Below are 144,179 nucleotides of genomic sequence, written 5' to 3'. Positions count from 1 at the left end.
TTGGCCGGTAACCCGAGCATCCTTTCAGATCTTTGCCTTCTTTCGGGATGACAGTGATAGTTGCTTCTGAGGCCTCTTTGCTTAATTTGTACTCCTTCCCAAGGCCGTTGAAGTACTTACACAGCCTTGGTAATAGTATCTCTTTATATTTTTTGTAGTACATTACTGTAAAGCCATCTGGGCCTGGGCTTTTACCTGAGGCAGAGTTTGTTATTGCTGACTTAATTTCATCCTCCGTGATTGGCCTATCCATCCCCTCTGCATCGATTTGACTAATTTTTGGGAGCCTTGCTTCTTTTAAAAAGGTTGTGATCTTATTTTCTTTCTCTCCTATCTGCCAAATCTTTTGTTCTACTGAATATAATTTTTCATAATATGATCTAAATGTTTCGGCAATTTCTTTTGTTGTATGAGCAACCTCTCCTTTTTCATTTTTAATTTTGTCGATATAGTTCCTTGATTTTTTTTTTTTCACCAACCGAGCCAGATGTTTGCTTGTTTTATTTCCCCACCTATATCTTTCCCTTGCTATTAAGTTGAATTCTTTTCTTGTTTCCTGATCCATGAGATCTTTAAGTTTATTTCGTTTGTTAACAAGGTTTAGGTATACATCTCATTGCTTACTATCTTTTTTATGAATTTGTTCTAGGCTGAAGATCTCGTCAATTAATTTAACTTTTTTACTAATCGCTTCCTTTTTTCTCCTTGCTCCTTCGGAGATCAGGACCCCTCTTATTACTGCCTTGTGGGCATCCCATATGGTAGCCGCCGAGATTCCCTCAGTTTCATTGATCTTAAAATATTCTTCTAATTCTTTTTTGACCCTTGTTACACTTTTCTCCTCAATCAGTAGTTCCTCATTTAGTCTCCAGCTTTGATAAGGCCTTAGATTGCCCGAGATTTTTATAGATATACTAATGGGCGCGTGGTCGGAGATCGTCATGGGCTCTATTCTCGTCTCGACCACCCCCTCCAACATTCTATGGTCCACTAAGAAGTGGTCGATCCGAGAATAGCTACCATGCGCTTGGGAGTAAAAAGTATAGTCTCGGTGATTAGGATTAAAAATCCTCCATGTATCCACTAACTGACTTCTGTATAAGCTAGCTTTGACCTTTCTTAATTGTGTGTCTTGGGTTTCTGATGTCCGGTGTGATTTATCCACTTTCGGGTCCATACAGAAATTTAGGTCTCCTCCTAGTATTATCTTTCCCCTGCTGAAATCTTTTAATTTCCCTAAAATTCCCAATATGTATTTCATTGGGGAGATGTTGGGAGCATATACATTTACAAGAGTATAGTCTTCCTCCTCCAGTTTTCCTCTCAAAAAGAGGAACCTCCCTTCTGGGTCAGTTAGTCTATCTGTAAGCACGAATCTAGTACCCTTGGCTACCCCAATTGCGACCCCTCTAGCCCTCTTGGAGATAGTATCTCCATAATACCATGTGGGAAAGTCTGGCGAGTACATCCTTACGTTTGATCCTATTGTCAAGTGTGTCTCTTGTACAAATGCGATACCTGCCCTGTAATGTTTCAGTTCCTTCAGCACCTTATGTCTCTTATTGGGGCTATTTAGTCCCTTAACATTGTATGATAGGCATTTAATTACTAGCATCTTCATTTTTTTGTTCTTTATTCCTCGATCTAGGGCTACAATTTTCCTTTCTATGGTTTACGCTCTCATCTAGTTGTCCAGGTGAGACAGGGCATCTTCCCTCCCCCCTCAATCCCCCCTCCCTCTTCACCCCTCCCCCCTTTCCCCCCCTCCTCCCGCCCCCCCTTTTGGTCTCATCCCATCCCCCCCTCTCCTCCCTCCCTCCCCCCTCCCAACCTCCCAATTGGCCTTTTAAAGACCTCTGAACCAATTTCCCTTTCTTGGTTCAGTTTGCTCTGGGTGAGGTTTTGGATTTTTTCTTCTACCCCCCCCCCTTCCTTTCAAAAGAGGGGGTGAAGGACTAGTAGCAATCATCCTCCCCGTATCCACCCGGTGTCCCCCTCAGAAACCGAAGAGGAGGTACATCCTCAAAGAGGGCCCCAGGAAGGCATGTTGTATCTTAAGTCGGGACCAGGTGAACAGAGAGGGAGAGGATAGGGGGAATTCGAAAAGGGAGAACCCCTCTCTCTCTCTCCTTGCCCCCCCCCTACACCCATCCCGGCAAGTCAGGGATCTGAATGTCCAATTTCCTGCAAAATTCGCTTAAGTCCTCGGGGAATCTCAAGATCGCTGATCTTCCCTCTCTCGTCCCGATTAAACACGCAGGGAATCCCCAGTTGTATTTAATATTAAGATCAATCATCTGTTTTAGGAGTGGTTTTAACAACCATCTCCTCGCCAAGGTTTCTGGGGCCACATCCGTAAAGATCCGGATTTCCGCCCCTTCAAAAACTATCGGGGGTTGTCCCCTCAGCTTTTCCCATATTTCTTCTTTATCTTCATAGAATCGAAACCTTACTATAACATCTCTTGTTTGCTCGGATGGCCTTCTTTTCGGATTTCCCACACGATGTACCCTTTCAATCATGATAGGGTTGTCTGCTGTTCTCTTCAGTACAGGGTTAAATATCGTCTGCATTAATACCCTGAGGTCCTCCCCCCTCTTCTCTGGTATTGATTTTATCCTCAGATTTTGTCTCCGGTTTCTGTTTTCCTGGTCTTCTAATTTATAAAAGATAAGCCTCTGTTGTGATTGAATCTGATCGATCTGAATTTTTAGAAAATTTGATTCTTGGGCTTGTTTCTCAATATGCTCCTCTGCTGATTCTATCCTGACGAGCATGTGACCCAGATCTGTCCGCAAGTTCTGTATTTCCCCCTTTATCGCGTTTTCCAGCTTTAGCAACATCTCTGCCATTTCTCCCTTTGAGGGGGATTGTGCGTCTATCCTACTACTTTCCAGACCGCAACCCAATGACACCTCCTCTCTTGATTCCAGGGAAGTTTCTCCGGAGATTACGCTCTGGGGCTTCTTATTTTCATTCTTTTTTGTTTTGTTACCTTGTTGTTGCTTTGTTGTCCCCTGAGCTCCGAGAGCCTGCGGGCTTTCTCCGCTGGTCACGAAGGGCCTTATTGAGCTTGTAGCTGTTATATTTCTTGGGGTAGTGGGGGGACCCCCTTTTGTTGATCTACTTATCATTTTACTCATGTTGGATTCTTTCCTCCTGATTCTCTTCCCCAGCTTGACCCTTCGTTTCCAAAAAAAAAAAAAAGGGAAACCAGGGCTTGGTATTGATGTAATAACACGTAAAGCCCGCAGGGCGGGGATGGGTGGAAGGTGTCTGGGTAAAACAAACCAAAAAAAAAAAAATATATTCTCTTTTTCTTTTTCCTTCCCCTTTTAAATGTTTGAGTTTATTTTCTGGTTTTGACCCAAGTTCCAAAAAAATTGTGATCCTGGATTTGTGTGGCAAATTTTCAGATCGATTTTCAAGATTTTTATTATTCTCTTTTAAACTACCCCCTTCTTTTCCCCCATAATTTTCCTTCCCTTTTCAGGTGTTTTAACCTTGGTTTTTAAAAATGTCACCCAGTGTACTTCAGAGAGTATTTTTATCTAGGTCTGCTAGGGGAGTAATTTAAGAGGCCTGAGGTAGTATGAGATTTTCGAGGGGGGGAGGGAGGGAGATCCAGACCGTGTTCTCAGGGGTACCCCCCAAAAAAAAAAAAAAAAAGGAGGGGGTGCAGGAGAGAAGCGGAAGGGTAGGCCCTTCTAAATACAGGTTTTGGGATCAAATATTTAAGCAAAGTTGTAGTATTGCCTGTTTACTGACTTTTTCCGCTTCTGATGTATTTTGTCCTGTTTGACCAGTAACAGTTGTAGGTTCAGTCTGTCCGTTAAAGGGTCCCCGTCAGCCCCTCTAGTCAAGGTCACTCTAGACATGCACCTGTTTGTCCATAAGTTTCCGCTCCCCCAGTTTATTGGGTCCTCCTGGTCAAATATTGTAAAGAGTTCAGTGCACGGTCAAATCTTACAAGGCTTTTTTCCTCAATACAACCAATGACCGTATTTCACACCCATAAAAACATGTTCCATCGTACTGAGAAAAGACAGGCAAAATGTGGGATACCAAGCAAAAGGAAAAGCTTTATGAATCAGCCTAATATATCCCTCTTATCATTATTTCACAGCGCTTAATGTCCACAGAGATTGCAGCTTACTCTCCTTCCGGGTCTTTTACTGCACAGTTTTAAGCATTTTTTCTCATTTTTTTTTTAATAAGTATAAGAAAAAAGAAAATACCTCGCGTCCTGTGTCCTCTGGGGGAGTGGGGGGGGGGTGCAGGCTTTTCCTTTGGGGCTCAGCGTGCCGCTGGCTCCATATACTCACGTATGTGGGTGGGTATCTGAACTGAAATGATGCGGGCGGTGGGTGTTATCCTCTCAATACTCAGCCTGCTCCGCTTGCGGTGTCCCCTGGTTTACCGCCCGAGATCCGACATCCCGTTCTGGCGCCGCAGAGCTCACGCGACAGTGCAGACAGCGCTCTCAATGCGGCAAGGCGGGATTGAACTCAGCGGCTCCGTGGGAGGTCGACGAGGAGCAACGTGCGGTGAGTGCATGGAGGGCATCCACTCTCTCCCGTGCTACGATCCGTCCTGTCTCCGTCCTGCTTCCATGCTCCTTCCTCCTCACCCAAGAGCGCGACCCGCGTCCTCACGTGCCCGCGCACGTCATGCTACGCTACTGCCCGGTATGCTCCTCGTAACTTATGGTTACTGATGATTTTTAAAAAGAGGACGGAGATAGATATTGAACAGAACAGGCGACAGAGGGGATCCCTGAGGGACTCCGCATGACACCGTGCGTTTTTCAGAAGTGAAAGGACCAAGTTTCACTGTTTGTGATCGGTTTTCCAAGAAGGAGGAGAACCAAGATAAATCACATTCTGCAACTCCGGCTACTTCAACTAGCCGTGTCAGCAATAATTTGTGGTCTACCGTATCAAAAGCTGCGCTTAGGTCCAGCAGTACTAGAAGACTTTGTCTGCGGCCTCTAGGGCGTCATCCCATATTTTGAGCAGTGCTGTTTCCGTCCCGTGACCAGGACAGAAACCGGACTGGAATGGGTCAAGTAATTTATGGGTGTCCAGATGACGTTGTAACTGTTGTACAACTTATTTCTCCATTACCTTGGAGAAGACATTTAGGCCTGTTATAGGACGACGGTGGTTAGGGTCTTTGGGGTCGAGGGTGTTTTTTTTTAGAATGGGTTTGATTATACCTTGTTTCAGCAAGGGTGGTTAATGAGCTGCATGATAGCAGGTGCCAAAAAATCGGCACATTCTTTCAGCAGTTTGGTGGGGATGATATCATTGGGCGCTGTGCTATTTCGCAGCGTCCCGATGACATTTTTAGTGGCATCGATGGAAATGGGTTTTAGAGTGAAATTAGATGATTGCGGCGGAATTATGTGGGTATTAGGTTTGTGATTTAGGGGGTGTGGATGAGGATTCTTTATTGGTGAATACTTTCACGGATTCTTTCAATTTTATTGATGAAATCCGATAATTCGTTGCAAAATTCTTGTGAATCGGAACTAGGGGCTTCTAGACAGACTGCGTTCATGGTCGTGGTGACTAGATTGAAGAGTTCATGGGGGCGGTTTAGGGCATTAGTGATAATATTGGAAAAAAAATTTTTTTTTGGCAATAAAGATTTCTTTATGGTATTTTTTTGTTATCATCTTATAAATAGTGTGGTTTTCCTCTAAAGAGCTTCTTTTCCAGGCTGCTTCCGCTCTTCTGCGCTCTTGCTTTAGCAACGACAGCTGGTCATTAAACCAGCTGGAGTTGTTTTTGCGGATGCATGTTTTGCGTTTAGGCGCTACTAAGTCGGCTGACTGTAGTAAAGCCTTGTTTATAGCATCAAGAGTTTCTGTGGCTGTTTGATGTAGTTGGATTGTTTTTATTTTGTTCCCTAGGGACCGTCACTTGGTAACACCCAACGGTCCCTATCTTCATATATTGCGCATATATAAGGGGGTCTATTCCTGTGTATGGTGTATCTCCTCCTGGGAAGCCTGCAGCAGTGGGGGAACACAGTTAACCCCTTTATCGTCCCCTAGTGTTAACCTCTTACCTGTGAGTGTAATTTTTACATTGATCAGTGCATTTTTATAGCACTGATCACTGTAATAATATCACTGTTCCCCAAAAAGTGTAATTTGGGGTCAGATTTGTCTGCTGCAATGTCGCAGTCCTGCTACAAATCGCACATCGCCGCCATAACCAGTAGAAACAATAAAAAAAACGAAAAGTCCCTAAATCTATCCTGTAGTTTGTAGACGCTATAACTTTTGTGCAAACCAATCAATACACGCATATTGTGATTTTTTTTTTTACCAAAAATATGTAGAAGCAGGGCTTTTTTTCTCAGAGAATAGGTGCAGGAACTCCTCCTTGCTGAGTCACCCCATTGACTCGGCCCCCTACCCACCTCCCAGTACCACCCCTGTTAGAGAATACAGAACCAAGTATCATTTTATAGTGCTAAGTATTTTGTATGGAATTTGGTAATGTTAACAAGAAAAGCAGTAAAACGGATCTAGCAACAATGGACACCCCAGTGACAATACACTCCCAACAGCCAGCAATATTAGACCCCTCCCTCAACAGCAGATCCCACCAGCAATGATTGACAACAATACAACCCCCACTGGCAATGACAGACTTCCACAGCAACAAAAATAAGTCCCCTCCAGCAAAAATTGATTCCCAAGTAGCCAGCATTAATAGACCCTCCAGCAGCCAGCAACAAAGACACCTTCTTCAACAGTAAATCCCCCCCAGCAACATAAGACTCACCCAGTAACAACAGAAGACCAACCCAGCAACAATAGATCTCCATCCTCAGCAAATAGATTCCCTCCAGCAACAACAGATTCCCCAGCACCAGCATCAATGGATCCTCCAGCACACCTTGCCATTACATATATTCAGTTCTGGAGGTGCCGGAACTGCGTTCCCCACGTTCCCGCTGAAAAAAAGCCCTGTGTAGAAGAATGTATAAACCTAAACTGATGAATACATTTGTTTTTTTTTATATCTTTTTGGGGGATGTGTATTATATCAAAAATTTAAAAAAATATATTTCTCACAATTGTCGGCCCTTTTTTGTTTATAGTGCAAAAAAATAAAAAAGCAGAGGTGATCAAATACCATCAAAAGAACGCTCTATTTGTGTAAAAAAAAATGTCAATTATTAAAGTGACGCAGTGTCGTAAAATTTAAAAGAATTGGCATGGGGTCCCCCCAAAATCCATACCAGACCCTTATCCGAGCATGCAGCCTGGAAGGTCAGGATGGGTACTATACAGTACTTTGATTACTTACATAGATCTACGCAGCTGTATTCTATCCCGACTGTAGGTGTAATTGCTTTCATTGTACCCTACGAGGCTAAACCTTTTATGTTCTTTTTTTATGCTACCTGGAGTTTTCAAAATTCTCTGATAAAAATGTATCAAATTAAAAAATATTTCTCCAATAGTATGAGAGAAGAGCCAGCAACTTCAAAGTCCTTGATACAAAAATTCTACATATGAACATTAAAAAGCAAACAGCGTACGCATTTCAGTGTAAGACTTAGACCCACAAATAGAGCTTTCTTTTGGTGGTATTTGATCACATCTGCGGTTTTTAGTTTTTGCGCTATAAAACAAAAATGCTATATTTTTTACATTTTCCTATAAGAAATATCCCCCAAAAATATATAAAAAAACATGTTTTTTCCTCAGTTTCGGCCGATACGTATTCTTCTATATATTTTTGGTAAAACAAAAAAATAAAAAAATCGCAATAAGTGTTTGATTGGTTTGCGCAACATTTATAGCATCTGCCACGGTGTGTATACCGCTCCTTCACCGCTCCTTCCCATTTAAAACAGTGGGAAACTGCGGTAATACAGAGGCGCATTGCGGGCAGTATTAACCCCGGCCGCTAGCGGGGGTTAATATCGCACCGCTAGCGGCCGATTCCTGCGGCAATTCCGATGGTATAGCAGGGCTATACCACCACCACGCCTCCCGCCCCAGTGTGAAAGGGGCCTTAGGCATAGCCTATGGCTAAGGCATACGCCAAAACGTGTCAGCTGTTTGCACCTGTACTGCAGACTGCAAACTAGGATTGGATTGCTTCTGTTGAGAACGCTGCATCTTTCATCAGTACTCCAATTAATAGGCGTAGACCAGATATAATTTATAGGGCAATAAATCTCATTTACATTTTAACCATAGATATGCTTTAATAGAAATCAATAAATGTAAACATTTTATTCGCTTCTGTCCATGGAAACATATTTCACTCAGTAAATTAGGGGAAAAGACTTATTCGGTTTGATTTCCATAATCGAAACAGGAGTTATGTTCTGTGTTTTAAAAATGTCTCTTCTGATTAACATCAATACGGGTATTAATCATATCAGCTCTTTTCTACTCTCTGTTGTAGCAGGAATTTCAGTCCTCCTTTACTTATATGGTGTGTTCCAAATGATATACATCAGTATGATTTAAGGTTATGTTATTGCTACAAAAAGTCAACAATATGTTTGTCACATGCATCTGCCTTGCTGATACTGTCTCTTTTTAATTTCCTGAACTCCCTGCAAATATTCACTGGAGCGTCAAACAATTACAGGTGACAACAGAGCAGCTGAATGCCAAGATGGGGATAAATTCTCTCCTTTCCAATTTCCTCTTCTCATCTCTTCATTCATGACAGGATTAAAAAAAAAAAAAAAAAAACACAGCACAGCTATGCTAACAAAGGAATTTATATTAACGGTAGTTGAGGATATTTTATTAAATCTTTACTTCTAAACTGCAATTCCTAATCTGTAATCTTGTTCTAAAAATAATGTTTGGATCGACACTTTGCAGCACGACTCAGTAATAAATGCACAGAGATCTCCCAGCGTGAACACAGCTAACATCTTTGTTTTATCACTCACTGTATGCATTAACTAGCTGTCCACATAGTATTTAGTAGACCTTGAAAACATATTGCATGCTATGATGATAAAAATCTATTTAGGAATTAAAATATTAGACACCTCCAAGTACAAAATCATATATTTTAAAAGAACATTAAATGGACACTATGGGGAGATTTACTAAAAAGCATATGCGGAGGAGATTTAGTAAAACAGGAGCACACAGAATCTGGTGCAGCTGTGCAACGTAACCAACGTTTTATTGTCAAAGTCGAATTGAACAAACTGAAGCTGATTGGTTACAATGCAAAGCTGCACCAGATTCTGTGTGCTCCAGTTTTACCTCATCTGCATCTCCCCTTCATGTGCTTTTTGTCAGTTTTATTTATTACAATAATAAAGTGATAAAGTAACAGTAATAAACTGATATTTTATACTCTTAACCACTTCCCGTATGCCATATAACAGAATGACATGCGCAAAGTGGTTAAGTTATCCTAATAAGCTGCGATCTAGTGCCCGCGGGGCATCAGTCTGATGCACCGCAACTCTGATCGTGGTAAAGAGCCTATGACGTAGGCTCTTTACCACATGATCATCTGTGACAAATCACAGCTGATCACAGCGTGTAACCAAGAAGTGCCGGTAAATGGCTTTTCTCGGTTTGCCCTGACAGGAGAGCCGGTCGGTGACTCTCGGACTTACGACCAGCTCTCCTCACCCAAGTGATGCACTATACATCAGTGTATTGTACAGTACAGTACAAGAGATGCATGTAAGGCCAGCCATACACAATTTGAATCATTTGTGGGAAGGCTGAATGTACCCAAGTTGATTGATTGATCAACTTAGGTACCACCAGCATGCCGGATTCGCTGCAATAGCCGCTAGCTATAATCACTGTCTTCTCCTGGTGGGGATGCCTTCCCGCCCCCCCACAGACAATTGCCCAGCAGGAGGGATTCCCCTGTCAGCACTGTCTGTCATAAGGGATATGTGCAATCACAGGTTGAAGGAAATAAATTAGCACCATCTATGGCCTGCCTTATACTGAAATAGTCTTTATAAATTTGTCCCACAATAAATTTGTGAGATTTATAAGATATGAAAACAATGACAAACTAGGTAGTGTGGGGGCCTGTAACCATAATACTCCTTGACTTCCATTTTGTTTGATGAAATATGTTCTACTCCTCCATTTCACCTTCCTGTGTATATCACGTAGACAAAACGAAACTTGTGTGAACTGATGCCACTATTACTTAGAAGTTACTAGTTTCTATTTGTCAGGAATGATGATACTAACACGCGTATTTGCATTAACCAATGAAATGTAGCTGACACAACATTATTCTACGCCCCTCTTCTTTACTGTATAAAGAACCCCCCCAACACAAATAAACCGAGATTGCTTTCGCCAATAACCTACTTGCATGACTTATTTTCTTGTGGGTGAAATTGATCTCTCTGGGTACCCACATACACAGGACTGACTGACTGATAGCCAGGGGCTATTAAAAAGGGGCCAAGCCAGCCGCCTACAGGTAGTGTAAGATAATCCATGGTATTTTTTCCCAGCAAACACGTATTACAATCTTGTTATAACTGAGGTGATCAGGCCAAAGATAACTAACAAAAATGTATTTAGATTCCAGAATATATATATATGCAGTATAAATTGTCCATTTGCGGATAGTTAAATACAAGCAACAGAGCAACAATACTAATACAATCAGGGGAAAAATACTATTCCTTAAAAACTTTACCTACTGTATGTCACTACATAGGAAAAGCTTGAGAGTAGCAATCCCACTACAGCAATTATAGCAGTGCGTATGTAGTGCATAGTGGTTTAGACCCCTGGAATCCAAGACTGTTGGAGGGTATGGAAATTGTTTTAAGATATTAAGGAGGAGGGAGATAAAAAAAAAAACAGCAACTGCAAACTATACTATGTACAAGCTATTTACCAGATATACAGGGAAGTAACATAGCTACCAGGAACAAGAAATGTCTCATAGAGCTATAACATGACAAGAGGGAAATAAAAAAGCTTGCTGGAAACATTTAATTTTAGAAATGTGTAATTGTGGTGTCCATGACCAAAAGTTATTGCAGGTTTTGTAGCGTGTTAATTTTTTTTTTAAGCCAGAGCACCAATGCCAGGATCAGACAAAAGGCCACGTGCCAAGGTTCTGGTAACAGGCAAGGTTTTCTGCAGCTGGGGTCTTGTAACAGGCCAGGTGCTTTGTTGTCAGGGTCTAATAATAGGCCAGGTATCTAAATTTACAGGGATATGCAAAAAGAACTGCTGCAAAGACAAATCACTTGAATGTTTTTGTGTATACGTACAGTTGTGCTTATAAGTGTACAGAATTTGGCAGAATTTATGATTTCTTAGCCACTTTTCAAAGAATATAATTGATAACACAAATACATTTTGTTCACTCGTGGATGGTGTTTGGCTGAAGCCATTTAATATCAAACATCTGTGTTTACTCTTTTTAAATCATAATGGCAACAGAAACTACCCATATGACCCTGATCAAAAGTTTACATACCGTGGTGATTTTGGTCTGATAACATGCACACAAGTTGACACAAAGGGGTTTGAATGGCTATTGAAGGAAACCATTCTCACCTGTGATCTGTTTGCTTGTAATTAGTGTGTGTGTCTAAAAGGTCAATGATGCATTTCTGGACTTCTGACAGACCCTTGCATCTTTCATCCAGTGCTGCACTGACGTTTCTGGATTCTGAGTCATGGGGATGTAACAGCTATGATGAACAGGAGTGAACCACAACTGTGGTTAGCAAGGATTTCAATGCACTTCTTTATGTGAGAATTCAGTATTGGACCCCAGGCATCACTCCACACAAACAGGAGTTTGGGGGTTCTCTACATAATCTCTTTCTCACATAAAGAAATGCATTGAGGTACTAAGGTTGGACGTATTACAACATGCGACCAGACCTTAGCGTTTAAAATGATAGTATACACGTGAAGATTCCAATGCACTTCTATATGCAAGTGATTATCAGTACGGGACCCCAGGCGTCACTCCACACAAACAGGAGTTTTGGGGTTCTCTACATCATATCACTTAAACATAAATAAATGCATTAGGTCACTAAGGGAGTTGGTATGAAATAAAAAAACCCTTAGCATAGAAAAGTTAGAGTGAACATGTTCAGCAACTTAGGGCAAAGTCCATAAACAAGTAACACTAATGCCAAGCACGTAGTAAATAGGAATTGTAAAGACAACTAATAGTTGCATAAGATCTTTGTAGGTGAAGGCTTATGAGGGTATGTAGAATTAAATTGACTACATAAAGTGGGTGCATGCACTTCCTCTGAATCTTCCCAAGAATCTTCTTGTATACCATAGTCTTTCCATCTAATCAAGTATTGTAGACGTCCTCTTCTTTTCCTAGAGTCTAGAATACGTTCAACCTCATAATGTTCTTCACCCTGAACTAATGTAGGAGGTGCGGGAGGAGGATTCCTACCAGAAAATTGGTTGGGTCTGTAGGGTTTGAGAAGAGACACATGAAAAGAGGAATGAATCCTAAGTTCCGGAGGGAGGGAAAGTTGCATGGTATTTTGATTAATAATTTTAGAAATTGGGAATGGACTAAAAAATTGTTTGGTCAGTTTTCTCGCCGGTAAATGCAAACGTAAGTTTTTTGTAGAGCCATACTTGATCCCCAACTTTGTAAGATGGTGAAAGTCTATGCCTAAGATCATAATAGATTTTTTGATGATGTTGTGCACGTTTGAGGTTATGTTTCAAAAGTTGCAATACGAATGAAAGGGTAGACCAATAATCATTCGTTGAGGGTACGTTTGTAAGTAATGGAGATTCCAGTAGAATATTAGGATGAAACCCATAGTTTGCATAAAAGCGGGAGTAGGGAGTAGAAGAACTAGTTGAATTATTGTAAGAAAATTCAGCGAGAGAAAGAAGGGTAGACCAGTTATCTTGAAGATGGGTACAATAACATCTGAGGTATTGTTCAAGACATTGGTTTACTCATTCTGTCTGTCCATTTGTTTGAGGATGATATCCACTGGAGTATCTATGGTCTATTTGGAGAATATGACACAGAGCCTTCCAGAAATTCGAAACAAATTGGGAACCTCTGTCAGAAACCAGACGTGAAGGAACACCATGTAATTTAATAACATTATCAAGTAGGGCTTGCGCTGTTTCTTTGGAAGAAGGTAATTTCTTAAGAGGGACAAAATGAGCCATTTTAGTAAGCATATCAACTGTTAAAATGATGGTGTTATATCCATTGGAAGGAGGCAATTCAACAATGAAGTCCAAGGACAACGCATTACGACAGCGCAAAGAGCGCAGGGGAAAGCAAAAGAATTGCCAAAGGATCTGTGGGAAAAGGTAGTTGAACTGTATAAAACAGGAAAGGGTTGTAAAAAGATATCCAAGGAATTGAGAATGCTAATCAGCAGTGTTCACACTCTAATCAAGAATTGAAAACTTAAGGGGTTCTGTTGAAACCAAACCACAGTCAGGGAGACCAACTAGAAATTCAGCCACAACTGCCAGGAAAATTGTTTGGGATGCAAAGAAAAACCCACAAATAACTTCAGGTGAAATACAGGACTCTCTGAAAACATGTGGTGTGGCTGTTTCAAGATGTACAGTAAGGAGGCACTTGAAGAATCATGGGTTGCATGGTCGAGTTGACAGAAGAAAGCCATTACTACGCAAATGTGTCAACTTGTGTGCATGTTATTAGACCAAAATCACCAGGGTATGTAAACTTTTGATCAGGGTCACTTGGGTAGTTTCTGTTGCCATTATGATTTAAAAAAAGTAAACACAGTTGATTGATAATAAATGGCTTCAGCCAAACACTAACCATGAGTGAAAAACAGTTTTTGTGTTATCATTCTTATTCTCTGAAAAATGGCCAGGAAATCATAAATTCGGCCAGGGTATGTAAACTTATGAGCACAACTGTAATTGCATATGGGACAAGCAATTAAGCAACTTCTAAAGTAGAGATTGATGTAGAATGGCTCCAGTTGAGTTCAGAAGTGACAACATCTCCTGAGCTGAATTCACAGGGGATAGGACCATTGGAGCAAGCTACCACAGCTAGTACAGATGCAAAAAGCTTAAAGCGGAGTTCCACTCAAAAATGGAACATCCGCTGTTTGGAATCCCTCCCCACATTTGGCAACTTTCAGGGGGAAGGAGGGAGCAGATACCTGTGTAATACAGGTATTTGCTACCACTTCCAGGAATAGATCACCGCGGTAAACTACTCCACGTCCGGCGCCTACTTCGTCCCCCCGCTGTCTTGTGGAAGACAGCTGGGACCAGTGGGATCACGCAGTGCAACTCGCACATGCGCAGTAGGGATCCAGGAAGTGAAGCGGCAAGGCTTCACTTTCTAATTCCCTTACCAAAGATGGCAGCAGCAGCACCCGAGAGACTAGGGACAAATCGACTTTGGGACCCGACATCGCAGGTGCACCGGACAGGAAAGTGTCCATATATTAAAAGTCAACTGCAGTATTTGTAGCTGCTAACGTTTAATATTTTGTTTTCTGTGAAACTCCACTTTAAAGTCTTACTAAACCTAGGACCCTGCATTCACTATATCTGGTCTCCCACAGTACACAGAACATGGACATGCAATCATTTTAGTAAATCTAAACTGCTAAATACCTTTTCTCATCAGCAGTATATAGAAGCCTTATGACTTCTATCAGTGCCTGGTTAAAGCGTGTAGGAGGAGTTTTTATACTGCACTGGCTGACACATGCAGGACCCCTGATCTTCTGTCTGGACAGTGCTGATTGGCTCTGTGCTGATCATATGTACTCTCCCAAGAAAAAAAAAACTCTCTAGCAATACACACCAAACTGATCTAGTGCAGCCTGACTCCAGTAACTCTGTCTTATCCGGACATGTTTTGGAGACAGTGGAAGAAGGGGCAGATCAAAGAAGACAGGATCAAATAGCCTTTTTACACAATGCAGATGATTAACCCTTTAGGTTTCACACTGAGTATAACAAGCATGCTTTACTGCATATACAGACCGGTTTTACTGCTGTGGGTTTAGTAACACATTAATTATGGCTGATAAATTGCAGTAAACTAGATGATGAATGATAACAATTCAGGAAACTGAATAACTGACACTGATGCAGAAGGCAAGACGACAGTTAGTAGTGATGCACATGACTTGACAATGGCTGATATGGGCTTATGAGACTGGAAGGTCATTGGAACAGGCAAGATGAAGGGTGCAGAAGACTAGACAACAGCTGTATAGGCAGGCCCGGATTTACTCCCTTTGCCGCCCCAAGGCCGGGTCCTTCAATGCCGCCCCCGCCTGCGCAGTACAGGGGGGACATTACCAGCCGGGGGACTTTTTCGGCAGGACACTGAGAAGCGGGGGGGGGGGGTGGGGGGGGCTGCTGCCGAAAATGACATTGAGAACCGGGAGGGGGGTTGCTGCTGCCAAGAACTATCTCACCTCCTCTTCCCTCTGTTTTTTGTCCTCTCCTCTCAGCCGCAGTGCCGCCCCGAGGCCTGGCCTTGTTGGCCTTGTCTGGAACCCGGCCCTGTGTATAGGTGGAGGCTGATATTTTAATGTATTTTCTTCTATTTAGGCTTAGGCCTTGTACTCACGACCGGATCTGTGCGCTGGAAACTGTCTGCCCGACAGTTTCCGGCGTACAAGGCTGATTTGTGTTTTGTTCCGCTGGCGTGTACACACCAGCGGACCAAATTCCCGTCGTACCGGAACGCGTGCACGTAAACTACGTACGACGTCACTATAAAGGGGAAGATCAAACTTAATGGCGCCGCCCTCTGTTCCTCTTTTGCTAGTTACGGGTTTGCTCGTGTTAGTGAAGGTTTGGTTAGAGCTGATTCGCGCTTCTCGGTCTCCAGGCTTTGACAGCGTGTATTCACGGGTTCAGTGCGTGTGCTTGCGGTAACGTAGTTGTCATTCGGCTATAGGCTAGCAGGTTGTTTCTGCTTTAGCAGTTGCATCCTGTGCGCTCGTATCTGTTTGTCACGCGTTTGTCGCAGGTAGTGCTGGATTTGCGAGTGCTTTCTGTTTCAGTGTGTTCTTGACTGACCAGCCGGCCGGTTTGAAGCCATGATGGAGCAGCAGCGTCAATTTTCGCGAGTTGGTGCTGTTTATGGGATGGCTGCTGGATATGTTCATTTGTCCAGTACTTTGGCCAGAAACAGGGGGCGGAGGCGTTTCTGGACCAAGAATTGGTTGCGCCAGCGTGACCAGTTCTCACATATGCCTCTGCTTAGGGAACTCCAGGAGAATAATCCTAATGACTTTAGGAATTTTCTCCGCATGACGGACCCCGTATTCAACAGTCTGCTGGAACTTCTGTCCCCCTATATCACGAGGCAGGACACTGTGATGCGCCAAGCCATCACGGCCGAGCAGAGGCTTATTGCCACGTTGCGGTACCTGGCGACTGGGAGGAGCCTGCAGGACCTCAAGTTCTCGACAGGCATCTCTCCGCAGGCGCTTGGGGTCATCATACCGGACACGTGTGCTGCCATCATCAAAGTTATGCATGAGGAGTATATTAAGGTAAGTTTCCTGGCTGTAATAATGTGGCCAACTAACTTTATTTTTATTTTCCCAGATATGCTGTGTGTTTAACTAACGTTACCTTTTCTCCCTATGCATGTTGATATCAGCTTTTACATGTTTTTTTCTTGACCTACCTGCATATTTGTCCCTTACCCAATATTAACCTGTCCAGCATGCTATCCTAGGGACAAACCCACCTTGCCATTTTTTAAAACAGGACTTTTTGTTTTTTGTTCCCCCCCCCCCCCCCCTTCAAACTTTTATTGTCCCCATCAGAGGGCTGTGGAGTCTCTTAATGAAGTGGCCCTATATATTTAATTTCCCAAATTCTCCATGCACATTTTTCTAATGCAATTTTAATACTGTGAACTGTCACAAGGATGCTTGTAGGATGTTTTTGTTACAAAGTACTAAATCTCTTTTTTTGTTTGTCCCCACAGCTACCCTCCACACCACAGGAATGGCAGTCTGTGGCTTCCCAATTTGCCCAGCGGTGGGATTTTCCAAACTGCGGTGGAGCAATAGATGGGAAACACGTCCGCATTGTGCCCCCACCCCGCTCGGGGTCCTACTATTATAATTACAAGGGTTATCATAGTATTGTGTTGATGGCGGTGGTGTCGGCACAGTATGAGTTTCTATATGTGGACGTGGGGAAGAACGGCCGGATGTCTGATGGGGGAGTGTTCGCACGGACTGATTTCTATGATCGTCTCCAAGCTGGTGGTCTGGCATTGCCACCAGATGAAGATAATGTGGAAGGACTTCCGTTTGTGTTCCTAGCGGACGAGGCTTTCGGGCTTGGTCCTCACCTCATGCGGCCTTTTCCCCAGAGGACCCTCACCTCAGAGAGGAGTGTGTTTAATTTTCGGTTGGCCAGGGCTCGGAGGGTAGTCGAGAATGCCTTTGGGATACTCACCAACCGGTTCCGCCTGTTCAGGACATCGATACATCTGGCGGAATATAAATTGGACACCGTTGTATTTGCCTGCTGCATTTTGCACAACTTTTTACGCAGGCACTCCCAGACGTACCTACCCGACATCGGTTCTGAGGCAAGACTACCCTCAGATCCCCTTCCCGGGCTGGACACTGGTCGCGCTGGCTTGGCCCCCCAATCAGCTCGTGAGGTACGTGACAAATATGTTGAGTACTTCATGGGTCGGGGGGCCATTGCTATGCCAGATCATATTTCTTTCTAATTCGGCCCCCAAAGAAAGGAATATTCTAAAAAATAATAAATAATTAGACCATTGGACTTTATACAGTTGTTTGTCATTAATGCTTTTTCTCTTTTTCTGTCTTCCTGGTTCTCTAACTAACTTCTTCAATTGTAATGCATAATTGATTTCTCCACTTTTAGTAACTAACCACATTTTGCACAGTATTCACTCATCTACAAACAGGGTATTGAGTCTAGAAATAAGAAGCAACTCCATTTGTAAATTTTGAGGTCAAGTATTTTAATTTTTGCTTGTTCATGACCCCAAAAATTATTTTATATTTTTTTCATTACTCCCTGCTTTTGTACTTAGGAGTCTACAAATTTTTTTTATTTTTTTTTGTTTTTTCAGGTAATTCAACCAAAAATATTATGCAGATTATACATTTATTAACAATTTCACATTTTTTTTTATCAAATATAGTTAGATTTATTGTTTACATATATATATATATATATATATAGACTATTTTTGGTGGGGTGTTTACCGCCTTAATTATTTTTTTTGGGCATATTTTTTATGCACAAAAAACAATAATTTTTTAAGCATTTTTTTTGTTTTTGGTGTGTTTTTCAAAAAGTAAATTTTTAGGTGAGATTTTGGAGTCAAATCTCTACTTCACTAAATTCAGTGATTAGAGAGATTTATAATTCTATATATATATATTTAAAAAATTTTGGCGTTGTTTATTCTTTATGGTCTAAACTTTATAGTATCCCAAAATGTTCAACATGGTCAAAAAGTAACAAAATCCAATTCCAAAAATATAAAAACTCACAACAGCAGTCAGTCATGGTGTGCTTTCACACTGGAACACGCCAAAATTGGAAGATACACACATTCAGTGCAAACTCGCCAAATGTCATTGGTTCAACAGACAAATGGCCACATGTGCTATCTGACATCATGGGTGATCAATGTCTGTGTTCTGTGGGAGCAAACCCTTCCTCTCAACTACTTGAGGATGGAGGAGGGGGTTGGACCCACAAAGCACAGACATTAGATATTCTGTGATGGCAGATAGCACATGTTGGCACACTGTGTGTGTATCTTCAAATTTTGGCGTATTCATTAGTAAAACTGTAAAAATGTTTGTGGGGGCGGGGGATGGGCGGGGGGTGTTTCAGTCTTTGACACGGCCCATCATGTCAATAATGTTTTTAAAATTAGATTCGATGACCATCATTCTTTGCCGCATATTGTCCATTTCCGTGCAGCATTCCAAAAGGACATTTGTTAAATTCTCTTCCATGACAACCATCCTTTCACGCATATTGTGCATTTCAGTGCTGCACTCCATTACCTGCTGAATAATTATAGCAGCACTTGCACGTGAAAATATTGGCACACCATCCTCCTCCCCTAAAAAAAAAAAAAAAATGGCATTTACAACATTATTTTTCGATGAGGCCTATCTACATATGTTTTTTTGAATCAAGCTAGGGTGACACTGACCTGATGGGCTTCTCCTTTCCACCTCTTCGACATCTTCTATCACTCCTCCTTCTTCCACCACCTCCCCATCATCTTCTATCACTCCTCCTTCTTCCACCACTTCCCCATCATCTTGGACTCCTCCTTCATCCATCAATCCACCTTCTTTCAATTCGCCAAATTGTTCTTCCGCCACTTGCCCTTCATCTGCTATAACTTCTAAGTCCAAAATTACTTCTTCCTCCTCTCTTCCTTCCTCCTTTCTTCCTTCCTCCTCTCCTTCCACATCCTCTTCTCCTTCCACATCCTCTTCTCCTTCCACATCCTCTTCTCCTTCCACATCCTCTTCTCCTTCCACATCCTCTTCTCCTTCCACATCCTCCTGCTCCTCCACATGTTGAGATGGCAGATTTTGGCCTTGTCTGGCCCTCTCTGCCTCCTCCAAATGCTGGCGACTTCTTTCCCCTGAAATAAACCAAAAAAAATGTAGACTCATCAGCACACAGATATTGGAGAGCATACATCGCACACATTGCTTAGAAGATGCTTTCATTTAGTTACTTTTATCTTTCACCAAACCTACATTTTGCAATTACTTCTATATGGCAAGCTCTGATCCTGCCCCTTTTTAGCAAAGTGACACACATGGATGTCCCCCCTAAACTGTATTTCTGGGAGACCCTACCAAAACCCATTTTGGATTTGGGGAGACACAGGTGCTCTGCATTGCAGATGTGAAAACATCTGCTTTATTACCACTGTTTTTAGAATGAAACCTGTTTGCCTTTCCCATTCTCATATTTTTTTTTTCTAGAACTAGCTTTTACACAATGTTTACAAACAAAGTTTTTGGCCAGTGAGCCATGTCCAGGTGTGTTGTTCCTGGAATAACCGAGCCTTTCTGAGAAACTATGTGATGTTACGTTGTTTACTAAGAACACTATTTGTAAATATGTAGTTATTTATGTCCTAAAAAATAAATGACAACATGTCTTTAAAATTACAAGCAGGCCAAGGAGGCAGATGGTGAAATATACATGGCAACACATTATTGCAGACAATCACCCCCCCCCCCCCCAACCCCAATATATATTTACTTACTTTTACGCAGAATTTTAAGTATTTTCTTCATCTTATGTGGCTCCCTCAATTTTAAGTCTGACCATCGTTTCCTCAGCTGTTCCTTGGACCTGGTGATCCCAAACATCCTCTGCATTCTCCTCGCCACCTTGTCCATAATATGTGCCTTTCGGCGGTTAGGGGTCTTGTATGGCCCTAATTCACCATCATAGTCCTTCTTTCGCATGATGTAAACTAACTCCACCATTTCCTGGAACCGCATATTAGTGGCTTTATATCTTCTTTGCCTTGATCGGGACGTCCCTGCCTCTGTCCCTTCACTTGTGGCATGAGAGCATCGTGCCCGCTCGTGTGACATCGCCATCTTTCCTTTCCCACAGAGATTATGGGCGTGGAAAAGATGAATTCTTACGCCATGGGCGGAGAAGAGGGCGGCGTTTAATACATACGCGGAGTGTAGAGAATGCAAACAACGTGTTTACGTCGGTTACGCGGAGAATCTTCGAGCGCATCCAGAACATACACAGTTAACGCCATATTTCCTAAACTCATTGATTAGGGGCCTCGCAAAGGTGACGAGGGCGGGGTTTAATAAATACGCGGAGTGTTTAAAAGGTTTACGCCGTGATTACGCATCTTACGCGGTAATTAGGCGAGCGTGAGAAACGAGGAGCGAGAGACAGGAAGGTAAGGAAATTAAAAATGTGATCAGCAGAGGCCTTGAAAATGTAGACACATGGGATGGGGGTTTGGGCTGTTGGTTGCACCCTTTTTAAGCTCTTCTGTCTATGGGGTACCACAATGTTATTTTGGTATCCAAATGCTTTTGGACACCTCACAAAATAGAGATGTCAACAATGCTGTACCTCATTGACAAGTTTTTGAATGGTGTATTCAGATCAGGCAAAGTATTGTTCAAGTGTTGGTTGTACAGAGGTCATTAGGAAGTGTCTTTTATGTCATCCATTGTCAGGGGCATGAGATTTACACATGAAAGAGTGCCTAGATGAATACTGTCATTTGTAAGCATTGTTTATTTTTCTATATTAAAAATATTTACTGCAATGTGAACAATGGCTCTGCATCTAGCAAATCAATGTTTGGTACAAGCAATGCGGCCGAGCTGCCAATCATTGTTTAAACAAGAGAGACTGTGTTTGTAATTAGATATAGGTAATAAATTTGAAGACACATATTAGATCAAGGTCAACGCTGATCCTTTGGAATATTTATTTTTCTGTGGTTTATGTTTTTGTAATCTAGACTCCAAAAGAAATATAATTTTACAAACTATTCAATGGACCTCCTACAAACCAAGGAATCTATAGAGGCCTTACTCCAAAAATATCAGGAGACGCCCATCCTGTGGAATTCCAAGCACTCTTTATATTGCAATAAAGAGGTACGAGCGGCAGCACTAGAAGAGCTAGCAAATTATATGCAAACTTGGGTGCCAGGATGCACTGCCAACATGGTGAAGGATAAACTTGCCAACCTCAGAAGCACATACAGGAGAGCATACAAAGCTAATAAAAGCCAAAAATCGGGAGCAGCAGCAAGACAAGCAAAGGAACCCAAACTGTGGTATTATAAACAGATGGCTTTTTTGCGGGACGAAATGGAAGGCAGAAAAACGATGTCGAGTCTTTCTTCCAACCTTTCCTCCATGCTACCTTCCAGCGGACCTTCCCCAGATGACCACAGCCCTGCAGAGTCGGAGGAAGAGGGCCTGGCTGACAGAGATGCAGATCTGCCACCCTTCGATGAGGAGGTATAGTAGTTTCCTCTATATTTCTGGCGTAAATAATTCTTGGTGGATTAATGATTAGATATTGTAAAAAAAAGCCAAGCTGGGAAAAAGCAAAAAAAAAGGTGTTCAGACAAATAGGTGTCAGAGATGACAACTGCAGGGGTCAGAAGTAGAGTGTATTCAAGTAATAATGAACAGAAAATACTAAACGAAAAACATGAAAATGAGTGTGGTTTGATTTAGCTAAATTGTAAAAAATGTCCTTTTTTTTCCACACAGGAAGAAGAGATCAGCCAGGAGGTGGCAGATCCTCAGGTGTCTGTCAGCCAGGAGGAGGCCGGGGTCAGTGGCAGCCAGGAGGAGGCCGGGGTCAGTGGCAGCCAGGAGGAGGCTGGGCCCAGTGGCCTGCAGCAGGTCCCCCCGGCCAGGAGAACCACCACCAGCCAGTCTTCTCCCCCCCAGGTGAGGCCATCAGGCCGAAGGAGGCAGTTGAGGCCTGTGGAGGAGGCAAGCCTCCGCATGATACAGGAGGCAAGCGCCATCATGAGGGCCCCCCTCAACCCCACAGAGGCCTTCAGTGCCTCATTGGCACATGATTTGAATGAAGGGGAGGAGGACCAGAGAAGACTGGCAAAGGCCCTGATGAACCAGGTCCTTTGGTGGATGCAGAGGGGCCTGCTGACCCCAGAGACTGGGCTATGTGACCCGGCCCGGCTTGCGGAACACCATCCTCCTGCTGCCACATCGACCCCACCTGCAAGACCCCGTGTTAGATCCGCTGGAAGGCTGCCTGGAGGGAAGGCTGGAAAGAGGAGGAAACGTTGATTTTCTGCCTTCCATTTCCTTCCACATAAAGGACATATTGTTTGTACTACCACAGTTTGGGTTCCTTTGTTTGTGTGCTGCTGCTTCATATTTTTGTGTTTGGCTCCTGAGGCTTGGAAGTTTATCCTTCACCATGTTGGAAATGCAAGTTTGCATATAGTTTGCTATCTATTCTAGTGCTGCCGTTCTGTTTATTTTTTGAGATGACATTTGCCTGAATAAAAGGCTTTTTGCTTTCATTTGAAAACATGTCTATTGTTTGTTATACTGTAGGGATTATTAGGCAGCAAACCTTTAATAAATATACAATGGGTAATTTACAAAGGACACACTCCTTGGGGGGGGGGGGACATTTGGTGTGCCAACATGGTTTAATATTCTCTAATGAAACACAAAAAAAAAAAAAACATGTAAAAATAAAATATTTAAAATGGTGACATAACTAGAAACAACAAAAAAACAAAAAAAAATGCACATTCCTTTACAAAAATGACTACTATAAATTATGGAGGACCACCAACCAAAACACACGTCTGGCATAGAAAACATTATTAAAGGATTACATCACAAGCAAGAAATGTGACATTTCAGTATGGGACAACTCTATTGAAATTGCATCAGCAAGAGAACGGGGTTATTCTAGCAAGAGAAGAATTAATAAAACGAGGCAAGAAAATGTGGTTTAGTGCGCCTTTTTAAGACATTGTTCTCTTGCTAGAATAAAAGGTTTGTAATGACGAATGTGCCATATCCCAAACAAACGCGAGTTTTACCTGAACGAGCGCTCCCGTCTCCTCATTTGGACTGAGCATGCGCGGGGTTTTTGTACGCTGCTTTTGTGTACAGACGACCGAACATGTCTGACGGACACGATTCCAGCAGACTGTTTTAAAGCAAGACCAGGAAACAGTTGTTCGTTGGAAAACGGTCTGGCCGACGATTGTTTGCTGGAATTCTGTACGTTACTGCCTACACACGAACGAACATGTCCGCTGAAACTGGTCCGCGGACCAGTTTCAGCAGACATGTTTGGTCGTGAGTACGGGGCCTTAAAGGCAGACATCTTGCTGGCTGTAGGAGACTGAGATGCAGTCACTATGTTTTTAAGATGTTGTTTAACCACTTCCATACAGGGCACTTATACACCTTCCCGCCCAGACCAATTTTTAGCTTTCAGCGTTGTTGAACTTTGAATGACAATTGTACCCAAACTAAATTTTTATTATTTTGTACCCACAAATAGAGCTTTCTTTTGGTGGTATTTGATCACCTCTGGGAAATTTATTTTCTGCAAAAAAAAAAAAAATGACCGAAAATTTTGAAAAAAAAAAACGTTTTTTTTTGTTTCTATTATAAAACATTGTAAATAAGTAAGTTTTCTCCTTCACTGATGGGCACTGATGGTACTGCACTGACGGGCACTGATAAGGCGGCACCGATGGGCACCGATGAGGTGGCACTGATGTGGTGGCATTGATGGGCACTAATATGCGGCACTGATGGGTGGCACGGATGGGCACTGATAGGCGGCATGGATAGGTGGCATGGATGGGCTTGGATAGGCGGCATGGATGGGCAAGGATAGGTGGCACAGATGGGCACAGATAGGCGGCACGACTGGGCACGGATAGGCGGCACGGCTGGGCACAGAAAGGCGGCACGGATGGGCACGGATAGGCGGCATGGATGGGCACTGATAGGCGGCATGGATGGGCACTGATAGGCGGCACAGATGGGCACTGATAGGTGGCACGGTTTGGCATAGATGGGCACTATTGTATGTGTTTTACTAATGGATGCCAATCAGTGCCAAACAATGACTGCCAATCAGTGATGCCCATTGTGAGCACTGATTGGCATCCATTGCGGCACTGATTGGCATCCATTTTTTGTGTCCTCATCCCTGGTGGTCTAGGGTGGCATACCTTTATTTTTATAATCCCTGGTGGTCCAGTGGGCATCCCTGGTGGTCCAGTGGGCATCCTCTGGGGGGCTGTGCTGATAATCGATCAGCACAAACCCCCCCTGTCACAGGAGCAGCCAATCGGCTCTCCTCTACTCGCGTCTGACAGACGCGAGTAAGGAAAAGCCGATTACTGGCTTTTCCTGTTTACATCGTGATCAGCCGTGATTGGACACGGCTGATCACGTGGTAAAGAGTCTCCGTGAGAGACTCTTTACCTTGATCGGTGTTGCGGGGTGTCAGACTGACACCCTGCAACAACGATCGCCGCGATGCGCGCCCCCGGGGGCGCGCAGCGCCTCAGAATCCTGACGACGTCATATGACGTCCAGTCAGGATTCTACAACCACTTTGCCGACGTCAATGTGTCATTGGCGGGCCGCAAGTGGTTAAAAAGAGCAGAAGGCTTGGTTACAAAATACATAGATAGTGCTGGAGCTAGATAGTTGGGGATCCTAAATAGAGAGGTTGATTCATGAGCAACTGTAGTAGAAGACTCTGAGTAAAAGGCTATAGCAGTGGGTAATTTAAAATTACAGATGACCGAAATTGTCATGGATTGTCATGGCTTTGTGACTAGAGCAGTGGGAGGAAGTAGCTGGAGACTTGATATACTTATCAGTGCATTTTGGTAGCTGGGTAGCAGAGAATGTGGAAGCAGGTGGCAGGAACATTGCTGGGTAGTGTGAAAGTAAGAGACAAGGAGTTTCTGGACTATAGATGACAAAGTATGAACCAGGCAACACTAAAATCTAGGCATACCAATGTCTTGATATAACTTGATTAATAAATTAACCAAGGTCCATAAAGATATGGATGAGAAAGTTTGGTATGGAGGAATTTGACTGTCCTGCACAGTCTTGACCTCAATGCGATAGAACACCTTTGGGATGAATTATAGACTGTGAGCCAGGCCTTCTCAGTGCATGACCTCGCAAATGCACTTCTGCAAGAATGGTCAAACATTCCCATAGATACACTCCTAAACCTTCTGGACAACCTTCCCAAAAGAGTTGAAGCTGTTATGGCTGCAAAAGGTGGGCCAACTCAATATTGAACCCTACGGACTAAGACTGGCATGCCATGAAAGTTCATGTGCGTGGAAAAGGCAGACGTCCCGATACTTTTAGTAAAATAGCGTATATTCAAAAAGGATAAATAAACATTATATGATTGTGTGCAACAAAATTCCGGTGCGTCCTCGTTCACCATTTCAGGTCCGATTTCAGCCCGAATTTTTGGCTGAATTCAGACCTGAAACAGACCAAAAGATGCACAGGGCTCCTGTGCAAATTTGCACTGAAGCCGCAGCAGAGATATGTGAACCGGCATCATAGAGAGCCAGTCAAAATCTCCTGCTATTGTGAATTAGATGCAGGGAACCCACATCTAATTTGCAATAGTGTGAACCCAGCCTCAGACACAGTAAGTTGGTTCCAGATTTTAAAAAAGTTGTCTTCATAGAACAGCTTTTCTTCTCTTTCTATTCTATCTTCACCTAGGTAGAAGGTGAAGGGAAAACTCCCACATGGGAACACGTAACAGTTATAATTTCCAGAACTGACTTCTAAACTTTATTTCTCCATGAAATATGTACTTAATATGACTTGGGTCCCCAATGTGGGGATTTACCAATCACACATCTAATAGACAGGAATTAGGGAGATTTCCCCTCATTCATTCCTTATTTTGTCTGAAACCTGACCTTTCCCCACTCTGTCCCAAACTGTGAAAAGGAATTTTGGGCTGAAATTGAAGCCAGGAAATTAGTGCTTAATGTGTTACTAAACCCAGCAATATGAAAATAGTTCATCACCCCCCCACAGTACCCACAGCTTATAAATCTTCTTTTTACATTAAAATCCTGCCACTACCTTTTTGGAGGATCTATATACCACGGTTACATGATAAACTGTATAGTTTCTCCAGTGCTGAGAGTTCAGGTGGGAGGAGATTTCCACTACAGCCTGTATACACACCCACATGTGTGATGTCAATATCATGTGACCTGGCTAGCTCTGATCAACAAGGAAATGTTCTCTCCAGCATAAAAGACACAACTGAGCATGTGCAGGTTGGCTACTCTGCCTGTGTTAGCTGGCCTTCCCCAGAAAGACAGTGCGTGGCGACAATTAAAGGGCACAGTGACATCAATGGGCACAGTGGCGACAATAGGCACAGTGGGGACAATAGGCACAGTGGGGACAATGGGCACAGTGGGGACAATTGACACAGCGGCATGAATGGACAGTGTCGACAATTAAAGGGCACAGTGACATCAATGGGCACAGTGGCGACAATGGGCACAGTGGCGACAATTAAAGGGCACAGTGGTGACAATTGGCACAGTGGCTGTGTTTGATGGCATGGCACAGTGGCTACGTTTGATGGCATGGCACAGTGGTGACAATTGATGGCACAGTGGCTGCGTTTGATGGCATGGCACAGTGGCTGCGTTTAATGGCATGGCACAGTGGTGCGAATTGATGGCACAGTGGCTGCGTTTGATGGCATGGCATAGTAACAACAGCCAGGACTGGCAAATAGCCAGGTATCCAGTAACCAAAATGGTGGAACAGGAACTTCCGGCACCATCAGCTAAGATGGCGGCCAGAAGACTTCCTGTTTCCTGTGAATGGCCAGGACTGGCAAACAGCCAGGTATCCAGGAACCAAAATGGTGGAACAGGAACTTCCTGCACCACCAGCTAAGATGGCGGCCGGAAGACTTCCTGTTTCCTGTGACTACCTTGCAGCATTTCAGGGAATCCACAGGGGTATAAATACAGCCTAAACAGTAGTGTCCACAGCTCTCCTGACGACGCAACTAGCGAAACGCGTAGAGGCTGTTTGGACACACACATTGAGGGTGCAGCACACCAGCGCGCACGGACCCCTTGTAGCAATACATGCGGAGCACAGCGGGGCAAGCACACCTCTTAGGACGCCACTTAAATGCTGGTCAGCGGCTTTTAACGGTTGACACTGCCAAAGACACTCAGTGCCGGTCAGAGGCACTTTATATTGTAAGTGTTATATTTTTTTACCTTTTTTAAATAAATACATATTTTAATATACTACACCATGATGAGCCCCTTGTTTTTGAGGAATTGATGACACCTTGTAAAAGGGAAAAGGAGGCAACACCCACTGACCGACAAAGAAAAGACACCACTTTGGAGCCTAATAATATCTGGGGTCTGGTGAGTGTTGATTTTAACCATTGGTGATGGTGGCACATCTTTGTCGGGTGGAAGAGATAGCGGCACTTTCCTGTACACAGCATTACCAACATTGAACCTTGTGTTTGCTGGAACCTATTGTATAAGAGCAAGATTGCCTGTCATTTGGACTATTTTTAAGTGCAGCCAGCACATTGCACATTTGTATGGTTGTTTGATAATTATTTCACTTTTATTGATATTTATTTTATTTTGTTCCAATATCGGTTATTGGACAACTCACGGTGCAGTTGGCATACTGCATATTGTGTTTTTACACACACATATATATATATAATTTTTTTTTTTTTTTTTTGTAATATCTTTCGTATTGTTTTCACTATTTGGTTGGTCAGTAGCAGCAACAACAGCCATTTTCCTCATAGAAGCACTGTGGCATATGGATTGTATGCTGACACACTGATCTAGATATATGATTTAAGTTTGAAATCACTGTGTCACATTTGTATGACTCATATATTTCTTATATTTTTTATTGTTTGTATTCAGGTTATTCACACTTAAGATTGGGTACATTGTGGCCCTGATATTTCATTTATGTCCATATTCCCAGAGATTAAATACCTCTGGATAATTAGATCAGCGCAGTAACATTTTTCTTCCATGGCATAGTGACTGCATTTGATGGCATGGAACAGTGGTGACAATTCATGGCACAGTGGCTGCGTTTGATGGCATGGCATAGTGACTGCATTTGATGGCATGGCACAGTGGTGCGAATTGATGGCACAGTGGCTGCGTTTGATGGCATGGAACAGTGGTGACAATTGATGGCACAGTGGCTGCATTTGATGGGCACAGTGAGGCTGCAATTTTTTTTCTTCCGTTTGCGCCCCCCCCCCCCCCAAAAAAAAAAATTTGAGCACCAGCCACCACTGTCCTGCAATCCTTGTATCCACAAAACTCCCAATTACTGTTCCAAAAGGGACAACTTTACAGTTACACATAAATTGTGGAATAAAGGATAATATTTCAAACATATAACTTCCATTACATATGCTTACCTGAACACAGAATATAGACAGAGAGGCAACATTTTGGCTGACCCTATGCTTCCTGACAAAGAAGCCATTTAATATTTACCTGTTACACTGCCAACTGCTCTGTATTCATGAGATACCACTAGCTAAATAATATTTTGCATCTTGAATACTTCTGGGTATGCTGGATGTCTGGTTCCCCACTGTGATCTGCAGTTCGCGGCAGAAAGAACCACAATGCTTATTGGGAGGCCATACATCTGACACACCCAAAAGTGTGCTAGATGCTGAAAAATCTTTCTCCAGCAGTATCTTTTGTATACAGAGGAAACAGGGGAATATGGCAGCACAGGCAGTGGAATGGATACGTTTTAAACAACTTTGTTTACAGACAGCACTATTTTTGTTTTTGATTTTTGATTTTGATTTGCATTAAGGGAGAATATCATTAGGACAGTTGGGCACTCCTTAAACAACCAGCAGCTACAGAGACAATAAACACTTTGGTCAGGCACACATGTGTACAGTAAAGCATGTACAGTGCAGCAGTCAGGAATATGTAACATACAATATATTGAGGACAGTACATAGGGGCCCTTTGAAATTCTGGTCTGTGGAAGAAAAAATGCCCTCCTTGTCTGTGTAAGGAAGTGTTAGTCTAATAAAATGATATGGATGTCAGTAAGGAGTAAGAATACCCAGAGGCGGCTCTCTAATTACGCAAATTAGGCTGTCGCCTAAGGCCTCGCACTCACAGGGGCCTCGCGGCCGCCTAACTTACCCAGTGCATTACCCCAGTTTTGAGCCACAGGGGACCTTAACGCTGGTGTGCTCAGGCAGCGTTAGGAGCCCTGACTTAGGAGTGGGGCCCACCAGCATTCCTAACAACCAGTGAATATCAGTGACACCACCCCTTGTGATGTCAGTGACTCAGCATGCCCTCAGTCAATGACGTCATACGGGGCGGGTTCACCAGGTGACATCACTGGGTGGCCCCCACCCCTTAGTTATTAAAGAGCAGGATCTGGGGGCTTCCAGATTCCATAAAGCCCCCTGCCCACAAGCCCCCACAACCACTGGCCAGGGTTGTGGGGAAGAGGCTCTTGTCCTTGAATTATGAGTGGGGCCCCATGTCACGTTTTGCCTAAGGCCTCACAAAGCCAAGAGCCACCTCTGAGAATACCCACTGTCCTATAAAGCAGGTTGAAACAAAACTCCAAAGTACAAACACGCATGCTCAGAAGCAATGCTCACCATAACACAACATTAGCAGAATTTGCCCAAGGGGTGGCGCTAAAGAGCTGAAAAAACACATAGTTTTGTGTTTGTTGGCTGACAATTCTTTGCTGTTTGTATGCAATTCAAGTTCCTGGCCAACGCCCTTCGGACAAAAATCCTACGCTTTGTCCGCAGAAAATACGGTCGAGTGTATGAGGCTTAATAATGACCAAATCCTAGGACAGTCTCAAAGGTTTGAGAAAGTTTGGGAGGTATAGTACAGTATTGTGTTTATTGTGAGTAAGTGATAAATAGACAACTTTGTTGAAAAAACAATTGAAATGCAAACAGAATAAACAGATGCAAATATATTGCATGAAATATAAAAACCATCTCCAGTGAAAAGCTTTCCTATGGCCTGATTTGGAGTATACAGTTCAATTCTTCACACCAATGTACAAAATAATGCCTTGAACTTAAAAGCGTTCAAAGAAGGTTGACTAAATTAATAAAGAGATCTCAGTTACAAGGAACAACTAATTTGTCTGAATTTATTCACTCACAAAGAAAAGCAATAAAGGGAAAATTTAATTAACTTTTACACATATTCAAAATCTATGTAAAAATTCAGTGGAAAGTTGTTCACTTTATGGACACAGCAAAAGACGTGACCCTCGCATTTGAATGAGGTTTAATCTCCAGCTGGTAAAAGTTTTAATTATAAAAGTTTTGAAATTTTAAATTGCTACAGGAACTGGATCTCATAAAGATGGTTCTTTTCTAGGTTTTAAAAAGTACAAAGAATATTTAAAGGGGATGTAAAAGCAGAAGGTATTTTATATGAATACATTCTATGCATGGTAAAAAGCCTTCTGTGCACAACAGCCCTCCTAATACTTACCTGAGTTTGCACCTAAAGCTACTTGGTGTGTACTGCCCGTGTCCTCTGCGGTTTGCACCTAAAGCTACGTAGTGTGTGTACTGCCTTTGTCCTCTGCAGTTTGCACCTAAAGCTACTTGGTGTGTACTGCCCGTGTCCTCTGCAGTTTGTACCTAAAGTTACTTGGTGTGTACTGTCCGTGTCCTCTGCAGTTTGCACCTAAATCTACTAGGTGAGTACCCCCCGAGTCCTATGCAGTTTGCACCTAAAGCTACTTGGTGTGTACTGCCTTTGTCCTCTGCAGTTTGCACCTAAAGCTACTTGGTGTGTACTGCCCGTGTCCTCTGCAGTTTGCACCTAAAGCTACGTAGTTTGTGTACTGCCCGTGTCCTCTGCAGTTTGCACCTAAAGCTGCGTAGTGTGTGTACTGCCCGTGTCCTCTGTAGTTTGCACCTAAAGCTACGTAGTGTGTGTACTGCCCGTGTCCTCTGCAGTTTGCACCTAAAGCTACGTAGTGTGTGTACTGCCTTTGTCCTCTGCAGTTTGCACCTAAAGCTACTTGGTGTGTACTGCCCGTGTCCTCTGCAGTTTGCACCTAAAGCTACGAGGTGTGTGTACTGCCTGTGTCCTCTGCAGGCCATTAGTATGTCTGGAAGGACAACAAGGAGAGGCAGAGAGTCACGAGGGCAAGCAGGCTCTGCGTCTAGAGGCAATAGTGCTGGTCGTGGATGCGGAGCATCCTCATCAGCATGTGGCTGTTGGACACGTTCGTTGTTTTGGGCAGCTGGCCGTGTTCAGCTGCAACATGCCGAAGACTTGGGAGAGTGGATGACCAAGCCGTCCTCATCCTCCTCATCCTCTCTCACCCATGCTCAGGGTACATTGTCCGGCAAAGCAGCTGCCAAGGCGTCCTCTTCTCTCTGCTCAATGGCATCAGTCACTCCTTCCCTAGCCCCACCATGTCCTCCTGAGGAGTCCCCCGAACTGTTTGACCACAGTGTTGGGTACATGCTGCATGAGGATGCGCAGCGTTTTGAAGGCTCCGATGATGGTACACAGCTAGAGGAAGGCAGTAACGTGAGCCCAGAGAGAGGGGGTGCCCAAGAAGGACAGCAATCTGGCAGTCATGTTCCCCCAGCTGCACCATACTGCCAGGTTTTCTACAGTGATGAGGAGGGAAGGGATGATGAGGTCACTGACTCTACATGGGTGCCTGATAGGAGAGAGGAGGAGGCATAGGCAAATCTCCAACGAGGCAGGATGCCTTCCAGGGGACAGCTTAAGGGCAGCACACCGACTGCTTCACAACGCAGAGCTACGCATATGCAGGGTCCTTTGGTGTGGGCCTTTTTTGAGACGAGTGCATCAGATCGCACCGCTGCAATTTGCAACATATCTGTATGTCTCAAGTGTATCTCGCGTGGCCAAAACATCATCCGCTTGGGCACCACATGCTTGACCAGACATATGTCGACCTGCCATGCAGTTTGTTGGCAAGCGTACCTCAAAGACCCACACCAAAGAACAAAGTGGACCTCCCCTTGCCCCCCATCAGCTGGGATCTCCAACCCCACTATACCCTCAGTCCTCTCTGAAGCCTGCACTGATAGGACTGAAGGTGTAGAATTAGGTGTGTCACAGCCTAGTAAATGCGGGCAATCTACTATCGGTACACCAATGGCAGATTGTACCAGGAAAATTTCCCTGCCCCAGCTGCTGCAGCGCCGAAAGAAGTTCTCTCCCAGCCATCCACATGCCCAGCGGTTGAATGCTAGCTTAGCTAAATTGCTAGCACTTCAACTGCTGCCTTTTCAGTTGGTAAATTCTGCCCCCTTCCATGAGTTTGTGGAATGTGCGGTACCTCAGTGGCAAGTTCCCAAACGCCAATTTTTCTCACGGAAGGCGATACCGGCTCTCTAATGCAGTGTTTCTCAACCTTTTTCCAGTCGGGGCACCCTTAAAAAGTATTTTCAGTCTTGAGGCACCCCAGTCCAAGGCTTGGTTCACATTACGGTGTGTCGCAGAACACGCGCAAAATCGCGCTCATTCCTGGCACACAGACAAATGCTCTGCACTTTAGGGGTGCCATTAATTCTTAATGGTACCCCCACACATTGGAAAACGTGGGGTGCTTTTGCTGCAGTGCAATTAAAAAAAAGGTTGGGGACTTGTTTCCCTGCATTTTTGTGGGTACGGAAATGAATGGACTGCCCTACATGCAGCTACACAGATGTGAACCAAGGGTTTGTTCACATGTCATAGGGGCGGTAAAACCACATGGTTGAGCTGTTTTTACCACCCCCAACTTCTCCACCTTTAGCTGCAGAGGCAGCAGCTGAGGGTGTTCACATGCTGTGGCTGCAACTGAAGGTATAACAAGGGTGAATGGGGCTGCACTGCAACTACCTCGCAACTGTGTGCATTGCACGGTTGTGGTGTAGTGATGCTGCATTTACATGCTTAAAACAGGTGGTAAAGAGGCAACATAATGCCTCTTTACCGCCTGTCAATGCCTCTGAAAAGCAATCTGTGCATGGATTGCTTTTCAGAGGAGCAGCAGTCCTTGCTGCTATCAAACCAGCCCTACAGAAGCCATTCTGATGGTACAGGAATGGGGGGGGGGGGGTCGGGTCAGGATTAAAAGTAACATACATACATACAGACAGACAGACAGACACAGAGAGACAGACACATGCTTACACACGCATACACACATGCATGCACACACACACATACATACATACATACACATGCACACACACACATACAGACAGACACTCACATGTGCAGACACACACACAGACACATGTATAAAGCCATTTTAAAATAAATCTAGCTTCTAGCTCAGTACCTTTCCAGATTTCTCATTTAGCCGGGTACTGCACTCTAGGGGGAAGCAGAGAGCACAGCACACTCCTCTGCACTTTACTTTCACTTTTGAAGCTGACAGAGCTTCTCACAGTTCAGCAGGAGAGCAGGCTCATCTGACAGCCTTCTCTCCACTGACCCCGCGGCACACCTGAGAACCTCTGACGGCACACCAGTGTGCCGCGGCACACTGGTTGAGAAAGACTGCTCTAATGACATGTGGAAGGCAATGCCCATGCCTCTCTGGACAGGGCGGTCAGTGGTAAGGTGCATATTACCACTGACTCATGGTCCAGCAGGCATGGACAGGGACGTTTCCTATCTTTCACGGTGCATTGGGTGACTCTGCTGGCAGCTGGTAAGAATGCAGGACAAGGTACAGTAGTGTTGGAGGTTGTTCAGCCACCACGCCTCCAAAATGCTACTACTGGTTGTGACACACCTCTCTCCTCCACCCCCTCCTCTTCTTCTTCCTCTGTGGCCTCTTCCTGTGCTGATGTGTCCTCGGAAACCAGCGGTTCTCCATAGGCGTTCAAGGGGCTACGCAGGTACGCAGGCAAAGAGATGCCATGCGGTGCTTGAGCTGGTGTGCTTGGGGGACAGGAGCCACACTGGGGCAGACGTTCTGTCAGCTCTGCAGGGGCTTAAGCCAGGAATGGTGGTTAGCGACAATGGCACCAACCTCCTCTCCGCCCTGCAACAGGGACAACTGACCCATGTGCCCTGTTTTGCTCATGTCCTTGATTTGGTGGTGCAGTGGTTCTTGGGCAGGTACCCGAGCTTACAGGATGTCCTGAAGCAGGCCAGGAAAGTCTGTGTGTATTTCCGACGGTCATATAATGCCAGTGTTCGGCTGGCAGACCTCCAAAGGGAATACAACCTGCCCAAGAACCGCCTAATCTGTGACATGCCCACCAGGTGGAACTCTACGTTGGCCATGCTGCAGCAGCTGCACACGCAGCAGAGGGCCATTAATGAGTATCTGTGATAATATGGCAGCAGAACTGGGTCAGGGGAGCTTGTTTTTTTCCCCACACCAGTGGGCCATGATCAGGGATGCATGCACTGTCCTGTCACCATTTGAGGAGGCCACGAGGATGGTGAGCAGTGACAGTGCATGCATCAGTGAGACTGTCCCTCTTATTCACATGTTGGAGCACACTCTGCATGGAATAAAGGGCCCTTGAGGCAGAACAGAGGGATGAAGAGGAGGACTTCCTTACCTCTGAAGGCCCCCTTAATCCAGATAGTGTTCCTGCTTGCCCGCCTATCACACAGGAAGAGGATAAGGAGGAGGAGGAGGATTGTGTCAGCATGGAGGTGGAGCCTAGCACTCAGCATCAGAAGCAGTCTTCAAGGGATCAATTACAGTCCCAAGGAACCCATGGACTCGTACGTGGCTGGGATGAGGTGGCTGCGGATCATGTCATCCTCAGTGACCCAGAGGACTCCGCACCGAATGCCTCAGCAAGCCTACGTTGTAAGGCCTCCCTGATCCTGCAAAGCCTGCGGAAGGATATTCGTATTCGTGCTATCAAGGAGAGGGATCTTTACTGGCTGGCAACTCTCCTTGATCCATGATACAAGAATAAGGTTGCGGACCTTATCTTGCCGGCGCAGAGGGAGCAGAAGATGAAACATCTTCGGGAGGCCTTGCAGAAAGGTCTGTGCAGTGCGTTCCCAGAGACTGGGGGGGTTACAAAATCCAGGTCCTGGACAAAGTGTCGCTGAGGCTTTGGTCAGTCACAGATTGAGCGGTGGAGAAGGTGGCCGTCTGAACAATGCATTCAGACAATTTTTTAGTCCGCAGCCCCAAGGTTTGACCGGTTCCAGCAACCATCGCCAGCGTCTGTTTTACATGGTGCGGGAATACCTAGGGGGAAGATCAGACTTGGACACCTTTCCCACCGAAAATCCTCTGGCTTACTGGGTCTTGAGGATGGATCACTGGCCAGAGCTTGCACAGTATGCAATTGAGCTACTGGCTTGTCCTGCATCCAGCGTTCTTTCAGAACGCACATTTAGTGCTGCTGGAGGCTTTGTAACTGATCACAGGGTGCACCTCTCCACCGACTCGGTCGATCGACTGACCTTCATAAAAATGAATCAGGCTTGGATCACCACCAGCTACCAAGCACCTGATGCTGATGTAACTGAATAATTGTTTTTGAAATGTCAGATCCCTTCAAGACTGCCTATGCTGATGCTGAGTGACTATCCTGTTATGCTGAATGACTATCCTTTTCCTCCTCAATGATCATGCTGATAGCTTGTAAAAAATTTTTTGGTTCTGAGCACCACCACCAGTGGCTAAGGCCCAATTACAATTTTTGATGCAATACTTTGCAGCGGGCTCATTCCTGCGCTCCAACTAGAATATCTGTGAGAGGTTGCAGTGTTGTGGCACCACCACCACCACCAACAAAGGCCCAATTTTTCAGCCCCTGTTAAACAGGGGCATGTACCGTATTTATCCGCGTATACCACGCACTTTTTTGCCCTGAAAATCAGGGCAAAATCGTGGGTGCGCGATATACGCCGATACTCGCTTCCCACGCTGTGTTTGAACCACTGTGTCGACATATACTGAGCGCAGTACACTCGGGTATACTCTGGCAGGCTCGGCTCCGCTCGCGGTCACTTCCTGTGCATCCTGTACGTCCTTTACACGAGAGGAGCCGAGCCTGTCCGAGTATACCCGAGTGTACTGCGCTCGGTATATGTCGGCGGAGTGGTTCAAACACAGCGCGGGAAGCGAGGGTTTCGACTGAGACAGTACGGGAGGACACCATGGACACCACGATGGCTGCAGAAGGACGCCGGACCGGACAAGGCCGCCGATGGACGCCCTTTTCAAGACACCAAAACTGTAAGTATAAAACATTTTTTTTCCAGGAATTTCAGGGCTACATTAGGGGTGCGCGCTATACGCCGGAGCGTGTAATAGGGCGATAAATACGGTAATTACAATTCTTGATCTAATATTTCACAGCAGGGCCCATTCCTGTGCCCACCAAGAGTAGCTGTGGGGGCTTACAGAGTTGTGGCACCAGCGCCAGCACCAAAGGCCCAATTTTTCTACCACTGTTCAACAATGGCATGTAATTACAATTCTTGATATAATAGTTCACACAGCAGGGCGTTCCAGCGCCCACAAAGACTAACTGTGAGGGCTTAGAGTGTTGTGGCAACACCAACACCTAGGGCCCAAATTTCTGCAGAGTATAAACGGCAGGCCACTACTTTCAATCATCCAACTTACAAACAACTCCTACTTGCAAACGGAAGTAGACAACAGGAAGTGAGAGGAAATCTACCCCTAGGAAGGGAAATTCTCTCCTGTAAGAGGTGTCTCCTGTCCACTGATGCTTTATCGCCAATCCTTGTTTCACAAAAAAAAAACACATTTTTAAAACATCATTTGTTATTGTGACAGAAAGTGAAGTACAATCTTCTGAACATATGCACACAGACAGCAAAACAAATGTTTACAGGGGTGATAACCCTTCTCCATGTTTTCAGAAAAGCTTAAAAATAGATTTTATGGCTGGAGCTACACTTTAAAAAAGTACCAGTTCAAAATTACAAACAGGTTCTACTTAACAACAAACCTACAGTGCCTGTCTTGTTTGCACCGCCTGTATAATGCTGTTCAAAGTATATAGGGCCAAATGGGCTTGTAATGACCTGGGGGGAGTGGGGGGAAAACCATGCAATTTTTCTCAATGATTTTCATCCATATTGCAGGGACCAGACATTACATTAAAGCCGCAAGCAGTTTTAAATTACTTTTTTCTTATAGTAATCTCAGTTTGTGCAGGGACAGTTCTAAACTTGTGCCACATCACAGGCATGCTATAGACACCCAGCAGGTACGATATTTAAAGAAATTTTCCTTTTTTTTTTCACTTTAAGCATCATTAAAATCACTGCTCCAGAAAAAACGACATTTAAAAAATAAAATAAAAAATTCCATTGATACATGTTCCCTGGGGCAAGACCCAGGTTCTCAAACCCGTTTTCCGACAATAACTTGCATGTTAGGTTTTAAAATTAGCACTTTTGAATTCGAAGTTCGAGTCCCATAAAAGTCAATGGGGTTCTAAAAGTTTGCACGAACGGTCGGTCCACTTGAAGGTTCTGGTGCGAACCAAACAAGGGGGGGGGGGTGTTCGGCTCATCCCTATTGGGGGTGTTTAGAGACTCTATCTGAGAGGTTGTCAAATGTGGCAAATGAAGCTTCTCCAGAAAGGAATTGACGGTGGCCTGATGCATCAATACTAAAGAGTATAAATCAGTATAGAAGGTCAACATCATTTTATTAATCTTAGAGGGGATCGATGCTGCATCCACCTGGGTGAGTGTGATCTTTTTATTTATTTTTTTAAAAGCCTATACTTTGCTTTTAGGGTGTCATTAAACCCCAAAAATCTTTGTGTCTATTATTCCATTCTCTGTCTATTATAAAAGCTATGTGCAGAAGTTTTCCAGCATTTACCTTTTCCTTCCAATGGGTTGATCTTGCCAGTGGCAATGATATAGCAGTCAATCCTCTGGCTGTCACTCTGATTGCTCATACTCCCTCAGCTCCCCTTTAAGTCCATTCATTTTCTCTTTTCCTCTGGAAGCAGCCCCATCTTCCTCTTTTTAACTTGAGGGGTAGCTCCAGAGGGTTGAATGACAAATGCCTTACCCTTCACTTCCTGCCTATGTCCTTCACCCCTGCCTGTGTCTTCCTCTGCCCACAGCTCTGCTCCTATGATACCTGACTTACTCCTGCAGCCGCCTTTCTCCCTTCTCCTGCTTGCATGGTGGTTGCTGGGCAAATGACTGGCTCTGTTGGTAATGCCTACTCCACCACTATTGATAGAGCTGCAGCTGGGGAGTGAGACACAGGCAGCAAAGCAGTGGCAGATGTGGACAGGAGGAGGTGAAAGCAAATGAGCAGTTGGCTGAGGCACATGTCAGACTCCTAATGCTGCGTACACATGATAGGTTAGTCTGATGAAAACGGTCTGATGGACCGTTTTCATCAGACCAAACCGATCGTGTGTGGGCCCCATCGGTTAGTTATCCATAGGTTAAAAAAATAGGAACTTGTTTTAAAATTATCTGATGGATAAAAAACCTATAGAAAGAAACGATCGTCTGTAGGTACGTCCATCAGTTAAAAATTCACGCATGCTCAGAATCAAGTCGACGCATGCTTGAAAGCATTGAATTCTGACATGTACACCTCTCCCCAGCCCTTTAACCAACCAGATTTATTTTTTACCACAAATTAAATGTTCTGATTGCTCATCCTCTTTATCCCTAAGTGCAGTTCAGAGGAAAAACAGTATACTGTACCATGTGACCAGGCCCGGATTTACTCCCTTTGCCGCCCCAAGGCCAGGTCCTTCAATGCCGCCTGGGGACACTGAGAAGCGGGGGGGGGGGGTTGCTGCCAAAAATGACATTGAGCATTAGGGGGTGCTGCTGCCGAAAATGACAAAATGACATTGAGAACTGGGAGGGGGGTTGCTGCTGCCAAGAACTATCTCACCTCCTCTTTCCTCTGTTTTTTCTCCTCTCACCATCCGCATGACAGGGGGGAACTCCCGATATGAAAGTAAAAGTGTCCTCTCCTCTCAGCTGCAGTGCCGCCCCTGCACCCACTGCCGCCCCGAGGCCTGGCCTTGTTGGCCTTGTCTGGAATCCGGCCCTGCATGTGACCAAACTTCACAGAAAAAAAAGGTATTTGCCTTTTTTTCATATCAGCTGAACATTTGCTTCAACCGTAAGAAACCAACAATGCAGCCTACCGTGTCCATCAATGCTGCTTCACCTGTGCCTAACAATGCATCTTACCTGTGCCCATCAATGCAGCCTACCTGTGCCCAACAATGCAGCTTACCTGTGCCCAACAATGCAGCTTACCTGCCCCCAACAATGTACCCTACCTGTGCCCAGCAATGCAGCCTACCTGTGTCCATCAATGTGGCCTACCTGTGCCCAACAATACAGTCTACCTGTCCAGGGGAAGAGAGGAGAGGAATAGGTTCAGGTGTCAATGTTCCCGTCACTCGTCATCACATACAACCCCCGCCTCCTAGCCCAGGTACTTTGATATATGTCACATGTCCCAGCATTGGACGGGGGATCTGTCTATCAAAGTACCCAGGCCTAGGAGGCGGGGCTGTGTGTGACAGCGAGTGCAGGGAACACTCTGCAATTCTAATGAAAGCTGTTGCAGCGATGTTCCTCGGCACTCTTATGATCCGGCCGCCTTATCTCCTCTCTCTCCCATTGGGCGATCACTAGGAGAAGGGCTCCTATTCAGCCACACCTCCCAGCGCCCCCCCCCCCGCGCTCAGAGGCAGCCCACGTTCACCAGCCCTCATTTTCCACATACAAAATGTGAGTAGTTGAGTGGAAAATTTGAGGGCTGCAATAGTGTATACCAGTTAAAACTATTTGATTAATAAGAAGGATTAAAAATACTTATGTGCCAATGTACCATAGCGTTATCAGTACAAACATTCCAAATCCCAACATGGTGACCTCCAGCACTCTTGTGGAGTTCCCTGGAAAAAGCGCTGCATATTCCTAGCCTTCAAGTGCATAACCTTACATTTATCAACATTAAACCTCATTTACCGCATAGTTGCCCAATTAAACAGTGCATTGAGGTTGGTTTATAAGTTTGAGACATTCCACTGCATAGCTTGGTGTCATCTGCAAAGATTGAAATGGTACTTTTAATCCCAGATCCAATATCATTTATAGGGATGAGCCGAACACTCCCCGGTTCGGAGCAGAACATGTGAATAGGCCAAAAATTTGTTTGAACACGTGAACACCGTTAAAGTCTATGGGACAAAAAATTTAAAAGTGCTAATTTTAAAGATTATTTTTGCAAGTTATTGGGCCAGATTCACGTATCCTGGCGTATCTTTGTGCGGGCGTAGCGTATCCTATTTACGCTACACCTTCGCAACTTAGACGGGCAAGTGCAGTATTCACAAAGCACTTGCTCCGTAAGTTGCGGCGGCGTAGCGTAAATGGGCCGGCGTAAGCCCGCCTAATTCAAATGTGGAAGAGGTGGGCGTGTTTTATGGAAATTAATCGTGACCCCACGTAAATGACGCGCTTAACGAACGTTGAATTTACTCCTTAATTTACGCCGGCTCAATGCTTAGTCGACGTAACCTACGCCTATCCCCATTCACGTGCGACTTACGTAAACGACGTAAAAACATACGTCCATACTTTGCATTGGCTGCGCCACATAATAGCAGAGGTAACTTTACGCCGGACGTAAGCCGGACGTAAGCCTAACATAAATGGCGTAGCGGCCGCAAGTACGTTCGTGAATCGGCGTATCTACCTAATTTACATATTTAACACCCAAATCTATGGAAGCGGTCAGCGTAAATATGCACCCCAAGATACGACGGCGTAGGAGACTTACGCCGCTCGTATCTAGGCAACAGTGAGGCGTATCTGATTCTATGAATCAGGCGCAGAGATGCGACGCCTCACATTCGAACTTACGATGATGTATCAGGAGATACGCTGTCGTAAGTCTTTGTGAATCTGGCCCATTGTCATTAGAAGTGTTTGGGGGCCTGGGTCCTGCCCCAGGGGACATGTATCAATGCAGTTTTAAAAACTGCAGTTTTTTTGGGAGCAGTGGTTTTAATAATGCTTAAAGTGAGACAATAAAAGTGAAATATTCCATAAAATTTCGTACCCAGAGGGTGTCTATAGTATGCCTGTAAAGTAGCGCATGTTCCCCTGTGTTTATAACAGTCCATGCACAAAATTACATTTCTAAAGGAAAAAAAGTCATTTAAAACTACTCGTGGCTATAATGAATTGTTGGGTCCCGGCAATACAGATAAAGGTAATTGAAAAAAATGGTAACCAAAATAAAAGGTCTGGTATGGATTTTGAGGGGGACCCCTACACCATTTTTTTTTAATTTGGCGCAGGGTTCCTCTTAATATCCATACCAGACCTGAAGGGCCTATTTTGGAATTTGGGGGGACAGCCACATATTTTTTTGGGTTCGGGGTTTGCTGTTTTTTTCAATTACTTTTATCTGTATTGCCGGGACCCGACAATTCATTATAGCCGCAAGTAGTTTTAAATTACTTTATTTCCTTTAGAAATGTCATTTTGTACAGGGACTGTTATAAACACGGGAAACATACGCTACATTACAGGCATACCATAAACACCCCCCAGGTATGAAATTTAAAGGCATATTTAATTTTTATTGTTTCACTTTAAGTATTATTAAAATCCCTGCTCCTGAAAAAACTGCAGTTTTTAAAACTTTTTTTTGCATTGATACATGTCCCCTGGGGCAGGACCGAGGTCCCCAAACACTTTTTTATGACAATAACTTGCAAAAATAACCTTTAAAATTAGCACTTTTGATTTCTCCCATAGACTTTTAAAGGGTGTTCCGCGGCTTTCAAATTTGCCAATGTTCGAGTCAAACTCATGTTCGACCCAAACATAAAGCTCATCCCTAATTATTTATAAAGATATTAAAAAGTAAGGGTCCCAACACTGAACCTTGGGGTACACCACTGATAACCTTAGACCATTCAGAGTAGGAATCATTAACCACTACTCTCTGAATTCACTTCCTGTTTCCCTTACTACAGATGCTGGTGCCTGTACCCAAAGCCAATAAACAAATTGGCTAGGGGTGCCGACATCATGGGATACCTGGACAGGTAAGTGTCCTTATATTAAAAGTTAGCAGCTACAGTATTTGTATTTCATATTTTTTGCAGACCGGAATTCCGCTTTAAGAAGATGCAGGAAACCTAGCAACCATCATGTTTAAATCAACTGATTCAAATCTTTGCAGGGCAGATATTTTTTAAAATAAATCATGTAGATATATAGTGTAACGGAACGTCCCACACTCCGATTGAGTGCTTCCGTCATATACCGCTTCCTATCAGTCTGGATATAGATATCAGATATTCCAACGAGACGAGACGTGTTTGTGTGCTAAACATAGAGTGTTTATTAGAACCAAGAATACAGTCTTATATACAGTTCGAGGAGGTAACCAGAAGATAAATTACCATGAGCTAATTAACTAATCATTTACCCAGACTAGACGAGTAGACGTCACGTCTCCTCATTCACCTGCTATACAATACACAGTATCATAAGTGTAAACACAGGGCATCTTCACACAATAGCATGGTTAATTAGCACATGTAGTGATGAAAAAGTTCAATAGTAGCAGTCCGATCAGATAATTGATATTTAGATGTTATTTTCATGATTATAAATTTGTTGTTTCGCAGCAACACACAGGCTCTCCAGAGAATGCATTTAATTGACTTCCAATACAGAATAAAGTCCAAATTCCACAGACGATACAAATCCAACAGAGTGATTCAAAGTCTCATCTTTTCCTAGACCTGTTCCATATTTCATACAGAGAATACATAGGGAATATATTCTGGTCACTTCCAGACCAACATATATTCATACAGAGAATACATAGGGAAAATATTCTCACAAGGCTCACCACCAAGATTATATTCTCTATCCACTGAATAGCTGAGCAATTTGATTGGCCGTCTTTGATCTACATCCTGTCTTTCAGAGTGACAGGTAATGACCCCAGCCGGAGTCACTAATTAGTATGCATCCTTGCATACTAATAAGCTCCCTCTAATAAGTAATTAGATTACATGTGGCCTGAGTAATAGTTTGATTAGTTTGATGTGTAAAATAGACCCATCCTGTCTCTTTGCCTATTGACAATCGACAAGCGTCTTTTGATGTGTAACATGTAATTACAGGTTTGATGTGTAAAAAAGATCCATCCTGTCGCTTTGCCTATTGACAATCGACAAGTGTCTTTTGATGTGTAACATGTAATTTCAGGTTTGATGTGTAAAATAGACCAATCCTGGACTGAAATCTGGCCTGGTCAATTTTGGACTTATGACACAATAATACGACATTATATATATATATATATATATATATATATATATATATACATATATATATATATATATATATATATATATACCAGTAAATAGTTCTACAGATATCCTGGAATATTGTGGATAATAAATACATAATAATCCCATCTCAGGTAGTCCAAGATATCATTTCTCAGTCATCCTATGCCCCTATTGGACATAGGATGATTTTAGACATAAGATGGTTCGGGGATGTCCCGGGTGAGTCTGTCACATGTAGAAACATGGAAAAACAGGGATGCTGTTTTGCCAGTATATTCTTTACCCAGTTTTTAAAATTAAGTCGACTGTGGGGCATATAGCAATACACAGTACTTAGTACAAACTTAGACACTTCTATCCTTGTGCTCCATGTGAGAGTCACCTTTTGGATTGAAGGGCCATAGGCTTCAATTACACATTAAAATTAAATGCTGCTCCATAGCAACTGTCTGTCTGTTCGTCTAATACATTTTAAGGAGATAAACATTTTTGTGTCTGAAAGTGATACATAAGCAATACAAATTTAACTTGGAAGGTTATCATGATGCCATATATTCCAAGTTATTTAAAAGCAATTTTTCTAGCAATGTGTGGTGCCTTCAGGTATTTAAAGTGTAGTTATTTATTTGGATTTATATTCATACGGCATAGCATGAGCTAAAATAATTCTTACATTTATTAACTAAATGTAATGTGTATTTGAAACCCATTTTTACATACTTTGACATTTGTATATTGTATAATAGCATTAAAATTATAGTCCACATATTACAACATTCGAATAATTGTAAATACGTTTTTAACATGTTCTGTAACTCAGTAATATGATTTTTTCCCAAGTCCTCTGCACCCCAATAAGTCATATATGGGTGAAGCACATACCTGCACAAGTTACTACAATGTGTTCATACCATTTAGCAGGGGCCGCACAATTGGTTCTCTGATTATCTGATAGTTATGTGACACTTTTGTAAAATAAATCTAAATATCATTAGTATTTTTTTTTTAAATATATAATCCTCTTGCCCTAAGTGACACACTTGCAATCTTTTGGGGCCAAAAAGATGTAGTAATTGCACAGATGAAAATGATAAGTGGTCAAGAAAGCAGCTGGCAATCACACAACAGAACACTTTGTGCAAATATATAAAAAACAAGAAATTGCCATGCTATGTAAACGAAAATAGGATACAAAGAAATATAAATATCAGTGATCAGTCCATGAAAGTGTTTAAACCAAATGATGTAATGAAATCCTGGCAATCGTATCCCAAGGATGGTAGACGACTGTGACAGACCTAGTCAAGGCTTTTGGAGGGGACTGAACGCTGGGGGAATGGTGCTCTTTGTGAGCTGTATGCCTGGGGACCCTTGAGCTGGTGTTACTTTGGATTCAGGTCCATTTCCAAAATGGAGCACTAGCTGTCACTGCTGAGCACCATCTCGATCCAGTGCTGTGCCCAAGAGTAATGGCTCTTTCCACTCTCTCAGGGAAGATTAATAGAAACAGGAGCCATTGGCTCCTGCTGCATTCAATCAAATCCTGTAATGAGGGAGGGGGGTTGGGGCAAAGCTGCACTACCTGTGTCACTAGAAGCAGACTGTCAGGGCTTGGAGTTGAACCCATAACCTCTGCTGTGTCAGGCAATGTCTATTCTTGCTGAGCTTGAAGCTTGAATCCTGAGCTTTTGAACCCTGAGCTCCTCTCATGAACTTCCTGATTTAAGCCATATCTTTTCACTTCCTGTTTGCCAGATTATTGGGCTCTCTGCAGCCAGTATCTCGCTCCTGTCTATCCTGCTGTCATCCATATTTTGCTGTGGTAAGTAGATATACAGTATTTGCGTTTCTCCTAAAAATTGGTATATATAAACTAAAGATGCTGCTGCTCAAAATAGCTAGAATACTATAACTACAGCAGAATGTTAAGAAATATGAGCACACTATCCAATAAGAGCAATAATGTTAGGTGATCATAAATCATATAGACAATATATAAAAATATACATATATAAAAATGTGAACATTCAATCAAACGATTGGTGACTGAAAACATTAGAATTATTTTTTTCTAAGAACAGAAATGTGTCCAGTCAGTGTTCAAAAAATCAAGTGAAAAAACTAATTCAATTGATGAGTTATCTTCAAGCAAACTCAAAGTCGCTTACCAGACCTATAGGATCTCAAATGATAGAGATCAGATACACTGAGACACAGATATCCAACACAGAAAATCCTCTCCTGTTAATCCTCTGCACACCTCTTCAATGGAACCGGACTGTGGGAGTCTAAGATCTGTCTTGGGTGTGGATAGTCTGGCTCCGGATCATCAGATCTTCTCAATGGAACCAGGCTTTTGGGATAAGGGATCTCTCCTGGACATGGATTATCTGTTTCCCGGTTATCTCAGATAAAAGGAGTGATGGAAGGAAAAGACTTGGTAAAGTGCTTTACATGGGAATTTTTCAAAAATTTTTCACTTACATTCAAGAAAGCAGTAAACTTCACATAAGTAACACAGCCGTGGAACTAGCCAACAGACTGCTCATGATGATGTCTAAGGAATGCTGCTCCACCCGACGCGTTTCCCCATAAGAGGCATCAGCTGGGATGTCACACATCACGTATTAAATACCCTAATTACAGCAGATGAGACACAAGATGGGCCCTTCAAGGCTCTTCCTGTGCTGTGTCATCTGTTTCACAGAATGTTATCATTGTTTCAGATCAAAAAAGCACAGGGCTATACATTATCAATTAATTTGTATCCAATGATAATACATAATAATAATGAAATACTGTATTTGCACAGAAATTGGTTTAAAAACAACTGCACAGTTAAACTGAATTCTAATGTTGAAAAATCTAATTAAATATCTAACTAATTAAAAATTAATATGGTAATGAAAAAAAGATAAAAAAAACTAAATTTTCCAGTGTTTGGGACCGGGCAAGAACTTCAAATGCTACTAACAGCCAGGAAAAAGGCAAGCATAGTCCTCAATATAGTATCATTATCTAAAAAGGTATAACATTTATAATCAGAAATTATTTTTAAAATGTAAAAAAATGGGATCAAAGTCCCGAATAGAGCCAGTCTGTGTATTCACTATGAGCTGGTACATTATTATGTGCACAATATATAATAGTTAGGGAAGACAAAATAGAAGAAAAGGGATAGAATACAAGATGATAGATCCTGGGGTCCATTGGCCCAGAACACTGTATATCAACATTTCTCTACCACTCATCATCGACCCTTGGCTTGTTCCTAGACCACACTCCTGCCTCATCCCAACTTGCATCTACTCATTATCGACCCTTGGCTTGTTCCTCGACCACACTCCTGCCTGATCCCAACCTGCATCTACTCATTATCGACCCTTGGCTTGTTCCTAGACCACACTCATGCCTGATCCCAACCTACATCTACTCATTATCGACCCTTGGCTTGTTCCTCGACCACACTCCTGCCTCATCCCAACTTGCATCTACTCATTATCGACCCTTGGCTTGTTCTTCAACTACACTCCTGCCTGATCCCAACCTGCATCTACTCATTATCGACCCTTGGCTTGTTCTTCAACTACACTTCTGTCTGATCCCTACCTGCTTATCCGCTACTGGACCCCGGCTTGCTCACCTCCTGGTGGGGCGATCCTGAGGACCGTGAATTGATACTAACACATGGCAAAATCTATCTCCACCATCAGGAGCTCTGGTGAATGTCCATCAGTATTTAGACTCTGCACCTTAGGTGAGTCCGCATCTTTCACCACGGTGACTGCATGTGTACCTATCCTGCTGGTTGGTGGTAGTTCCGCTACTGCTATAGCAACTGGTCTTTAAGCCTGACCCCTGATCGTGACACAGGCAGTACGGCTCAGGATTGAGCCTGCAGGAGTGCCACAATAGGAAGTGTCTTTCTATGGTGGCAAACTGAGAAGAGGAGGAGCTGAGGACACCAGCAGGGGACCCCAGAAGAGGAGGATCAAGACTGCTTTGTGCAAAACCATTGCACAGAGCAGGTAAGGATAACATGTGGATAACATGTTTGTTATTAAAAAAAAATAGGATTGAAATCACTTTAATGGCTCAAAAAACTTTGCTATTTTATTATTATTATAATTATCAGTTTTATTATAAATGTATAGAAAAAATCCATTCAGGGTCTTCAATTTTATGTTTTAAAAGTCTGTTTCTTGAGTGTTAATGAGATACTTCGTGAATAAATGTATATTTACTCCAAACTACAACTAAGCACAATGAAGATAAATGCACTCTACTATTTAATACTCTGAAGATGATTTAGTAGTATAAACACAATAGGCTAGAGGTCTGACCATCAACGAGACCTCACTTTTCATGCATTATCTGGGTGATGTACCAGCATTGTAATCTCAGAATTGAATTACCACTCTGACAATAGTATCATTTAGAAGTTCATGACACAGACTTAAGTGATATATTATTTCAGTTAAAAATTGAAGATCAGGTTGAAAGTATAGATATTTTTTCATGTGTACTTTAAAGATCTCCTCCTCTTTGAAAACATCTACAGTATGTAGGGATGGTTTTATATAGTATAATCTGTTTCTGCAAACCTTCCTTTTGTAGCATTGAACTGGACAGGTAATCCTTTGTTCTCTGTGTTTTATGTGTTTGGCTTGTGTTGAGAAGGGTTAGAACCAGGGGTCAAGTCCTGGGGAAAAAAGTGTGGGAACTCCCACCCAAGATCCACTCCCCCCCACCAAAAAAAAAAAAAAAAATGATATGCTCATATGCATAATTACTAAACCACATATTTTTTTTTTTTCGATCCACTGTACCTTAGTAATCTTTTATGTTACTGGCCGCTACCTGTATATGGATTCATCGGGTAGCAGGATCTAGAAAGAACTTGCTTCTTTCTAAATCCCGCGATAATTTGTGGCAGACCTCCACAATGTCTCCTGGGAACAATGACAAAAGCTCCCAGGAGACATTGCGGCATCGAGGAAGTGACGGAATACCTGCACACTACCTGATGAATCCATATACAGGAAGCGCCAAGTAACATAAAGGATTACTAAGGTTCGCCTGCCCCTGACAGTGACTCGAGCTGGGCATCGCCGCTTAGTGAAGGATTGGCTCGGCTGCTCTAGGCTGCAGGAACAACAAAAAAGTGCAGGAACTCCGTTCCCACGCGTTCCTGCAGGACTTTTTTTTTTTTTTTTTTTCTTTTTTTTTTTTTTTCCCGCCTCAGAGAACTATCAGGATATTCAATCAATTTGCGTTCAATTCGCAGTCTCCTTAGTTCGCATCATGGTTGGAAAATTTATTTTTCTATTTTTTTCTTTTTCTTCCTTTTTTTTTTCCCTTTTTTTTTTTTTTTTTTTTTTTTTTTTTTTCCTTAAATATATGTCAGTAAATATACAAAAGGAGAGAAAGGAAAAAATACTTAAATACATAAATAGATACATTAGTTTCCCCTAGCCGAACAAACCCTCGTCCCACCCTCAAGCCGCCCCCAGCCCTTATCCCCTCCTTCCCGCCCTCCCCTATCTCCGGAATTCTGTCTCCTATTGAATCACTCTTTGCCCATTAACCTTCCTACACTATATCATATCATCCTATCTATATACCTTGGTGCAAGTTTAAAATTAGCCCAGTCCTGCCATTTTCGTTTAAATCCGCCTTCTCCTTCCTCTCCCATGTACCTGAGCTGTTCAGCATAATATATATCATTGATTCTGCAAAACCAGCTCTTCTCTGTCGGGCTCATAGGGTCCTTCCATTGTTTGGGAATCAGACTCTTTGCTGCATCTAGTACGTGAGGAAGTAAAGTTCTCATGTACTGTTTAGTTGACATTTCTGTCCCATGGAACAAGCAGACCCATCCTGCTTGTTCCATGGGACAGGACTTGAGCCCTGGTTAGAACCTGTCAAGTTTTTTTGCTGTTCATATCTATAATAGGCAGATTAACAAACTTTCTGTCTCTCTAAATCAGGATTGTTCAACCAAGATTCTGAGGAAGTCCCTGGTGATTTTGCCACCATTACAGCAGATGTAGCTTCAATTATCCCCTACATGTACAGCTGATTCACTACTGCCCCCTATCAGTCGAGAACGACGCTGATGGCTCTAGTTCCTGATGTCAACCTTTGGGACGTGCGATGAAAAGAGTGGCTCGACACCCCTAGAGACCACATTTAGCTTCCCAACAACACTTTTAGATCCCAAGGCTGCAGTCTCAGGAAGCTGCACAGATTTATTTGCAACAAAGCAAATTAAGTAAAGAGCACTGTTTTTCCATCTCAAATTTGCGGTATGCTGATGACTGTAATGACAGCCTTGACTTAGTCAAGTTAGTACAGATCATTAAAGTTTACAGACTATCTACCCTTTTACCCACTTCCAGTGGTATTCCAATTACTTGTATCTCCTCCTGCTTAACTTCACACATTCGATGGCTCGATTTTTAAAGCAATCTTAAAAGCAATCTTCAGCGATTTTAAAGCAATCTTCAACATTTCTGAACACAAATGCAAATTGAAAGTTTTTCCGCGATCATCTACAGTATGTATAATTAAAGTGGGTTTAAAGGGGTTGTAAAGGTAATTTTTTTTTTCTCTAAATAGCTTCCTTTACCTTAGTGCAGTCATCCTTCACTTACCTCATCCTTCGATTTTGCTTTTAAATGTTCTTATTTCTTCTGAGAAATCCTCACTTCCTGTTCTTCTGTCTGTAACTCCACACAGTAATGCAAGGCTTTCTCCCTGGTGTGGAGAAAGCCTATTGAGTGGGGAGGGGGCGAGCAGGAGTGTCAGGATGCCCACTAACACCCAGCTCCTTTCTCTATCTGCAAAGTAGAGAGTTTCCTTACACTCCTGCTCGCCCCCTCCCCCCCCCCTCAAGAGGCTTTCTCCACACAAGGGAGAAAGCCTTGCATTACTGTGTGGAGTTACAGGCAGAAGAACAGGAAGTGAGGATTTCTCAGAAGAAATAAGGACATTTAAAAGCAAAATCGAAGGATGAGGTAAGTGAAGGATGACTGCACTAAGGTAAAGGAAGCTATTTAGGGATTTTTTTTTTACCTTTACAAACCTTTTAAACCCAAACACAATTTTTTTTCATATTATAGCCTACCAATTCTTAGATGAGATGACTGTATTTGTTTTCTTTATTATGCTATCTTTCCATTATTTTTATCTGGTGATCTAGACAGTAACAAGCTGTCCTGCAAATGTAGCAATCAGTGTGTTGAGACAAACTGTTTAACACTGAAAAAGGTGCTTATAATGATCAGCTTTTATTTATTCATATAAAACCTTTATCCAAAAGAAAAAAAAGAAAAAACGGTTGCAGAAACTGCTTGTAATTGCAATGTGAGATGGAGTTTGGCTTCAATTTGTTATCTAAATCTGCTAGTACATCTAACACTACCCTAGACTTACAATTCTACTGTCCAAAGGTGCCCCGTGCTCATTCATCCAAAGTGGGGGCACTCTTATACAGGAGGTGTCTTGCTGGCAAGATCACCAGGTAAAAACAGAGGGAAAGAAGCTCAAATAAAACAAAACTAACGTGGCCACCACATCTAGCTGCAATGTATTACATTTTTAGTTTAATTACGCTTTAAAGTATTTTTTTTACCTGAGCACCAATGCAAAGTTAGTAGTTTACACCAGTCTTTCTCAACCAGTGTGCCGCGGCACACTGGTGTGCCGTCAGAGGTTCTCAGGTGTGCCGCGGGGTCAGTGGAGAGAAGGCTGTCAGATGAGCCTGCTCTCCTGCTGAACTGTGAGAAGCTCTGTCAGCTTCAAAAGTGAAAGTAAAGTGCAGAGGAGTGTGCTGTGCTCTCTGCTTCCCCCTAGAGTGCAGTACCCGGCTAAATGAGAAATCTGGAAAGGTACTGAGCTAGAAGCTAGATTTATTTTAAAATGGCTTTATACATGTGTCTGTGTGTGTGTCTGCACATGTGAGTGTCTGTCTGTATGTGTGTGTGTGCATGTGTATGTATGTATGTATGTGTGTGTGTGCATGCATGTGTGTATGCGTGTGTAAGCATGTGTCTGTCTCTCTGTGTCTGTCTGTCTGTCTGTATGTATGTATGTTACTTTTAATCCTGACCCGACCCCCCCCCCCCCCTTCCTGTACCATCAGAATGGCTTCTGTAGGGCTGGTTTGATAGCAGCAAGGACTGCTGCTCCTCTGAAAAGCAATCCATGCACAGATTGCTTTTCAGAGGCATTGACAGGCGGTAAAGAGGCATTATGTTGCCTCTTTACCACCTGTTTTAAGCATGTAAATGCAGCATCACTACACCACAACCGTGCAATGCACACAGTTGCGAGGTAGTTGCAGTGCAGCCCCATTCACCCTTGTTATACCTTCAGTTGCAGCCACAGCATGTGAACACCCTCAGCTGCTGCCTCTGCAGCTAAAGGTGGAGAAGTTGGGGGTGGTAAAAACAGCTCAACCATGTGGTTTTACCGCCCCTATGACATGTGAACAAACCCTTGGTTCACATCTGTGTAGCTGCATGTAGGGCAGTCCATTCATTTCCGTACCCACAAAAATGCAGGGAAACAAGTCCCCAACCTTTTTTTTAATTGCACTGCAGCAAAAGCACCCCACGTTTTCCAATGTGTGGGGGTACCATTAAGAATTAATGGCACCCCTAAAGTGCAGAGCATTTGTCTGTGTGCCAGGAATGAGCGCGATTTTGCGCGTGTTCTGCGACACACCGTAATGTGAACCAAGCCTTGGACTGGGGTGCCTCAAGACTGAAAATACTTTTTAAGGGTGCCCCGACTGGAAAAAGGTTGAGAAACACTGGTTTACACTGAAAACCAATACAAAGTTGAAATTGTTTAATGAGCACCAAGGCAGAGTGAGTTTTGCAATGAACAATAAGGAAAAGTTATGCCGCGTACACACGACCGTTTTTCATGTCATGGAAAAAAAAAACTTTTTTCTCAACGTGATTCCTCTCAAGCCTGTCTTACATACACACGATCGTGATAAAAAAAATGCTCGAGCAAAGCGCAGTGACGTACAACACATACGACGACACTATAAAGGGGAAGTTCCATTTCAATGGCGACACCCTTTGGGCTGATTATGCAAATTTCCCTTCAAATAGAGCATGTTCTAATTTTTTAATGCCCATTTTTCTCGTCGAGAAAAATGCTCTGGAGCCTACACACAACCGTTTTTAAGTGGTTAAGGGTTAGAGTTTGAGAAAGGTTGCTCCAAATGATTAAAATAGACATCAGGGACGCAGAGAGCAACACATCTAGTAGACACACAACAAAAAGGTGCTTTTATTGCTGCCTTTGTCCCAGTTGAAGATATTCTATTTACGTCCTGCCCTGCTGATCTCACAATACATTAGGGGAAATCTTTAAAGTGGATAAACATACAGCAAGAAAAAAACCCGTATGAGGTTTTAACCCTTCCCCACTTTATTCAAAACCTTTAAAAATGCATCCAAAATTATAATAGAAAGACCTTTATTACTAAAAATGTCTTTGCATTTTGCATGAAAACATAGACACACACTGGCCATTTATTATTATTATTACCTTGCTAGTACCTGAATGGACCCCCTTTTGCCTCCACTGTCTTAATTGTTCACCACATCCCAAAGGTGCTCTATTGGATTGAGATCCGGTGACTGTGGAGGACATAGGAGTACAGTGAACTCATTGTCATGTTCAAGAAACCAGTGGTGAGATGATTTGAGCTTTGTGACATGGTGCATTATCCTGCTGGAAGTAGCCATCAGAAGATGGGTACACTGTAGTCCTAACAGGATGGACATGATCAGCAACAATACTCAGGTAGGCTGTGGATTTAAACAATGCTCAATTGGTACTAAGGGGTCCAAAGTATGCCAAGAAAATATCTCCCACACCATTAAACCAACACCACCAGCCTGAACCGTTGATACAATGCAGGATGGATCCATGCTTTTTATTTACGTCAAATTCTAACCTTATCTGAATTTCGCAGCTGAAATTGAGACTCATCAGACCAGGCAAAGTTTTTCCAATCTTTTATTGTCCAATTTTGGTGAGCCTGTGCGAATTGTAGACTCAGTTTCCTGTTCTTAGCTGACACCTGGTGTGGTCTTCTGCTGATATAGCCCATCGGTTCAACGTGTTGTGCCTTCAGAGATGGTATTCCTCATACCTTGCTTGTAACAAGTGGTTATTTGTGTTACTGTTGTCTATCATCTCAAATTAGTCTGCCCATTTTCCTCTGACTTCTGATAATAACAAAGAATTTTCGTCCACACAACTGCCGTCCACTGGATATTTTCTTGTTTTTGGACCATTCTCTGTAAATCCTAGACATTATTGTGAGTGAAATTCCCATTAGATCAGCAGTTATTTAAATACTGAGCACCAACATCCATGCCATGTTCAAAGTCACTTAAATGCCCTTTCTTCCCCATTCTGATGCTCGGTTTGTAACTTCAGGAGGTCGTCCTCACCATGTTTAGATATCTAAATGTTTTGAGTTGCTGCCATTTGATTGGCTGATTAGCAGGGGCGGATCCAGAGTCTAGTCTCGGGTGGCGCACCGGCAGAAAATTTAGCGGACAATTGGTCGGGGCAATGGCTGGTGTTGGCGCTTCAATCATCACGGCTCTATGGTTTATATGTTGTCAGGATGATTAAAGAGCATTATTTATATTATTACATTGTAATATATAATTAAATAGTTCAACTCACCATAATGCAGAACCAGTGGGAGCCCTGAGTGTGTTACTTGCCACCGCTGCCTGCCACCAGATGCAGCGTGTCACTTGCCACCGTTACCTGCCACCAGATGCGGATTGTCACTTGCCATGTCACGTGCCACATCCCCTGCCACCAGATGTGGATTGTCACTTGCCTTGTCACTTGCCATGTTACTTGCCGCATCCCCTGCCACCAGATGTGGATTGTCACTTGCCACTGTCGCCTGCCACAAGATGCGGATTGTCACTTGCCAGTGGCTCTGTCCCAGAGTGAGGGCGGGCAGTGAGAGATGATGTAATCTCTCTGCACAGTGATGGTGGTATTCTGTCAGAGGCTGAGCTGCGGTGATGCAGGGTGGACGATGAGAGATGATGTCGAACAGCCGCGGACAGAGTTTGAGTGGAAGCTTTTCCTTATTTAGTTTCCCTTACTTTGAATTTCTTTGCAGCTAAGAGGTGCCATCCTTTTAACTGAGGATGCACACTGTCTCCCAGCTGCTGAGTGTGCATATCTGAATTGAGCAACAAAGGAATGTAGACAGTCCTTGTTATATGAAGCTGGGAGAGAGACAGCTGCCTGACTTTAGGTGACCCTTGACACCCAAGCTATTTTGAGATATCTTGTCAAATATTAATCTTTCATAAATAATCCTGCATGGTTATAATACCCATCAGAATATGCAACCAAAGTGATGTTGCATTGCGGCCAACTTGGTACACCCACATTTGTCCACAGTGGGCCAGATTCTCGTAGATTTGAGGCGGGCGTAGCGTAAGCCATTTACACTACGCCGCCCCAACTTACAGGAGCAAGTGCTGTATTCCCCAAACACTTGCTCCGTAGTTTGGGGCGGCGTAGTGTAATTGGCCCGGCGTATCCCCGCGTAATTCCAAGGGGGCGGCTTGTATTTAAATTAAGCGCGCCCCCGTGCCGCTCGAACTGCGCATGCGCCGGGCTTAAAACAGCCCAGTGCGCATGCTCCAGTTCTCGATGGAAAACGTCAATGACGCCGACGTGTGCGTCATTGACGTAAAGTCGTATTCAAGAACGACTTAGTAAAACGACGTACCCGACGGGAAAAGACTACGTGGACCCGACGCCATACTTAACATGGCATACGTGGGACTGGCGTAAGGTTACCCCTCATATAGCAGGGGTAACCTTACGCTTACGCAAACGACGTAAAGCGACGGTTACGCGACTTTGTTCGGGAATCGGCGTATCAGGCTCATTTGCATAAACAAATGAGACCTGAACGTAAACGCCACCTAGCGGCCGGCGGCGAATTACATTTAAGATCCGACAGTGTAAGTGACTTACACTAGTCGGATCGTATATTGTTGTGAATACAAAACAATGATACACCGGCGGGAAATTCGATTTACGCCGGTGTATCAGTAGATACACCGGCGTAACTTGTTTGAGAATATGGCCCAGTATGCCTAAAGTTAGAAGTCAGCAAGCCGACATCTTTATACACCCATCGGAGTCTTGCTTTTCACAGTTATTTTTAACAGTAAACTCAGCTTATTTAGTGAAATGTAAGTTGAGTTTACTGTTAAAAATAACTGTGAAAAGCAAGACTCTGGTGGGTGTATAAAGATGTCCGCTTGCCAACTTATAACTTTAGGCTTACTGTGGACAAGTGCAGGTGTACCAAGATGGCCGTGATGCAATAGCACTTAATTTGCATATTTAGATGGGAAGTGGCTTCCTGACACCTGCCTGCTCGCTCAGTCACACACAAGCCCACTTACCAGCCTGACCACCCGCTGGCATTATTGCTCACTCACCGGCCTGCTCACCAGCCTGCCCGTCCACTCACTCACCTGCTGGCCTGCTCAGTCACCTGCAAGCTCACCTGCTCATTATTTTCTCGGGGGGAGCAATTTCCCCCTTGCCCCCTCCCTGGATCCACCCCTGCTGATTAGCTATTTGTGTTACCAAGCAATTGAACAGGTGTACCTAATAAAGTGGCCAGTGAGTGTATATTGACATTAGCTACCCCACTTAACTTAACTTAACACCTAGGAAATAATTTAGCTTCACAAAGATTCTACATGTTAACACAGCAAGCATTTCAAGTCACACAGTGACTAAGGAAAAAACAGATGTGCAGAAAGAGGAGGGGGCCCCAAATGGTGCCAAGGGTGCTCTCTATTGCTAGAGTTGAAGCAGGCATGCAGTTTTCTGAGAGGATGAAGAAAATATAGGTTATTTATATCCTGCTATTGTGGGGATTCAGGGATCATTTTCCATAGGTTTTTGAGGAAAAGCCTCTCATGGACACCTATGTAGGTTAATAGATAAAACCATAATGTTCTTTATTATGGTGTAGACTCTTATCCATTAGTAGTGCATTTTCAGATCCAAAATATACAATGTGCATCATATCCTCTGGACACCCTTTGAAGCAAGTAAAAGAAAAGAAGGGTGCATTTTGTTGTTTGAAGCAGGAGTAAAGTACCAACACACAAGGACCTTATAAGGATTCTCCAAGACCTGTATGTTTCTAGAGTTTCTAGGAAGCATGAGCCATATTGTATACCACTAATCCAGGGATAGGTGTTTCATTAAAGTCAGATTCCTAACAGAAATATTAGAGAGGAGCAGGACAAGAATTGTTATTTAGGATGTATAGAAAAAAGAGTGTTGCATACAAAGTATAGAAGAGGCTTCCATTGGGTCATTTTCAATATCAGATCATGCACCGACAAAATGTATACTAAAATGGGGGAGCGTTGAAGCACGGGAATGGCAATGGAAAATTAATGAGTCCCTTATAAAAGACCCAGAATATGAAGGAAAGATAATTCAGGAGATGAAGATGTTCTTCTCCAACAATGTTGCAGGAGAGGTGTCCCCAATGTGTATCTGGGAAACACATAAGTGTTATGTCAGAGGAATCCTGATATCTTTGGGGTCCCATAGGAAACGTAAGACAGAAGCACAGATGGAAACTTTGCTAGGAGAAATTCGAAGATTGGAAAAAATACATAAAAAATCATTAGCTATACAGGTAGAGGAGAAGCTGAGGAAGGCACGAGAGGAACTGAACTTATTGCTAACGGATAAAGCAAAAGCATCGCTAAGAAGGTGTAGACAAGCTTTTTACGAATTTGGCAATAAACCAAGTAAAATGTTAGCAAGAGCTTTAGGAGAGGTAAGAGCGCAAAACCATATAGAGGGTATAAAAACATCAGGAGACAGGATAACAAAATCCCCACAGGAAATTGCGGAAGTATTCAGGAACTATTATGTGGGTTTGTACCAGTTGAAAGGGGAGCAGGAGTCAGAAAAAACTGGAGAGAGGGAGAGAAAAATAAAAGAGTATATAGAGAAGTCGGAAATGCCGAAGCTATCAGAAGAAATAGGAAGAAGTTTAGAAAACCCAATAACAGCAGAAGAAGTTAAAAATACGCTAAAGCAGTTAAAACCAGGTAAAGCACCAGGACCAGACGGCTTTAATCTCCTGTACTATAAGACATATGTAGAAGAACTGCTGCCGAGATTTTTAGATGCATTCAACTCGATACGGGAGGGACAGGAGATGCCAGAGGAAACCCTTATGGCACACATAGCGGTCATAAAGAAAGAGGGGAAAGACCCAGCGCAATGTGCCAATTATCGCCCAATTTCATTGCTGAATGTCGATCTGAAAATTTTTGCAAAGATCCTTGCAAATAGAATACTGCCATACATTCCTGGCCTGGTACACCAAGATCAGGTGGGCTTCACGCCAGGAAGAGAAGGCAGGGAAAACACCCAACGAGTAATAAATGCTATCCACCTCTCGCAGACATATAAAATGCCACTAGTACTAGTATCTACCGATGCTGAAAAAGCATTCGATAGGGTAGATTGGAAATTCTTAAAAGCAATTATTCAACATATAGGCCTGCGAGAGGGGATGCAAAGATGGATCACGAGTCTTTATTCTAGACCCAAAGCGAAAATTAAGATAAACAGCATTATGTCAAAACCCTTCGAAATACGAAACGGGACGCGGCAGGGATGCCCCTTGTCACCATTGATTTTTATTTTGATGTTAGAGCCTTTTTTGAGGACAATAAGATTAAGTACCGATATTAGAGGTATAAAAGCGAAGGGGGGAGAACAGAAATTAGCGGCATTTGCTGATGACTTAATGTTTTTTATCTCGGAACCAGTGATATCTCTACCCCCACTGCTAGCTGAGATAGATAAGTATGGTAAACTTTCAAATTTCAGGGTAAACTATAACAAATCGGAAGCAATGGGGGTAGAGATGAGCATTATACAACAACAACAACTGACTAACTTCTTTTCATTTAGATGGACAAACTCGCATATAGGTTACCTGGGGACTAAAATCCCAAAGAAACTAAGCAGAATACATGAGTTAAACCTAGCACCTTTGGCAAGACAATTGAAAAAAGATTTACAGAAATGGGACAAGGAGGTGTTTACCTGGTTTGGTAGGATTAATATTATTAAGATGAATGCAATGCCGAGAGTGCTGTATTTATTACAGACACTACCAACAAAAATATCTCAGGGAGTCCTCAAAGAAATCAGAGGGAAGTTTGTAGGATTTATATGGGCAGGGAAACCGGCTAGAGTAAGAAGAGATATCCTTACATTACCTAAGGAAAAGGGGGGAGTAGGATTCCCGGACCCGCTAGCCTATTACGAGGCAGTACATTTATCGAGAGTGCTAGACTGGTGTGTAATGCCAAAAAAGAAACCTTGGATCCTATTAGAACAAGCAATGACAGAGATTCCACTGGAGGGACTAATATGGCTCTCGAAATCGGCGATACCTCAGATAGTGAAAAGACATCCGACGATAGGGACGACAATTAACATTGTTAAAAAAATATTTAAAAACTTAACAGACGAAAACGGAGCGAACCCGATGACACCAATCCTGGGGAACCGAGCGTTCGCACCGGGCTTGAGGGACCCAGGGTTCGCAAATTTAAAAAATAGTGGACAAACTAGACTGATACATTTCCAGAGAGAGAATCGGATAATGACAAAGGAAGAAATAGAAAGGGATTTATCAGAGTATTTAGATCCCTACAGGAGGAGACAGTTAGGGGGATTTCTCCGATCTATACGGGGACACATTAGGATGAGAGAAACACCATCAGAGTTCGAGAAAATGTGTCTTAGGGGAGAGTCGGTGAGACACTCACTCTCTATATTCTACTCCTTGATAAATGAAATGAAAGCACCGCGGGAGATAGGCTTTATCCAGAAGTGGGAAACAGACTTAGGGGTTAGATTTATGGAAACTCAGAAAAAAAAAATCTTCCAATTTAACCATAAAGCATCAATAGCTTCCAAATTTCAAGAAGGAGGATATAAGATACTGAGCCGATGGTATAGGACACCGGAGGTATTAAATCAGATTTACCCTCAGGTGTCAAATACTTGTTGGCGATGTCAAAAAGAAGAGGGAACACTCTTACATATTTTTTGGAATTGTGAGGGGGTTAAAGATTTCTGGAAAATGGTATCTGAAGTGATAGAAGAAATAACGGAGATAGCACTAGGAGAGGAACCGTCGACCTATTTGCTACTAGACATACCTATGTCAATGGAGAAATACAAAAGATCCCTTGTGAGACATTTAGTGGTTACAGCTAGATCGTGTATCCCGGTACTTTGGAAGAGCACATGCTATCCAAGTAAAGCACAATGGTTAGCTAAAATCAAGGAAATGCAATGCATGGAGGGGGGGAAGACTAGGGAGGGACGACGAGGTGTGGGAGGAGAGGGGAAGGAGAGAGAAAGGTGATTTTCCTTCTTTTTTTTTTTTTCTGGGCCCGGAAGAAGGGCTTGGAGGTAAGGGGGGGAGGGGGGGTTGTAGTGTCTTGAACCAGGGGAGAACACGATTAAGGGGACGATATGATAGGATGAAGAGGGATAGAAAGGAATAACAGTGTTTGGAAATGTAAGAAATACAGTAATAGAAAACTGTTTATATTGTTTGTTGTGATACTAAACTGAGTTCAAGACAATGTAAGAGGTGAAAAATGTAAAATAAAGAATGTATAAAAAAAAAAAAAGAGTGTTGCCTTTGCAGTGAGAGTAGATCTGCATAAGGATTTGAAGGTGATCAGAGTCAATGGCGAATCTCCCCTTAAATAGGGAATCACTGCTCAATTTATTTAATGATTTGTTAACTAAAGAGGTGACTGGGTACTTTTAAGGTTTTGTAGGCTAGACTGCTTATAATCATGAAGTGCTTATGATCTGATATTTTATATTTATCTTCAAAATTTAAGATGTTTGTGATTTTCTATTGGCTGTCAATGTAATGAAAAGTATGTATTTATGCATTAAACTACCCAGTTTGTTAATTTAATAGTACTGATCTATACTTCTAATTCATTCTCAATAATTTAAATGATCATGTAGCAATTATACACCCATTGTAGTATTAAAAAAATATCAGGATCATCCGCCTGTACTTGTCATCAGTTGGTCTGGTGACGTGTTTTCGATGACGGACAGTATCATTGTTATATCTCTACTTTGAATCCTATTCATATTTTTAATTCTGTTCATTATGAGATTTTGATTGTATTTATAACATTATAAAAATATAAATTTATTACATAATTTTTTGAGTAGAATTTTCATTGCCTTAAAAATCCCACCTCTTGAGGTTTTTTCTCAATTGTAGTTTTAACCAGTCGTGGAACATTTTTGGCATGGAATTACTTGAAAGAGCTAATACAAGTTTGACTTTGGGCACTATAGAAAATGCTATGCAGTATAATATATATTTCATTGCAAATGGATTATATGTCATTTTAATAAACACTATTATTTATTATATAATATTGTATCAAATTTATTAATAAAACATGTTCCTCGATATGATTTTTTTTAATAAAAATATAGTTATGAAATATATCTATAGAGATAGATATATATATATAGGTTACATTATCAGATTTTATTCTCTTATTATGCAATACTTTAGAATGGCAATAGGTTTGCAGAAGAGAAATTGTCTTTATTGTAATAACTCATGCTTTAAAGATGAGAATGAATTAACACATAACCACCAGATTTGCAGTTAAATGGAAACAAAATTGGATCATTACAATTATTAATTTAGACAAATCTAGAATTAAAACATAATCCACTCATTCTAAAAAAATATGACTCAACTGTAATCTTGATAATAATTTAATCACAAAACTAAATGTGTTGTTTATTAAGAGAAATGATTAACAAATCAGTCACAATATTATTTTCACCCCATAAGAATTGCCTCAGTAAATTACTGCAAGCTGTTTATAATGAAATATATATTACAATGTAGAATAGTGCACTGCTTTTTTTTTTATTAATCCATATGTAGTTTAAAAGAGTGCTGTTTGGGTGGTAAGTGTGAGCCTGGATATTACATATACAACTTTATTTATACTTACTTTTTGCTTAAAAAACGCATCTCATTCAAAGTCCCAAACCCCCCCCCCCCCCTTCTTTTATCCAACAGGGATGGAGGCGTATGTTTTTCATATACCTCATTTAAAGTCCCAATCCTGGTTTTCTTTATATGTAGTTTAAAAGAGTAGACCTTTTTGAAACATCTAAGTACAAAACAAAACAGGACAACCTTTCATTTCTGTGCTGTAATCCCAATTATTCCACATTGCTCCCTTCCCATTAAGCCCTGCCCCTTTTGTGTATTATGCCCTGTACACACAATCGGTTCGTCTGATGAAAATGAACCAATGGATTTTTTCATCAGATATCCGATGAAGCTGACTCTCATCAGTTTTGCCTACACACCATCGGTTAAAAATCCGATCGTGTCCAACGCGGTGACGTAAAACACAACGAGGTTCAGAGAAAAATTAAGTTCAATGCTTCCGAGCATGCGTCGACTTCGATTCTGAGCATGCATGGATTTTTGACAGATGGTTTTCCCCACAGACGATCGTTTTTTTCGATCGTTTTTTAACCATATGAAAATTTTAAAACAGGTTCTATTTTTTTTTCACCGATGGGGAAAAAAATGATGGGGCCCACACACGATCGGTTCGTCCAATTTTGAAAACGGACCGATGGACCGTTTCCAGACGAACCGATCGTGTGTACAGGGCATTAGTGTATCTGGAATATCCAGGAAGATTTTTAATGCCTGAGAATCCAATGTTGGAGAAGTAAGGCAGAGAAAAGAGAAGAGAGGGCACAAATAGGCACGTCATAAAATATAGCGTGGTTTAGAAAGTACATTCACAGATGAAAGAAAATGTTTGTACTTTCTTTCTTGCTTATGCAAAAGAAAAATATATCCATCTCTGCTTTGAAACTCATCACCACTAGAGAAGAACAATTACTTAAAGGAGTTGTAAAGTAAAAAAAAAATGTCACCTTAATGCAATCTATGCATTAAGGTGAAAAAACATCTGATGCTGAAGGCCCCCCCCCCCCCCCGAGCCTCTGTTATACTTACCTGACCCCTCGAAAGTCCCGCTTGGTCCCGAGATCCTTTTCGCCGCTCAGCCTGGCCGCTGATTGGCTAGAGTGGATGGATTGAGAGCAGCGCAGCCATTGGCTGGCACTGCTGTCAATCACATCCAGTGACGCGGCGCGCCGAGGGGCGGGCCGAGTGATACAGTGAGCGGCTATGGCCGCTCGCTGTATCACGGGAGCGCGCCCGCAATTACTCACCACCATGCAAGCTCTTGCATGACTGTGGTCAATACTTGCAGGGAGGACCAGAGACAGCCGCCAAGGGACCCCAGAAGACGTGGATCGGGGCCACTCTGTGCAAAACGAAGGTAAGTATAACATGTTTGTTATTTTAAAGGAAAACAATTATTTCCTTTAAAAACCCTTTAAAGTGATTGTAAAGTAAAAAAAAATTCTATGAAAATAACAAATATGTTATACTTACCTGCCCTGTTGCAGTGGATTTGCACAGAGCAGCCCAGATCCTCCTCTTCTTGGGTTCCTCTTTGGCTCTCCTGGCCCCTCCCTGCTGTCAAGTACCCAAACAGCAAGCAGCTTGCTATGGGGACACCCAAGTCGAGCTGCAACCCTGTGGGTCCATTTAGACACGGAGACCTGGTTCGGCCTCAGCCCCTCTCTCTCTCCTGATTGGCTAATTGACTTTGATTGACAGGCAGTGGGAGCCAATGGCACCGCTGAAGAGTCTCGGCCAATCAGGAGGGAGAGTCACGAATGGCTGAGGCACTCGTGGACATCACTGGACAGAGATGGGGCTCCGGTAAGTATTAGGGGGTGCTGGGCGGCTGCTGCACACAAGATGCATTGAGATTAAAAAAAAACTTCTGCCTTTTCAACCACTTCAAAATCCACTTTGGCAGATCTTATCTGTTTCATTTTGTAAATTTTGCCAAAAACTACGATTTATGAGCTCTAAATACGTTTAAAAAAATGTGGGGCCAGATTCACATAGAATTGGGCTACGCTGCGGCGGCTTAACGTATCCCATTTACGTTACACCGCCGCAAGTTTTCAGCGTAAGTGCTTGATTCACAAAGCACTTGCCTGTAAACTAGCGGCGGCGTAGCGTAAATCTGCCCGGCGCAAGCCCGCCTAATTCAAATGGGGCGGGGACCATTTAAATTAGGCGCGTTCCCGCGCCGAACGTACTGCGCATGCTCCGTCCCTAAAATTACCCGACGTGCATTGCGCTAAATGATGTCGCAAGGACGTCATTGGTTTCGACGTTAACGTAAATGGCGTCCAGCGCCATTCACGGACGACTTACGCAAATGACGTGAAATTTCAAATTTCGACGCGGGAACGACAGCCATACTTAACATTGGCTAGACCACCTAGAGGGCAGGTTTAGTTTTACGCCGCGTATCTCTACGGAAACAACGTAAATTTACAGCGACGGGCAAAACGTACGTTCGTGAATCGGCATAACTAGTCATTTGCATATTCTACGCCGACCGCAATGGAATCGCCACCTAGCGGCCGGCCTAGAATTGCAACCTAAGATCCGACGGTGTAAGTCAATTACACCTGTCGGATCTTTGGGAGATCTATGCGTAACCTGATTCTATGAATCAGGCGCATAGTTAAGACGGACGGATCTCAGAAATACGACGGCGTATCAGGAGATACGCCGTCGTATCTCTTTTGTGAATCTGGCCCGTGATGTGCAAGAAAATTGAGCTTCCTACACAATATAACCCTTAAGTATTAACACGCACAATAGAAATTTTGTAGAGTAAAATGTGTGTTTTATTTGAGGGACATCCCTAATTTACCCCTAACCGACCAACTTTCTCTTTGTAGGTGTTATAGTGAGGAGATGGGGCATAGACAAAGCTGGAATTAAACTGTTGAGGGGAAAAAATAAGCAGTGAACATTAAAATTGTTAGCTGTGTGACATAAATTGACAAAGATCAAGCTTAATAATTCCTTCCATTTCAGAACACTGCAAGCATTGGGGGTTATTTACTAAAGGCAACCCCACTTTGTTCTACAAGTGCAAACTACAAGTGCAAAGTGCACTTGAAATTGTACTGAAAGTACACTTGGAAGTGCAGTTGCTGTAGATCCGAGGGGGACAAGCAAGGAAAATAAAAAACAGCATTTTAGCTTGCACATGATTGGATGATAAAATCAGCAGAGCTTCCCCTCATTTCAGATCTACCCCTCAGATTTACAGCAACTGCACTTCCAAGTGTACTTTCAGTGAAATTTCAAGTGCACTTTGCACTTTTAGATTTCCAAGTGGATTTGCCTTTCGTAAATAACCCCCATTGTCTCCTTTTCTTTTTAATTCAAACTGTGCATGAGTAAAGACAATAAAAATTAATGGAGAAGCACAGTAGGTATTTGCTGGTCACAGTGGCAAGCATCCCATAAAGTTTGTCAAATCTACAGAAGCTACCCTTTCATTTCTAGGAACATTTATCAGACAGCAAATGCTAAATTGTTAAGGGGAAATGACAGGATATAGCACTTTTGACACTTTTTAAAAAAATGTTTTTTTTATAATTCTCTAACTGTGATCACAAAGACAATGGCCCATCCAATAAACCATATGAAACATAGGGGGTTATTTACGAAAGGCAAATCCACTTTGCAATACAAGTGCAAACTACAAGTGCAACGTGCACTAGAAATTGCACTGAAAGTTCACTTGGAAGTGCAGTTGCTGTGGATCCGAAGGGGACATGCAAGGAATATGAAAAACAGCATTTTAGCTTGCACATGATTGGATAATAAGATTCCCCTCATTTCAGATCTACCCCTCAGATTTACAGCCACTGCACTTTAAGTGCAATTTCAAGTGCACTTTGCACTTGTAGTTTGCACTTGTAGTGCAAAGTGGATTTGCCTTTCATAAATAAACCCCATTGTGTTGGGATTAATAGCTGGCATATATTTATTACTGATTCAGATGCCTACTGCTGTTGATGTTGCCATTCTTTCTCCTCTGGCATTCCTATTATCTTCCCTCTTACTTATGATTTTGTTTGTTTTCAGTATAGGTAGTAAGCCATTGTTTGTCACTGTCATTGTAACCACCACTTTTGTTTCTTGCGATTGACAACCACCATATTTTAAGGGCCTTGTGGTGCAGATATATTATTGGCTTATAATATAACAGTAGGTTAAATATATATATTTTTTCAATTGAAGTAGTTGACATACTTTTTATGAATGAGTGCCTGGTGAAGGAAACCCCAATGTTTGTGGATAGAGGGGTCCACTTGTCAACAAAGAAGAAAGGAACAGCAGGGAATGTGATTTTTTGTAAAAAAAAAAAGTATTTGACTGGTTTCACACTGGTGCAGTGTGCTTTGGCTGCAGTGTGGAGAAATCAGTGATTTTTATGCGTTTTACCAGCGGTTTGAGTCACAATCCCATAGACTTTTTTTAGGTTGCGTGTCATCGCCAAGCTTTCTTAAAACGCACCAAATGTCTCACATGCTGCATCCTTGGTGCGCTTTAAGAAACCGTGGCAAAAAAAGGGCTTACTTATAGAAATTCTGTGGGACCATGGCTAAAACTAAAAGTAAAGCACACAAAAATCACCAATACGCTCTGGCTGTGGCTGTGGCCAAAATCCAGCACACCAATATGTAAGCAGATTTACTTTTATACTGCAGGTGGCAGTCATATAGTACAGCATAGTCTGAATGTGCTTTTTGGAGAGAAATACGGCTAGAACTACAATAGCAATTTTATTCTTGGAGACTTGAAAAAAAATTACAAATAAGCAGGGGGACAGCTAGGTATGTAATTAGGACACTGATCATCAGTACCATGATTACAATTAAGTGCCACCAATCGGTACCAACCAGTGCCCACAATTGGCAGCAATCAGTGCCCACAATTGGCAGCAATCAGTGCCCACAAATGGCAGCAATCAGTGCCCACAATTGGCAGCAATTAGTGCCCGCAATTGGTAGCAATCAGTGACCATTAGTGATGCCAGTCAGTGCTGGTTATCACTGATGCCCATCAATGCCCATCACTGATGCCCATCAGTGCCCATCATTGTCGCCTATCCGTGCCGCCTATCTGTGCCAACCAGTGATGCCTATCTGTGACCACCAATGCCACCCATCAGTGCCGCATATCAGTGCTTATCAGTGACCATAAGTGCGGCATCTTCGTGCCTCCTCATCAATGCCACCTAATCAGTGCCCTTAAGTTCCGCCTCATCAGTGCCACCTCATCAGTGCCCATCAGTGCAGCCTTTCAGTGCCCATCAGTGCCACCTCATCAGCGGCCCATCAGTGAAGGAAAAAAAAAATATTTACAAAATTTACTGACAGAAACTAAGACAAATTTTCTTTCCAATTTTTGTTCTTTTTTTGTAAAAAATAAAAAACCCAGAGGTGATTAAATACCACCAAAAGAAAGCTATATTTGTGTGAATAAATTTCTAAAAATGTACATGGTTACAGTGTAGCATGACCGTGCAATTGTCATTCAAAGTGTGACAGTGCTGAAAGTGATATTGGGGGAAAAAAATATCTCACCTACCCCTAAACGTGTGAGTGTTCAGTGACTCCCTTTAAAGTCTATGGAGAAGACAAGAGGGTATTAATCAGTAAAAGTTTCTGCTAGCAATTGAATTCTGTTATTGTGCCTGATCAATCACTCAGTCACGTTACTGTGAGTCCCTTGTGCAGCAGCTTTAATGGAAATGAATGTAATACAAAGGAAACAAGTGATCGCATAACATTGTAGCAATGGCACTAAGCTGCAAAAACAAACAAAACAAGCGAATCCCTAGCCTAACACTACCAGCAAAATGCATTACCTGGTGAAAGCTAAACAACAAGTCCACTTGCTTGTCTTAAATTTATAGGTTACAGAAAGTGTCCTTTACAATGTAAATAAAATAAGAAACGATGTGCATTATTGTTCAAACTGAAATAGTTAGCAGAATGGCGGTCCCACAGGATGCTGCAAAGTGGAGTGCAGAGATCAGAAGTAACTGTGCTGCAGGAGTGCAGTGATTATAGACAAGATTTTAAAGCAGCTTAGCATTTACCAAACAATTCTTAAAAACAGCTTAACCTTACTTCCCCCACAAACTTCCCTCTTGGAGTTCTTTAAGCAACCGCAAGCTAAGGAAACTATCTTGTTTTACAAAACAGACATAGAAAACAAAGTCAGCCCTGGTTCACATTGATGCGATTTGGCACGTGATTTGACATGTCAAATTGCATGCCAAATCGGTGGCTATTGTCGTCAGTGGCACCGTCCGAATCGATGTGCTGCGCCGATTCTGTACTACGTTTGGTGACTTTGGGTGTGATTATAATAGACATCTGTGTAGGAACCCATACAGATGTCTCTGAAATCACCCCTGAAGTTGGACTGACATGCAGGTATTTCAATCCCACAGCAGTGTGAACCTAGGCTCAAAGACCAGTATACTTATGTAAGGGCAATTAAGGGATGTATGGGGCAAAAGCACTTACTGTGCAGGAACATGAGTATCAGGGGAGTTGTATTTACTATTGTACATTTTTGCGGTGTATTGCCTGTGTGGAACTGCTAACAGCCACCTTACCTCGCATTCTGATTGAAAAATAACATTGATGACAGATGGCTGCAGTCTTTTAATTGTTGCATAATTTGTACCTGACACCAACTTGTGATTGTTTAACCACTTCCATACCAGGTACTTACGCAGCTTCCCGCCCAAGCCAATTTTCAGCTTTCAGCACTGTCGCACTTTGAATGGCAATTGCGCGGTCATGCTACACTGTACCCAAACAAAATTGGCGTCCTTTTTTCCCCACAAATAGAGCTTTCTTTTGGTGGTATTCGATCACCTCTGCGATTTTATTTTTTTTGCGCAACAACTAAAAAAAGGCTGAAAATTTGGAAAAAAAATTACGTTTTTATTTTTTTCTGTTAATTTTTTTGTAAATAAGTTTTCTCTTTCAATTACGGGCACTGATATGGCGGCACTAATGGGCACCGATGAGATGGCACTGATGGACATCGATGAGGTAGTACTGACGGGCACAGATGAGGTGGCACTGATTGGCGGCGCTGGTATGCGACACTGATGGGCACACATAGGCGGCACTGATGGGCACACATAGGCGGCACTGATGGGCACACATAGGCGGCACTGATGGGCACACATAGGCGGCACTGATGGGCACACATAGGCGGCACTGGGCACTCATAGGCGGCACAGATGGGCACTCATGGGCGGCACTGATGGATACTTATGGGTGGCACCGATGGGCACTGATAGGTGGGCACTGGGCATGGATGGGCACTGTGGGGTGGCACTGGGGTGGCACTGATGGACACTGGGGTGGCGCTGATGGACACTGGGGTGGCGCTGATGGACACTGGGGTGGCAGCACTGATTTTTGCCAGGTTGCCAGTCAGTGCCCATTTGTGGGCACTGACTGGCATCTTTTTTTTTTTTCTTTATGCTTTTTTTTTTCTGTCATTTTTTTTTTTTTTTTTTTCCTGTCATTTTTTTTTTTTGCCCACCCTGGTGCTCCAGGGTGGGCATCCCTGGTGGTCCAGTGTGGCGATCCGAGGGGGGGCTGCGCTGATAAACAATCAGCGCTAACCCCCCCTGTCAGGAGAGCCGCCGATCGGCTATCCTCTACTCGCGTCTGTCAGACGCGAGTGAGGAAGAGCCATCGGCGGCTCTTCCTGTTTACATCGTGATCAGCCGTGGTTGGACACGGCTGATCACGTGGTAAAGAGTCTCCGCCGGAGGCTCTTTACCGAGATCGGAGATGCAGGGTGTCAGACTGACACCCCGCATCACCGATCGCCGCGATGCACGCCCCCACGGGCGCGCGCGGCATGAAATCCTGTAGGACGTTCTAGAACGTCCTGTCAGGATTTCATAACCACTTCCCGGACGTAAATCGGCCATAGGCAGGGCGGGAAGTGGTTAAAGTGGATGTAAACCCAATTTATGAAATTTGAGCTTGGCATATATATTGTATCTGTAGTGTTTTCTTATCTCTCTTCCAAGCACTAAGTTCAGTTGCTTTCTCCTGCTCTGTTCTTCTGTTATCAGCATGATAACTTATGACAAGTTTCTCCAACATGTGATAAAACCAGCCTGAAATTTGTGTCAGGGTGGGTGCTATAAATAGATTAGCAGAAAGCTGCTCTACTCACAGGACAGCTCTGAAAGTCTCTGCCTATCTAGAGGGGGGGGTGTGCCTTTCCTCCAATCACCTGTCTCCCAGTGTAATCCAACACTACGCTGCTACTGCTGAATATGAACGTAGAAATTCTAACACAATGTGCACTTTCTAAACAGTATCTGAAGACTGCAGATATACATGTTAAACTTATGTAGGAGAATTTTTTTCATCACTTCCCTGGGTATATGTGAGGGTTTTTACCCACTTTAATGCCACAATCACGGGCCTGAGTAAAGAAGACTTCTTCTAGTGTTCAAAGTCCTCTATCTCAAATTGCAGACCTTACTAGTTAGGACCCTGTATGATGTCCTAATATGTACTGTATATCACGTTCCATCTTGATAAGAGAACTAGTAGAGCTAGTAGCCAAATACAGTACATCCCTTAGGCTTTATTCAGACGAGGCGGACTCCGTTGCTCAGCCGGAAATCTCTCCCCTGAGCTGGTGGATGACAGGTCCCTCTCTGCTCACTGAGCAGGGAGGGGCTTGTTGAGCGCCATTGTCTCCTATGGAGGGATCTAATGAGAGACAGCATGTCTGTTTTCATCAGATCTCGCCCGATCCGATCCGCCATGGACGGATGGCGACGTATCACCATACGTCGGATTTTAGTGCATCGGATCAGGTCGGATGTCAGCGGACATGTCATCGCTGACATCCGACGCTCCATAGGCTTGCATGGAGGGGCCGTTCAGGTCCGCTGACAAAACTGACAGGTGGACCTAAACGGCCCGACCGTGTGAAAGGGGCCATATAGGTAATTAAGTAAATAATCCTCTTAGGCAAAATTAAAAGTGCTCTGAAGGTTCTGGAAAAAATGTTCAATCTTCAAAAGATACATGAAGAAGGCTTGAACAACTGAAAGGTCTTTTAACCAGTATCTTTCCTGTACCAGAAAAGGAGTAAGATTTTCCTAAAAGTTGGTTCTGAAAAAAAATACTGGTGGTGAAAATGAAATACAAAATATCACCTACAGTACTTAATAATCAAATTAAGAATAAAAAATGGTAATGAAATGTGATGCTAAGTAAACTGAGCTGTGCCTTCACAAATCCACAGAGAAACTGATTATCAAATACGGCCGATGTTCATTTTTATAACAAAAGGGAGGTGAGGAGGAGAATTTCAGCTTAAGTCTATGAAGAAAACACAATTGCATTAATTACATTTGTGCAAAGAGACGTAGGAGTTTTAGAACAAAAGAAGTTGAAAATTCAAATAGAGGAATCTTTTAACTCAAGGCAGCTATTCATACTCTTCCTTTAATACCAGTCTGTTAGAGGATAATGAGTATTTGTGGGCCAGTAGAGACCATCAATTGCAATCCGCCAAGTCTGTTGACACTGCTGTCTATGCCAAAAACTGTTGCTAAGCTAAACTGACTCTAGTTATGGATGGCACAAAACAAGCTTTGTCAGTGCCAATTTATCTTTGTCAATTACAAGAACTGTAATTTAAATAAAATGACTGCTATACAAACTATTGTACTTCAAAGCGACTCACACTGAACAAGACAGCATTACACACAGTGCAGCAATTCATATAATTCATATTTCCTATTGTTAGTTTAGGAGTGCTGCAATTTGTCTGTTCAATTATTCTATGTGATTCTTTTAGTTTCTCCTTCATAATTTATATTTAATATGTGACCCTTCTGGTTCTCTTCACAGTAAGAAATAATTCAAGAAATTGTACTTAAATTAATGCTAACAAGTACAGGCTTTACACTAAAAAGCAAATAAACATAAAAAAGCATATGTTACAAGAGATGTCACCTTGATATGACAACTGGATGCTGTGTGCTTTAGAAATGGGTACAACAGACACAGTTGAATCATCAAATTGAAATGAAGAGCTAGTAGGAATGTTTGCCTGAATATAAATTGTTCTCCTTGAAGAAATCAGAGGCGATGTTGATGCAGATGTTCACATTCTATATGTTTTTTGTTTGTTTTTTGACAAAGGTTGTGCTGTTTCTATGTTCTCTGTATTTCTCCCAGATTGTAGCTAACATGTAACATCTTACAAAATGTAAATACGCTTGATTCTGAACCTTGGGTGTTATTTCTAATGAAAAGTTATAAAAATGTACTTCCCTAGTTTCAGTGGCGTACTAACTATGGGGCGGGGGGCGTGCCGCACCGGGTGCCACACGCTGGGGGGTGTCAGGCCGGCCGCCGGTGCCCCTCTCCGCGATTAAAGAGGACATAGCGCGGAGACAGCGGGTGGCATGGCGGTGACAGGGAGGCAGCAGCAGCTGTAACAGTGACACACAGGATGAAGCCTGGCTTTGCAAGGGGGGGGGGGGGTCTGTATTGTAAGGGGGAGGTCTGTATTGTAGGGGGAATCTGTATTGTAAGGGGGGGTCTGTATTGTAAGGGTGGTCTGTATTGTAGGAGGGTCTGTATTGTAGGGGAGGGGGGTCTGCATTGTAGGAGTGGGTCTGTATTGTAGGGGAGGGTCTTCACTGTAGGGGGGTTTGCACTGTAGTGGGGTCTGTGTAACATGCAGGGGGTCCAGAACTGTTAGGGGGTGTCTGTGTAACATACAGGCGTCTAGAGCTGTGGGGGGCTGTATAATGTAAAGGGGTCCAGAGGTGCATGGTGATGTGTAATGTAAAGGGGTCCAGAGGTGCACGGTGCTGTTTAATGTAAAGGGGTCCAGTGATGCAGGGTGCTGTGTAATGTAAGGGGGTCCAGTGATGCAGGGTGCTGTGTAATGTAAAGGGGTCCAGTGATGCAGGGTGCTGTGTAATGTAAGGGGGTCCAGTGATGCAGGGTGCTATGTAATGTAAGGGGTCCAGTGATGCAGGGTGCTGTGTAATGTAAGGGGGTCCAGTGATGCAGGGTGCTGTGTAATTTAAAGGGGTCCAGTGATGCAGGGTGCTATGTAATGTAAGGGGTCCAGTGGTGCAGGGTGCTGTGTAATGTAAAGGAGTCCAGTGGTGCAGGGTGCTGTGTAATGTAAAGGGGTGCAGGGTGCTGTGTAATGTAAAGGGGTCCAGAGATGTAGGGTGCTATGTAATGCAAGGGATCCAATTGACTCTGCACCTTTTCATCACTGTGACTGGTCATAGAAGAGACTAATCATAGTCATCTCAGACTTGCACAGGTCTTTTTATTTTACATCTGAGTGCCCTCCTCTTCCCCTTACAACATATAAAGGAGAGAAACTAATTAATTAATTTATTGTTTGTTGTTTTTTGTTTTTTTCCTTTATATAGTGAACAAAAAAAACAGTGACTTTTAAATACCACCAAAAGAAAGTTCTATCTGATGCAAAAAATATATAACATTAATTTGAGCACAGTGTTGCATGACCATGTAATTGTTAATTAAGGTATCACAGCACTAAAAACTAAAAAAAATTGCCTGGTAATGACGGAATGTTACAGGTTGCTATCAGGTGGTTAAATAAACACTGCCACCTTGAAAATACAGGGCATACAAGTCTCTCCGACCCCCCGACCCCCCATAACCACCTTGCCTCAACTCTCTTGCAACTCCTTGTTCCATTGCAGCCAGTGCTGAAATTGGCTTTGTCGGCAACCTAGTGAAGCATTGAGCTAATGCCCTGTACACACGATCGGAATTTCCGATGGCCTAAAATCGTCGGAATTCCGTTCAAGCTGTCTTGCATACACACCGTCAGACCAAATTCCGACCGTCCAAAATACGGTGATGTAAAACACTACGACGAGCCGAGAAAAATTAAGTTCAATGCTTCCGATCATGCGTCGATTTGATTCTGAGCACGCGTGGGTTTTTTAACCATCGGAGTTGCACACAGACGATAGGAATTTCCTATAGTTTTTTTTCCATCGGAAAAAAATAAAACATGTTCTATTTCTAAACACTGACGCAAAAAAGTCAGATGGGGCCCACACATGATCAGAATTTCCGATGAAAAAAGTTCATCTGACTTTTTTCATTACTTTTTTCATCGGAAATTCCGATCGTGTGTACGCGGCATTACTCCTCCAGTCATGTGATAGTGCTTATGATTGGCTGCTTCGCCCAGCCTTCTTTAAAACAAGCAGGTTATATGCTCCTCCTGCACTATAAATTCAACCACTTGCCTACTGGGCACTTTTACTCCTTCCTGCCCAGGCCACTTTTCAGCTTTCAGTGTTGTCACACTTTAAATGAAAATTACGCGGTTATAATTTTTTTGGAGACAGATAGAGAATTTTCTGGTGGTATTTAATCATGACTGGATTTTCTATGTTTTTCTAAAAAAATATTAAAATATGTTGTTCTTAGTTTCTGTTATAAAGTTTTGAAAATAAGTAATTTTTCTCCTTCACTGATGTGCACTGATGAGGCTGCACTTACGGTCACTGATAGGCTGCACTGATGAGGCATCACTGATGAGGCAGAACTGATGAGGAGGTGGCACTGTTAGATGACACTAATGGACACTGATAGGCAGTATTGATAGGCACTAATAGGCGGCACTGATAGGCACTGACATGCAGCACAGATGGGCACTGACAGGCAGCACTGATGTGAACTGATTGGCAGCACTAATTGGCACTGATTAGCACTGTTGGGGCTGCACTGATAATCAGGACACTGATGATCAGTGTAGATGTCCCCCTGTGTGGATTTGGCGGTTATCGGCTCTCCAGTCAGCATGAGGAGTGAAACACTGTTAACGGCAAATCCTGTTTACGCTATGATCAGCTGTGTTTGGACTCTGCTGATCAGGTGGTAAAGAGCTACTATGATTGGTTCTTTACCCTGATCTGTGATGAGCAGTGTACAAAGGACACATCGATCGCAGATCCCTGCAGGGAGCGTACAAGAAACAAGATCACAGGAGGACATCTATAGACACCCTCCCGGCAATGTGCGACCGCGCTGTAGCCATCTTTCAGCTATAGCGCGGTCGTGAAGAGTTAAATAGAATCTGTGTGATTCATACTTATTCTGATCAACAACTGTATTGTATGTACATCCATCTAGGTCCTGTGGTGTAGCTGTAATTCAATTTAAATGTATTAAATGCTGCATTCAGAGACAATTCTAATGGTCTATCTACTTGCCATTTCCACATTGCCATTGCAAGGGAATCTCCTACTTTATAATATGGTGGGCACCCAAAAGTATGTTCATACTTTTCAAAATTGTATTTGTTAATATTACCAATTTTTTTTTAAACAAGCCAGTCAATTATTTGGCTCTTGTTTACTCTAAGGTTTCTATCCAGTACATTCTTGTCTGTGTTTTTTATAGTTTAATTAGCATTTGTTTAAGTTACTTAACACATTTTTGTGTGAAACATATGCCATATTGAATTGTGATTATGTCGGCTCTGAATAACTGAAAAAAAAAATGTTGCTAATTTAAAGCCCAGCTCCAACTTACTACTTTTAATCATTTTTAAACTCCCTAAGCCTTTTTTAAAAATGCAGCTTTAACTGCAATGCTCACCTTTTCACCAGTGCTATTCCTATAGCTGCCATCCAACTTCCAGTTAAATAACACCCAATGTCACTTAACCCAGGAATACAGCACACAAGTCATTGTCAGAAGGAATTTAGAGGTAACATGATTAATGCTTGAAAAAGGATTGTGAGGTAAGTAGAGAGTAAATTTGGGAAAACAAAACAGGAGGTACTTGTGAGAAGCAGCATAAAAAGGGTTTACACATTTTAATTTCAGATATAAAATTGGTTTAAATCATTTTTTTTATTACGTTTATTATAGTTATTGTACTTTCTATAACATAATGAAAATAAAAGTTATTTTATTAGTTTTGGAGTTTTGAAAAATTTAAACTTCTCCCAGTTTGTCAAAACATATATTTAAGTATATTTGAGAAGCAGCTGCAGTGGCTCAACGCGATTGGCACTGCGCTGACAAGCCATTCACTAGTGTTGAGCAGAATATGCCATATTCGATTTCGCGATATATCTCGAATATATATTCGAATATTCGAGATATATTCGCTAAATTCGAATATTCGTGATATTTTATCGAAATTAAATAATTGCGATTTTTCGCTATTGCGATTGCGAAAATAATTGCGATTTTTTTGATAACTGCGGTAGGAGCACTCTGATTGGCTCAGAATATTCGTGATATTTTATCGAAATATCGCAACATGCGAATGCGATATATATTGCGCAATTTCGAGAAATGCTGGAGGAGCGCTCTGATTGGCTCAGAATATTCGTGATATTTTATCGAAATATCGCAACATGCGAATGCGATATTTACTGCGCAATTTCGACAAATGCTGTAGGAGCACTCTGATTGGCTCAGAATATTCGTGATATTTTACAATACAAAATAATTGCGAATATTCGGCAAATGCGGAAGGAGCACTCTGATTGGCTCAGAATATTCTTGATATTTTACAATACAAAATAATTGCGAATATTCGGCAAATGCGGAAGGAGCACTCTGATTGGCTCAGAATATTCTTGATATTTTACAATACAAAATAATTGCGAATATTCGGCAAATGCAGAAGGAGCACTCTGATTGGCTCAGAATATTCTTGATATTTTACAATACAAAATAAAAAGTGTTTTGCATTGGTGGTGATTCTTTACTCTATCCATCTGTCACAGCCGTTTGTCAATCAAACACCTTGAAGATTGAACACGTTCATGCTGCATGCTTTGGACTTTTTTTCACTTCACATATCAAAGACATTTTTATGAAAGATTATTTTTCTATTATTGGGACTATATTTCTTTATATATTTGTTTCACTGTGTATTTCACAAGTTATTTGCGCTTGCTTATTTTATAATTTGCCCACATGTCTTGTCACTAGACATATTTTTTATTCTTGTAGAGCGACTCCATTTTCTGTCTTGTATTAAATTATGTTGTATAACATTTTTGAGTTGCTGCTGTATTCTCCCCATTTTTTAAGGTATGCGCAATTTTTTCCTTCTTACAAAAAAAAATAATATCAAACATACAAATATTCATAACAGAAACATACACAAAGCCCCCCCCCTTTTGCATCAGAGACAATCAGAGTTCTCCTACCACAGTTATCGAAAATTCGCAATCATTTTCGCATTCGCAATAGCGAAAAATCGCAATGTTTTTTTTTCAATTTGGCAACATAAAAGGATCGCCTCAGCTTAGCTACTCGGCCCAGGGTCTCTAATCATACCAGCAATGCTTTTAGACGTCGATAGGATGTGATCTGTTTTAAAAATCAAATTGAAAAAATGCGAATATTCGGAATTGCGAATATTCACCGCGAAATTCGAAATATAGCGCGATTTCTCGAATATGCTATATTCGAGTCGAATATTCGCAATGCGAATATTCGTGAGCAACACTACCATTCACCTCTGCAGCTAGGGGTTCGGATGCCGGTCTCGGCTACATGTGAATTGAGTTTGGTGGTCTCAGTCCGGCTCCCAGTGGGTGTGCTATGCGAGGTAAGCCTGCGCTTAGTACGCCCACAAAAACCACCACACTTACACGCACTCGAAATTGGGTTAACATGCACACACTTTGACCACGCGGTCTCTAAAAAAAAAAGAGAGGCGAAGGACTAACGGGGTTGGTTGAGCCGGCTAGATCCTCTCACTCCCTTATAGGGAGTCCCTCTGCCCTGTTGGGCTGCAGAGCAGTTAGGGTGGGCTGTGTGGGACGACTCCCTCACACACCCGCCATTGCCACCTGGGGCATGGAGAAAGGTGGCAGATTGCCTCTGGGGGAGGCCTGCCTAATACCAACTCCTGCAGTCCGGCTCCTCTCTCGAGTACACACACAAAACACACTTTAAAAAAAAAAAAAAACATATATTTAAGTAAACATGTCATCTTTGCAGATATACAACTAATTGAAACTCAAAACTTCTAAGAGCTCCCTCCAGGTCCCCAAATCTTTTGGTAAGACATGGGCCATCATGTAAGTCTAGCGTGGTTGGGAGCCCCTAGCAAGTAGAAATTAGTTATGGGTTCAAAACCAAATCATCACAGAACTGGGCCTCTATAAAAACGCATCCCAAAAATCTAGACCAATTCATCATAAAAAAAAGAAAAGAACTTTATTGTACATGAAAAAAAAAACATAGACAATTGAAAATCAATCATAGATCCCAACCCACACTGTCAATATTGTGCAATTATTTCACATTCTCTGATTCTCATTCATCCTTGAACTTGTAAATTGTGTACTGGTGGATCCCGGGTACTGTAATATTGGTTATGTGCAGAAAGTCCCTTAATATGATCCTTCAGGAAGACCAAGAATGATAGTATATGTTCCACTTGTATCAGTAGCTGGAAATGAATATATAGTGCAAGATCATATATTTGAAATGAGTACCTCTCATTTAAAGGCTCCACTCGCTGCAGCATAATTGTGATCTTAAAGTCCTGAGGTGTTAGGTCCTAGAGGTAGTGCCCCAAAGCATACAAGGTGGTGACTTTGACATATTTGTATTGCGACATGAGGCCAGGTATATTTGTGAGCTTGAGTTTTTTGAGAAAGTGAGTGTTCCCATGTACCCTCAGTTTAGTCCCAGACAGGGGTCCATGTTGCTATTTTTTTTTTTTAACCAAGTTGAGTTTGATGATGATGCATTGGTCTAGATGTTTAGTATACGTCTTATAGAGACCCAGTTCTGTGATGTTTTTTTTTCTTTTATAAACCTAAAAAACTTAACTTTTATAGACATATTCATTAACCACTTGCCGACCGCCGCAATGGCACAATGGCACGGGCAGGCAAATGGGCGTACCTGTACATCCCTTTAAATTTGTCACCCAGTGGGCCTCCCGATGTTCCCGGGAGGCCCACGATTGCAGTTGGCAAAGGCAGAACAGGGGGATGCCTTTGTAAACGTGGCATTCCCCAATTTTGCCTAGTGACATGTCACTGATGGCTGTTCTCCGTGATCGGGAGCAGTCATAAGTGACGTGTCACGTGTAGCCACGCCCCCTAACAATAAAAATCACTCCCTAGTACTGACTTAACCCCTTCAGTGCCACCTAGTGGTTAACCTCTTAACTGCCAGTGTAATTTTTACAGTAATCAGTGCATTTTTATAGCACTGATCGCTGTAAAAGGGGTGTATACCGAGGGGGTTGTTAATCAGTTTCAGCTGCTTTGCTGTTAATTGAAATTAACAACAGGTGTACTAGATGGGCAACAATGACACAACCTCCAAAACAGGAATGTTTTTTCAGGTGGAGGTGTCTGACATTTTTTTCCTCTACTCATCTTTTCTGCCTGGTTTTCACTAGTTTTGCATTTGGCTATGGTCAGTGTCACTACTGGTAGCACCAAACGATACGTGGACCCTATAAAGGTTGCACAGGCAGTCCAGCTCCTCCAGAATGGCACATCAACACATTACCCTGTCCATATCAGTATAGATATCCAGCATGAGATTTTTGCCCGTTGAGATCTGATATGTTTTCAAAGTGTTCCTTTAATTTTTTTTGAGCAGTGTATTAATTCAGTGATCCACAGGAAAGCTAAATCTTCAAGTATTTTTCAGTTTATTCAGTAAATGTTTGAGTTTGTAAAGAAAAATGCAGACACTGATATCATTTGGAAATGCCTAATATTCCTTTTTCTTCACTTTCTGTAAAGTAATAACAAATTTGAATTTTTTTTATTCGTTTTTCTTCTTTGATTTGGAATATGGAAATAAAGGCTATTTTAAGGATTTTAAACTTTACTCATTTTTTAATCACACTGCTATTTTTTAATACAACTGTGCATGTACCTTATTTGAATCCAATAAATACACAAGTCTACAAAATTAATAACTTCAGTACTAATTTGTGCAGTACCACCACCAAAAAACACTATTTCTAGTGTACCACCATCTGTAACAAAGGTTAATAGCGACTAATAGGAATGTAGACACTGAATGGTGAGAAGAATAAGGACTCAAAAACCTTAGGTAATGGTAGGGGTTAGGGTTCGAAAGGAAAAGCAAAATAAATTGATAACTTTATAAAAATGGTAAAAAAGTAAAGCCAGATGAATTTCTTCTATATTTGGGCATGCTGGTTGTACAGAAGTCGATCTACTGATCTGATTTCTGTACAACCAGTCTATTTGACTTTTCCTGCTCGATCTATTCGATAATCTATCGAATATTATGCACCCCATGTGCTGCTGTTAGGACCCATAGCAGTTGTATTGCCTCCTTTATGCATATAGTGAAGCATATATCTAGAGGCAGACTTTTACTGTATTTTTACTGTATTTTAATCTTACACATGACTTTACATTTATACTGTAATTTAAACACCTTTTAATAATGCCGGTGCCGTGACATAATATTTATGTATTCTCCGCTGCAGAAATGTTCCACTGTTTAGACATGATGGTATTGCAAAAAGTGGCCTCCTTTTCTGATGTCCCCTGCCGGCAAGTATCCCCTCCTCCTTTTCTCTGAGTGCCTCCCCTGCAAGCTGGCTGCTGTGGGGCCACTCATACTAATGTACCTCCAAGCCAGGCTGTGTGTGTCCATAGACACACACAGCATGGCTCTTCCCCATCCCTGCTCCCTCCTCACAGGATTTGTCTGACAGCAACAGGAGCCAATGGCTCCTGCTGCTCTCAGTAAAGCATGTGAATGCAGGAAGATAGGAGAGTGGAGCTGCCAGCAGGGACAGTGCTGGATCGAGAGAGTTGTTGGGGAAGTGTTTGGGGGATTACAGAACAGGTTGTGAAACATATTTTACCTTAATACAAGGAATGCATTAAGGTAAACATGTTTTGACTTTAGAACAGTCAGGCTACATGCACACTGGGTTTAAAAAACGTCTGTTCTTTTTGAAGTAAAAAACGTTCATATAGAGTATTTTTTGTACAAAGTTTAGAGGAGTTTAGGAGAGTTTTACGTTTTTTCTGCCAGTGAGGCTGTTTTTTTGTTTTTTTTGCCGAGGAAACCGTTCGTGTGTACACTTTTCGACGAGGAAACTGTCGAGGATCTCATCGAGCCAAAAAGAGAGCATGTCTTCTTTTTCCTCTATGGAAATGGGGAAATTTGGCTCGCCGAGATCCTCGACAGCCTAACAAGGAACTCGATGAGCAAAACGATGTGTTTCGCCCATCGAGTTTCTCGGTCGTGTGTACGAGGCTTCATACTACGATAACTGTCAGATATACGAAGCTCAGTGATTAGTTTTAATTGAAAAACCTTTATAACAATATGTATATAACCAAGAAAATATGTATTTAAAGTGGTTGTAAACCCACTTTTTCACTTTTACCTACAGGTAAGCCTATAATAAGGCTTACCTGTAGGTATAAAAAATATCTCCTAAACCTGTACGGTTTAGGAGATATTCCCCTCGCAATGTGCCGCTGATTGCAGCGGCGCATGCGCAGGGGGGAATCCACGGCGAAAGGACCGGCATCGCCGCTCCAGCCAATCACAGGCGATACCCAGAAGACACGCCGGAGCAAGATGACCAGGTAAGTGTTCTTCACCTCCTTCTAGCTGAAGTATTTCATAATCAGCTTGTATGTGGTGCATACTAGCTGATTTTGCCTTTTGCCTTGCAGGTTTGAAAAAAAAAAAAAAAAGTTTATGCGGTTTACAACCGCTTTAAGCAGTGAAGTCCATGTGATAAAAAAAATGTGTGTACTCTAAAAATAAAACTCAGATCCACCATCACCAACATTTCAAAAAGATCTACATGATCACTACCACCACTAGTGATAGATGTAAGCTTACCAGCTAATTTTGACACTCTATTAAAATAGAAGTAAAAATTATCTTGTATTCAGTATATTCAGATTGTATCGCCTTCCACCTCCAGCCCCAATATCATCCCACCAGATAAAAACGGAATCAAGGAAAGCGCTACCCCAGTTCATACTCACACAGCCGTAGACTTTCAGAGGAAACAATATGCTCCACATAGTGTGAATCTTTTAAAACCAACTTTAATAATATAGTATTGCACTTACATATAGATGTGCACAACTATGCGTTGAATAAAACAAACGTGCCGACATACAGGACTAAAACTCCGGTTACGCAATGAAATCAGCATGAAGCTAGGTTTTGTCATAAATTACTTCTTCTGGGGCAGGAAGAAGCAATTCATGATGAAACATGTCAGGTTTTCTGTGGGACAGAAGGCCTGATCTGTGTACTGTTCCTGGATTCACTTTGTTACTAATGGCTTTATTTCAAGGTTAGACCCCACCCACTTATAGTTCTTGCATCCAATCAGACCCCCCCTATTAATCAGAAAGACATTATACTTTGGAAGAAAAATTGTAGCTAGGCAGGAATAAGTCGCAAAGTCATGAAAATCAAGGCTCTAGAGAAAAAAGTGGTTCCAGGACCTGATGGGATGCAGTAATTGATACTGCAAAGAGCTGATTAAGAAGTACAGAGTGGACCTACGTAAGGTAACGCTTTCCAGTTATCATTGGATTACATGTGGAAGAGTTACCACTTAGCTGAAGATAGAAAACCCTTTAATAGAAAATAAAAAAAGGATGTTCAAACTCAAGTGCAAGTTATGAATCCTTGCTACAAGTTACCATTCACAATACTCCGAATAGATAGAAGCAAAGAAGACAGAAGCTTGCTCCAGGGGATGCTACTAAATGAATCAGTTTTTTAGATTTTCGAATATCATGTCCCAGTTCAACAATCTTTTCCTGACTACAGCTTGACAGATTTGCTCCTCTCAGGTGAAAAGTATACATATACAGTAATTAGGTTTATTTTGGTCAAAATGCAAAACAGTAATCCTAATAAAACATTAAATTATTCTGAAGTACTGTAAAGTATGCAATTAACAACATTTATACCTAGCAAGAATTCCAAAGAACACATGAATATATTTGCAGCAAAGGCAAATAAAAACTGATCTATTAAAAGGTGTTATGAAACATGATCTTTATCAAATTTTCACAACCTTCAGATTCAAAACATTTGTCCTCCAAATAAATTTATGTTTAACCACTTGCCGACCAGGCGCCGTCATTATACTGCGGCAGGTGTGCACGATCCCGTGAGCCGTTATAGCTGTATGTTGGCTCCTTTAAGCAGGATAGCAGGCGCGCACAAGCCGGCTGCATTGTGGGATTGCCAATGCTCGTGACCGATGGCCACGTGCAATCGTGGGCATGAGAGGCAGAACAGGGATGTGTGTGTGTAAACACAGATCCCTGTTCTGTGAGGAGAGGAGATGCAGATCATGAGTTCATAATAGCTAGGAACCATGATCTGTTATCTCCTATAGTGAGTCCCCTCCCCCCACAGTTAGAACACACACTAGGGAACACAGTAACCCCTTGATCGCCCCTAGTGTTAACCGCTTCCCTGCCAGTGACAATTATACAGTAATCAGTGCCAATGGTCCCAAACATGTGTCAAAAGTGTCCGATGTGTCCGCAGTCCCAATAAAAATCCCAGATCTCCTCCATTACTAGTAAAAAAAAATAATAATAATAAAAATGCCATAATTCTATCCCCTATTTTTATTACACTATAACGTTTGTGAAAAACCAATCAATATACGCTTATTGCGATTTTTAATACCAAACATATGTAGAAGAATACATATAAACTGAGGAAAAAAATAGCTTTTTTTTAAAAAAAAATTGGGGATATTTATTATATTGTGTTTTTTTCAACATAGTTGGTCCTTTTTTGTTTATTGCGCAAAATAATAAAAACCTGCAGAGATGATCAAATACCCCCAAAAGAAAGCTCTATTTGTATATATATATATATATATATATATATATATATATATATATATATATATATATATATGCTGTTTGGGGTTCTAAGTAATTTTTCATAGCAAAAAATACAGGTTTTTTTACTTTTTACTTGTAAAAAAACAATGTCAGAAAAAGGCCCGGTGGTTAGTATACTAGTATGGTCTGTATCCACAAACAACAAACCTTAGGACAGGCCCATCATATGTGCACTATATTTCCTATATGGATATGACAGTAAACATATTGCTATATTTGCTGGAGTAAGTACCAATGAGATATTACCTTGTAAGAATTTTCTAAAGCTTGCACATTACAAGAGCTCTTAGAAATGGCAAGCCAGAGTTCACCCTAGTCTTTTAGGGGAGGGTTTTATTGAGTTCTAGTTTAGTTGCTGCCAGCATCACTACCACCTGGCACCTTTCCTCTTTCTTTTTACTCTTGCTAGAAATCTCCTTCCTTGAATATTTAAATTTGATATTAAAATTGTTTTCTTCTTAATTCGATTTTGTTTTTGTAGTAGCTATGACTTTTTTTTATTGCAGAAGAAAGTCCTGACATGTCTCTAAATTTGAGACCTATTCAATGGAAAGGTGTGTTGTACTGTTTTTTATTGAATACAAACTCCTGCTACATGTCCTGTCCCTTTTTTTCATTATATTACATACATTTAACATATTAAAAATAACAGCAGTTACAGTATAGTTTTTACCATTAAAATTGTTAACACATGCATAAAAATGCCATTATCATGAAACAGTAAAGTTTTCACAGACACAATCAGTGACAGCATACACTGGCATTGCTTATTTGTCTGTTGAAATTATCATTATTTTTATTTAAAATTAGCTTTGCATACTTACAGTAGCAGAAGTATAGTCTAATTAATGACAGTTTGAAAAATTCAGGTAGTTTTAGCAGCGACACGCTTTTTCATAAAACATTAACACACCTGCTTTGATCAGACACAAATTTTGCCAGCTAAACTCTGAGGTTGTACCTGTTCTCACTGGTGCAAAACTGTCCTACTGCTGACTAGTTCTTATCAAACTCATTAAGAACTAAAACCCAACTGATGATACAGAAGTGTAAAATTGGCAAGTAACAAGACTGGAAAATTGGCTCAAATGTACTAAAGAAAACGAGTACAGGAAGGTGTTTTACTAAAGAATTAGGAAACCACAAATGACACATGTAAAATATGCCAAAAGAAAGACATTTTTAAATAGGAAGGCTATGCCAAGATTTACTAGAGACTAGTGTTGAGCAGAATATGCCATATTCGATTTCGCGATATATCTCGAATATATATTCGAATATTCGAGATATATTCGCTAAATTCGAATATTCGTGATATTTTATCGAAATTAAATGATTGCGATTTTTCGCTATTGCGAATGCGAAAATAATTGCGATTTTTTGATAACTGCGGTAGGAGCACTCTGATTGGCTCAGAATATTCGTGATATTTTATCGAAATATCGCAACATGCGAATGCGATATTTATTGCGCAATTTCGAGAAATGCTGGAGGAGCGCTCTGATTGGCTCAGAATATTCGTGATATTTTATCGAAATATCGCAACATGCGAATGCGATATTTATTGCGCAATTTCGACAAATGCTGTAGGAGCACTCTGATTGGCTCAGAATATTCGTGATATTTTACAATACAAAATAATTGCGAATATTCGGCAAATGCGGAAGGAGCACTCTGATTGGCTCAGAATATTCTTGATATTTTACAATACAAAATAATTGCGAATATTCGGCAAATGCGGAAGGAGCACTCTGATTGGCTCAGAATATTCTTGATATTTTACAATACAAAATAATTTTGAATATTCGGCAAATGCGGAAGGAGCACTCTGATTGGCTCAGAATATTCTTGATATTTTACAATACAAAATAATTGCGAATATTCGGCAAATGTGGAAGGAGCACTCTGATTGGCTCAGAATATTCGTGATATTTTACAATAGAAAATAAAAAGTGTTTTGCATTGGTGGTGATTCTTTACTCTATCCATCTGTCACAGCCATTTGTCAATCAAACACCTTGAAGATTGAACACGTTCATGCTGCATGCTTTGGACTTTTTTTCACTTCACATATTAAAGACATTTTTATGAAAGATTATTTTTCTATTATTGGGACTATATTTCTTTATATATTTGTTTCACTGTGTATTTCACAAGTTATTTGCGCTTGCTTATTTTATAATTTGCCCACATGTCTTGTCACTAGACATATTTTTTATTCTTGTAGAGCGACTCCATTTTCTGTCTTGTATTAATTTATGTTGTATAACATTTTTGAGTTGCTGCTGTATTCTCCCCTTTTTTAAGGTATGCGCAATTTTTTCCTTCTTACAAAAAATAATAATATCAAACATACAAATATTCATAACATACACATACACAAAGCCCCCCCCTTTTGCATCAGAGACAATCAGAGTTCTCCTACCACAGTTATCGAAAATTCGCAATCATTTTCGCATTCGCAATAGCGAAAAATCGCAATTTTTTTTTTTTTCAATTTGGCAACATAAAAGGATCGCCTCAGCTTAGCTACTCGGCCCAGGGTCTCTAATCATACCAGCAATGCTTTTAGACGTCGATAGGATGTGATCTGTTTTAAAAATCAAATTGAAAAAATGCGAATATTCGGAATTGCGAATATTCACCGCGAAATTCGAAATATAGCGCGATTTCTCGAATGTGCTATATTCGAGTCGAATATTCGCAATGCGAATATTCGTGAGCAACACTACTAGAGACAAAAAGTACAGGTTGGGGTGTCACCACAAGAATTAAGATACTGTAGAGCGGGGGTCAGCAACCTGTAGATCGCAATCTACCAGTAGATCATGGACAGGTGACTGGTAGATCATTGCTAACCCATCATTCCAGCGCATCAAACAGAGTGTAATGCAGAGGGACTACTTGTAAAGTTGAATCTGTAATAGGAGCAAGAGCCACATAAGAAGATGCCTCCTCTGTAGTGCTGGTTCCTGTCCCATGCAGACTGATACCAACTGCACTCCACCTCTTATCCTTGCTAGCGGTCTCCAGAGTGGTGCCATCAGCAGGAAAGAAGAGACCTTTAGGTCAGTTGGCATAATAGTATAGGGCTGCTTTTATACTGATGCACGGCAGTTTACCTACACCGCAAGTGCAGTTTATCTGCAGTTTTTGTGTGTCTCTAGTGCGCTTAGCCATAAACTTTAATTATATCCTGTGGACTTTCTGAATACAGGAGTTTTGGTGCGCTTTTATAAGTCTATAGCAAAGCGCAGCTAACCCTGGAACATCACAGATGTATTGTGCTGCACCCACAGTGCAGGTAAACCACAGCACATCAGTGTAAAAGCAGCCTTATAAGGGGCTCACAACAGTAAGGGAAAGGGTAAAACCCCATAGTTAAAATTTGTTTTTACCACCCCCAACCCAACTTAACTCCCTTTGGCCAGGAGTTACATGGCCTATCATGGTTGGTGGGTGTAGCACCTGCCAAGCATGACCCATTAAATTTAATGAGGCCACTCTGAAAGTGCCCTGCAACTTTGTGCAGTGCAGCAAACAAGGAGTTAAAGCAGGTAGCATTGTGTTGCTTTCTCATCACCTGATTTAACCCCTCGGATCCTGCAGAAGCATAAAGCTGCAGGACGCTTTCAGAGATTTGCCCTATTTATTGAATGGGTTGCAATTGGCAAGCAGTAGCACCCACCAATAGCAACGGGGCGCTGTATTCCTGTTGCAGCATGTGTACACCTTTGGCTGATGCCTCAGCCTCACCTGATTTAAACCCATGATTGCCTTGCACTGCATGCGATTGTGACATGATAGTACGGCAATTAGAGGTTTAAGTCAGGTGTGAGTAGGCGACACTGTGCCCAATGATCTTTGACTTCTCCCAAGTTGTTCAGGTAGATCTCCACCTCTTTAATGTTGCCTGCTGTGGAGGATACAGTAGTGTAAAATTGTCCAGGAGCAGGACATTTTATTTTATCTATGGCAATGGGGGACTGCGTTGAAGGCAGTGGTGTATCACTCATGTGTGCAGGGTGTTCACTGCACACGGGCCCCAAGGGGGGGGGCACTGTGTTTTGACCCATCCTGCAGGCATGGATGATCCATCCGGGGTTGTTGGAGATGATCGGTGCAGTGGTGGGGGCCCATATTTTCATCCAGAGGGCCCTGGGTGCTGCATTGAAGGAAGGGGGTGGGGATGTCGCGCTGACAAGGGAAGTGACCATGATATCACTGATATCACTTTACTCTAAATAAGAGCTCTCTGAATTGCTACATAGAAGATACTCAAGCAATAACCTGCTTTAGAAATTGTAAATTTCTATCTGAAAGTCAAATTCAAAACTGAAATAAAGTCCTGCAGTCATAAATTGATAAGTTGTTTTTTTATTTTTAATCAGAAGAAAAATGCAAAATGTAGTTCTGATTTAGGTGAAGCCTAGTCTATGCTGTTAAGACACTGAAATATTAAAATGTTATTTGTGCTAAATGTATCTACTGTTCTCTTATTGTAATAGTCCATTCTGCTTTACATGTACCTGAATGCCCAATGCCCATAAACAATATGGAGGGAGGTGCTAAACTGCCCTGGATTCTGTTTGAGCATGGTTTGACAAACTTCAAAGAAGTTAGATGAAAAGAAAACAGCATGTGGGTGGGCACTGCTGTGGGGAACATTTACTAGGGCAAAAAGAAAACATTTGTATTTGACCAGGAGCAACGATTTTTAAAATTAGTAATGTAAAATATTTAAAATGCCACTTAATTTGAATAACAAGCCTGGGGGTGCCCTAACCCTGTCTGTGAAGGGACACATCTCTGTGATGCACAACAAGTGCTGCAGCTGCACTGACATCTACAAAGGAAAAAAGAGCTTAACATTGCAGGCAAATAACATTTCATTCCTGGCTTCTTTAAAAATAAAAACAGCAGAATGACCCCTCCAAGGGCCTGTTATGTATTTTGAGGGCCCTTAGAGCAGGGACTGTGTACTGTTTTTTTATTTTTGAATTGCCAGTTTGTGCTATAGAACATCATACAACAAGAATGTAAACAAAAACAAAATGTGTGAGCTCCCCCAGAAAATCCAAACCAGACCTTTTGTGCCTTTGTGAGAAGGTGGTCACCTAGGTAGGGCATGGTTATGATTCCTCACTTCAGACTCTCCAGGACAACGAAAGAAAGAAAGTTACCGCTTCAGGTGGATTGTGTATTTTTCCTTTTTTAAATAAAGACAACCATCAAGGTTTTTTGGAGTGCGGCTGTCCATATTTTCTTTTTCCATTTCAGACTCTCCAGCATAGAGAACACGACGCAGCATTGTAGTGACATCACCCAATTACAATCCAAATCTTCTGAGACTAACAGTCAGAGGCAGCAGCACTTTAGATCTTATACTACAAATATACAACTACATATGAGGCTGTAGATACAGAAGTGCCTAGACACACTCACATACCAGGAAGTGGAGGGGGATTTCAAGACTAAAGATACAATTTTTAGAGAACTGTTTAGGTAAAATTGGCAATTGCCAATGTTCCCTAAAACAGGCAGAACTGTCAATTATATATGTTCCCCACACATAGCAAATCTAAACTTTTTGGGTTCAAGTTCACTTTAGATACATGCTCTTCTTTCCATTCCAAAAAGGTACTTCCCTTTCAGACCTGCTTATTGTCAGCTGGCCTGAAAGTATCAAGTGAGGAGTTGTGTGTTGAGAGGGAGAGACACAGCAGCGTGCTGTGTCAGAGGATCCATTGCTCGATTGTGGCCTGCTGGGGTGAGCTATATATTATAAAAGACTGTTGCTCTTGTTAAAGCTGTGTGCTGTGCACACCGGCCTGTGGCTGCAGGGACTGAACTTTTTACATACGTGCACCTGTTATTGCAAGACAAGCCTGTCTTTTCCTTTGTTTTGTTTTGACGTTTTGCTGAATAAAGCTGTTTTACTGGACTGTCTGAGCCGGCCGTTCATCCCCCTGATTCCCTGCAAATTGGTGGAGAATGCGGGCACTTTGAGGGGTACAGGCCAGTCCCATGTCCTGGGTGAAAGCTGCACAGGCTTTGAAGACTTCAGAACAAGCCATGGGGAAGCTAATTAAACAATGCCCAGGCAGTCACTGTGCAACAGGAGACAAACCGCTTACTGGTTGAACATCTAACAGGACAGCAAAAGGCAGTGACCCAGTGCAGCGGACCCTGCAAAAGATGACCGCCTCAGACAACGTGGAGGCATACCTACCAATGTTTGAGCGGGTTGCAGCAAGGGAAGGTCTGCCTGATAAAGACTGGGCCAATGTACTGGCTCCTTTCCTGACCGCAGACCCCCAACAAGCGTACTGTGACTTGGCCCCTGAATCGGCACAGGATTATAAGTTCCTGAAAGCAGAAATCCTAGCAAGGCTGGGAGTGACTGTCGCTTTAAGGGCAAACCGAGTCCATGACTGGTGCTTTGACAAAGCTAAGCCTGCCCGTGCACTTGTTCCAAGACTGGCTAAAACCTAAAGAAAAGACACCCACTCAGATTGTGAAGAGTCGCATTTGACCGTTTCCTACATGGACGACCCAGGGAGCTCCACCGGTGGCTCAGTCCGAGCCTCAGTTCCTGGATGAGATGGCTGCTGTTGTTGAGCGCTACAGTTGTGTGGAAAATTTCCAGGAGAGTCCCTCTGTCACGAAAGAGCTGGCCCGTTTCAAAGAAGTGCGTTCCAGCACCAGGGTGGCTTCCGGTGATCGCATGGTGGCTGCTCAGGGGCATAAAACAACTCCCAGGAGCACCCCAGGACCTAAGCTTCTGGAGAACCGACAGAATTGCCGTTGCTTCATGTATGCCCAAGCATTATGTGCTGCAATCAGCCTGAATCCACATGAGTGTGTGGTGCGTGGACTACTGGACATAAAGAAAGAGGTGGGAACAAGAAGCTTCCCCATATCGGAGTGTGGTAGAACACGTCTCTCAAATGCAGGACTGAATAACAAAAGTTATGCTTATAGTAAGGGAACATTTGAGGCTGCGCAAAATGCCCAGAGTCGTGTATACAACAGGTCTGCCAAGGTTAGAGTGTTTAAACTTGGGGGTCGAGTGTTGGTGTTAATGCCTACCGTCGAGAGTAAGTTTCTCGCCAAGTGGCAAGGACCCTTTGAGATAATTGAGAGGGTGGGCAAGGTCAACTATAAAATCCATCAGCCCACCAAACATAAAACCTGCCAGATTTACCACGTCAACTTGATCCAACCATGGAAAGATAGACAGATGACAGTCAGTCTGAAGGTCCCGGAAGATCCTGACGCTCAGATTAAAAAGGTAGGGATTTCAGAGGCTCTCTCTCCTTCTCAAAAACAGGAGTCCTGGGAGTTTTTGCATTGGAATCAAGACCTGCCGGGCCTAACCTCGGTAATTGAACATAATGTCATCACAGACTCGGGCGTTTGAGTAAACCTCAAACCCTACCGCATACCCAAAGTTTGCAGGAATATTGTCTCAACCAAACTTAAGAGTATGTTGGACCTTGGGATCATTGAGGAGTCTTCAGCTGGTCCAGCCCTATTGTCATTGTGCCCAAACCGAATGAAACCTGGTGGTTCTGCAATGACTTTCGCAAGTTAAATGTAGTTCTTTCCTTGGCATTGTGGGCTATTATAGGAGGTTCGTCCCCAACTTTGCCAGTCTAGCAGCGCCTCTGACTGATCTCACCAAGGGAAATAAAGCAACTGTTGTTCAGTGGAGTGCAGAAGCAGAAGCAGCGTTCTGCCGGTTGCAGCAAGCTTTGTGCAAGGAACCAGTGTTGGTAGCTCCCGACTTCCAAAACTAGTTTCTGGTACAAACAGATGCCTCAAAATTGGGTCTAGGTGCAGTACTGTCCCAGATGGTTTGGGGGGTGAGCACCCTGTTGTGTACTTGAGCCGGAAGCTCACGCCAGCTGAGAGGAATTATTCCATTGTGGAAAGGGAGTGTCTCACAATAAAATGTGTTTTTTAGACACTCAGCTACTACTTGTTGGGCCGACTCTTCAAGTTAATTTCAGATCATGCACCCCTTACGTGGATGGCCCAAAATAAAGACAAAAACTACAGAATTACCCGGTGGTTTCTTGCTCTACAGGACTTCAAGTTTGTAGTGGTACATAGACCAGGAAAGGTACATTAGAATGCAGATACCCTTTCCCGGATCTATTGCCACTTGGTTCGTGGTGTCCAGACCCCTGGCCTGGAATGGGGGATATGTAGAGGGTCAGTCTGGGGAAGGCTTAAGAAGGGGTTAATTGAAGAGGGCAGGTACTTCCCCTTCAGACCTGCTTATTGTCAGCTGGGCTGAAAGTATCAGTGAGGAGTTGTGTGTTTAGATGGAGAGACACAACAGCGTGCTGTGTCAGAGGATCCATTGCTTGAATGTGGCCTGCTGGGGTGAGCTATACTTTATAAAAGACTGTTGCTCTGGTTAGAGCTGTGTGCCATGCACACCAGCCTGTGGGTGCAGGGACTGAACTTTTTACATACGTGCACCTGTTATTGCAAGACAATCCTGTCGTTTCCTTTGTTTTGTTTTGACGTTTTGCTGAATAAAGCTATTTTTGTTTAACTGGACTGTCTGAGCCGGCCGTTCATTACCCTGATCCCCTACAATAATAATTATATATATTATTATATATATATATATATATATACATATATATATATATATATACATAATATATATATATAGATCTTACTCATAATTATACTTTTAGAGATTCTTGTTGTCCATTCATTGAATATTTATAAATTAAATTTCAATACAAATCAGATATAAGTGCAAATACAAACTCAGTGGATATTATTTTCTTAGAGATTTATGGTTTCCATGACAATTTTTTTTTTCTGAACTGTTTTTAGAGTTTAATGCATCAGCAATCGAATAACGGAAAGTCAAGTTTAAAATCAGGTCAGTCAATAAAGGAACATAACACATTTATTTGTGAATAATGCAGGAAATGCTGTCATTCTACATACATGTGTCTAAAAATTTATTTAGCCCCCTTTTTTGGATCACTAATCAACTGGTTCTAGTCTGCAACCTACAATTTTTATGTCTGTGGTTATTCCTTTATCTAGAAATACAAGGAAGAAAAAAAAATTGTTATTAAATCTTAAACAACAATAACATAAGCATTTACCTTTATTTTCTCTTTTAATCCCAATTTCATTTAAAAGAGTGAAATACATTCCACGTGCATCAAAGCAAAAGGTGGTAATGTCTTAAAGTTTGTTTTCTTTCTAAAGCAGCTACAGCCCGAGTAGAAAAGCTGCCGCTTGCTAGCAGTTTCAGAGTGCAACCCGTGATGTCTGTGTGCAGGGTCGGCCCAAGATATTGTGCTGCCTGGGCCCAAGAATGAATTGCTGCCCCCCCCCCCAAATTTTTTTTTTATATCATAATAACTAAAATTAAATCAGAAAATCTGATTAAAAATGCCATAAATCTATTCCCTATTTTGCAGACGCTATAACGTTTACGCAATCCAATCAATATACGCTTACTGCGTTTTTGTTTTGTTTTTTTAACAAAAATGTGTAGCAGAATACATATTGGCCCAAACTCAGGAAGATGTTTTTATAGCCAATATCTATAGGAGGGGTTTCCACCATCCCTGCTAAGTAACATTTTATACAGTATGTCTAATTTTCTGTTTGATGTGTATTATATGTGAAGTTGCGTATCGGAGACCGATATTGTCATAATATGTAACTGCATGCAGAGAGAGAGACCAGCTGTCAAAATTCAGCGATGGCCTGGGGTGGGCAGGACCCAGCAGCTATTAAACACCAGCCAATGATTGGGCTGCTTAAGAAAGGGGGCAGGCATGTAGCGGCCCGCCCAGACCCCATCCCTTTGGCTGGTTTTAGATAGCTGCTGGGTCCCGCCCACCCCGGCTGGTGTACGATAGCTGCTGGGTCCTGCCCACCCCCGTCGTCAACGTTCAATTTTATACAACTGGTCTCTCTCTCTGCATTCAGTTACATTACATGACAGTGTCACACACTGAGTGGCTCTGTCAAGCGTTAATGTGATACTATCTCACAGACAGCATGGACTGCACACTCATTGGATGCAACATTTCACGTCAGCCCAGGCAGATCTCAGCCCAGGCTGCCGCCCCTCGTAAAACTAGGCTTAGGTGTCCTTCTTGCAGCATACTGACAGGGAATAGGATTTTCTTCTCATGACAGGCAGTAACTGATTTAAAATAACAGTAATGCCGCGTACACACTATCAGAATTTTTGACAACAAAACCGTGGATTTTTTCAGACGGAATGTTGGCTCAAACTTGTGTTGCATACACACGGTCACACAAATGTCTGAAATTCCGAACATCAAGAACACGGTGATGTACAACACTACAATGAGTCGAGAAAAATGAAGTTCAATGATTCCGAGAATGCGTAGGATTTTTGTGCGTCCGCATTGCATACAGACGATTGGAATTTTCGACAAGATCTTTTGTTGTCGAAAAAATTTGAAAACCAGCTCTCAAATTATTGTTGACAGAAAAAATCCGACAAAAAGCTCACATCGAACATTTGTTGTCGGAATTTCCGATCGTGTGTATGCGGCATAAGACTTTGTACACCTTTTGTTTTGATGCACCTGGCTATACATATACTTTAACATCTAAATATTGCACAGCTCTTACTGTATTTGAGAGACTAATGCGCCAGCTTTATTTTTGTACATATTTCTGTTATCTGTTTTGTCATTGGAATCAGTAATTTCTTTTGAATACTTGTTTCTGAACATCTTTCGTAGACTGCTTCTCATTACAATATTTTTGAAAAGACGTAAGAATTTTACTGACTTCCTCTGACTTCGAGTTTTTTGATGTTTAAAATGCAGGCTGTCATCAAACCCCAAGGCAGTGGTATAACTGTAATAAATATCATCCACAATACAAATTAACCTTGATCTGTCATATAACTGGGACAAGATCTCATAAACTCATTCCAAAAGGGGTAACGTAAATCTGTGATGAATCTGGGGAATTAAAACTATGCATAAAATGAAAAATGAAATAAGCAAAGCTTACTTTCATATAAAAAATATTGAAGATCTAGAGCTATAAACAGCAGAGGTTTCATTCATGTGCTCACTTCTAGTTCACCTAATAATGTTGACAATTGTTTTCCCTAATGAACCTCCCCCACCCAATCTAACAGTTCTGAGTCCTATTGGCTTCTCAGGCCCAAAATATAGCATTATGGAGAAGCTGCTGGCATGTCATGATTTTCCATCACTGGTTGCCTGGGGCGGGGGGTTGGGGGGTATGATTTTTTAAGTTGGCATGTTGGCTGTAAAGCCCTGTACACACGATCGTAATTTTCGATGGAAAAAATCATACTGACTTTTTCCATCAGAAATTCCGACCGTGTATATGCCCCATCGGAGTAATTCCATCCGAAATTCCGATGAATTCCATCAGAGTTTACATAGAGAACATGTTCTATTTTACTCTCATGGAATTGCGTCGGAATTTCCGATGTTAATTTGGTCGGACAAATGTCTGATCGTGTGTACAGAGCATAAGAGTACAACTATTATTATAAAGCTGACGTTTAGTTAAAATATGTTTACTTTACTTACCTGTAATGAAGCATGTACCACAATGAGCAGGCTGTTGAATTCTGCAGAAATCTTCACTGCATGGCTGCCCTGTATTCTTCCTACTGCTGAACTTTCAGAGCTGTGGGGGTTACCTGTGGGTGTCTGGGCTAAGGTACACTAAAGATGATTCCATTAAAGGGATTGTAAAGGAAAACATTTTTTTTCATAATAAGCATCCTTTACCTGCATACATTCCACTTTTCACTTCCTCATTGTTCGTTTTTGCTCAGAAGTTGCTCTATTTCTTCTCTGTTCTGTTCACTTCCTGCTTGTCTGATTGTTACTCACCACCGTGAAGGGAGGCTTTACTGCTGTGATCAGTAACGTGCTCACCCCCTCCTGGGAACTACATCTGTGCGGCAGGATGCTCTCTACGTATTAGAGACTTCAAGGAGGTGTGAATTACTGGGCGTGCCGCAATGCATACTGGGAAATGTAGTTCTTACACGAACGAGTGGCGCAAACCAGGAAGTGAATGAGAGAACAGAAACTAGAACGCCAGAGGTGATATAGATGAAGGAATCATTACACTATTTTGTCTGTCTACCTTGCAGACATTAATTTTAGGCAAAAACTTTTTTTTCCTTTACAACTCCTTTTTAAGAAAAGTTGTTTCACTGTTTGTAACACAATCTGTGAATGTGGGGAAGCTGGTAAGTTCCATGATTTCTTCACCCCATTCATAGATTGTGTTATGGGCAGTGTTATCAGTGACATAACTTTTCTCAATAGAGGAAAGGGCAGGAGGGATCATGTCTCCATTTAGTGTAGCTGAGCCCGGTGACTATCAGCTGTTAACCCCCACAGCACTAAAAGCTCACCAGCTAGAAGGGGACAGGGCAGCCTTGGATTAAAAATGTCTACAGAATTCAGCAGCCTGCCCATTTTGGGACATATTTCATTACTGGTAGGTATTGTAACTAAAGCTGAAGAAAAATATAGCTAAACTTTAGCTTGAACAACACTATCCTTTTAACATATGCTGACTCTACTACAAGCTTGCACGTGTGTGTTTTTCAGCTGTAGCTTGTTATATAATTTGATGCAATACTGCATTACTATATGAAGTAAGAACTAACTCTGGACCTTCCCCCTTCTGGTGGCCATGCTTTATTTCCCTTTATCCATTTTTTTTCTTTTGCATAGCTCCAGGCACATTGTAGGTTATCTACATATACTAATGACATGATTTACTGGCAAAAAGTGTCATGCTCAATAGCCTTGAGCAGTTTTACAGAATTTATTATTTTATTAGGATCCATTACTGAGGTATGGATTCCATACTTCAGGGAGAAAATTCTGATGCTTGACACTGGTCTCTTCCAAAATAAATACATTTCCTCATGTCATAGAAATAGTTCTATGCATACTTTTATAGCAACCCGGGAATGTAATATTTTCATAATATCCCATTGTTTTTTTAGTAACCAGTCTGCTTAAAACCAGTTTAATTTCCTTGAAGACCTAGCATTTCTACTCACTTGCTATGCTGCAATGTTTTATGTGAAAAAACACATATACATTTACAGTATACATCAGTGCAGTGTGTACAAAGACCAAGTAAACTACATAAAAAATTGCATCTGCAAAACCAGTCTAATCTAATTTATGCAAATAATTCTTAGTGCCTTCACACTACTTCATTCCTAATCTCCAACTAGATATCTGAGAACAAGCATTTAATTTGTTTTATGGAAGGTATGAGAAGGGATCAAATATATTTTAGATTAAGAATCCAAACAGCACGAATCAAGCGTTAAACTGTTAAAATATGAAGTACAGCGCATAAACAACATTTGAGTGAAGAAATTGATAGTGACACCAAAAAATAAAAAATTAATAAGAAGATTGGTTAATATCCAAAAGAACCCCAATGAAAGGTTGTGTAGATTATGGTAATGCAGAAATAGTATGTGAATACCAAAACTTAAAAATGTAAAAAATTACTAATGAAGGAGGACTGCACTAAGGTAAAGGAAGCTATTTAGGATTTTATTTTTACCTTTACAACCCCTTTAATCAGAAGGGAGATAGAGAGATACAAAGTAACAATGCTACATTTGTATCACTTTCATTCATCTACAGATCAAAGTGATGAGCTTCTTTTTGCATAGGCTGTCAGTTGAAGTTATCTGGCAAATTTTAATCAGCGCCTGACTCAGTGTATAGTACCAGCTTCAGCCACGAGTCTTTTTGGGAGACTTTAAACACCCTGGGCTCTGACTGACCGCCGTGCTTGTGGTCAGAATAGCGGGTAAGGAGACTACATCTCTAAATTACTCGGGTGCCTATCTGGTGGAAGGAAGTGTTTTCTCTGATGTCACCCTATCTTTGAGAAAGAAGACCTCGGATTCATACATCCTCACTTGGGATCTTTTTTGGACTTTTTTCACCTACACTTATCCTATTGTATTAGTAGGATCACTTGTTTATTCACTAAGTGTTTACTTTTTGGATTATATAAATCACTTACTCATTAATAATTTTTAAAATTTTTAAGTTTTGGTATTCACATACTATTTCTGCATTACCATAATCTACACAACCTCTCATTGAGGTTCTTTTGGATATTAACCAACTTTCCTATTAATTTTAAATTGTTTGGTGTCACTATCAATTTCTTCACTCAAATATTATTTATGCGCTGTACTTCATATTTTAACACGTTCTTTAAATTTGTATCTACAATTTTTGGTACTGGCAGCATTTACGTTCTTTTTTTATTCAGTTTAGCGCAGTGTTTTTTCCAAGTCTTTTGGAAATCCCTTTTTAAGCATTAAACTGTGTTTTAGAGCCTTTTTTTGGTAAAGCAGACCAGAGACACTGTACAGCAGTTCAGCAGATGGAGTGAAGTCAACCCAAACAAAAAGACAATTAGGCCAGGTTCACATATGTGCAACCACAGTTCATGCCTGGGGTTCGGTGCATGTCTGTTCACCAGTTCAGGTGTAATTCAGGTCCAATTTTTTGCCTGTATTCTCACCTGAACTGGATCCAAAGACACACAGGATCCTTCTGTGTCAAAACCTACTCCAGATAACCAAAGCCAGATACAAGTCCAAAGGAGATCGAAGATTTGCAGTCCAGGGACCTCGCCTGTGGAATTCACTACCAACCACCATCCGACTGGAGTCGGACCACTTGGCCTTCAGGAGAAAGATTAAAACCCATCTCTTCTGAGGTCAAGGGGTCCCTTACCCATGAAATGGATACAGTGCCCAGAGGCGATTCAGTTTGCATGTGTTGCGCTTTACAAGTCTCTCTCACTCACTCACTCACTCACTTATGCTATCTGGACCATGACTGCTCCCTGACCTGTGCGAACCATCTTTAATTTGAACCGGTCAAACTCGCCTGTCATGCAAATTGGATACCAGGAAACCTGCATCCAATTTGCATATATGTGAACCCAGCCTAAAATGGAAAATCATAGGATTCTATTTACTGTAAAAAGGATTCTCTGGGAAATGTGGCCAGTAAATCCTTGCTGACAAAACCCCGGTAAAATTTTATGGCATTTGCACCATCACATTCACCATATTTACAATAGGATAAATGTGATTGTAACACACAGTTTGGGAATGAGAGAATATTCAATTTTTGTTTTAATTATGCAAATTCATTCATTAATAAACAAAAAATAGCCTGGTCCAAATATGAACAGTGTGATGTTACAGGGAAAGCCATCCCTAGAATGCGAGTGGCAAGAATTTTCTCATTGCTCAAATGAGCTTGAGCAGTAATGAATGGTGGGACTCATGCTCTTTCCTTCTCTGAGCTACCAACATTAGATGTGCTAGAAGTGTTGAGGGGCACCTTTGGGTATTTCTGGATCCTGAAAGGTAAAAAGATTTAAATTGATTTACAATATTTTTTTATTGGTGTCTGTTGTTTATTCAGTTCACCAGGAACAAGCCACTCCCTCTTGCTGGTAACCTTTGCTATGCAACAGGGGTGCCAACGAGTGTACAGCTTGTTAGCATCAGGCCCCATCTTTGATAAATAGACCCTATAGTCGTTTACACTTATTTAAGGCATATGTGTGAATGTTATTAGCCAAGTGGATCAAAATTAGGTAAACTCCCCGAGGCCATCCATCTTGCTTGCTTCCTGAATTCTGTAAAAGATAAAAAAAATAGCCCCCAAATATTTACCTGTGACCCTCCCCCCAATCAATTTATTTCTGCATCCAGCAGGTACCCTGTTTCTTTGCTACTTCCTGTGTAAGACCACTGCTAATGTACCACAAATGTGTGAGAGAGAGGCAATAATAGGTAATGTTCTGGGTCACAGATGAGAGTTTGGTCACTATTTCTGGCTTTAAAGAAGGTAGGCAAGCAAAACAAAAAAAAGTTTAAAACATAAAAAGATAGTTGTCAAGAAAAAAAGTTTCAAGTGCTCAAAATTTCACAATTTTGACCTTCTAGGTAAAGTAGAATGAAGCTTCAACACTTTCTTAAGTTCCTTTTTTTTTTTTTTTTTTTTTATTTTGTTTTGTATAGACCTATGCTTATCCTAAGCATGTTTAGGTTCACTTTGACTGATTCACTACCTCTGCTGGAAATCTTTTCCAAGCATAATTTTCTCTTTTAGTAAACTAATACTTTCTAAAGTTAGATTTGAACTATCCTCATGTTGGTTTGCCTCTGTGTCCAACTTCATATTGAAAATACTGCCCTCCTGAACCTAATTCAAACTCCGAGGCTCCTTTCACATGTTTTTTTCCTGTTGAATCAAAGCTAAATGGGACAGATGTCAGTTTTCTGACATTTGTGCCCATTCAGTTTCAGTCCAAATTTTGAGAGAGGATGTCTGTGGATTCATGATGGCTCTATGGGTGACCCCCCTGGCAGAGCACGTTGTTCTCATGTTGATAGGGATGAGGGCTTCATCCCCACATCCCTGGTCTGTGCCAACAGGGTGGGATTTATAGGAATTTGCATGTGAATGAGTAAAGGGTACACAGTACCACTTGTCACAAAAAGAAAAAAAAACAACAATGCAAATGAACACAAAGACACAATAGAAAAACTTTTCATAAAAAAAGGACTCACAAAAAAAAGTAATTCACATAGTTCAGTGATGTAGATCCATCGTAAATGTCTTGATGACCCACTGACACAAACATAATGACCCTCGTCAAGATGATGCCCTTCCATTGCACTCCCATAGCAAATGCTGGTTTACTATATATTTGATCAATGACCTGGGATGCCTACTTCCTTATTTACAATTTGAAACAAGGCAGTGGGTGGAGGGTGGGGGTATCAATATCAACAACATGAGTGATGCACCCTGCAGTATTTTCAGTTAGAAACATTCAAATGCAGTTTCCACTACAGTTTGGTCTGTCTTTCAGCAAGCCATGTTCCATTTTTTAAACAACTCCAGGAATATTAGCCCTATTAAGCACCCTTGTGTCATCAGCAAAAAATGTGACCCATACCCATATCTTCAGCTATATTTCTTGTAAACTTAAAATAAATGTGTTTTATTCTGGGTCACATGTGACTGCATGTGTAAGGAAAATCAGTTTGGCCATGGATCCCATGGTGTTGGTACGCAGTGCAAAGTGCAATGTACTTTAGCTCATCTACCCATTAACATCCCTGTACATTAATTGAAATAGGGAGACTGAGAACATGTTACATGTACAGTATTGGTGATGCTTATGGTACATCCCAAATTCCACAGTGAAGAGAATTCCCATACACACCAACTAGGTTATAAAGTGAGGCCCGGAATGGAAATGAAAGAAAGGAAAGTAGTGCAAGGCCGGGCATGACAGTGTGTTAAGGGGAGACAACAAATGGGTTAATATGAGAAGTTCCTGGGGGGAGTGGTGTTATTTAAGGAGGAGGCGGTACCAGGATGGGGAACAGAAAGTTGGGGAGAGAGAAAGGAGGAGGCAGTTTTCCCACCTACCCTCCCTATATGTTGTTTGTGTTTGTGTGTTTGTTTGTTTTCTTTTCTTTCTAGAGCGTTGGGATATAGTCGTCATGGCAGCTGTGGATTGGCAGTGTTTTGTTGGTCTTTGACGGTAGCAGTAAACATATGTGATGGAAAGGGGTGGGCCCTCATCGGTAATATGTGCCCCTCCAGTGTATTCAAGCAGAAAGGTTAGCTGGAATACTGTAATGGTTGCACTGGGCGAAGGGGGTTGTCTCTGAGCTGGTTATATGGCTGGAGGCCTATTATACGGAAAAAGGTCCTGCAGTGTATTGGTAGAATATGTGTTGAAGTTTGGGGTGCCATCAAAGACCAACAGACTGGGGTAAAACAAGTTGTTATGGATGTTATATATTTTGGTATTTTTTGATATTGAAGTTATTTATATTGTGTTAATAAAATAGGCTGCTATGGTCATTTATACTCCAAATTAAGGTGTGTTCTCATCATTTTAGAAGGGTAAGAAATGGGGGTTTTAGAGTACAAGTGCAGTAAAAGGAAGGTTGGGTACATCTGGACTACACTGGTCAAGCTGCAACATATAATGTAGCCATAGACTGGCACTTAAGCTGCTGAACTGTATCTTGTTAACAAACTTTGAAAGTTTGAACCAAACAACTATGGCCCAGATTCACATACAAATGCCTATCTTTAGGCAGGCGTAGCGTATCTCAGATACACTACGCCGCCGTAACTTAGAGCGCCATGTCCTGTATTCAGAAACAACTTGCGCTCTAAGTTACGGCGGCGTAGTGTATCTGACACGGTGTAAGTCCGCCTAATTCAAACTAGTCTGTTAGGGGGCGTGTTGTATGTAAATGTGTTGTGACCCCACGTAAATTACGTTTTTTACGAATGGCGCATGTGCGCGCATGCGCAGTATCACGTCGAATTTTCAAAGTAAATTACGCCCGCTCAATGCTTAGTCGACGTGAACGTAACCTACGCACAGCCCCATTCACGGACAACTTACGCAAACGACGTAAAATACAACGCTGTTCGTACGTTTCCGACGTCCATACCTAACATGACTTACCCCTGCTTTATGAGGGGTAACTTTATGCCGGCGTATGTCTTACGTAAACGACGTATCTTGATATATAAACGGAATATAAATATACGGAAGCGCCACCTAGCGGCCAGCGTAAATATGCACCCTAAGATACGACGGCGTAGGAGACTTACGCCGCTCGTATCTAGGCAACTGTGAGGCGTATGTGATTCTATGAATCAAGCGCCGAGTTGCGACGGGCCACACTCAGAGTTACGATGACGTATCTGGAGATACGCCGTCGTAACTCCTTTGTGAATGCGGGCCTATGTATTTAAAGCGGAGGTCCCACTTAAAAAAAATTATTAAAAGCCAGCAGCTACTGACTTTTAATATATAGACATTTACCTGTCCATGGTGCTTGCAAAGTCGGCAGCAGAAGCCGAGCAATCGCTTGGCTCTCGGCTGCCTCCGCCACCATCCTCGGTGAGGGAATTGCGGCTACACTTCCTGGTTCCTTACTGCGCATGCGCGAGTCGCACTGCGCATCTTCACTGATCCCCGCTGTGTTCTGGGAGCTGTGTGTCTCCCAGAAGACAGCGGGGGTACAGAGTAGGTGCCGGAAGTGGCGCAGATCACCAAGGTGATCTATGCCAAGAAGTGGGAGAAAATACCTGTATTAGTCAGGTATCTGATCCCCCTCCCCCTGAAAGGTGCCAAATGTGACACCGGAGGTGGGGAGGAATCCAAAAAGTGTAAGTTCCATTTTTGGGTGGAACTCCACTTTGATAACCTTTTTTTACACTATTTTGTATTACTGCTCAATGCTTAAATGCTGTATATTTTTACTGAGGCCTGGAGATCAAAATGGTTAGTTTTCCACTGCTGACTACCAGTATGAGTGCTGGGAAATGTTTTATTTTGTTCCATGCTTTCTTGTGCACATCCCTAGCTAGTTATAAATTAATTTATAGATTTGCAATTTCTCTGTAAAAGCCAACAGTATCGCCAATGACGATTATGAGGAATAGTAAATCCTTCCAATCAAATTCAATATTTCTTCTAAAAAAGGTGTTGAATGATTATGTATGTTATGCTTCTAACATTACTTTAATTGTATTTATACAGTATGTATGCTATAGATGGGATAAAGTAAACATTTTATGGGAGAAATATGGGGCTGTTTTTGCAAACATTCTTCTGAATTCACGTGTTGCTTGGTAGTTATGCTACCCTTTTGGCTTCAACAGTTTCTGACCCAGAACAAATACATGGATTAGGAAGGATTTTGAAATACGCAAAGGGCCAGATTCACAGTGAGAGTACGCCGGCGTATCTACTGATACGCCGGCGTACTTTCAAATTTGCCACGTCGTATCTTTATTTTGAATTCTTAAACAAAGATACAACGGCATTTGGCTAAGATCCGACAGGCGTACGGCTTCGTACGCCTTCGGATCTTAGGATGCAATACTTCGGCGCCCGCTGGGTGGAGTTTGCGTCGTTTTCCGCATCTGGTATGCTAATTAGCTGTTTACGGCGATCCACAAAGGTACGCGCGGTCGTCGCATTCTCTTACGTCGTCGCTAGTCGGCTTTTCCCATCGTAAAGTTGCGAGTGCTTATATTTAGACTAGCCATGTTAAAGTATGGGCGTCGTTCCCGTGTCGAATTTTGAATTTTTTTTTTTTGCGTAAGTTGTCCGGGAATAGGAAAGGACGTAACGCACGTCGCCGTTCAAAAAATTACGTCGGTGCGACGTCATTTCGCGCAAAGCACGACGGGAAATTTCAAAATGGAGCATGCGCAGTACGTTCGGCGCGGGAACGCGCCTAATTTAAATGATACACGCCCCATTTGAATTAGGCGGGCTTGCGCCGGACGGCTTTACGCTACGCTGCCGCAAGTTTACAGGCAAGTGCTTTGTGAATCAAGCACGTGCGCTGAAAACTTGCGGCGGTGTAATGTAAATGGGATACATTACGCCGCCGTATTTGCACATGAATCTGGCCCTACGGTGGCGGCGTAGCGTAAAGCCGTCCGGCGCAAGCCCGCCTAATTTAAATGGGGCATGTATCATTTAAATTAGGCGCGTTCCCGCGCCGAACGTACTGCGCATGCTCCGTTTTGAAATTTCCCGCCGTGCTTTGCGCGAAATGACGTCGCACCGACGTATTTTTTTGAACGGCGACATGCGTTACGTCCTTTTCTATTCCCGGACGACTTACGAAAAAAATTCAAATTCGACGCGGGAACGACGGCCATACTTTAACATGGCTAGTCTAAATATAAGCCATTGAACTAGGAGTTGCAACTTTACGACGGGAAAAGCCGACTAGCGACAACGTAAGCGAATGCGACGACTACGCATACCTTCGTGGATCGCCGTAAACAGCTAATTAGCATATTTGACGCGGAAAACGACGCGGGCGCCGAAGTATTGCATCCTAAGATCCGAAGCCGTACGCCTGTCGGATCTTAGCCAAATGCCGTCGTATCTTTGTTTGAGAATTCAAAATAAAGATACGACGCGGCAAATTTGAAAGTACGCTGGCGTATCAGTAGATACGCCGGCGTACTCTCACTGTGAATCTGGCCCTAAGTCTTTAGCTACATACTTTGTCTAGGTGAGTTACTCGAAGTATTCAAGCTAGAAGCTCAGCATGACTGCCAGAAAACATACATTTTCAGAACTAGACATGAGAAAAGACAGCCTCTCTAGAAAGGGTTCCTTAAGAAGAATAAGTAACTGTTCATATTCCACTCAATCTCTACCTTTGAAAAGCTATATCTGAAATCCTTTACCTAATGTCAAGCTTTACAGCAACTATCAAAAGGAAGTGATTAAAAATAATGAGTGTTTCCAGAAAAAATTAAATGGATTCCAAAGTATTCACTTCTGCATTCATCATGCAATGTCACTGCCCACTAATCTGAATGTTGCGTGCTAAGGAAAATATTTAGAGATGGGATCTCTAAACACTTAAAACAAAGAGCCAGTTCACTGTCAGTAGGAATAAAAAAATGCCCCTATGTTGTCAGTGATAGTAAAAAAAAGTTCCTATAATTAGTTTTTTTTTTGAGAAATAAATTATCTACATGGGTTCTCAATAGGAGTAATAATTGCCCCTGCATTGGTAGTCAATGGGAGTAGAAAATGCCCTTATGTCAGTAAACAGTTGGAAAAAAACATCCACACTTCTTTCCGTTGCTTCACTGGTCAGCAGGAGTAAAACCTGGCCCTGCAGTGGGTATATAAATGCCCCTGCATTGGTGGTGAAAGTAAAATGCTCCTGTCCCAGTGCCCTCTTCACGCTATCAGCCGTCAGAGGGAGTAAAAAATGCCCCTTAGTCATTGGTCAGGAGGAGTAGAAAATGCCTTGGCCACCCAGCGATGCATAAATGCAGCATGTGGATTTTAAAGGCCACTGTTTTACTGCTTTAAATATGTGTTGGGAGGTTGAAAGGGGTTAAAAAAATACAACCTTACAGAAGAAAGAAAAAAAATACAACCTTAATTTTCTTTACAAGGTAAACAAAGATAAGATCTTATGAGTCATTTATTCAAAGATATATTGATGATTGGATATATAATTTCCCAAAGGTTTAAAAATATCATGTTATGTATGTTTGATAGTAACTAGTGAAACCATAACTTTCAAACTGGAGGGAAGATCAGTTTTAAAGCAGCAGTTATTACCAACACAGAACACACAAATGTGACCTCTATACCTGCATAATGCCCCCGAAGATCAGTTTCACGTATTCTCTTACAGTGAATGTTAATGTACAAGGTTAAGATGACTTTCCAGTAAGTATAGCTCTTTAAATCCATTATTCATTGTTATCAGTAACAACTTCCTCCAAGGTGAATGCGCTAAACATAATATTTATTGAGTTTCTCATAAAAATAAATGCAATTGCCAGCAATGCAATTTTTTAAATGCATTGAAAAAGTTTAACCCATTCATTGTCTGGACTGTTACTGTAAGGCCGAGTACTCACGAGCAAACATGTCCGTTCGAAATGTCCGACGGGCTGTTTCCGGCGTACAAGGCTGTTTTTTCATTTGGCCCGCTGGCTTGTACACACCAGCGGACGATATTTCCCTGCGGACCTGAACGCGTGCACGTAATCCACGTTTGACGTCACTATAAAGGGAAAGGCCAAAGTCAATGGCGACGCCCTCTGTTCCGCTTTTGCTAGTTACGGCTTTGCTCGTGTTAGTGAAGGTTTGGTTAGAGCTGATTCGCGCTTCTCGGTCTCCAGGCTTTAGCAGGTAGTATTTTCTCGTTCAGTGCGTGTGCTTGTGGGTACGTAGTTGGCATTCGGGTACAGGCGTGCAGTTCGTTCTGCTTAGCAGATTCGTACTGTGCGTTCGTATCTGTGTGTCGTGCGTTCTTTGCAGGTACCACTGGATTTGATTGTGCTTTCTGTTGGAGTGTGTTCTTGACTGACCAGCCGGCCGGTTTGAAGCCATGATGGAGCAGCAGCGTCAATTTTCGCGAGTTGGTGCTGTTTATGGGATGGCTGCTGGATATGTTCATTATTCCAGTACTTTGGCCAGAAACAGGGGGCGGAGGCGTTTCTGGACCAAGAATTGGTTGCGCCAGCGTGACCAGTTCTCACATATGCCTCTGCTTAGGGAAATCCAGGAGAATAATCCTAATGACTATAGGAATTTTCTCCGCATGACGGACCCCGTATTCAACAGTCTGCTGGATCTTCTGTCCCCCTATATCACGAGGCAGGACACTGTGATGCGCCAAGCCATCACGGCCGAGCAGAGGCTTATTGCCACGTTGCGGTACCTGGCGACTGGGAGGAGCCTGCAGGACCTCAAGTTCTCAACAGGCATCTCTCCGCAGGCGCTTGGGGTCATCATACCGGACACGTGTGCTGCCATCATTAAAGTTATGCACGAGGAGTATATGAAGGTAAGTTTCCTCATTTTAACCTCACAATGTGTCTTTAATAATGTGGCAAACTAACTTTTTATTTTATTTCCCAGATATGCTGTGTGTTTAACTAACGTTCCCTTTTCTCACTATGCATGTTGATATCAGCTTTTACATGTTCTTTTTATTTTGGCCTACCTGCATATTTTGATCTTACCCAATATTAACCTGTCCAGCATGCTATCTTCGGGCCAACCCCCACCATGCCACTATTTTTTTATTTTTTTGGTTTTCTAAAAACAGTTTAAACACCCCCCACCCCCCCTTCAAAGTGTTTTTGTCCCCATCAGAGGGCTGTGGAGTCTCTTATTAATTAATTGGCCCTATATATTTGTGCCCCGAAATTCTCCCTTCATAATTTGCAAATGCTATTTAAAAAATGTAAAGTTGCACAAGGATGCTTGTATGATTATGTTTGCAATGTTTATGTGCCAAAGTACTAAATCTCTTTTTTTGTTTGTCCCCACAGCTACCCTCCACACCACAGGAATGGCAGTCTGTGGCTTCCCAATTTGCCGAGCGGTGGGATTTTCCTAACTGCGGTGGAGCAATAGATGGGAAACACGTCCGCATTGTGCCCCCACCCCACTCGGGGTCCTTCTATTATAACTACAAGGGTTATCATAGTATTGTGTTGATGGCGGTGGTGTCGGCACAGTATGAGTTTCTCTATGTGGACGTGGGGAAGAACGGCCGGATGTCAGATGGGGGAGTGTTCGCACGGACTGATTTCTATGATCGTCTCCAAACTGGTGGTCTGGCATTGCCACCAGATGAAGATAATGTGGAAGGACTTCCGTTTGTGTTCCTAGCGGACGAGGCTTTTGGCCTTGGACCTCACCTAATGCGGCCTTTTCCCCAGAGGACCCTCACCTCAGAGAGGAGTGTGTTCAATTTTCGGTTGTCCAGGGCTCGGAGGGTAGTCGAGAATGCCTTTGGGATCCTCAGCAACCGGTTCCGCCTGTTCCTGACATCGATACATTTGGCGGAATATAAATTGAACACCGTTATATTTGCCTGCTGCATTTTGCACAATTTTCTACGCAGGCACTCCCAGACGTACCTAGCCTCCATGGGCTCTGAGGCAGGACTACCCTCAGAGAACATTCCTGGCCTGGACACTGGTCGCGCTGGCTTGGCCCCCCAATCTGCTCGTGAGGTACGCGACAAATATGTTGAGTACTTCATGGGTCGGGGGGCCATTGCTATGCCAGATCATATTTCTTTCTAATTCGGCCCCCAAAGAAAGGAATATTCTCACAACTAATAAATAATTAGACCATTGGACTTTATACAGTTGTTTGTCATTACTGCTTTTTCTCTAGTTTTCTGTCTTCCAGGTTATCTCCAAAAATAGTGCACTTCTAGTGCCAGATTTACTTACTCAGATGTATTAACTAACCACATTTGCACATTATTCACTCATCTACTAACTGGGTATTCAGTCTAGAAATAAGAAGCCACTCTTTTTTCTGCTTTTGATGTCTCATTTTTTTTTTTTATTTTAGTCATTTTTTAACAAGAAATGTGTATTTTTAGGCAGAAAACATTTCCTGCAAATTCTTGAGACAAAATATTGGCTTTTAATTATTTATTTTTTTGTCTTTATTGACAGTGATTATCAATAATAATGATCGAAACACAATGTAAGAATAATTTCACTGAAACTATACGCTAGAATTTTTGGGCTTGTCATTTGTTTGTGTCTAATTTTTTTTACAAGATTTTAACACAACACAAAACATTTTTTTTTTTTTACAAAAATTAGTTAACTTCTTTCTTTAGGTGAGATTTATTGTTCGTTTTGTGATCTGAAAATGGAAACATTTACAAACCAAAAAAGATCAACACCAAACAAAAATTAAAAAAATGAACAGCAGTCAGTCATATGGATGGTGTGCTTTCACACTGGAACACGCCAAAATTTCTAAATGCACACATTCAGTGAAAACTCGCCAAATGTCATTGGTTAAACAGACAAATGGCCACATGTGCTATCTGACATCATGGGTGATCAATGTCTGTGTTTTGTGGGAGCAAACCCTTCCTCTCAACTACTTGAGGATCGAGGAGGGGTTTGTACCCACAAAGCACAGACAATAGATAGTCTGTGATGGCAGCTAGCACATATTGGCACACTGTGTGTGCATTTAGAAATTTTGGCGTATTATAAAGTACAAAAATTAAAAAGGGTTTTGTGGGCGGGGGATGGGCGGGGGATGGGCTTCTGTGGTTCAGTCTTTGACACGGCCCATCATGTCCATGATATTTTTGTAATTTTGGTTGATGACTAGCATCCTTTGTCGCATGTTCTCCATTTCCGTGCTACACTCTGAAATGACATTTCGCACATTCTGCTCCATGACTAGCATCCTTTCCTGCATAATGTCCATTTCCGTGCTGCACTCCATTAGTTGCTGTATAATGATAGAAGCACTTGCACGTGAAAAATGTGCTACTCCATCTTGATCCCCTAAAAAGAAACAAATTGGCATTCAAAATATGTAAATAATTTCCAGCCTATCTGCATATGTTTGGCCCTATTAATATAGGGGTGACACTGACCTGATGGCCTGATAATTTCCACATCCCCAATTTCTTCATCTTCTATCACTCCTCCTTCTTCCACCACCTCCCCATCATCTTCTATCACTCCTCCTTCTTCCACCACCTCCCCATCATCTTCGACTCCTCCTTCATCCATCAATCCACCTTCTTGCAATTTGCCAAATTGTTCTTCCGCCACTTGCCCTTCATCTGATATAAATTCTAAGTCCAAAATAACTTCTTCCTCCTCTCTTCCTTCCTCCTTTCTTCCTTCCTCTTCTCCTTCCACATCCTCTTCTCCTTCTACATCCTCTTCTCCTTCCACATCCTCTTCTCCTTCCACATCCTCTTCTCCTTCCACATCCTCTTCTCCTTCCACATCCTCTTCTCCTTCCACATCCTCCTCTCTTCCTTCCCCAGCCTCCTCCTGCTCAACATGTGGAGGTGTTTGATTTTCCGGGTGTCTGGCCCTCTCTGCCTCCTCCAATTGCTGGCGTCTTCTTTCCCCTATAAGAAATAATAAAAAACAAAAGGTATACTCATCAGCACACTGATATTGGATATCATAAATCGCACACATTGCATAGACGATACATTTATGATGATTTTTGGTTGTTTATTCTTTCAGCAATCCTCCATTTTTGGCGTAGTTCTAGGCCAAGCTCTGATCCTGCCACTTTTTTGCAAAGAAGTGACACAAATGGATGTCCCCCCAAAACATTAATTCTCGTCGACCCTCCAAATAAATATACTTTGATTTTTGAGACACAGGTGCTTTGCATTTCAAGATGTTAAAACATCAGCTTTATTTGCATTTTGGAGAATGAATCTTGTTTGCCTGTCACATTCACTCAATTTAATTTCTGTGATTTTGCTATTCAACAATGTTGGAAAACCAAGTTTGGGGCCAGTCAGCCATGTCCAGGTGTGTTGTTCCTGGAGTAACGTCACATTTTTGCTAAACAATGTCATATTACGCGTGTTTACTATTTCACAAAATTTGTTTAAGGTTGTTATTTGACATAAACACAATACAGTATCTACACGTGTTCAAAAGTAAAAGCAGGCCAAGGAGGCAGATGTGAAAAAATACATGTCAACACATTATTGCAGACATTCCCCCCCCCCTTAAATAATATGGACTTACTTTTACGCAGAATTTTGAGGATCTTCTTCATGTGATGTGGCTCCCTCAATTTTAAATCGGACCAACGCTTCCGTAGTTGCTCCTTTGACCTGGTGACACCAAACATTCTCCTCATTCTCCTTGCCACCTTGTCCATTATGTGTGACTTCCTACGGTTCGGTGTTTTGTAGGGCCCACATTCACCATCATAATCCTTCCTCCTCATGATGTAAACCAACTCCACCATTTCTTCGAACGCCATATTAGTGGCTTTATATCTTTTAGGCCTGGATCGGGACGGTCCAGCCTCTGTCCCTTCACTTGCGCCATGAGAGCTCCGTGCCCGCTCGTGTGACATCGCCATCTTTCCTTCCCACAGAGATTAGGGGCGTGGAAACGAGGAAATGTCCCGTCAGGGGCGGAGATGAGGGCGGGGATTATTGCATATGCGGAGTGTCGCGAATGCCAACAACGTATTGACGTAGGTTACGCGGAGAATATTCGCGCGATTCCAGAACCTACACAGTTAACGCCATATTTACTTTTTCTATTGATTAGGGGCATGGCAAAGGTGACGAGGGCGGCGTTTCATACATACGCGGAGTGGATAAAAGGCGCTTGACGTGATTACGTAGGTTACGTGTTAATTCAGCGAGCGGAAGAAACGAGGATTGTGAGAGAGGCAGGTAAGAAATTTAAACATGGGATCAGCAGCGGGCTCTAAAATGTAGAGCAATGGGATGGGGGTTTGGTCTGTTGGTTGCACAGTTTTATTAAGCTATTATGTCTCTTGGATACCAGAATGTGATTTTCATACCCAAATGCTTTTGTAGACATCACAAAATAGAGAGATCAAAAATGCTGTGACTCATTAGTAATTATGTAGGGTGTATTCAGATCAGGCCAAGTATTGTTCTGTGTTGGTTGGACAGAGGTCATTAGGAAGTTTCTTTCATGTAATCAATGCTGAGGGGCAGGATATCTACACATGCAATAGTGCCTTGATGAATGCTGTCATTTGTAAGAATTGTGTATGGTTGTAGATTTATATTATTTCCTGCAATGTAACCAAAGGGGCGGCATGTTAAAAAAAAATGTTAGCTAAAACCAACCAATGGGGCAGAGCTGGCCAGCATTTTCAAAACAAGAGACACTGTGTTTGTATTTCTATATAGGTACTACTTTTTTAACAACATATTCTATCAATGTAAATGCTGAGGCTTTTTTTAATTGTGTTTTTGGTTTCTTTTCATTTTTTCTATCTAGAATAAAAAAAAAAAAAAAATAAATTCACAATGGATCTCCTGCAGAGCCAAGACATTATCCAGCATTTGCTGGATAAATTTCGGGAAATGCCCATCCTGTGGGATTCAAAGCAGGACCATTACCACAATAAGGACGTACGAGCGGCAGCACTTGAACAGCTAGCAGCATACATGAGGACATGGGTGCCAGAATGCAGTGCCAACATGGTGAAGGATAAACTTGCCAACCTCAGGGGCACATATAGGAGAGCGTACAAAGCTCACCAAAAGCAGCTAAGATCTGGAGCAGCAGCAAGACCACCAAAGGAACCCAAGCTGTGGTATTACAACCAGATGTCATTTTTGCGGGATCAACTGGAAGGCAGGCCATCAATGTCGAGTCTGAATCCCAACCTTTCCTCCACGCTACCTCCCAGCGGGACTTCCCCAGATCACCACAGCCCTGCAGAGTCGGATGAAGAGGGCCTGGCTGACAGAGAGGCAGATCTGCGCCTCTACGATGATGAGGTATAGTAGTTTCATAACTATTTATGTAATAATATTAATTATTGTTTGATTCTTGACTTGATATTGGTTAATAAAATACAAGCTGGGAAGTAAAAATCTAAAATCGTGGGCAAACAAATAGGTGTCAGGGATGACAACTGCAGGGGTCAGAGGGTGAGTCTGTTTTCAAGTTTAAATTCAAGGCAAAAAATAAGATTCAAGCATGAAAATGTGAGTGAGTATATTCCTAAATATATTACAACATGTCCCTTTTTTTTACACAGGAAGAAGAGACCAGCCAGGAGGTGGCAGATCCTCTCCTCACTGACAGCCAGGCCGAAGGGGTCAGTGGCAGCCAGGAGGAGGCCGGGCCCAGTGGCGTTCAGCAGCTCCCCAGGACAAGCACCACCAGCCAGGCTCCTCCCCTTTATATTAGGCCACCAGGCCGTAAGAAGAAATTGGGGGCAGTGGAGGAAGCCAGCCTGAAAATGATTCAGGAGGCGAGTGCCATCATGAGGGCCCCCCTCAACCCCACTGAGGCCTACAGTGCCTCCGTGGCACATGACCTGAATCAAGGCACGGAGGAGCAGAGGCAACTGGCAAAGGGCGTGATCAACCAGGCCCTTTGGTGGATGCAGAGGGAGCTGCTGACCCCAGACACTGGGCTATGTGACCCGGCCCGGCTTGCTGAACACCATTCTCATGCTGCCACATCATCCCCACCTGCAAGGGCCCAGGGAAGACCCGCTGGAAGGCAGCCTGGAAGGAAGGTTGCAAGGAAGAGGAGACGTTGATGCCCTGCCTTCCATTTGATCCCCCACAAATGGCATCTTGTTTGGACTACCACAGCTTGGGTTCCTTTGGTTATGTGCTGCTGCTTCAGATTTTATTTAGTGTGCTTCCTGAGGTTGGCTAGTTTATCCTTCACCATGTTTCAAATGCAAGTTTGCATGTATGTTGCTAGCTGTTCAAGTGCTGCCATTCTGATTTTGATCCTTTTTATAATTTGCTCAAATAAAAGCCTTTTTGTTGATTTGAAAAACGTGCCTATTGTTTGTAATACTGTGGGTATTATTTTAGGCATCAAACATTACAAACAAATAAAATGTTTAATCTAAAATATTCACTAACTCATGTGGGGGGGGGGGGGGTCATTTGGTGTGCCAACATGGTAGACAATTTAAACAACCTTCAAAAAAATCCTGTTAAATATACAAACAAAAGCTAAATCAAAACTATTTCCTATTAAAATATTCTAAATGGTGACATAACTATAAACACCTAAAGAAAGTGGGAAAGATAACCATTAAACATTAAAAGCAAAAAATTTGAAATGTGGAGGACCACTAAAAATATGATACGTCGGGCCAATAAAAGTTTGCAAAAATCTTACTACATCACAGCTAACAAATGTCACTTTTCAGTATGGAACAACTCAGTTGAAATAACATGAGCTAAATAACTGATTAGTTATAGCAATAGAAGAATGAATAAAACGACGGCATCAAGCATTGGTTATTGTGTGTTTTGCTTCAGTGTTCTATTGCTAGAATTAATCTTTCTATTGACGAATGTGCCATATCCCAAACAAACGTGAGTTTTACCTGAACGAGCGCTCCCGTGGCCTCATTTAGTCTGAGCATGCGCGGGGTTTTTGTACGTTGGTTTTGTGTACTCACCACCAAACATGTACGTTCGGACAGGATTTGAGCGGACGGTTTTAAAACAAGTTTGGAAATAAATGTCTGCTGAAAAACGGCCCGGCGGGCAAATGTACGGTGAAATTCTGTACGCTCGTAACTACACACGACCAAACATGTATGCTGAAACTGGTCCGCGGGCCAGTTTCAGCAAACATGTTTGGTCGTGAGTATGGGGCCTAACTCTAATATTCGTATGTTACTAAATTGAATACAAAATGTAGAAGCTTATTTGATCAAGTATTGGATAAGGAGTCTAGTAACCAAAAGAAGAGTTTGAAAGATACTATGGGCCAGATTCATAAAAGAGATACGACGGCGTATCTCCTGATACGCCGTCGTATCTCTGAGATACGAAGGTCGTATCTATGCGCCTGATTCATAGAATCAGGTTACGCATAGATCTCCCTAAGATCCGACAGGTGTAAGTGACTTATACCGTCGGATCTTAGGCTGCAATTCTAGGCCGGCCGCTAGGTGGCGATTCCATTGCGGTCCGCGTAGAATATGCAAATTACTAGTTACGCCGATTCACGAACGTACACTTTGCCCGTCGCAGTAAATGTACGCCGTTTCCGTAGAGATACGCGGCGTAAAGATAAAGCTACCCTCTAGGTGGTCTAGCAAATGTTAAGTATGGCCGTCGTTCCCGCGTCAAAATTTGAAATTTAACGTCGTTTGCGTAAGTCGTCCGTGAATGGCGCTGGACGCCATTTACGTTAACCTCGAAACCAATGACGTCCTTGTGACGTCATTTAGCGCAATGCACGTCGGGAAATTTTAGGGACAGAGCATGTGCAGTACGTTCGGCGCGGGAACGCGCCTAATTTAAATGGTCCCCGCCCCATTTGAATTAGGCGGGCTTGCGCCGGGCGGATTTACTCTACGCCACCGCAACTTTACAGGCAAGTGCTTTGTGAATCAAGCGCTTGCCCGTAAAACTTGCGGCGGTGTAACGTAAATGTAATACGTTACGCCGCCGCAGAGTAAGGCGATTCTACCTGAATCTGGCCCAATCTATGTAGTGTATGTAGCACATATATGTTGTTGCTATGAGACTGTTTGGGTGCTTATTATAGTTTTAGTAACATACCATCCGATTATTTTGTGGTAATGTTGCATATTTTTATTTTTATGGCATTTGGATCCCTAGTTATTGCTATGGTCCATATTGAAATGTATATATGTAGATAGCTATAAAAGTCATGTTTAGATTAGAATCATGGAACCAAATTCATTTATAAATGCATTTTAAGATTTCTTTAAATTTTTAATGTTACTTTAAATTTAGCAAAAACCAAGAGTAAATAATGACTCATCTATCCACAGAGTGCATATTTAAACATTAGGCAGAAAACACAACATAAACAAATCTAGATGACTTCATATAAATAAATGGGTTATACTGGATATACTAACACCCTTTTAATATTTGAAAAACTCGGTCCAAAACTAGTAATGTAATTTTGACAGCTGTAATGTGAGAAGCTTATGAACATTATTATATTTTAGTTTGTCCTCCCATGTTAAGAAAAGTCAGAAGGAAGTTCTAGCAATCTCATCCCTTCAAAACTTGTATTTCTATTGTTTATTAGAAGGTGGTAGCCTTATGGTAGACAATGCAAGCTTCAATTGAAAGTTTTCATGTGCTAAGCAAAGAATATTGTTTTACACCAAAGACTGAAAGAAAAAAGAGCTACAATTGCCATTTTTGGGATGGGCTTTGGATTTGGGTTGAACATGAGTTTGACCCACATCTCGTCTGTTCGCAGTTCAGTGAATCAGTTGGCCAGTTCTCCTACCCCCACAAACCTGCAGTTGAGGTATCCATAAGTCTGTATTTTAGTGCGGGTATTTCTAGCACTACTAAATGAGATAACAGATCCCTGGCTGCATCTGTTTGTAAACAATCCACTGAGGATCCTGGGTTACATCATTGACCAAATATTGTCCTGACCATATTTAGCCAATGATGTTATTCAGGATCCTAGTCTTTGTGTTTTAATTTCAGTGGCACTGGGGATGTTTAGCATAACAATCTCTTTCAGTACTTTTACTGGCAGTTCTCGTTATCAGTTGTAAACTTAAAGGGTCACTAAAGGAATTTTTTTTTTTAGCTAAATAGCTTCCTTTACCTTGCTGCAGTCCTGGTTTCATGTCCTCATTGTTCGTTTTTGCTTTCATGTTGCTGTAAATCCTCTCTGTTTTGGACACTTCCTGGTTGCCTGTTTCCTGATAACCACAGTGCTGGGAGATTTCTCACGGTGGTCACTAATGTGATTATTGTGTGTAAAACGAAACTGGATTGGTGCTGAGGAGTTTTAGACAAAGTATCACTGATCTCTATTGGCTGACTGCCCTCTAGTGGCTCTCTGTACATCAGAGAACCAGCAAACAACAGCAAAAACGAAACTACACTGCAGGCACATTATATGATTGTTTTTTTATCAATTTTTAATAATTTTTAAAAGGAATCAGTTAACTATTATGTCTCTATGCCCTGTAAACAGTCATTTAAGCAAAAAAAAATTTTTCCTTTAGTGACCCTTTAATCTGTACAATGTGCAGTGGATATACAAGGTCTACACACCCCTCATAAAATGTCAGGTTTCTGTCATTTAAGAAGAAAATGAGACAGAGATAAATAATTTCAGATCTTTTTCCAGCTTTAATGTGAACTATAAACTGTACAACTCAATTGAAAAACAAACTAAACTTTTAAGCCTCGTACACACGATCTGATGAAAACGGTCTGAAGGACAGTTGTCCTAGGTTAACCTATGAAGCTGACTGATGGTCCATTGTGCGTACACACCATCAGTTAAAAAAACGATCGTGTCAGAACGCGGTGACGTAAAACACAACGACGTGCTGAAAAAACAAAGTTCAATGCTTCCTAGCATGCGTTGACTTGATTCTGAGCATGGTTTTGCATACTAATGATCGGTTTTGACCTATCAGTTAGCAATCCATCGGTTACATTTTAAAGAAAGTTTGCTTTTTTTTAACCGAAGGTTAAATAACCTAAGGCGCCCACACATCGGTCGATTGGTTTGGACCGATGAAAATAGTCTATCGTGTGTACAAACCTTTAGTGTGGGGGGGGGGGAGTAAAAAAAGAAAAAAAAACTAAAATCACGTGGTTGCATAAGTGTGCACTGGGGATTTAGCTGTGTTCAGAATTAAGCAATCACATTTAAACTTATGTTAAATAGGAGTTAGTACACAGCTGTCACCATTTAAAGTGCCTCTGATTAACCCCAAATAAAGTTCAGCTGTTCTAGTAGGTCTTTCCTGACATTTTCTTAGTTGCATCCTACAGCAAAAGCTATGGTCCGCAAGGAGATCCCAAAAGCATCAGAGGGATCTCATTGTTAAAATGTATCAGTCAGAAGGGTACAAAAGGCATTAGATATACCATGTAACACAGTGAAGACAGTCATCCAGTGGAGAAAATATGGCACAGCAGTGACATTACCAAGAATTGGACATCCCTCCAAAACTTATGAAAAGACGAGAAGAAAACTGGTCAGGCAGGCTACTAAGAGGCCTACAGGGAGCTTCAGGAATATCTGCCAAGTACTGGCTGTATGGTATATGTAACAACAATCTCCCATATTCTTCATATGTCTGGGCTATGGGGTATGGAGTGGCAATATGGAAGCCTCTTCTTACAAAGAAAACATCCAAGCCTGGCTACATTTTGCAAAAAAAAAAACACATGAAGTCTCCCAAAAGCATGTGGGAAAATGTGTTATGGTCTGATGAAACCAAGGTTGAACAAAAACAACACTGGACATCCTCAAAAAAACACCATACCCACAGTGAAGCATGGTGGTGGTAGCATCATGCTTTGGGGTTTTTTTTTGTTCAGCTGGAACAGGGGCATTAGTCAAGGTAGAGGGAATTATGAACAGTTGCAAATACCAGTCAATATTGGCACAAAACCTTCAGGCTTCTGCTAGAAAGCTGAACATGAAGGGGAACTTCATCTTTCAGGATGACAACGACCCAAAGCATACATCCAAATTAACAAATGAGTGGCTTCACTAGAAGAATATTAAAGTTTTGGAATGGCCCAGCAAATGCCCAGACCTCAATATGATTGAAAATCTGTGGGGTGATCTGAAGAGGGCTGTGCACAGGAGATGCCCTTGCAATTTGACAGATTTGGAGAGTTTTTGCAAAGAAGAGTGGGCAAATATTGTCAAGTCAAAATGTGCCATGCTGATTGACACATACCCAAAAAGACTGAGAGCTGTAATAAAATCAAAAGGTGCTTCAACAAAGTATTAGTTTAAGGGTGTGCACACCTATGCAACCATAATATATATATATTGTTTTTTACTTCCCTCCACCTAAAAGATTTCAGTTTGTTATTCAACTGAGTTGTACAATTTATAGATCACATTAAAGGTGGAAAACGTTCTGAAATGATTCATCGTTGTCTCATTTTTTTACATCACAGGATCCTGACTTTTCAACAGGGGCGTGTAGACTTTTTATATCCACTGTATGTCCTAACAAGGGTTAAAGATTTCAAGGCTTAGGTGGTATGTTAATACATTTTAAAATAAAACTGTCTCATAAAACATTCTCTCCAATTATTTCACATTGAAAGCTCTTCTGAACAATATATAAGCTACCCATAGACTCATATATTATTTCTCTAAAGGAACAACAAAATATTGTGCCGCTAAAGCGGCACAGGCATGACCAACAAAACACCTACAAAACACCATGACAAGATTACTGACAATACTCCTCTAATTTCACCTAATGTGAACTGTTCTTATGTTAGCTTGACTACAGTACCAAGGAGGAACATTAAAACATCATAGAATCCTTTACTAAAAATATTGCATATGAAATGCAGTACCCTATAGCAGTTTATAAAAAGCCATTTCATATAAATCTTTGTACTTCATTTTTGCTCCATTTGGCACCTTATTAAATGATCTTGATCATTTAGGCAATTTCATGCATTGGAGGTTTGTACACTGGCAGTACACTGTAAGCATAAAAAACAATATATAGAAAACAATCAAGAAAAATGTGAAACATATGCAGAAGTGTTAATACACATGATGGAGGGGCCACTAAGTCAACTACTGCATGCGCAAAAAGCACATACTTGTTCACATACTATTATTTATATACAGTTTCTAATGTTAGTAGCCTGAATGCAATGTAGGCACTCTACGCTGTCTATGCACGACCTCTCCAACAACCTGGGAGCTTCTTAACCCAAGATATTATATTTTGTACTATTTGTAAGAAAGTTGAGGGTTGACACACCCTTTCAAGCTTCTGCAACAGCCTAAGCCAGACCATAGACAGTGCAAATTTCCTTCCTGAAGCCTAGGGTTCCAGGAAAGAAATTCACATGATTCCCCCATCAACACAGACAGTGTTGACAGGGGAATCCCTCCTGCCGACACATTGTTTTCTCTCAGGGGGACGGAAGTGGGAGGGGGAAGCCGTCTCCGCAGGGAGAAAACAGTGATTATCACTAGTGGCTTTAGCAGGCTGGTTGGCAGACAGGTTAACCTGGCAGGCTGGCTGTACCCAAGTTGATCAATTGATCCACTTGGTAAATTCAGTCTGCCCATTAATGGTTCAAATCTTGGCCGGTTCCTGCTGAACTGACCGAGATTCAAACTGTGTATGACCGGCCTAAAGGTCATTTGGCCTTCCATCACTTTGAGGGACTGATTACAAGGTATTAAAAGGGGATAGATCAGCCTTTGAATTTTTTTGGGGAAAAACAGGTTTGGAAATTAGAATGCCTCCAGTAGGCTCCAAGGCCATCAAGGTGATGTGCAAAGAATGTCTGCTATCTATTCAGCCTTCTATTTTAAATTGTTTTAAGAAAGCAGATTGTTGTTTAATGTGAGCTCAGTTTCAAACCGATTGGGGCTTATGTGTCTTTAGAGAAAGTATCATTTTTGGCTTACAAGCGAAATTTGAGAATCTTATATTGATTTAAATTCTTGATTGCAGCACTGGCCTTTTTATCCGTTATCATATACAGCTGTATTTTTTTCTTACGTTTTTTCTGGTCATGTATTAGGTCACTTTTACAATAATAGCTTTCATTGTCATAATGTAATAAATAAAGTAATGCATGAGCTAAGAAACAAGCACAACAAAGTAAACAAAAATAGTCTAAGAAATCTTTTAGCACACTCCACAAATGCTTCAAAATTCACTTTGAAAATAAAAATGTACCAAAAAAAAAAGAGGAAGAGGACCAATCTCAGCTGGAGGAGCAATTGTGACCTTATCGATCATTATGAGAACCGTGACAATAATTAGTTGATCCTTTGTACTAATTGATGCCACTGTGGCAATGTGAAAGAGCAAGGAGGTTGGTTAATGTGCAGAAACTCATAGCAACCAGTCAGATTTTTGTCTACTAGTCAGTATGGATTACTTGCTATGAGTTATTGTACAATCCATATAATTATTTACCTAACTGAATAACCCAGATATCTTAAATGATATAATCTCTTGGGTAACACAGCTATTATTTCAACCAATTGTTATCTCATGGATGCGTAGTTTCTTGTCTGTGATAAAAACACCAGGGTGTGGTAGCGCAGATCTTTGAAAAAAAAAATCATTACTCAGCTGGAAAAGAAACATTTTGTACACAAGAATTCCACTTGCTCAGACAGATTCTATTGATTTCTTTAGTACGTTAACTAAACTTTCTTTGAAAACTAAATATTTCAATGTTAATGTTACATTTTTTGTCATCTACATGATAACAATACTATCACACGGTATTGGAACATGTTTAAATTATAATAATAATAATAATAATAATAATAATAATAAAAAAAAACATAAATGAATACATAATAATACTAATATTGGTAATATAGATAATATATAACAAAATATAATACAAGAGTGATATATATATATATATATATATATACAGTGTCATGAGTTTGTCTGCTGTCATGGCTGACCCACCCAGTTGTACATAAGGGAATGTGAAACTTCACTTACTTCAGTAGCTTCACAAAAATTGTAACAGTAACTAGTACCACGGGACTTTATAGTTGCGGTTACTCATTAAGGAAGATGTTTAATCAGTAAAGAATCAGTTTTATTTCTCAACATTAATATAAAACATGCAAAAAAATCTCTGCTTCCAAAAGGGCGTTATGCTGTCAACACAGTTCAAGTTCCGAAATATGCAACCCCACAGCCACCCATTGACCATACACTATACAGCTTACATATTGCTTTTTTTTTTTACCAGAATGATGATATTTTATAGCAGAATGATGGTAACAATAATAAACAAGAATTTGCATGCTTTAGATTTTTTTTTTACTTCAAACTTTTTGGGGAAGATATACAAACAACTACTAACATGTTCACTTTTACAGCATCCACAAAAGGATTAAATATATACCTTCCTTCTTTAAATTGAAGTTTAAATGTGTTTTAATAACACATAAAACAATACATTTTTGATTTAAAAAAAAATCTTATTTAATGTGATATTAATTATTGAAGCAAGTATCTCTAGTCAGTAAACATTTGAGATTTATAAATAGTGATGAACCCCGCACTTGCAATTGGAACATTTTTTTTTTTTAACACCCCTCAGAGGCCAAACACACTTTCCTATCCTATAATTGAAATCATCACAAGTGACAGCCTACGGCTATAGGCTATATAGGCACAAGTTTTCATGGAATAATTATTGGTCACACTTCAGTAATGACTTGGAACTTGGCAAACGCATACCTAGCATATCATTTCTATATATAAGGTCTCTGCGAACATTGTCGAGAACACATGTGCTATATTTAATTGAGCAGTACTGTAATAGAGATACTCATTATGGGCATCTCAATGCTGCTAATTGTCTTTCCATTCTGCTACGTATGTGTATTGCATGTTCGTGTAGAGCCCAGTAGGTGTATAGATTGTTTTCCTACATTACTCAGAGCTGGTATATGGACTGTGCATGATCTGGAAAAGATGGGGCAAGAACAGGTAGGCAAGAAGGAGAATCCAGCATCCCTGACTGTTTAACGTTGTAGAAAAGGCTTGCTGACATTACAGCTTCTGCACAGATACTCATATTTAGGCTGCTCAGTGGCTCCCCCTTCCCTTTTCTCATTTTCAGAACACAACAAGAAACAGTTAGCAAAGCCCTGACAGATCCAGGGAGGGGGACTTCGCCAAAGCTGAACTTTCCTCTGGCACTTGCCGGTTGGCTGCACCTGGGAGGCAGGCATGAGCCCACCACAAGGCTGACCTCTTCCTGACTACTCCAACTCCTCTCTATGGCACTTTTATCTATTTATACCAGAGCCTTTCCCAGACTTGAGCTCCATAAAATTAACATGTGTGTGTATATTGCATTACAACGCCCTGCACCTGCCCCCATATTGATGCATCAGCCTCCCTCCTGCTCATGTCACTGTGCTATGTGTCATATATTACTTCTTTTTTTTTCTTCTTCTAAGCATATCATTATGCACGCCAGGATTCTGTGTTGCTTACGCATGGATCTGGCTCTACAGATGCCATGCCCTAGATACCAAGAGATAATTTTTCTTCCATGTACTGATTGCTTTTAAACATTATCCATCAATCTAGCTAGTAGTGAGAATGAACAGAGTCGATGCCATGCAGCAGTCCCATCATGTACTGGGATAATTGGTCCTTGATCACTCCTAGCTCCACGTACAATGTATTTATCAGGTCCCAGCATCTTAACCCAACACATCTAGAGATCGGAGCGGATAATAGATGCCAGGGCTGGGAGTCTGTAATCTCTGCATTATACGATCACAGCAAAAAAGAGTGCACAAGGCAGAAGAAGCACAAGAGCGAAGAAAACACACAACACACGAGGAAAGAAAGTGCTGAAAAGACACCACTCACCTTAACAGGGGGTGTTGGATGGGGTCAGAGAGGAGGAAGGGTTGGTGCTGATTTTAGCAGAGGTTTGGTGAGATTATTAAACAGACAAGACAGAGGGGTTTGAAAGCAGGGAGGAAAAAGAGTATAAAATGAAGGAGGAGGGTATAATTATACTTGAGGTGGGGGAGGGAAGCAGAATTAAGTCTGTCAGTAAGAATAATCCCAAGTGGAAAAAAAAAAATATCAAAGGCTGTTTAATGCAGAAGGGAACAGTTGCAAATCCAATCCGATTCCTACGTTGCTTTGCTTTCTTCCCTCTATTATTATTTGTTTGCAGATGATGCTGATCTACACACAGTGAATTTTAGAGGTGGGGAGGCTTGTATTTTTTTTTGTCTATAGATCCCAGATAGGTAAATGAGAAAACAAAGCTTCTTAGAAAGGGATCCTCAGAAGCTGGAGATGAGTGTGTGCATTCCTGTATTGTTGTAACACCAGTGTGCAGCCTCTTCCTCTCCAATGTATCTGTGTCTCCTCTGTACCTTCAGCAGCAAGCAGAGCTCTCCAGGTCCCCCTTGTGATTTGCAGCTGCAGCTCAGTATATACTGGCACGTACAGCACAAAGAGGAGGCACAAGTAGGACTGAGGGGCTGCAACCTCCACGCCTTCTTGTTATCATAGTCAGTGATCAGCCCTGGATGCTTGCAGTGATTAGAGGATACAGGCACCTATCTATTCTCACTTGATTATGCAGTGCACACTCCAGATACAGTAGTAACTAGTCATTTAGTCGATCATTTAGTACAGATCTAAGGATCACAGATATGTTTATAGAATATATTAGACTGCATCTGACACTGCAAAAATAAACTGCTGTAGTGAAATTAAAATCACGCATCATAAAATAGGTGCTACTACTATGGTTTTCATTTGTTATTAGAACCATACTTGAGGAGTATCTAAGCCCAAGAACAAAAATGTATAGTATTTCAGTTTACTAGTGGCTGCATTTGATTTATTTTTTTCATATTTTTTTTCTTTTATTTAAACCTGGTAATCCTGACATTAAATTAAGACTTGCATGAAGCTGTGGCGCCTCCTAAAAGTAATTTGCGTTCATATCGTTTTTTAGAGGTGTTTAAAAACAGGTGAGGAAGCGATATGATGCCTATTTGTCACCTGTTTTAACTCCATAAATGCCACACCAATGCACTACTACTGGATGCATCCTACACAGTGCTTGCCATGCATCCCCATTTGTGTGATAGGGTCACGTTTGTTGGCAGTACTGCCCGCCAAATGTGACAGGAAAAAATGTATTGGTTTTGAAGCAAAGCATCTTGACTGCAGCATGTTGCCCAGTAGGCAGTGTAACTACTTGCCTACAGGGCACTTTTATCCCCTTCCTGACCAAGCAAATTTTCAGCTCGGATAAGGGGTCTGGTGTGGATTTTTGGGGGAACTCCACGCCATTTTTTTTTTATTTGAAGTGGAGTTCCTCTTAAAATCCATACCAGACCTGAAGGGCCTGGTATGGATATTTGGGGGGAACCCCAGGTCATTTTTTTTTTAAATTTGATGGCGGGGTTCACCTTAATATCCATACCAGACCTGAAGGGCCTGGCAATTGAATTTGGGGGGGATACCACCTTTTTTTTTTTTTTAGCAATGACTGTTCTCTGTATTCTTTACGAGTACTTTTAAATCCGAGAAAGGTGCCGCGGCTGTGGCAGCTATGGACCTCCAAGATGGCGCCGGTTAATCACAGCCCCAGAGAGCGGCGTGTGGCGCGGAAAAACCAATTGAGGTGGGCGGTAAGCCACTTAAGGCCCAGAAGCAGCAGGGGAAGGAGCAGCATAAGGACATGTTATACTATGCCCAAAAGCTGCATGGCCCAAGCTGGTCTCTTCCCACACTGCCGCAGCCGCGAACGCATGAGGCCCAGGAGCAAAATGGCGCCTCGGCCATGGATGACATGCTGCCTTTAGAGAACTACTCGGATTACATACCTGACATCTTTGCAGAGCTGCAAGATGACGCTCCTCAGCCCACACTAAGTGAAATCCTGCGTGCTGTGCAGCGATGCACCACATCTGTGACAGCCTCTGTTGATGGCTTAACCACTTCCATACCAGGCACTTACGCAGCTTCCCGCCCAAGCCAATTTTCAGCTTTCAGCACTGTCGCACTTTGAATGGCAATTGCGCAGTCATGCTACACTGTACCCAAACAAAATTGGCGTCCTTTTTTCCCCACAAATAGAGCTTTCTTTTGGTGGTATTTGATCACCTCTGCGATTTTTTTTTTTGCGCAACAACTAAAAAAAGGCTGAAAATTTGGAAAAAAAATTACGTTTTTATTTTTTTCTGTTAATTTTTTTGTAAATAAGTTTTCTCTTTCAATTACGGGCACTGATATGGCGGCACTAATGGGCACAGATGAGATGGCACTGATGGACATGGATGGACATGGATGGGCACTGTGGGGTGGCACTGATGGACACTGGGGTGGCGCTGATGGACACTGGGGTGGCGCTGATGGACACTGGGGTGGCAGCACTGATTTTTGCCAGGTTGCCAGTCAGTGCCCATTTGTGGGCACTGACTGGCATCTTTTTTCTTTTTTTTAATGCTTTTTTTTTTTTAGACTTTTTTTTTTTTTTTTTTTTGCGGGCTTTTTTTTTTTTTGCCCACCCTGGTGCTCCAGGGTGGGCATCCCTGGTGGTCCAGTGTGGCGATCCGAGGGGGGGCTGCGCTGATAAACAATCAGCGCGAACCCCCCCTGTCAGGAGAGCCGCCGATCGGCTCTCCTCTACTCGCGTCTGTCAGGCGCGAGTGAGGAAGAGCCATCAACGGCTCTTCCTGTTTACATCGTGATCAGCCGTGATTGGACACTGCTGATCACGTGGTAAAGAGTCTCCGCCGGAGGCTCTTTACCGAGATCGGAGATGCAGGGTGTCAGACTGACACCCCGCATCACCGATCGCCGCGATGCGCGCCCCCACGGGCGCGCGCGGCATGAAATCCTGCAGGACATTCTAGAACGTCCTGTCAGGATTTCATAACCACTTCCCGGACGTAAATCGGCTATAGGCCGGGCGGGAAGTGGTTAAAGATGCAGTTCGGGAGCTTAAAGAGACTTTATCCTTACTGAGACATGACCTCCAGAAAATCAGGGAGAGGACCACGGCGGTGGAGAAGGTGGCCGTCTGACCGATGCGTTTTTTAGTTTGCAGCCCCAAGGTATGACCGGTTCCAGCAACTATCGCCAGCGTCTGTTTTACATGGTGCGGGAATACCTAGGGGCAAGATCAGACTTGGACACCTTGTTCTTTGGTGTGGGTCTTTGAGGTACGCTTGCCAACGAACTTCATGGCAGGTCAACATATGTCTGGTCAAGCATGTGGTGCCCAAGCGGGTGATGTTTTGGCCACGCGAGACACGCTTGAGACATATGTTGCAAATAGCAGAAGTGCGATCTGATGCACTCGTCTCAAAAAAGGCCCACACCAAAGAACTTTTGGAATAACGCTGAGACACAGCAGCGCCCTGCACATGCGTAGCTCTGCATTGTGATGCAGTCGGTGTGCTGCCCTTAAGCTGGCTCCTGGAGGGCATCCTGCCTGGTTGGAGATGTGCCTGTGCCTCCTCCTCCTCCTCCTCCTACTCTCTCCTATCAGGCACCCACGTAGACTCAGTGACCCTTATGATCCCCTCCCTCCTCATCACTGTAGAAAACCTGTCAGTATGCTGCAGCTGGGGGAACATGACTGCCAGATTGCTATCCTTCTTGGGCACCCCCTCTCTCTGGGCTCACGTTACTGCCTTCCTCTTGCTGTGTACCATCATCGGAGCCTTCAAAATGCCTCATGCAGCATGTACCCAACACTGTGTTCAAACAGTTTGGGGGACTCCTCAGGAGGACATGGTGGGGCTAGGGAAGGAGTGACTGATGCCATTGAGCAGAGGCAAAAGGACGCCTTGGCAGCTGCTTTGCCAGACAAAGTACCCTGAGTCTGGGTCAGAGAGGATAAGGAGGATGAGGACGGCTTGGTCATCCACTCTACCAAGTCTTCGGCATGTTGCGGCTCAACACGGCCAGCTGCCGAAAACAAGTATGAGCGTGTCTAACGGCCACGTGCTGATGAGGATGCACCGTGTCCTCGACCAGCACTGTTGCCTCTAGATGCAGAGCCTGCTTGCCCTTGTGACTCTCTGCCTCTCCTTGTTGTCCTTCCAGACATACTAATGGCCTGTAGAGGATAAAGGCAGTACACACACCTCGTAGCTTTAGGTGCAAACTGCAGAGGACACAGGCAGTACACACCAAGTAGCTTTAGGTGCAAACTACAGAGGACATGGGCAGTACACACCAAGTAGCTTTAGGTGCAAACTACAGAGGACACGGGCAGTACACACCAAGTAGCTTTAGGTGCAAACTACAGAGGACACGGGCAGTACACAGCAAGTAGCTTTAGGTGCAAACTACAGAGGACACGTGCAGTACACCCCAAGTAGCTTTAGGTGCAATCTACAGAGGACACGTGCAGTACACACCAAGTAGCTTTAGGTGCAAACTACAGAGGACACATACAGTACACACCAAGTAGCTTTAGGTGCAAACTGCAGAGGACACGTGCAGTATACACCAAGTAGCTTTAGGTGAAAACTGCAGAGGACAAAGGCAGTACACACACTATGTAGCTTTAGGTGCAAACTGCAGAGGACACGGGCAGTACACACCAAGTAGCTTTAGGTGCAAACTACAGAGGACACGTGCAGTACACACCAAGTAGCTTTGGGTGCAAACTACAGAGGACAGGGGCAGTACACACCAAGTAGCTTTAGGTGCAAACTACAGAGGACACGTGCAGTACACACCAAGTAGCTTTAGGTGCAAACTACAGAGGACACGGGCAGTACACACCAAGTAGCTTTAGGTGCAAACTACAGAGGACACGTGCAGTACACACCAAGTAGCTTTAGGTGCAAACTATAGAGGACACGGGCAGTACACACCAAGTAGCTTTAGGTGCAAACTACAGAGGACACATACAGTACACACCAAGTAGCTTGAGGTGCAAACTGCAGAGGACACATGCAGTATACACCAAGTAGCTTTAGGTGCAAACTGCAGAGAACAAAGGCAGTACACACACTATGTAGCTTTAGGTGCAAACTGCAGAGGACATGGGCAGTACACACCAAGTAGCTTTAGGTGCAAACTACAGAGGACACGTGCAGTACACACCAAGTAGCTTTAGGTGCAAACTACAGAGGACACGGGCAGTACACACCAAGTAGCTTTAGGTGCAAACTACAGAGAACACGTGCAGTACACACCAAGTAGTTTTGGTGCAAACTACAGAGGACTAGAGATGTACAGAACTGTTCGCTGGCGAATAAATCGCGGCGAATTTTGCGCGTTCGCCGATGCGCGCGAACATATGTGATGTTCGATCCGCCTCCTATTATTTTTCATTGAGCAAACTTTGACCCTCAATTTCACAGTCAGCAGACACATTCCAGCCAATCAGCAGCATACCCTCCCTCCCTGACCCTCCCACCTCTAGGGCAGCATCCATTTTAGATTCATTCCGAACCTGCATTCTTAGTGAGAGGAGGGATAGTGCTGCTGCTGCTGAATTGATAGGGAAAGAATAGCTAGAGTAGTGTTTTCAGTGTCCTGAACGACTCATCTGATCTCTGCTGTAAGGACTGCACCCCAAAAAGCCCTTTTTAGGGCTGGTAACCCCAAAAAGACCTTTTTAGGGCTGGTATATCAGTCTGCTTTTTTTCTCTGTAATCTTATCTCATTGCAGTTGCCTGCTAGGAAGGCAGCCTGTGTGTGTGTGTCAGGATCACAGCGTACACTGTGCCCAGTGCCATCCACCACTCATCTATCTTGGTGGCTTTTTTTTCTCTGTAATCTCATTGCAGTTGCCTGCTAGGAAGGCAGCCTGTGTGTGTCAGGATCACAGCGTAAACTGTGCCCAGTGCCATACACCACTCATCTATCTTTCTTGGCACAGTAGATAACATTAAAAAAAAATATATATATATTACTGCAATATAATTGCAGTCAGTTGCCTGTCTGCCAGCGTGTGTCAGGGTACAGCGTACACTGTGCCCAGTGCCACCCACCACCCATCTGTCTTGGTGGCACAGTCGATAGCATAAAAAAAAAATGATTACTGCAATATAATTGTAGTCAGTTGCCTGTCTGCCAGCGTTTGTCAGGGTACAGCGTACACTGTGCCCAGTGCCACCCACCACCCATCTGTCTTGGTGGCACAGTCGATAACATTTAAAAATATATTTTTTTATTACTGCAATATAATTGTAGTCAGTTGCCTGTCTGCCAGCGTGTGTCAGGGTACAGCGTACACTGTGCCCAGTGCCACCCACCACCCATCTGTCTTGGTGGCACAGTCGATAACATTTAAAAATATTTTTTTTTATTACTGCAATATAATTGTAGTCAGTTGCCTGTCTGCCAGCGTGTGTCAGGGTACAGCGTACACTGTGCCCAGTGCCACCCACCACCCATCTGTCTTGGTGGCATAGTCAATAACATTTAAAAATAAAAAAAATTATTACTGCAATATAATTGTAGTCAGTTGCCTGTCTGCCAGTGTGTGTCAGGGTACAGCGTACACTGTGCCCAGTGCCACCCACCACCCATCTGACTTGGTGGCACAGTCGATAACATTTAAAAAAAAAAATTTATTACTGCAATATAAATGTAGTCAGTTGCCTGTCTGCCAGCGTGTGTGAGGGTACAGCGTACACTGTGCCCAGTGCCACCCACCACCCATCTGTCTTGGTGGCACAGTACATAACATTTAAAAAACCCCTAAAATTTACTGCAATAGAATTGTAGTCAGTTGCCAGCGTGTGTCAGGCTCATAGTGTAAACTGTGCTCACTTGCCCAGTGCCACCACTCATATATCTGGTGGCATAGTATATTAAATTTAAAAAGAAAAAACACAATTTTGACTGCAATAGAATAGCAGTTAATTGTCTGCAGGCGTGTGTCAGGCATACAGCGTCTACTCTGCCAACTTCTGCCAGTGCACAGTGCCACTCATATCTGGTGTTACAGTAGCTTGCACGCATAGTACAATTAAACAAATAATAAAAAATGACTGGCAGAGGCAGGCCACCCCGCAGGGGCTGTCGTGGTCGTGGTGCTGTGATTCCCTTTGGCCCTATAATAATGCCGAGTGTTCAGAGGCCACCTACCCTGAACTCGAAAAGTTCTGAGGACATAGTTGACTGGCTAACACAGGACACCCAATCTTCTACAGCTTCTGCTCATAACCTTGACACACCATCCTCCTCCAGCTCAGCTTCGGGCACCTCTCAAGTTACCACTCGCCCGCATGCCGCCACCACCAACACTAGCATCACAGCTGCTTCACTTGATCCGTCAGAGGAGTTATTTACACATCAGTTGGAAGAAATGAGTGATGCGCAACCATTATTGCCAGAGGTTGTAGATAAAAGGGATATGACTCAGTCAGGCAGCATTACACACATGGACGTATGGTGTGATGATGATGTACCCGCTGCTGCTTCCTTTGCTGAGTTGTCAGATACAAGTGAAGCGATTGATGATGACGATGTGTCCGGGGATGTCACGTGGGTGCTCGCTCGAAGAGAAGAAGAAGAGGGGGAAAGTTCAGATGGGGAGACAGAGAGGAGGAGGAGACGAGTTGGAAGCAGGGGGAGGTCGTCGCAGGGAGCTAGTGGCACAGTCAGACAGCATGTATCGGCACCCAGGGTCAGCCAGACAGCATGCCAATCAACACATGCTGTTGCCACCACCAGAATGTCGGCATTGCAAAGCTCAGCAGTGTGGCATTTTTTTTGTGTGTCTGCCTCTGATAACAGTGATGCCATTTGCAACCTGTGCCAAAAGAAACTGAGTCGTGGGAAATCCAACACCCACCTAGGTACAACTGCTTTGCGAAGGCACATAATCACACATCACAAACGCCTATGGGATCAACACATGATGAAGAGTACAAGCAGCACACAAGCTCAAAGCCACCATCCTCCTCCTGGTGCAGCATCTTCAGTCACATCAACCACTGCTGTCCTCCTTGCCCCCTCTCAACCATCCGCCACTCCATCTCTCACCTTGAGCAGTTCCTGCTCATCTGCCCACAGTTTGGTGTCTGTCAAGGACATGTTTGAGCGTAAGAAGGCAATGTCACAGAGTCACCCCCTTGCCCGGCGTCTGACAGCTGGCTTGTCGGAACTCTTAGCCTGCCAGCTTTTACCATACAAGCTGGTGGAGTCTAAGGCCTTCAAAAAATTTGTAGCTATTGGGACACCGCAGTGGAAGGTACCCGGCCGAAATTTCTTTTCACAAAAGGCAATCCCCAACCTGTACTCTATTGTGCAAAAGGAAGTCATGGCATCCTTGGCACACAGTGTTGGGGCAAGGGTCCATCTGACCACTGATACCTGGTCTGCAAAGCACGGTCAGGGCAGGTATATCACCTACACTGTGCATTGGGTAAACCTGCTGACGGCTGACAAGCATGTAATGCGTGGCTCTGCAGAGGAGTTGGTGACACCGCCACAACTTGCAGGCAGGTCTGCTGCCACCTCCTCTACTCCTCCTACTCCATCCTCTTTGATAACCTCCTCGGCTGAGTCGTCTTCTGCTGCTGCATCTTGCTCCACATCAACTTCGCCCCCCCAGCTCCCCAGGGGCTATTCCACATCACGCATACGACAGTGTCACGCCGTCTTGGGGTTGACTTGCCTGAAAGCAGAGAGTCACACCGGACCAGCACTCCTGTCCGCCCTGAACACACAGGTGGATCAGTGGCTGACTCCGCACCAACTGGAGATCGGCAAAGTGGTGTGTGACAATGGAAGCAATTTGTTGGCAGCATTGAATTTGGGCAAGTTGACACATGTCCCGTGCATGGCACATGTGATGAATCTGATTGTACAACGCTTTGTGCATAAGTACCCAGACTTACAGGATGTGCTCAAGCAGGCCAGGAAGGTGTGTGGCCATTTCAGGCGTTCCTACACGGCCATGGCGCACTTTTCAGATATCCAGCGGCGAAACAACATACCAGTGAGGCGACTGATTTGCGACAGCCCGACACGTTGGAATTCAACACTCCTAATGTTCGACCGCCTGCTCCAACAAGAAAAAGCCGTCAACGAGTATTTGTATGACCGGGGTGCTAGGACAGCCTCTGCGCAGCTGGGAATTTTGGGCATCGCTTGCTGGACCTGCAGAAACGCTGGAAGAGGAGTGTGAGGAAGAGGAGTCAGAGGAGGAATGTGGCTTTGAGGAGGAGGAAGACCAACCACAGCAGGCATCCCAGGGTGCTCGTTGTCACCTATCTGGTACGTGGCTGGGAGGAAGAACAGACCTTCAGTGAGATCAGTGAGGACGAGGAACGGGACATGAGTAGCTCGGCATGCAACCTTGTGCAAATGGGGTCTTTCATGCTGTCGTGCCTGTTGAGGGACCCTCGTATAAAAAGGCTGAAGGAGAACGACCTGTACTGGGTGGCCACACTACTGGACCCCCGGTATAAGCAGAAAGTGCCTGAAATGTTACCGAATTACCGGAAGTCGGAAAGGATGCAGCAGTTCCAAAATAAATTAAAAAGTATGCTTTACACAGCATACAAGGGTGATGTCCCAGCACAACGGGAATCTAACAGGGGAAGAGGTGAAAGTAATCCTCCTCCTACCATGACCACGCCGGCAAGGACAGGACGCTTTACAGACGTGTTGTTGATGGAGGACATGCAGAGCTTTTTCAGCCCTACGCGTCGCCACAACCCTTCGGGGTCCACCCTCAGAGAACGAATCGACCGACAGGTAGCAGACTACCTCGCCTTAACTGCAGATATCGACACTCCGAGGAGCGATGAACCCCTTGACTACTGGGTGTGCAGGCTTGACCTGTGGCCTGAGCTATCCCAATTTGCGATAGAACTTCTGTCCTGCCACGCTTCAAGTGTCCTTTCAGAAAGGACCTTCAGTGCAGCAGGAGGTATTGTCACTGAGAAGAGAAGTCGCCTAGGTCAAAAAAGTCTAGATTACCTCACCTTTATTAAGATGAATGAGGCATGGATCCCGAAGGGACTGACGATGGGCGATACATTTGACTAAAGGCCTGATGAGATGAGCTTCCTTGGGCTACAAATGGTCCACACGCTGCTGTATTTTATCTCTGCCGGATGACTTGCGTGGCTTATCCGCCACCAACTAGGGTTCAAGCCTCAATGTTTTAGTGCACTTTCTGCCTGGAAAACTTCAATTTTTCTGGCCGCTGCTACAGCAGCAGCTGCAACAATACCTAATTTTTTAGACATGTGTACATGCCTAATTTTTCTGGCCTCTGGTGCTGCACTGTGGCTGCAAAAACAAAACAAAAAAAAGGCACAAACATGTGTCAATTCCCCTTCGTGATCGCTACCTTGTTGTGGTGAATGGGCTTGCGTATCACAATGAAGCGACCACCTCTATGAGTGTGTTGGCAATGACAATGCTGGCACACCCCAGATGATAAGGTCGTTGCTTCATTGTGATAAGACCAAAAGCGATCAGCTGGATAATTTTGCATAGAAAAACCATTAAATTTCTTTGTGATCATCTAAGGTGATCATTAAAGCCTACTAGGCCAACAATGGGCCCACACTGCAGAATCATTGTTTTCTGGGTCACTTAACTGTCACTGAACTACCTCAGCACGACCATAGGCTTTGAAAAACCCCCATCGCCTGCAATCTGAAAAACGTTCATTGACGTCAGTGAGGACAAGGAACGGGACATGGCTAGCTTGGTATCCAACCTTGTGTAAATGGGGAGTTTGCGGTTGTGCAAATGGACTGTTTGCAGGTGTTTGCGGTGCGTTAAACGGGGAGTTTGATCTGTCAGAGTTTGGTCTGTCACTGTGAACCCTAACCCTATTACAGACAGGGTTAGGGTTACAGATAGGGTTAGGGTTACAGATAGGGTTTGGGTTAGGGTTACAGATAGGGTTAGGGTTACAGATAGGGCTAGGGTTACAGATAGGGTTAGGGTTACAGATAGGGTTAGGGTTAGGGTTACAGATAGGGTTAGGGTTAGGGTTAAAGATAGGGTTAGGGTTACAGATAGGGTTAGGGTTACAGATAGGGTTAGGGTTAGGGTTAAAGATAGGGTTAGGGTTACAGATAGGGTTAGGGTTAGGGTTACAGATAGGGTTAGGGTTACAGATAGGGTTAGGGTTACAGACTGTAACCCTAACCCTATCTGTAACCCTAACCCTGTCTGTAACCCTAACCCTACCCTAACCCTAACGCTATCTGTTTCCCTAACCCTATCTGTTACCCTAACCCTATCTGTAACCCTAACGCTATCTGTTATCCTAACCCTATCTCTAACCCTAACCCTAACCCTAACCCTTACACTACCTGATCGATATAACATCATACTTGATGTTTTAGAGCACGTTATTCCAAACAATTTATGAACAATTTAGGTGATTTATACCCTTTATGGATTAAAAACAGACTCTGCGACAACTACGTAATTTTCCATTGGAGTTTTGCCATGGATCCCCCTCCGGCATGCCACAGTCCAGGTGTTAGTCCCCTTGAAACAACTTTTCCATCATTATTGTGGCCGGAAAGAGTCCCTGTGCGTTTTAAAATTCGCCTGCCCATTGAAGTCTATGGCGGTTCGCGCATTCACGAACATATGCGCAAGTTCGCAATCGGCGTTTGCGAACGCAAAATTTTAGGTTCGCGACATCACTACAGAGGACACGGGCAGTACACACCAAGTAGCTTTAGGTGCAAACTACAGAGGACATGTGCAGTACACACCAAGTAGCTTTAGGTGCAAACTACAAAGGACACGGGCAGTACACACCAAGTAGCTTTAGGTGCAAACTACAGAGGACATGTGTAGTACGCACCAAGTAGCTTTAGGTGCAAACTACAGAGGAGACTTGCAGTACACACCAAGTAGCTTTAGGTGCAAACTACAGAGGACACAGGCAATACTCCACGTGAGAATACTGCAGCTAGCACAATCAACTGCCTGCCAGTAAATTAGGAATAGCTGATCTTGCTAAACTATACAGTGTATAAATATATGTACAACACCTGGGATGTATATATATCCTCTACACACTGTAACATTAACTGACTAGCCTGCCTGCTCTATCTACCTAGAAAAAATGACACTGTCTCTCTCTCTCTCTGTCTGTCTTTAACCACCACCGCAACACACTACACAAGGCCGACCTGCAGGCGGCCTTTTATAGTGTGGGGCGTGTACTAAACCCCCTGAGCCTTAATTGGCCAAAGCCACCTTGGCTTTGGCCAATTATGGCTCTCCATTTTTTGCACGCTGTGATTGGCCAAGCATGCGGGTCATAGTGCATGCTTAGCCAATCATCAGCCAGCAATGCACTGCCATGCCGCAGTGAATTATGGGCCGTGACACGCCACTCGAATTTGGCGCGAATGGCCCATAACGTTCGTATTTCGACAAACGCTCGAACATAAGATGTTCGAGTCGAACATGGATTCGACTCGAACACAAAGCTCATCCCTACTCTAGATACATGTTCGTTCAGCACAGTAGTGTAGTGGATAACACTTTCACCTAGCAGCAAAAAGGGTCGCTGTTTCGAATCCCGCCCGTGACACCATCTGCCTGGAGTTTGCATGTTCTCCCTGTGCCTGCGTGGGTTTCCTCCCTCAATCTAAAAACATGCTGTAAATCGGATCCTGTCTAAACAAGCCCTAATATGCAGTAGTATATTTAGGTTTTGTGCTGCCCTAGGCCTGACTAAACTACTGCACCTCCTAATAGAAAAATGACCCACCCCTTCCAGTCAAGGGCACACCCTGTTTTTTTTAAGACCCGCCAATAATTTTTCAGAGGGGGGGACACACTAGTTCTGCATAGTTTTTCTCTCGCTTTCTGTTTGGCTATGGGGCAGGAAGTGAAGGGAAATCTCCGCAGTTGGACAGGGATGGTACAAAATAAACTGACAGGGGCTATAACCCTCCCTTACTCTATCCAAAATGAAAAAAAAAGTGTTGATTATAGTTCTACTTTAAGCACAAATTTCTGATAATTTTATTGAGAGGACTAAGAAAATATAACCATGCCAATAGTCCAGGATACAGCATTGATAATATGTATGAACGTGTGTTAGGGACCCCCACAAACACCACCCAATGTTAAATAAACAATTTACTTAATTTGGAAATAAGTATCATCCCTTCCTCAGAGACTTTAGCAGCAGTACAAGCAACTTCCTGTAGGGGCATGATGTCCTGTGTGCTGGCCACCGCTCTCCGAGAACCACATATACACATATCCAATACACAGTGGTCGCGCATCTACGTGCAGGAACCAAAGTTTTTAGGGAAAGTGATAGTAAAGCAGATGCAGATTTCCAGGATTGGACTAACAAATGTTTCTAGTGAAAGGCAACTGGTGTTTTCTATTAACCACTTAAGACCTGGACCATTACGCAGGTAAAGGACCTGGGCAGTTTTTGCGATTCGGCACTGTGTTGCTTTAACTGACAATTGCGCGGTTATTCGATGTGGCTCCCAAACAAAATTGGCGTCCTTTTTTTCCCACAAATAGAGCTTTCTTTTGGTGGTATTTGATCACCTCTGCGGTTTTTATTTTTTGCGCTATAAACAAAAATAGAGCGACAATTTTGAAAAAAAAAAACAATATTTTTTACTTTTTGCTATAATAAATACCCCCAAAAAATATATAATTTTTTTTCTCAGTTTAGGCCGATACGTATTCTTGCACAATTTTTTGGTAAAAAAAATCTCAATAAGCGTTTATCGATTGGTTTGCGCACAATTTATAGCATTTACAAAATAGGGGATAGTTTTATTGCATTTTTATTAATAATTTTATTTTTTACTACTAATGGCGTGATCAGCAATTTTTTTAGTGACTGCGGCATTATGGCAGACACATCGGACAATTTTGACACATTTTTGGGATCATTGTCATTTTGACAGCAAAAAATGCTATAAAAATGCATTGTTTACTGTGAAAATGACAATTGCAGATTGGAAAATAACCACTAGGGGGCGCTGAAGGGGTTAAGTGTGACCTCATATGTGTTTTTAACTGTAGGGAGGCGTGGGCTGGACGTGTGATGTCATTGATCGCCTTTCCCTATATCAGGGAACAGACGATCAATGACATCGCCACTGTGAAGAACGGGGAAGGTGTGTTTACACACACCTCCCCCCCGTTCTTCAGCTCCTGCGACCGATCATGGGACTCCGGCGGCGATTGGGTCCGCGGGTCCCGCGGCTGTGGTCACGGAGCTTCGGACCAGGTCGCGGGTGCGTGCCCGCGACCCACGGCTGGGCACCTCAAAGAGGACGTACAGGTACGTGCTTGTACCCAGCCATGCCATTCTGCCAACGTATATGTGCAGGAGGCGGTCCTTAACCACTTGAGACCCGCGCTATTGACAAAAGATGTCAACAGCGCGGCTCTCAAGTGCCAACTGGACGTCTTTGGACGTCATTCCAAGTGCATTACCCGCGCGCGCCTCTGTCCCGGCGCATCGCTGGGAAGCCGATGCGTGTACCTGGCGGCCGCCGTGTACACGCGATCGTCGGTAACTGAGCAGGGACGTGGAGCTCTGTGTGTAAACACAGAGCTCCACGTGCTGTCAGAGGAGAGGAGACCGATCTGTGTCCCTTGTCCCTTGGGGACACAGCATCGGTCACCTCCCCCAGTCACCCCCTCCCCCCACACAGTTAGAACACACCCAGGCTACACATTTAACCCCTTCCTCACCCCCCAGTGTTAACCCCTTCACTGTCAGTCACATTTATACAGTAATTAGTGCATTTTTATAGCACTGATCGCTGTATAAATGTGAATGGTCCCAAATTTGTGTCAAAAGTGTCCAATACGTCCACCGCAATATCGCAGTCCCAATAAAAATCACAGATCGCCGCCATTACTAGTAAAAAAAAAATGATAAAAAAAAATCATAATTCTGTTCCCCATTTTGTAGGCGCTATAAATTTTGCGCAAACCAGTCGCTTATTGCAATTTTTTTTTATTTTTTACAAAAATTTGTTGAAAAATACGTATCGGCCTTAACTGAGAAAAAAAATATTTTTTTTTAAAAAAAATTGGGATATTTATTACAGCAACAAGTAAAAAAAATATATATTTTTTTAAATTGTCGCTCCTTTTTTGTTTATAGCTCAAAAAATAAAAACCGCAGAGGTGATCAAATACCACCAAAATAAAGCTCTATTTGTGGGGAAAAAAGGACGTCAATTTTGTTTGGGAGCCACGTTGCACGACCGCGCAAATGTCAGTTAAAGCGACGCAGTCCTGGAAGCTGAAATTTCGCCTGGGAACGAAGGGGGTTTATATGCCCAGTAAGCAAGTGGTTAAGTGGTTAAACAAGGGCTAAATGGGCCATTGACATGCATCACAGTTGATCTGAGGAATGTGTATTTGCAAATTTAAACTAAATTAAATCCATTTTCATTTTTGCCTTTGGCTAGAGTGCAGAGGGATTAAAAGTCTGCTCATTTTTCCCCTGCACAATACTCTGCATACCCCCCTGCGCAATACTCTGCATACCCCCCTGCGCAATACTCTGCATACCCCCCCTGTTAAATACTCTGCATACCCCCGGCAATACTCTGCATACCCCCCTGCGCAATACTCTGCATACCCCCGGCAATACTCTGCATACCCCCACTGTGCAATACTCTGCATACCCCCGGCAATACTCTACATACCCCCCTGCGCAATACTCTGCATACCCCCTGCGCAATACTCTGCATACCCCCCTGCGCAATACTCTGCACACCCCCCTGCGCAATACTCTGCACACCCCCCTGCGCAATATTCTGCATACCCCCCTGCGCAATACTCTGCATACCCCCCTGTGCAATACTCTGCATACCCCCCTGCGCAATACTCTGCATACCCCCCTGCGCAATACTCTGCATACCCCCGGCAATATTTTGCATACCCCCCTGCGAAATACTCTGCATACCCCCCCCTGCGCAATACTCTGCATACCCCCCTGCGCAATACTCTGCATACTCCCGGCAATACTCTGCATACCCCCCTGCGAAATACTCTGCATACCCCCCTGCGCAATACTCTGCATACCCCCTGCAATACTCTGCATACCCCCGGCAATACTCTGCATTACCCCCCGCACCAATACTCTGCATTACCCCCCGCACCAATACTCTGCAATACCCCCGCACAATACTCTGCAATACCCCCGCACCAATACTCTGCAATACCCCCGCACCAATACTCTGCAATACCCCCCCCCACCAATACTCTGCAATACCCCCGCACCAATACTCTGCAATACCCCCGCACCAATACTCTGCAATACCCCGGCTAATACTCTGCAGTACCCAGAAAATACTCTGGGGAAAAAATGTGTTTTAACCACTTCCCGCCCACCGTCCGTCATGACATCCTTGACTTTGTGCAGGTATATTTGAATGATGCCTGCAGCTACAGGCATCATTCAGATATCATTTTTTTCAGCCGGCGATTCCCTACACCATAAGAATAATCATGTCGGATGTTCCGCCTCTTGATTGTTCTTACGGGAGGCGAAAGGGGACATCCCCCCTCCCTTCTCCCTCCGGTGCTTCTTCCGACTCACCGCTACGATCAAAACCAGGATCTTTTTTTTTTTTTTTTCAGGCATTCCAGCCTAGAGGTGAGATGTGGGGTCTTATTGACCCCACATCTCACTGTAAAGAGGACCTGTCATGCTATATTCCTATTACAAGGGATGTTTACATTCCTTGTAATAGGAATAAAAGTGATCAAAACATTTATTTTTGGGGAAAAACGTGTCAAACTAAAATAAATAAAGTAAAATGAACAATACATTTTTTTTTCTTTTAAAGTGCCCCTGTTCCCGTGTGCTCGTATACAGAAGCGACCACACACGTAAGTCCCGCCCACATATGAAAACGGTGTTCAAACCACACATGTGAGGTATCGCTGCGAACGTTAGAGCGAGAGCAATACTTTTGGCCCTAGAGCTCTTCTCCAACTAAAAAGATGTAACCAGTAAAAATATTTAAAGCGTCGCCTATGGGGATTTTTAAGTAGCAAAGTTTGGCGCCATTTCACGAGTGTGTGCAATTTTGAAGGGTGACATGTTGGATATCTATTGACTCGGCGTAACTTCATCTTTCATATTATGCAAAAACATTGGGCTAACTTTAATGTTTTTTTTTTAAAGCACAAAACCGTTTTATTTCCAAAAAAACGCATTCGAACAATTGCTGCGAAAATAACGTGCGCGATAAAAAGTTGCAACGACCGCCATTGTTTTCTCTAGGGTTTTTGCTAAAAAAGCATATATAATGTTTTGGGGTTCTATGTAATTTTCTAGCAAATAAATGATGATTTTTCCATGTAGGAGAGGAATGTCAGAATTGGTCTGGGTGTTCCAGAACGCCTGATGGTGCTCCCTGCATGTTGGGCCTCTGTATGTGGCCACGCTGTGTAAAAGTCTCACACATTTGGTATCGGCATACTCGGGAGGAATAGCAGAATGTGTTTTGGGGTGTAATTAGTGGTATGCATATGCTGTGTGTGAGAAATAACCTGCGAATATGAACATTTTGTGAAAAAAAAATCTTGATTTTGCAAAGAATTGTGGGAAAAAATTACATCTTCAAAAAACTCACCATGCCTCTTTCTAAATACCTTGGAATGTCTTCTTTCCAAAAAGGGGTCATTTGGGGGGTATTTGTACTTTTCTGGCATGTTAGGGTCTCAAGAAACGAGAGAGGTCGTCAGTACTTCAGGTATGATCAAATTGATCAATTTTCAGTAATTGGTACCATAGCTTGTAGACCCTATAACTTTCACCCAGACTAAATAATAACCCATTTTTTTTTTTTACCAAAGATATGTAGCAGTATACATTTTAGGCCAAATTTATGAAAAAAAATACTTTTTTTGCAAAATGTTATAATAGAAATGAAGAAAAATTATTTTTTTTACAAAATTTTCTTTCTTTTTTCATTTATAGCGGAAAAAATAAAAACCGCAGATGTGATCAAATACCACCAAAAGAAAGCTCTATTTGTGGGAAAAAAAGGACAAAAATGTCATTTGGTTATTGTCATTCAAAATGTGAGAGCACCGAAAGCTGAAAATTGGTCTGGTGATTAAGGGGGTTTTCGTGCCTGGTGGTCAAGTGGTTAAAAGACAGTCTGGACAGAAATTCGAGATAAGATAAATCCTGTCGGGGGTACTTGAGGACTGAGGCTGAGAACCACTGCAGTAAAAAGGAAAAAATGTAATACTTACCGCTCTGTATTTTTTCTTTCCTGGTGACTATCCATGCATATGCTATCATGAAGGGACCAGGAAAGGAACTTAGAGACAAAATCACACCTGTTTTGTTAGGCAAATCAGCCTATTTCAGCTGCAGCTGGAAAAATCTGTAGCATGAAAAAGTAACAAAAAAAAGTAGCAAAATAATGCAACACAGACAAATACATCAAAGTGAACACCCTAAAAACAGCATACATTGACAACCTCACAAATATTTCAGGCGAAGATAGCCCCCCACCCAAAATAAATAAATAAACCATTCAAAAAACCCTTGATCAAAAACATATCTGTTTTGCAAAGACATAAATAAAATAGACATTCAATATGGACACACAAATATAATCTTGCCGGCCCCACACACACACAATCTTGCCTCTTTTCAGGGCAAGGTAACAACTGCTCTATGCAAGCTTGTGTGCTAATGAGGCAATTGAAAACACATGCACAGCCCATGAAACACACAAAACGCAAGTTCACCCAATGTAGAGACTGAACTTTAAAGTGGGTACACCTGTTAAGGATGTCCTTAAATTACTAACCCAAAAAACACGCTCTATGAGCATGCCCAGAAACATCCAAGTGCTGTTCACACACAAAAAGCAACATCAAAAAGTCCCTGGGCATGCTCAGGTCAACAGAAATGCAGCTAGCAGAAAATAAGGCAAACCACATGTCCTGAAAGGCCTGGTATGGATATTTGGGGGGAACCCCACATATTTATATCTAGTATTTATATATGAAATTATTAGATATATTTCTCATTTACAACCAATTAACTAAATCTTATTTATTTAGATGTACTGTTTTAAGGTAATGTAGGTGTATCGGTTTATAGCCCATCTATAGACAGATGTGAATATTCATTTTTTGGCTTTTATGAGTAATTCATGTATGATTAATTTATTTAATATTTATGCTATTTACTTGCCAACTGTCATTGTATTTATGATCATTGACTTTTACTGATTGCACAATGTAATAGGTGTGTGATTTAGGCTGGGTTCACACCTATGCGAATTGGTTGCAGCTTAAACCGCATCCAATTTGCATAACATTATAAAATACATTGATTTCAATGAGGCTGGTTCACATATGTGCGATGCATTCGCACTGCGCATTGCCGAAAAAAATTGTGCGTTTTCTAGTCATTGCGGTGCGGCTCAGGTGCGAAATTCCGGCCTATTATCTTCTATGGGCACGCATCTGATTTGCAGATGTGTTAATTTCTCTTTAGGATTTCTCTCATTCACCTCAATACACTTCCCCCCTCCCCTCCCCTCTCCCAGGTCTCCAAATTCGCAGCTAAAACAGAGATGATCTGCTGAACAGTTCTCTTATCTCTCTGCAGAGATAAGAGAGATGAAATTCGCACCGCACTAGTGTGAATCCGGCCTTAGAGTTTCACGGTATTCAGTGTTGCTGTTATGTTAAAGTTTCCAATGCTACCTTGTTGCAATATGTGCCGCAGCAAATTGACGGTGATCAGCGATGTCAGTGAGTGTGTGGAGGCTGCTGTGTTAATTATGCAGCCCTCTCCATGACTAAGCCCGGAGCCGTTCTGTTGATAAGCTGTGCAGCAGTAACAACGTTTCTAAATGGTTAACACCTATGAGCGAGGGTGTATAAAATTGAATGACACGTCGTCTGGCTCCACCCTCAGATGATGTTTAATGACGAAACTAGTCAGGGTGGAGCCTAACAACGAATGTAGTGACATCAGCTCTCAGGAACTACGGCCGGAATCCCCGAAGCGATGTGTTCCAGCGAGCGATAGATGACGCCGTGTGTATCTGATGCTGCAGTTATGTGAATAGTGCTGTGAATTATTTATTTCATGCACATTGGGATTGCACATTGGGATTGTCTTTATTGACATTAAAATTTCAAAACAGGAGTACACTATGTCTGTCCTTTTTCTCCTCTATTGAAATCACTGAGTGATTATAGTGGCTGGTTTGGACTAAGCAATAAGTGGAGAGACCGGTGGAGATCGCTTTTAACCACTTCTAAACCGCCGTACGTCTTTATACGGCCTAACTTTAAAGATTGATATCTCGGTAACGGCAGCAGCTGCTGCCACAACCGAGGTATCAATCTTTAGTGTCAGCGGTTCTGTTAAC

Source organism: Rana temporaria, chromosome 5 (genome assembly GCF_905171775.1).
Source record: "Rana temporaria chromosome 5, aRanTem1.1, whole genome shotgun sequence".
NCBI lineage: Eukaryota > Metazoa > Chordata > Amphibia > Anura > Ranidae > Rana > Rana temporaria.
This window is presented reverse-complemented; position numbering follows the sequence as displayed.